General features: G+C 36.9%; 2 protein-coding genes and 1 non-coding gene across 3 annotated transcripts; all 3 read right to left on the bottom strand.

Moving 5' to 3' along the window:
- Positions 1 to 8,439: 8,439 nt before the first annotated feature.
- On the bottom strand, positions 8,440 to 10,687 carry LOC116141437 (pentatricopeptide repeat-containing protein At5g02860-like). Its single transcript, XM_031426943.1, has one exon. The coding sequence runs from the start codon at positions 9,850 to 9,852 to the stop codon at positions 9,226 to 9,228; it is 627 nt and encodes a 208-aa protein (XP_031282803.1). The 5' UTR covers positions 9,853 to 10,687; the 3' UTR covers positions 8,440 to 9,225.
- On the bottom strand, positions 10,101 to 51,095 carry LOC116141430 (pentatricopeptide repeat-containing protein At2g18940, chloroplastic-like). Its single transcript, XM_031426938.1, has 5 exons — positions 50,890 to 51,095; positions 50,504 to 50,703; positions 10,568 to 10,638; positions 10,320 to 10,496; positions 10,101 to 10,262 (listed from the first exon to the last, which is right to left on the bottom strand). The coding sequence occupies exons 1-5, from the start codon at positions 51,093 to 51,095 to the stop codon at positions 10,101 to 10,103; spliced, it is 816 nt and encodes a 271-aa protein (XP_031282798.1).
- A 10,570-nt stretch (positions 51,096 to 61,665) lies between these two features.
- Positions 61,666 to 61,772, bottom strand: LOC116141445. Its single transcript, XR_004129805.1, has one exon. It is a non-coding gene; the product is annotated as a small nucleolar RNA R71 (small nucleolar RNA).
- Positions 61,773 to 117,350: the final 55,578 nt, after the last annotated feature.

The raw sequence follows: 117,350 nt of genomic DNA, 5'->3' as shown, positions 1-117,350 counted from the left end.
TGGGGATGGTGATAGGGATGATTGAGAATGATGGCTTCCCTGATCAAACATACAATACGTGATCTATCTTTGTTGTAAGTGCATATAGTGGAGGTAGCAGCACTGCAGCTGCATCAGCATTTACACATGAAGTAGGTCTTAGGGGTTTGAGGATTATTTCTGCTACAAATTTCAGTAAGCCAAAGTTGCATATGAGAAATTGTGGAATGGTTCTGACTTCAACTACAACAATAATGATAGCTGCTCAAGTTCATTTATTTAAGCTGATGAGTTTACTGGAAGATGGTATGTTGCAATTGATTAACTTTATTCATTGGTATTCTCAAATATCCAGGCCTGATAAATCCTGATTTAGTTATAATGTTTCACATGTTTCTTTTTCTTAATATATATATTTTTTAGTTCAATTTGATAAGACTAGAACTTACTAGTGTGCTCTAATGTAGTTATGCACGAACATGTGCTCTTTCAATGATAGTTGATGAAGACAAAGCAAGAAGAGCATTAGAGAAGGTTTTTAACTATAATGTGTTAAAGAATATGGATGCACGGTAGGGGCTGGTCAATCGGATCTACCTGTTGGAATAGGTGACATGACAACATTGCAGTAAAGAGAAATATGGTTCGGTGTTACATATGCGGTTGCTGTAACGATGATCCATGGAGACTTGGTCGATATCGGATTTCAAATTGCCATTGAAATCTATGAAGCATTATGGTCTGAAAATGGACTCGGGTAAGATCCCCCTAATGTTATCAAACGGTGTTATCTTATAGCTTAGTTGTTAGGCCGTTAACTAAGCTATGAGTCTGTGTTTTTTAGATCTAAATCTGTCTCAAATATGTATAGATTTCATTGCAGCATTTGTTTTGTCTATTCATTTAATTGTTTTCTAGAGGATGTGCCCTTTAACCATTTTCTAGTAGATTCTTGATCTTGTAAAATGTCGAACAAAACTCTGGTATTTATAATGTCTAGTAGATAATATTTTTTCTCCTTAGGTGATAGAGGAGGAGAAGAATAACATTGATAGCTAATATAGGATTCTATATAGGGAGATGGAGAGAAATTAATAGGTTAAGAGGAGAAATCAAAGGGATATCAAGGACTCAAATACTCAATCCTATAATGTGGAAGATAAGGACTAAATACCCATTTATAGCCTTCCTTTACGTCCTGCATCATCAGGTTACTGCCTTTAGGATAATTTTCTGCCAATTACAATTGGAAACTTACATTCTGCATAATTCACATTGATAATTATCTGTCCTAGAACTATTTGTTCTTGATAATTCATTGACTCATTGTTGTTTTTTGTGTAGTTATTCTCTCTAAACTCCTGAAGCTTAGACTACCTGTAACGCCCCACTTGAGGTACGTAGTTTAATTGTGTTGTATTACTTGAATGCTTATGGTTTTGTCCTTGGTTGAATTGATAGTGTGTGTTGGTTGAGTGATTGTCCTGAAATTTGTAAAGACTTGGTGAATTTTTGTGTTACAGTCTTCACCGAGGCGAAGAAGAAGCTTTGCCGCGGCGATGAAGCCTTGCAACCTATGGTGTAGGTTCTGGAAGTTTTCGCCGGGGCGAAGAAAGATTCTTCGCTGCGGCGAAGGCCATGACAAAATGTTTATTAAGTTTCTAGAGAATTCTTCCTTTGGGGCACAATGACCATTCTACCCCTAATTAGCAGGAAAAGTGGGGAGTGAAATGCAAGGAAATTGCATGAAGAATAGTTTAAATGGGGGTGCATTTGCAAAGAATTAAAAGGACAATAGTGGAATTCCTAAGAAAGAGTAAGGGTAAAATGGGAAAGAAGGTGTAAAATATGAGTAAATAATGGTTAAGTCTTAGAAACCCTTTCATTCTTCTTCTTCCACCGCCATACTCACTCACCATTTTCTCTCTACTTTCCATCCAATTCTTCAAGGATTTTTAAAGGGCTTTTGAGTAGTTTTGGGTAGAGAGGTGATTTAAAGCATCACAAGGTAAGTAAACCCAACTCAAGCTAAAGTTTAAGAAATCCTTGAGTAGAGATTTCTTTATGCATGTATAAATGATGCTTATAGAGAAATTGAGTAGAGATATATGTTTGTTTGTTGAGAAATTGAGTTGAGATGAGTATTCTTGTTGTGTTGTTGGATATATTTCCGTTATGGGAAGTGTTGATGTGTAATGAGTTTGAGATGAAGTTGGAGGAAATTGAGTAGCTATATTGGGGATTGTTCTTCTATGATAGGAATTATATCCATGGAAGGGAGTTTCTTCCCATTTTGGATGGTTACAAAGAGAAAGAGAATTGTAGTTAGAGAAGAGTTTTTGTATGCATATGAGTTGTTTGATGAAATGCCTAAGAGAAGTTTAAGAATAAGTTATGAATCTTAATTCTTGCAACATTGCATATTGGCATTTCCTAAGTGCATTAATGAGCATGAACCATCCATATGCATTAATTGTGCATTAAGAAGTAGCTTGAGAAAGAGTAGATAATTTCTACACTATGAGTATTAGCTTGAGAAAGAGTAGAGACTTTTGTGCTTAAACTACTCTAAGAGCTTAAGAAGAGAATATAGAAGGTTACGCGATGGGGAACCCGTGAGTGATGAGTAAAGTCACGAGAGTGGGTGCTTTGTGATCCCCAACCATGCCTCCGGTCAGATGAGGTCGTGCCCGTCACGCAGAGTGGAACATGAGGTTCCAGCCGTGCCTCCGGTAAGAAGGGGTCGTGACATTTGAGAGATAGAGAGAAAGCATGTACACTCACATGGCCAAAGGTTGCAAATCCATGCATAACCGAATCTGTTCGGTATAGAAATGAGTAGAAGTCAGGTAGAGCGGGAGAGTTCTTGGTCGTGCCTCCGGTAAGATGAGGTCGTGACATTCCCATGAGTAGAATTGGAAACAGAGAAATAGAAGGAACAGAAAGAGAAAATGAATAGAGTCACGAAGAGTGGGTTGAGTCCCCAGCCGTGCCTCCGGTAAGATGAGGCCGTGACATACACTAGAGAGTATATAGAAAAGAGTATGAGAAACAGAAACAAAAAGGGAACAGAAATGAGAAGAGAAGAGAGTAAGGAAAGAATTAAGAGAAAGAGTTACGGGGATAGACGAGTAGAGGATTTACTTACTGAGCATTATTTTGCTCACTCCGTTGTTTTTCTATGTTTTTGTAGGTTCTAGATGAGGATGCAGTCGGATGGATGTCGGTGGGTGAGGAGGAGTAGTTACACTATCCACCACACTTTTGAGTACTTTTGTAAAGGATAATGACTTTTGTAAAAGAATATGTATATTCAATAAAAGAAAAATTTGGGCCCAACTATTTTATTAATGTACTCATATCCTATTATACATATTTTTGTATGAGTATAGTAGTATCAAGCAGTTGTTACACTACTGTTGATTGTTTTAGAGTGCTAAGTTACATGCATTTTTTGGCCATGTGGGCAATTCCATGGGCTCTAACAAGGCCAAAACCTTGTAAGGATGAGATGGTACCAAAAGTAAATGAAGAGTCTCTATATAGATATCATGCAAGATTCTACAATGTTGCTCGCCTTCTAAAGGTATCGGATGAGAAAACGCTTAAAGATCTTTTACAGTCACTCTTTTACTACATTTGCAAGAAGATGTTTAATATTCAAAGTCATGAGAGTCTGGTAATCCTTTTTTTAGGTTTTTGTCAAACAACAATTTGACTGGCCCCCTACCCAACCTTACTGGCATGAACATCACCTATTTGTAAGTAGAAAGGCTTACTATCTGCTAATTATATCTTCAATCGAGTAAAGTAAAGCAGGAGAATTTTTTTGATATCGATTTTTGTGACATGATATGTGGGGACATGAGTAATAACAGTTTTGATGCATCCGAAATTTCTTCATGGTTAGCCACCATGTAGGGCTTAACTACATTATATGTCTCCATTCATACTCTTTTTATCTTGTAGAGTACTAGCATACTTTACATGTGGCAGAATAATGGAGGATACTCATCTTCAAGGTGAAATTCCTTTTGAATTGTTCAGCCTTTCTAATCTACAGACTGTGAGTGTCAGCTAAAATTTCAAGTAGTAACACATTCATTTCTATGGAAGATTTTGAATGAAATAGAGTTTAGTGAGAAATCTCCATATCTTTTGACATATTGTGATTGTGTTATGAAGAATAACAGGCTTAATGGCACCTTGGATCTTGGCTCCAACCATAGTAGTTAGCTGCAACTTGATTTGCATAACATTATTGTGCATGTTATTTATTCTTCTATGACATTTTTAACAAGGGAGAGTAGTTTTGTGTAAGATCCCATTACTGCTAATTAGTTATTTTGTATGTCTATAGCATTATCTTTCTTTGTTCATGATCTTCTTCTTTCGCTTTTCTCTCTTCTAGTGTAAGCATCAATTAGCTGCAAGGCTTAACGCGACATTAAGAGCATGCATTGAAGTTAAGGTATCTGATGAGCAACTAGCCTTATTGCTTTCAAAACTCTTTAACTTCTGTGGATGAAATCTCTATTTTCGAATTTAGACACGAGGTAGTGTTTGAAAATCACAATCAAAAGCATTGATTGATTCTACAAAATATATTAGCCTTTTTTTAGGAATTGCCTGTAGGATTTTGTATCTTATAGTTAGGCCCGACATGTTTAAGATTTATGTATGTTATGTGGAAGCTTTATAATGTATATGACTAGTTACACAAAAGGAGATGACTATTTCTTATTTTTGATGGAATGATTATATTTACTTGCTTTTGCAGCACCTATTGCCCCTAGTTCCTACTCATCACCAGTTCATTGTATGTGGGAGAAAGCGAGGACGACAGTGGATCTTGATCTTTAGTTATTTTGACTCGAAAACCTTCCAAGAAGTGTGCACCTACTGCTCCTAGTTCCTACTTATCACCAGTTCATTGTATGTGGGGGAAAGCTAGGACCACAATGGATCTTGATCTTTAGTTATTTTGACTCAAAGACCTTCCAAGCAGTGTTCCTTATGTTTTTCACCAATTCTACTTATAGAAAGCATCATTTCGGTGATCATGTGTTTATATTTATGGCCAAAAATTAAACACTGCATCATCTGACACATTTCTAGAAGGTTTAGTTCTATTATGTCATCATAACTTACTTGACTGTAGCTTTTGCACAATCTAGGCAGTCAAAACTTACCAAATCCAGAGTTGATTGTTGGAAGACATGTATATATTATCTATTGGATTGTATAATATTTTGGATGTTACTCTATATATATCTCTGAATGTTGTTATATGTGTATCAAAATTTATGTATAAAAATAAACTGCTCTAAATTCTAAAATAGGAGTGCCCTCACACAAAGCCCCTGCTCATTTAGCAAATAAATGAATTTTCCTTTGTGACTTCTAAAGTATTATGATGAATTTAACATAAAATTTGATAATATGATTTTAGTCATGCCATATTACACCACATGCCCAACACAATATACAAATTGGGCACAAGATGAGAAACAAAAAACCAGACGCACAAGATGAGAAACAAAATACTGGATGACATAATAGAACTAAACCTTCCAGAAATGTGTCGGATGATGCAGTGTTTAATTTTTGGTCATAAATATATACACATGATCACCAAAATGATGCTTTCTATAAGCAGAATTGGTGAAAAACATAAGGAACACTCCTTGGAAGGTCTTCGAGTCAAAATAACTAAAGATCAAGATCCACTGTGGTCCTAGCTTTCCCCCACATACAATGAACTGGTGATGAGTAGGAACTAGGAGCAGTACGTACACACTCCTTGGAAGGTTTTCGAGTCAAAATAACTAAAGATCAAGATCCACTGTAGGGGTGAGCGATTCCAGGTACCTTACATTTTTCGGGAGAACCAGAACCGCGCAGTGCAGGTTCCCAAAGAAAGGAACCGGAATCGGAACTGCATAGTGTAGGTTCTTAAACTCAAGGAACCGAAACCTAAAATGCAGGTTCGATTCTTTTCCCCAGTACCCTATAAAAAATCAATTATCCCCCTATTAGTTTAAAAAATGACAAAAAATACTTTAAAAGTTTACAAATACACCCCTAACAAATTTCGGTTACTCATTCATTTGTGTCTAATGTGACTCATAAATTCTCTAATCTCTAGGCAACACTTGAATTCAATCGATTAATCACAATTCACATAAAATTCCTCAATCAAAACCAAAACACAAGCAATTAATTAAATTAATTAAACAATCATACTATAAATCTATAACTTAATATTATAATTAATTAAATTTCTAATAATTTAATTAAGTACTATACTAATGTTTATAATAAAATATTATAATTAATTAACTAATCATACTATAAATCTATAATGTAATGTTATAATTAATTAAATTTTTAATCATTTAATTAAATAATGTAGTAAATTACTAATGTTTATAATATAATGTTATAAATTTATAATTAATTAAGTAATCATTTAACTATGTAATATTGTAATAAATTAAGTGATTATCATATAAAGTAATGTTATTATTAATTAAGTAATTATTTAATTATAATTTAATATTTTAATTAATTAAATTTCTAATCATTTAATTAAGTATTGTACTAATGTTTATAATATAATGTTATAATTAATTCAGTAATCATACTATAAATTTATAATGTAATGCTATAATTAATTAAATTTCTAATCATTTAATTAGGTATTGTACTAATATAGTAAATTACTAATGTTTATAATATAATGTCATAATTAATTAAATAATCATTTCATTATGTAATGTTATAATTAATTAAGTAATCATTTATTTATAATATAATGTTATTATTAATTAAGTATTGTACTAATATAGTAAATTACTAATGTTTATAATATAATGTCATAATTAGTTAAATAATTATTTAATGTGTAATGTTATAAGTAATTATGTGATCATAATATAATTTAATATTATAATGAATTAAATAATCATACTATAAATTTTTAAAGTAATATTATAATTAATTAAATTTTTAATCGTTTAATTAAGTATTGCACTAATGTTTATAATACAATGTTATAATTAATTAAGTAATCATTCAATTATAATGTAATGTTATAATTGATTAAGTAATCATTTAACTAGTAATGTATTAATGTTTATCAATTTATTTTATACAATTAATTAATTACTAATTTATTACATATATACTTAGAACTTGATAGTTGAAGTAAATAACTAAATATTATATTATTATTCAATCAAATATACTATTCTATTAAAAAATAATTCTTTTAAAAATATTAAAATACTTTTAATTGGTTTTAATTTCAATTATACACTTAATTAATCAAAACTTTAATATTAATATATTATAATATATTAAAGTTTTTTATATTTATTTAATTAGGTTATTGTAAAAATTTAACATTTTCCATTTTAATTTTTTATATGTAAAATTACAATGGACCCTCCATTCTTTACAAATATTTTATTTCAGCCCAAGTTCCAAAACAGGATACCCGCTGTAGGTTCCAAGCGGGTTCCAAGCCGAGTATCCGCTGCAAGTTCTTTTTTCTAGGTGTCGGTTCTAAAAAAAGGGAACCAGAACCTACCCGCACAGTGTTGGTTTCGGGTAGGTTTCGATTTTGGTTCCAGTTCTACTCGCAAGTTCTGATTCTACCTACTACCAGTACTCACCCCTAAGTGGATCTTGATCTTTAGTTATTTTGGCTCGAAAACCTTCCGAGGAGTGTGCACCTACTGCTCCTAGTTCCTACTCATCACCAGTTCATTTTATGTGGGGTAAAGCTAGGACCACATTGGATCTTGATCTTTAGTTATTTTGACTTGTAGACCTTCCAAGGAGTGTTCCTTATGTTTTTCACCAATTCTGCTTATAGAAAGCATCATTTCGGTGATCGTGTGTATATATTTATGACCAAAAATTAAACACTGCATCATCCGACACATTTCTGGAAGGTTTAGTTCTATTATGTCATCATAACTTACTTGACTATAGCTTTTGCACAATCTAGGTAGTCAGAACTTACCAAATCCAGAGTTGATTGTTGGAAGACATATATATATTATCTATTGGATTGTATAATATTTTGGATGTTACTGTATATATGTCTTTGAATGTTGTTATATGTGTATCAAAATTTATGTATAAAAAAAAATTGCTCTAAATTCTAAAATAAGAGTGCCCTCACACAAATCCCCCGCTCATCTAGCAAATAAATGAATTTTCCTTTTTGACTTCTAAAGTATTATGGTGAATTTAACATAAAATTTGATAATATGATTTTAGTCATGCCATATTACACCACATGTAGAACCTATCAATACTATTATTTTGTGATAATTTTATCACAAAATTTGCATAGAAACACAGGTCAACAAAAGGTATCATATCAAATTAGATTTCATTGGCACATAGGTTGATTGTACATAATATGAAGTTAATTCATATTCCTCCCTCCTCTTCATCTTTTATCTCGTCTATACAAGGTTCTCGATTGGCCATATATATAGACCAACAATATGGCTCCAGGGAAAACAACATAATCGAGTGCAAATAATTACATGTGTCCTGGTTTGGTTTACATCCTTGCTTGATCATTTATCGAACCATATCAATAGCCTTCACAAACGATGAATTAGCTGCATAACTTGAAATGAAGGTATTGTAGGTGATTACATTTGGAACAAGGCCAGAATCTCTCATTTTCAAAAATATCCTTAAAGCCTCTTTCATCCTACCATTTCTAAAATAGGCATAAATGACAGTATTATATGATATTATATCAGGTTTCAATCCTTTCTCCGAAATTTCCCTTAACATCTCTTAGGACTTCTCAAAATTTTCAGAACATATACATCAAGCTATTGTAGGTTGTCAAGCTAGGAGTGGACCCACTCTCATTCATGAAGTTCAAGATCTCATTTGTTTTGGTACCATCTACCTCCTGCCATAAATCGAAATCATGGCATTTAAAGTGGTTATGTCAAGGGAAAATCCTTTTTTCTCCAACTCAAAGAGGGCATGCTCTGTTTCTATAAGGAGGTCATGTTTACTGTTAACAAAAACAAGGGTCTTTAAGAGCACAACATGAGGTTCAATTAGACTAGAGAATATCTCTTCTGCAAGAGTAAGCATCTGTTCAATCTCTTTGCCATTGGCATAAGCATGAAGCAAAAAACAGTATGTCAGCTCATTGGGTTTACACCAACCATCCTTCGTTTTAGCAAGCATTTTCTTAGACTATTCCCACATCCCTCCCCGAGCCAATGCTGCCAAAACAATATTGTAGGTGGAAAGATCCAGTGTAACCCCAGCTTCCAGCATTCTCTTATAAATAGCCATGGCTTGATCAAAAGAACCACAACGACTGCATGCACCAATTAGGGTGTTGAAGGTGTCCCTCTCAGTAATGAACCCTACCCTCTTCATCTCCTCGAACACATATGACATTTTTGAGTTCATCCCCTTCTGCCCAAATACTGCCAGAAGTGTGTTCCATGTAACAATGTTGAGGTTAGAATTGCTTGTCTTGATCTCATCAAAAACCTTCATCATCTCAACAAACTTTCCCCTGTTTCCATGCATCTTAATCAAAGCATTAAAAGTAAAAATATCTGGCTTGCACCCTGCACTTCTCATCTCCTTGAAAACCTTCATTATGGACTCATCCTTCTCGACTTTTTCAAACCCAGATAAGAGGGTGGTGTAAGTAAAAACATTAGGCTTAATCCCTATTTCCACCATGTGGTTTTTAAGCTCCATTGCCTCTTCCATCAAACTAACTTTGGTATAAGCTAATATCAATGAAATGTGAGTCACAATACTGGGTGAACAACCATTAACCTCCATCTCCCTTAATACCTCCATGGCTTCTTTAGGTCACCTAGAACTCCCATAAACATCCAACAAGGCATTATAAGTAACCTTATCTGGACTAAAACCTACTAATTTCATTTCCTCAAAAACCCAAGCTGCTTTTTCATGCAAAGAACCCTGCCGACAACAACTTATAAGCGTATTATAAGTATCAGAATCTGGGGCAACTCCGGCATTCTTCATTCCTTCTACTAGAGTCATAATCTTATTCCAGGGCATACCCATTTCCCCATACACATTCAAATCACTTTGTAAGTTATCAAAGTAGGTTTACACCCCTCCTCCTCTATCTTTTTGAACATCATCACAGCCTCCCTATACATCCCATTGCTAGCATAAGCACTTATCAATGAAGTATAAGCATAAACATCAATATCAATCCCATCTTTATGCAAACTATTCTACAATGAAGCCACAGTCGAAACTTTACCTTTTTTCCCTAACATACTAATAATTACAGCTATAACACGACCATTCAAGACTAACTCACAATCTTTACGACTCCTAAACCACTCAAACACACTCAACGCCAAGTCACATTTCTTGTCAAACCCTAAACCCTTAACAATACCCAACATATCAAAACTCAAAGTATTAATCGTTACATCTGGGTTTTCCCGATAAGACTCAAATAACTGTAACAAAACACTATCAATTTTTTTCACATCAAATGATTCATCAATTAAAGGTTGGAAAGCCCGCTGACCTTTACTAAAGAAGCAGTGGCTTGACCAGGGTTTCCCATAGTTAACGTCACATGACTTCCCAATTCGGGTTCTGTTTTTGGGTATAGAAGATGTAGAGTTAAAGGGTAGTGAAGAAGTGTGCGAGGGGTTTTTTTGGTGAAGTTGTTTATTATTGTGGTGAAAAGGGCGTTGTGGATTGAGGATTGTATTGGTTTTGGTTAAGAAATAGAGGCTTTATGGTGTAATGCCCACATCAAAGTACATAGCTTTATTCATGCCCTAATACCCTTAGTTGAATTTTGTTAAAGCTATGTTAAACAAGTGTGAAAAATATTCTTTAAAATGTTATTAGGGGTAAAATGGTCATTTCACTCATATTTAGATGAAAGAGTGGGGAGAGAAAAGAAATAGAAAACATGGAGAAGATAATAAAAATGAGGGCATTCTTGTAATTGACTAAGGGACATAGATGAAATTTTTAGAAAGTGCAAGGGTAAAATGGGAAACTAATATACATATATTATTATGTAATAAGAATTCAAGAGAAACCTTAGCCACTGTACCCTTCCATTCATGCCATTTCTCTACCCAAATTCTCTCAAATTTCTTCACTAAATTTCCAAGGAAATTCATAAGATTTTGGCTAGATTTTGATATTCATAAGATTTTGGCTAGATTTTGATAGATTTTCAATCCTAAGCATCCAAAGGTAAGATTCTTGCACCAAGAAGTGCGATTAAATTTTAAAGTTTTGATTTGTTATGGTTGCATATGTTTAGGGTTTAAGAGGAAAGGGAATTCTACCAAAGAGAGATTATAGTGTTGGAGTTGCTTAAATTCAAGGTAAATAAATCCAACTTTAGCCTTGATTTAATCACAAGTTGTGTAGAGAAATTTATTTTATGTTGTATGTGTGTTTGGATGATGAGAAATTATGGATTGAAAATTGAGGTTGTTTGATATGTGAATTTCATGACCATGAGAAGTAATTTATTAGTATATGATGGGAAGTGAATTAGTAGTATGTGATGAAAAATTGATACATTAGTATGTGTAGAGAATTGATTTATTAGTATGAGATGAGAATTGATTTATTAATATGTGATGAGAATTGATGTATTTGTATGTGTTGAGCTAATGGAATTTTGGATGAATTTCAGCTAGGTTGATTGTTGGCTTTAGGGAGTTCTTACTCCTATTTTGGTGGCTTGAGAAAGATGTGGAAGTGTAGCCAACTTAGTATTTGCATGTGCATATGAATTGTTTGATGAAAATCCTAAGAGAAAACATGTTACCATGGTTGCCCTGTCAAATTCGTGGCATTCTGAGTGATTTTTAAGCATCTTACATATCGAACTAGGCTGAGACCTAAACATAAAAGTTGTAGTCCTTTCTCTAAGATTTAAAATGAGATCAAGATCATAGCAATCTGATATGTATAACTCGAGATATGCCTCCTTGAATATGACCTGTGCAGAATGACTACCTTAAAAGTGCTTCCAATTTATTAGTTTATTTTTAGTCTAATAATCTATGATTGATTTCAAGTATGGGAATATTGTTGGTAGAGAATACTAGTTCCCTAATGATATCTTTATATGCCATAATGCATTCTCACATTCTCACATTTGCATTTAGAAAGAATATCAAAGAATGAGCATATTTCCATGCATATACACATGTATGAGAACATTAAAGAATAAAGAGAAAGAAAGAAAAGAAATAAATTGTAGAATCATCTTCTAAAGAATATAATTAAAGAAGTTCAAATCTGAAATTTTATTTAAAGAAATATAAAAAGATAAGAGAAGAGAAGGTTGTTGCGATGAGGAACCCATGAGTGAAAGAGAAGAAGAATAGCCCACATGCACGTTGCCTTTAGTGAGTGGCCTCATAATAAGAAAGAAGAATTTGTACAATCCATTAGAAGTGCATGTGGATGAGGACTGTACCCAGCAGAGCATACCTACATGCACGCCGCCTTTAGTGAGCGGCCCTAGAATAAGAGAGAATAATTTGTACAGTTCGTTAGAAGTGCATGTAGATGAGGATTGTACCCACTCACACGGCCAGGGTTCCAAAGCCATGCCTCAATCGAGTGCGATTAGCAAACAAGAATAGAAAAGAAAAGAAAAAATAGAAAATAAAAGAAAGAAAAGAATAGAAAAGAAAAGAATAGAAAAGAAAAGAAAAGAATAGAAAAGAATGAAAGAAAGAATTGACAAGCAAGAGAAATAGAAAAGAAGAAAAGAAACAGAAAAAGAAAGAAAACAGAAAAGAAAATGCAATGCATAGAAAAAGTTTATGCATTTGTGCATATGCATCATGCCATTTCTGCTATCCTAATTTAGTTTCCCTATTTGTGCTTACATATCGGTAAGTGAGAAACTAGAATCTTATAAAGGGCAGAGAAGAATTGAGAAGTTTGGTGTAAGGAAATAAATTTCAGGATCTGAGTAAAAAAGAAAGAATAGAAGTATTGTGGGTTTACTTACTGAGCAATTAGTGCTCACCCCATTGATTTCACTATTTTTGCAGGTAGTAGATGAGATACAGTCAGATCGGATGTCAAGTAGCAGAGGAGAAAGGCAACACTGTCTGACTAGATTTTGCATTTATTTTTGTGACTATGGTACTTGATGTAGAGATTTGTATATAAAAGTAATGCTATTTTTAGGCCCACTATCTTATACTTATGTACATATATGTTTTCTATAACATATTTAGTGATTTCATAATATATTTTCCCAAAGTATACTAGCTAGAGAGAGTTATTACATATGGGTTGTGGGTTTGGGAGGAGAAGAGGCAGAGATAGATTTTGTGCCATTGAAGAGAGTGCGTGTAATGCCGACATCGAGGTACATAGCTTTACTTATGCCCTAATACCCTTAGTTGAATTTTGTTAAAGTTATCTTGAACAAATGTGAAGAAAATGCCTAAAATTTCATTAGGGATAAAATGGTCTTTTCACTCATAATTAGTTGAAAATGTGGAGAGTGAAAAGAGAGAATTTCATGGAGAATGCAATAAAAATGAAAGCATTATGGTAACTGACTAAGGGACATAGATAGAATTTTATAGAAAGTGCAAGGGTAAAATAGGAAATTATAAATAATATTTTGTTATATCAAGAGTTGAAGAATGAAACCCAAGCCATTTCTTCTCCTTTTTCCCGCCATCTTCATCCCTAAATTCTCTCAATTTCTTCAATTCTTTTTCAAGGGAAATTCATAGATTTTGGGTTATTTTTAGCGGAATTTCAATCGCAAGCATCCTTAGGTAAGATCCTTGCACTAAGATATGAGTTTTAATTTTTAAAGTGTTGAATTCTTATGATTTTTTTTCATAGGATTTAAGAGAAAGAGAGTTTGATAAAAAAAGACTAGTAAAGTGTTGGATTGCTGACATCTAAGGTAAGTAAATCCAACCCTAGTTATGATTGGAACCATATTGTATAGAGAATTTCTTTTATGCACATATGTGTTTTTATATGAAGAATTGTTGATGGAATGGATGTTGAATGATGGTTAGAATTTATCCATGAGAAGTAGTGTTTGTGTACATGATGTTTGATGAGAGTTTGGATGAATTACGGAAGAATTGGAGTAGAATTTATGGAGTGTAAATCCTGGACAGGTTTGGCGTTAATCTTGGAGAATTTTGTTCCAAATTTTGGTGGCTTAGAAGATAAGTAGAAGTGCAGCCAATTTGGAGCTTGTGTGTGCTCATAAATTGTTTGATGAAATGTCAAAGAAAAGTGCATGTATGAGTATGATTATTTGTTATCTTGAGATGAGTTTGTCGATGGTAGAGATGTTTACATTCCATATTTCATTGTTGCATCTAAACATGTGAATTTAGAAAGAATTACAAGCATGAGCCCATCTACATGCATACATACTCATAAGAGTATTAAAAAGCATTAAAGAACATTAAAGAGCAAATAGAAACAAATGAGAATATTAAAGAAGTTCAAATCTGAATTTTTATTTAAAGAATTGTAAAAAGATAAAAGAAGAGAAGGTTGTTGTGATGGGGAACCCGTGAGTGACATGGCCCCACATGCATGTCGCCTTTAGTGAGCAGCCTTAGAATTCAGAAAGAGGAATTGTACAGTCCGTTAGAAGTGCATGTGGATGAGGACTGTACCCATAATTAGAGAATACACTCACACGGCTAGGGTTCCAAATCCATGCCTCGACCGAGTCCGATCAGAAAGAAAGAAAGAATAGAAAGAAAGAAAAGAAAAGAAAGAATAGAAAGAAAGAAAGAATAGAAAGAAAAGAAAGAATAGAAAGAATAGAAAGAATAGAAAGAAAGAAAGAATAGAAAAGAAAAGAAAGAATAGAAAAGAAAGAAAGAATAGAAAGAAAGAAAGACTAGAAAAGAAAAGAAACAGAAAATAGAATAAGAAAAATAGAAAAGAAAATGCACTTTCTATGCATTTGTGCATTTGCATCATACTTATGCATGATACCATGCTTATTATCATGAGTAGTGAGAAATTAGAAATTGAGAAAGAACAGAGAAAAAATAGAGAAAGAATAGAGAAAGAATAGAGAAAGAACAAAGAAGAATATAGAAGTGTGATGTAAGGAAAGAAATTCAAAATTTAAGCAACGGAGAGAGAAGGGTAGCATAGCGGGTTTACTTACTGAGCAATTAGTGCTCATCCCATTGTTTTCAATGTTTTTGTAGGTAGTAGGTGAGATGCGGTCACTTGGAATATCAAGGAGCGAAAGGGTTTAACAACACTGTCGAGTTGTTGTTTTGTGACTATATTATATTATGTAAAGATTTGTATATAAAGAAAAATTAGATACGGGCCCATTATTTTATACTCATCTACATATATATTTTCTTATATATATCTAGTGAGTTTTACTATTATTTTATGAGTATACTAGCTACAGAGAGACAGTATTACATTTTTTGGTATCAGGGCAAAGGTTTTGGGATTTGACAGTGTGCCTCTCTCGCCGCATTGATGTTCCGTAGCCAACCGCTATAAGTTATTTCTTTCCTTACTTATAGTAGATGAGTTAATTGAGTTGACTAAAAGTGTGGGTGTTATGTAGATGAGACGTAGAACTCGAGCAAGCAGTAAAAAGGAAATGAATACGGGTGAACCTTCCAACCCTTCAGAATCTACTCCCCCTGTTCGCGATGAAGTGAGGATCCATAATATTATACAACAAGTCTTGGTAGAGAATCGAGGAGGCTCTGTACTGGAGAGAGTTGAGACCCCAGTTATTGTACAGACCCCTAGAAAAGAGAGAGAGAGGTCGGTACCCCCGATAGTGCAGAATCATATTGAGTTGATATATGGGTTGCCTAGTCAACACCAGCCGTAAGAATTTAGAGGTACGGCAGACCCAATAGTGGCAGACGAGTGGTTTAGATTAGTGGAGCATACAATGGCACTTTTCCCTATAACAGACCGGGAGAAGATTCAGTATGCAAGCTTTTTGTTTAGGGGTGATGCTCGTATATGGTGGGAATTGATGGAGGATACCCATGATATAGCCTTGATGACCAGGGGAGATTTTAGAAGATTGTTTGAGGCAGAATATAGAGTCGTTGATCGAGTTCATGAAAAGATTTAGGAGTTTGTCAGTTTGCAACAGGGAACTAGCTCAGTGAAAGAATATTCAGTGAAATTTAATTCCCTGGCAAGGTTTGCGCTAGGTATAGTGAGTACACCAGAATTGAGAAGGGATAAGTTTGTACATGGGCTGAAACCAGAATTAGCCCAAGATGTGATGACCGGTGCCCAGCCCCTTTAAACATATAGTGAAGCTTTGGAACGAGCCTTACGGGCATAAATATTTGTGAATAAGCTAACCCTAGCAACTCCATTAGCAGTAGCCCCTAGTGTTCCACCTCCTGCTCCGTAGAGAGATAGAGCTAATATCCCCACTAATAGAAAGGTGAGAAATAAGAAAAAATTTCAACCCAAGAAGAACAGGTGAGATTGGTAGAATAAAAGGCCGAGAGCTGTTGAAGTTCCCTAGAGCTAGAATTGTGGAAGAAATCATTATGGGGTCTATCTTAAAGATTTGGGTCGAAATGTATGCTATAAATGCTGGCAGCCAAGGCATATGATGAGAGATTGTAAAGCCCCTTCTACACTCACAGCGTAGACACCTAGAGGTATCAATGCTCGAGTGTTTACAGTAGCTCAGAGTGAAGCTGAAGCTAGCCCATCCGCAGTTACCGGTCAGTTATTACTTCACTTAGTTCCCCTTTATGCATTAATTGATTCTAAAGCCACACATTCATTTATTACAAATGGGTTTTTAGAGAGATTAGGTTTGAAACCTATTATAATGGACTGTCCCATTAAGATAGAGTTACCAGATGGTGTTAGTGTAGTAACTCAAGAGATGCTTCTAGGGGAGTCAGTAGTGATCCATAGAAAGGAGTTGCCAGTGGATTTGATAGTGTTTGATATGCCCGATTTTGACGTTATTTTTGGCATGGATTTCCTTGGGAGATTTGGAGCAGAGATTGATTGTCGGAAGAAGAAAGCAAGATTTAATCTTGATGATGGTGATAAGTTTAGTTTTGGCGAGGGTCACTAGTTTAGTATGTTAATTAGCAGTGTAAAGGCCAGAAATATGCTAAGAAAATGGTGCTCGGGGTATATTGCTCATGTAGTGCACAGTAGTGATGTCCCACAACTAGAGATTCAGAATGTGCCAGTAGTCTGGGAGTTTTCAGATGTATTTTCGGAACATTTGTCGGGTTTACCTCCAGAAAGAGAAGTAGAATTCAATATTGAACTGGCACCAGGGACAGCACCAATATTTAAAGCCCCTTACCGGATGGCCCTAACTGAGCTTCAAGAATTGAAAAAGCAGTTTTAGGAACTCTTAGACAAGGGTTTTATTTGACCTAGTCATTCTCCTTAGGGTGCTCCAATTTTATTTGTGAAGAAGAAAGATGGATCTTTACGGATGTGTATAGATTACAGAGAGTTAAATAAAGTGACAGTGAAGAATAAATACCCATTACCTCGCATAGATGATTTGTTTGATCAGCTGAAAGGAGCAGTCGTGTTTTCAAAGATTGATTTGAGGTTGGGTTATCACCAAGTAAGGGTTGCAAAGCAAGATATTGCCAAGATTGCTTTTCGGACCAGATATGGGCATTATGAGTTTGCGGTGATGCCTTTTGGGTTAACCAATGCCCCAGCAGTCTTTATGGACTTAATGAACCGAGTGTTTTAGGATTGTCTTGATCAATTCATAGTCGTGTTTATTGATGATATCCTGGTTTATTCTAAGACAAAAGAGGAGTATGAAGAACACCTAAGATTTGTGCTACAGCGATTGCCAGATAAGAAGCTATTTGCCAAATTTTCTAAGTCTGAGTTTTGGCTAGATCAAGTTATCTTCCTGGGTCATACTGTCTCAAATGAGGGTATATCAGTGGATCCAAGTAAGGTAAAAGAGATTCTGGAGTGGCAACAGCCGAAGACAGTAAAGGAAGTTAGAAGTTTCCTGGGGCTGGCAGGCTACTATAGGCGGTTTGTAGCAGGGTTTGCTCAGTTGGCTAAGCCACTTACAGCTCTCACCAAACAGAGGACTCCTTTCATATGGTTGAATGCCTGTGAAGAAAGTTTTCAGGATTTAAAAAGAAGATTGACCACAGCTCCTATTCTTGTGTTACCATAGGAGGGTGTAGATTATGACATTTATATATATGCTTCATTTTAGGGACTTGGTGCAGTATTGATGTAGTTAGGTAAAGTAATAGCCTATGCTTCTCGTGAGTTAAAAGAGTATGAGACGAGATACCCTACGTATGACCTAGAGTTGGCTGCTGTTGTTTTTGTACTAAAAATATGGAGACATTATTTGTTTAGAGCAAAGAGTAACATTTATACGAATCATAAGACCTTGAAGTACTTCTTCACCCTAAAGAGAGCTAAATATGAGGCAAAGGAGATGGTTAGAGCTGGTAAAGGACTATGATTGTGAAATTAAGTATCAACCTGGAAAAGCCAATGTAGTAGTTGATGCCTTGAGTAGAAAGGCCTACTTGTCTCAACTCACAAGACAGAAAGAATTATTGGGAGAGTTGATAAAGGACTAGATAGAGGTGATACCGGGAAGGCTTGCCAGGTTAGACATTTAGCCTACTTTGCTGGAAGAGATTAAAGAAAAACAAGTTACTGATAATTGGTGTCAGAAAATAAGTCAACAAGTGATTGAGGGCAAGATATCAGAATTCCACCTGTTAGATAGTGTCCTCCATTTCCGAAATCGTATATGCATTACCCAAGATGCTGAGTTGAAGAGAAAGATTCTTGCAGAGGCTCATGATACACCATAGACTGCTCATCCTAGAGGAACCAAGATGTATCAAGATTTAAAGAAAAGTTATTGGTGGCCAGGTATGAAGAGAGATATTGGAGATTATGTGACTAAGTGTTTAGTTTGTCAACAGGTGAAAGCAGAACACCAAAGACCATTAGGTTTGCTTCAGCCACTCAACATTCCTAAATGGAAATGGCAAAGTATATCAATGGATTTTATCACAGGCTTTCCAAGAGTTCAAAAGAGGTATAATGCGATATGGGTGATAGTAGATAGATTAACGAAATTAGCCCATTTTCTTCCAGTAAAGGATAACACACTACCTTAGATCAGTTGGCCCAGATCTATGTTAGGGAGATAGTCAGACTCCATGGTGTGCCTCTAACACCCCACTTGAGATACGTAGCCATTGTTTATGATATGGCCTAAAGGGTTACTGAATTGCTCCTAAATGAGTTTGTATATTGTTCATGTTGTTTGGTTGGCCCTTGGTTGAGTTTATGTTTTGGGTTTGGTTGAGTGTTTACCCTGGAATTGATTAAGACTTGGCGGATTTTGGAGTTGCAGCCTTCGTCGGGGCGAGGAAGAAGCTTCGCCACGGCGACATCGGCTCTGAATTTGCAATGTCGATTATGTAATTCTTCATCGGGGCGACAGAGAATCCATCGCCGCGGTGAAGGGCCGGCTGAGTTTTGTTTTAGTTTTCTAGAGAATTCTTTCCTAAGGGCAAAATGACCATTTTACCCCTAATTAGTAGGAAAAGTGGGGAGTAAAATGCAAGGAAATTTCATGGAGAATAGTGTAAAATGGGGGTGAGTTTGTAAAGAATTAAAGGATAAAGGTGGAAATTTCAAGAAAGAGTAAGGGCAAAATGGGAAAGAGTGTATATTATATGAGCTAATAAGGGTTTAGTTCTCTAAACCCCTTCATTTCACCCATTTCCACCGCCTCTTCATCCCTCATTTTCTCTCAATTCCTCACTCAATCTTCCAAGGGATTTTTGAGAGTTTTGAGTTGGAATTTGACAAAGAATTGATCCTAAGTAAGAAGAGGTAAGAATCCCTACTCTAGATATGAGTTTTATTTATGTAAGGGTTAAGTTCTTACTAAGTTTATGCTTAGGAAATAAGGGAAAGCTAAGGTCCAACAAGAGTAGAGAGCTTTAGTGGAGACTACTCAAGTATGAGGTAAGTAAATCCAACTCAAGCTAAAGTTTAAGAAATGCTTGAGTAGAGATTTCTTTATGCATGTATACTTGTTGAGAAATTGAGTTGAGATATATGTCTATGTGTTGAGAAATTGAATTAAGAAGAGTATTCATGTTATGTTTGTTGGATATTTCCTTTATGGGAAGTGTTGATGTGATGAGTTTGAGATGAAGTTGGAAGAGATTGAGTAGATATTTTGGGAGTGTTCTTCTATGATAGGAACCATGTCCATAGAAGAGAGTTTCCTTCCATTTTGGATGGTTAAAAAGAGAAGTAGAGTTGTAGTTAGAGAAGAGTTTTTGTATGCACATGAGTTGTTTGATGAAATGCCTAAGAGAAGCATGAGTGTGAGTAGAGAACCTTAATTCTTGCAACATTACATGTTGGCATTTCTTGAGTGCATTAATGAGCATGGGCCATCCATATGCATTGGTTATGCATTGAGAAATAGCTTGAGAAAGAGTAGAGAATTTTGAGTATAAGCTACACTATGAGTAATAGCTTGAGAAAGAGTAGAGATCTTTGTGAATAAACTACTCTAAGAGTTAAGCTATACTATGAGTACTAGCTTGAGAAAGAGATGAGTATTAGCTTGGGCAAGAGTAGAGATCTTTTTTAATAAACTACTCTAAGAGCAAAAGAAGAGAATAGAGTAGGTTGTGCGATGGGGAACCCGTGAGTGATGAGTAAAGTCACGAGAGTGGGTGCTTTGTGATCCCCAGTCGTGCCTCCGGTAAGATGGAGTCGTGACCGTCACGAAGAGTGGAACATGAGGTTCCAGCTAAGCCTCCAATAAGATGGGGCCATGACATTCAGAGAGAGAGAATACACTCACGTGGCCAAGCGTTCCGAATCCATGCATGACCGAGTCCGATTGACACAGAATGAGTAGAAGTCACGAAGAGTGGGTTGATGCTTTGTGATATCCACCCAGCCGTGCCTCCGGTAAGATGAGGCCATGACACGCAAGTGAGGAAGAATGAGCAAACATGAGAAAGAATAAAGAGAGACAATGAGTAGGGTTACGAAGAGTGGGTTGGTGCTTTGTGATCTCCACCCAGCCGTGCCTCCGGTAAGATAGGGCTGTGACCTACAACAGAAGTTAACAGAAAAGAGTTATGAGAAAGAGAGACAGAAAGAGAATCAGTAGAAGTCACATAAAGTGGGAGAAGTCTTGGCCGTGCCTCTGGTAAGATGGGGCCGTGACAATCAACGAGCGAGTTAGTAGAAATGAATTATGAGATAATAGAGAGAATTAAAGAATGAGAAAGCTTGAGAAGGCTTGAGAAAGAATGAGATAGAAAGAGAGAGTATGAGAAAGAATGAGATAGAAAGAGAGAGTATGAGAAAGAATGAGAGAGTTTGAGGTAGTAAGACTAGAGAGTATATAATTGCATGTACAGCTCATACAGGCAGGCACCATGATTTTCCTTCATGGTGAGTATGACGAGAATAAGAGAGAGAACCATGATTTTCCTTCGTGGTGAGTATGATAAGAATAAGAGAGAACCATGATTTTCCTTCATGGTGAGTAAGAATAAGAGAAGGAGAAAAGAGAATAAGAACAGAGAGAAAGAAAGAATAAAAAGAGCAGAACAGAGTTAAAGGAGAATAAAAGTATTAGAAAGAAAGAGAAAAACAGTGAGAATTAGAAATAGAAGAACTATAGAGTAAGGAAGAACCAAAAAGTGAGTTGCGAGGACAGGTAGTAGAGGAGTTACTTACTGAGCCTTGTTGTGCTCACCCCATTGTTCTTCCCTGTTTTGCAAGAAATAGGAGCAGCGATCGGATGGACATCGAGGAGCGAAGAGTATTGGCACCACTGTCCACCAGCTATGATGTTTTGTATTAAGTAGAAAGTTCTAATACATAGTATTTTGTATTTGTAAAGAATTATGTTTTTATGAGTAAAGAAAAAATTTGAGCCCATTATCTTTCATACGCTATGCATATCTATAATTTACATAGTATGTATTATAAGAATAGTAGTAAAGAGGAGGTGTTACAGTGCCCAAGACTATAGTGTTAGATAGAGATTCCAAATTTTTTTCGGCTTTTTGGACCGGTCTATAGAGAAACTTGGGTACCATATAAGCATTTAGTACAACTTGGGTACCAGATTAGCATTTAGTACAGCATACCACCCTCAGACAGATAGCTAGACTGAGAGAACAAATCAGATACTTGAGGATATGTTGACGGCATGCTCTATGGATTTTAGTATGATTTGGCAAGAGATGTTACCATGGGTGGAGTTTGCCTATAATAACAGTTATCAGTCTACATTTAAGATGACTCCTTATGAAGCCTTGTATGGTAGGCGATGTAGACCTCCATTGCATTGGGATGAGGTAGGAGAGAAAGATGAGTTACATACAGCTCTTGGGCTAGAGATAACACAGAAAATGATAGAAGATATCCAGTTGATCCGACGTAGAATGAAGCAAGCTCAAGATAGACAAAAGAGCTATGCACATTTAAAGAGAAAAGTTGTGGAATTTGCAGTGGGTGATAAAATGTTTATTAAAGTTTCCCCCTATAAGCAGGTAATACGTTTTGGCAGTAAAGGAAAGTTAGCACCTAGATACATTGGCCCCTTTGAAGTGTTGCAACGAGTTGGAAATGGGGCTTATAAGCTGGCACTACCACCTAATATGGACAAGGTGCACAATGTGTTCCATGTTTCGATGCTCCGCAGATATGTCAGTGATCCCTCCCATATACTAAAAGTAAAAGAAGTGGACTTAGAAGAGAATCTCGTTTATGAGGAGCAACCAGTAAAGATCTTAGACAGAAAGATTAAAGATCTCCGAAACAAAAGTATTCCACTTGTAAAAGTCATATGGAGGAATCATAAGTAGAAGAAGCAACATGCAACATGGGAGGTAGAGCAAGATATGCGGAACCGCCATCCTGAGCTGTTCGTTTGAATTTCGATGAAATTCTTGTAAAGGGGGGGGGGGGGGGGGGGGGAGAATTGTAATGCCCACATCGAGGTACGTAGCTTTACTTATGCCCTAATACCCTTAGTTGAATTTTGTTAAAGTTATCTTGAACAAATGTGAAGAAAATGCCTTAAAATTTCATTCGGGGTAAAATGGTCTTTTCACTCATAATTAGTTGAAAATGTGGGGAGTGAAAAGAATAGAATTTCATGGAGAATGCGATAAAAATGAAGGCATTATGGTAATTGATTAAGGGACATAGATGGCATTGCATAGAAAGTGCAAGGGTAAAATCGAAAACTATAAATAATATTTTGTTATATTAAGAGTTGAAGAATGAAACCCTAGCCATTTCTTCTCCTCTTTCACGCCACCTTCATCCCTAAATTCTCTCAATTTCTTCAATTCTTTTGCAAGGGAAATTCATAGATTTTGGGTTATTTTTAGTGGAATTTCAATCCCAAGCATCCTTAGGTAAGAACCTTGCACTAAGATATGACTTTTAATTTTTAAAGTGTTAAATTCTTATGATTTGTGTTCATAAGATTTAACAAAAAGAGAGTTGGATCAAAAAAGACTACTAAAATGTTGGATTGCTCACATCTAAGGTAAGTAAACCCAACCCTGGTTATGATTGGAACCATATTGTGTAGAGAATTTCTTTTATGCATATATGTGTTTTTATATGAAGAATTGTTAATGATGGTTAGAATTTATCCATGAGAAGTAGTGTTTGTGTACTTGATGTTTGATGAGAGTTTGGATGAATTATGGAAGAATTAGAGTAGAATTTATGAAGTGTAAATCCTAGCCAGGTTTGACATTAGTGTTTGTGTACTTGATGTTTGATGAGAGTTTGGATGAATTATGGAAGAATTAGAGTAGAATTTATGGATTGTAAAACCTGGACAGGTTTGGTGTTAATCTTAGAGAATTTTGTTCCAAATTTTGGTGGCTTGGAAGAGAAGTAGAAGTGTAGCCAATTTGGAGCTTGTGTGTGCACATATATAGTTTGATGAAATGTCAAAGAAAAGTGCATGTATGAGTATGATTATTTTTTATCTTAAGATGAGTTTGTAGATGGTAGAGAATGACATGTTTACATTCCATATTGCATTGTTGCATTTAAACATGTGAATTTAGAAAGAATTATAAGCATGAGCCCATCTACATGCATACATACTCATAAGAGCATTGAAAAGCATTAAAGAAAATTAAAGAGCAAATAGAAAGAAATGAGAATATTAAAGAAGTTCAAATCTGAATTTTTATTTGAAGAAGTGTAAAAAGATAAAAGAAGAAAAGGTTGTTACAATGGGGAACTTGTCAGTGACATAGCCCCGCATGCACGCCGCCTTTAGTGAGCGGCCTCAGAATTCAGAAAGAAGAATTGTACAGTCTGTTAGAAGTGCATGTGGATGAGGACTGTACCCAAAATTAGAGAATACACTCACACGGCCAGGGTTCCAAATCCATACCTCAACTAAGTCTGATCGGCAAGAATGAAAGAAAGAATAGAAAGAATGAAAAGAAAAGAAAGAATAGAAAGAAAGAAATAATAGAAAGAAAGGAAAGAAAAGAAAGAATAGAAAGAAAGAAAGAATAGAAAGAATGAAAAGAAAAGAAAGAAAAGAAAAGAAAGATAGAAAGAGATATAAAGAAAAGAAATAGAAAACATAATAAGAAAAATAGAAAAAAAATGCACATTCTATGCATTCGTGCCTTTGCATCATACCTATGCATGATACCATGCCTATTATCATGAGTAGTGAGAAATTAGAAATTGAGAAAGAACAGAGAAAGAATAGAGAAAGAACAGAGAAAGAACAAAGAAGAATGGAGAAGCGTGATGTAAGGAAAGAAATTCAGAATTTAAGCAACAGAGAGAGAAAGGTAGCATAGCGGGTTTACTTACTGAGCAATTAGTGCTCATCCCGTTGTTTTCAATGTCTTTGCAGGTAGTAGGTGAGATGCGGTCGCTTGGAACTTCAAGGAACGGAAGGGTTTTGCAACACTGTCGAGTTGTTGTTTTGTGACTATATTATATTATGTAAAGATTTGTATATAAAGAAAAATTAGATACGGGCCCATTATTTTATACTCATCTACATGTATATTTTCTTATATATATCTAGTGTTACGAGTATACTAGCTAGAGAGAGAAAGTATTATAGAGTGTGTGGAAGGTTTCAGTGGATTTGAGCTTGTTGGTTTACAGATAGATTGCTATCGTTTGAAGGAAGATTTTTGTTTGGGGAAAGACATGACGATATTTGGGGAGGAAATTTAATTGGCCAGATCTCCCAAGTTTTCTTTTAAAAAAATAACCCTTCAAAAATTTTGTAATTTTTTTTAAGTTAGGAAAACTGACGTGGCACACTTAGGATTCATTAAACATGTAAAACGGGTTAAATTGAAAAGATTTAAACATCTGTGGGTAATATTATAATTAACAGAAGTTAGTTTAAATTTTGAAAATTAAAAACAACCCCCTCCCTTCAAAATCGCTTAATCGAAGCTATATACCCAAAAAACGACCGACGAACACCTTCGATTTCTTTGCGATTTTCGACGATAAAATTTCCATATTTCTGGCAAATATTCGATCCTAAAGCTTTCTTACCCAAAATCATGGTTGATATTCACAAAAAGGAGGAAAACCCAACCCCACTCCAAATCCTATCTCTGGCGGCGGCGACTGTTCAAAGGCTGTCGAAGAAGACGCTCTGGTGGATCATCCGATGACTTAAGGTGGTCTAAAGGCAGAGGAGACAATAGCGACAGAAGAATAAAAAATTGGTTCTAAAGAGGAGGACACCGGCGAGAATTCAAGTGAGGAGGAGGACGCCGATGTACGTTTTTTACTGGTGGTTTTGAATTTGATGAAAAATTTGATAGGTTTGTGTGAATTTGGGGGGCATGTAGTTGGTTTTATTGTTACGGTGGTTGTGGCATTTTGTCAAGCAGTTGGCGGACATCAGGGGAGTGGCTTTGTTTGGGTTCTAAAGGATGGGGGAAGGTAAGGTAGGCCGTAGGGAGGTTGTTTGTGGAAGGAATGGCAGGAGGTGGTGGAATTGGGGGGGAGGGGGGGGGGGGGGTGGGGGAGGGGGGAGAAGGGGTTTGGAGCCCACTATTCTGCCACCTCTTTCCATCCTTAACCATTTCCAATCATGGAACCAACCACAACAGCCTCTATAGGGCCTGCATTGGCTTCCTTGGTCCTCCTAAAACTAAAAACACCCACTCCTTGACGCCCTCGAAGCCCATATCCCCTAAATTGGCAGCCTATTGATTGTTTTGGTTTCTTTTTTTTTTTTTTTTTTTTTTATCGATTATACAGATTTTTCAAAGCATAAATTATAAAGAGTATGGGTTAGAGGTTGTAAGCGATAAGGTATCGTACTTCCCCGAAGGGTGACAGTTAGGTCGAGTTGGCAAGTTTTTATGAGAATAATGGAGATTATAAAGGAACAAAATAAGGGTATAGACCGATTTAAAGCGAGTTGTTTTAGTCATTTTGCAGACACTGGAGAAAATTGGAAAAAGGCATTTTGGGGGCAAGGAATGTATTATATGTTGCTGCACTCTGTTAAAAGCCCAAAAAAAAAAATTAATTGTGGTTCGTAGTGGATTGGAAGCCACTACGTTTTCAGATGATGGAATATGCCTTGATGACAGGCTTAAGATGTGGGGCATTTCTTGATGTGGAAGAGCAAGAGAGAATAATGAAGAGTAGGGCAATCAATAAATTGGCTAAAAAGGTTTAGGGGGGAAGACGTCTATTACGGGAGCGATTTAAAGGAGAGGTTAGGAGAAGGTGGGTATACCTCTTTAGAGAAGTTCAAGATGTGCCTGGTATGGTTCGTGCATTTGATCCTAATGGCTTCTGACTCAACAAAAGTCGTTAATATGGATTGGGTGAAGTTTGCAAGCAACATGGACTTCTTTAATGCTTATCTATAGGGACGGGTATCATTTCCGCTAACCATGGAGTCCTTACATGGAAAAGACATGGCGATAAAGCATTTCCAATCTGTTGAGAAGGATAGACCGAGCATGTACAATCTGTTTGGCTTCCCATGGGCAATGCAGGTAAATATTAATAGCTTTTTGTTATATTTTTTGTATTATATGTGTTAAAATTATGATATGAACTATTTTTTCACAATGTAGGCTTGGATGTATGAGGTCTTCCTTGTCCTGGGTAAGGCGAGGGGGAGGAAGAAGACTTTGGATGAGTGACTATAATTTCCTAGGATGTTGCAGTGGAACATCGAGAAGTGTACTCATTGGGATTACGACAAAATATACATGGAAATTCAAGTGAGTCGGGTAAGATGAAGGGATTAATTTTTTGAATATGCACCTACTTTTAAATGTGGCTTAAATTTCATTGATTTTTTTCTTATTTTAGGGAGTTGTCCATCCCTTCCTCACCCCTACTAGGGGTGAAGAGGGAGAGGAGTATGTTACATCATTCAAAGCACTGGACGATATAGCAAATGAAAGGATAAATCGACTAACGCGGGACCTAAAAGGGGTCACGCATGTGAGTGCAATTGCAGGGCCACTGCTTGAGAGTGTTGTTGAGGCCGAGGATGATGAAGCTCCAATCAGCGGGAGGAAAGAGGAGCAGGAGGATGAAGAGGTTTGTACGCCTCCACCCAATTGGCAAACCGGTATGTAACGCCCACATCAAGGTACGTAGCTTTATTCATGCCCTAATACCCTTAGTTGAATTTTGTTAAAGTTATCTTGAACAAGTGTGAAGAATATTCTTTAAAATGTTATTAGGGGTAAAATGGTCATTTTACTCATATTTAGATGAAAGAGTGCGGAGTGAAAATAAATAGAATAACATGGAGAAGATAATAAAAATGATGGCATTCTTGTAATTGACTAAGGGACATAGATGGAATTTTTAGAAAGTGCGAGGGTAAAATGGGAAACTATATATATTATTATGTAATAAGAGTTCAAGAGGAGAAACCCTAGTCATTGTACCCCTCCATTCATGCCATTTCTCAACCCAAATTCTCTCAAATTTCTTCACTAAATTTCCAAAAAAATTCATAGGATTTTGACTAGATTTTGATAGATTTTCAATCCTAAGCATCCAAAGATAAGATTCTTGCACCAAGAAGTGAGATTAAATTTTAAAGTTTTAAATTCTTATGGTTATATATGCTTAGGGCTTAAGAGGAAAGGGAATTCTACCGAAGAGAGATTATAGTGTTGAAGTTGCTTAAATTCAAGGTAAGTAAATCCAACTTATTTAGCCTGATTTAATCACAAGTTGTGTAGAGAAATTTATTTTATGTTGTATGTGTGTTTGGATGATAAGAAATTATGGATTGAAAATTGAGGTTGTTTGATATGTAAATTTCATGATCATGAGAAGTAATTTATTAGTATATGATGGGAAGTGAATTAGTAGTATGTGATGAAAAATTGATTCATTAGTATGTGTAGAGAATTGATTTATTAGTATGGGATGAGAATTGATTTATTAATATGTGATGAGAATTGATGTATTTATATGCGTTGAGTTGATGGAATTTTGGATGAAAAATGAAAGTATGGATGCGGAAAGGTGGAGGATGAATTTCAGCTAGGATGATTGTTGGCTTTAGGGAGCTCTTACTCCTATTTTGGTGGCTTGAGAAAGATTTGAAAGTGTAGCCAACTTAGTATTTGCATGTGCATATGAATTGTTTGATGAAAATCCTAAGAGAAAATATATTACATGGTTGCCCTATCAAATTCGTGGCCTTCTGAGTGATTTTTGAGCATCTTACATATCGAACTGGGTTGAGACCTAAACATAAACGTTGTAGCCCTTTCTCTAAGCTTTAAAATGAGATCAAGATCATAGCAATCCGATGTGTATAACTCGAGATATGCATTCTTTAATATGACTTGGGTAGTATGACTACCTCAAGAATGCTTCCAATTTATTAGTTTATTTTTAGTCTAATAATCTATGATTGATTTCAAGTATGGGAATATGTTGTTGGTAGAGAATACTAGTTCCCTAATGATATCTTTATGTGCCATAATGCATTCTCACATTCTCACATTTGCATTTAGAAAGAATAGCAAAGAATGAGCGTATTTCCATGCACATACACATGTATGAGAACATTAAAGAATAAAGAGAAAGAAAGAGAAGAAATAAATTGTAGAATCATCCTCTAAAGAATATAATTAAAGAAGTTCAAATCTGAAATTTTATTTAAAGAAATGTAAAAAAATAAGAGAAGAGAAGGTTGTTGCGATGGGGAACCCGTGAGTGACCAAGAAGAAGAATAGCCCACATGCATGTCGCCTTTAGTGAGCGGCCTCAGAATAAGAAAGAATAATTTGTATAGTCCGTTAGAAGTGCATGTGGATGAGGACTGTACCCAACAGAGCATACCTAGATGCATGCCGCCTTTAGTGAGCGGCCTTAGAATAAGAGAGAAGAATTTGTACAGTCCGTTAGAAGTGCACGTAGATGAGGATTATACCCACTCACACAGCTAGGGTTCCAAATCCATGCCTCAACTGAGTCCAATCGACAAACAAGAATAGAAAAGAAACGAAAGAATAGAATAGAAAAGAAAAGAAAAGAATAGAAAAGAAAAGAAAGAAAAGAATAGAGAAAGAAACACAGAAAAAAAAGAAAGAAAACAGAAAAACAGAAAAGAAAATGCAATGCATAGAAAAAGTTTATGCATTTGTGCATATGCACATTTCTACTATCCCAACTTAGTTTCCCTATTTGTGCTTACATATTGGTATGTGAGAAACTAGAATCTCATAAAGGGCAGAGAAGAATTGAGAAGTTTGGTGTAAGGAAAGAAAATCCAGGATCTGAGTAACGGAGAAAGAATAAAAGTATTATGTGTTTACTTACTGAGCAATTAGTGCTCACCCCGTTGATTTCACTGTTTTTGTAGGTAGTAGATGAGATGCGGTCGGATCGGATGTCAAGTAGCGGAGGAGAAAGGTAACACTGTCTGGCTGTATTTTGAGTTTATTTTTGTGACTATGGTACTTGATGTAGAGATTTGTATATAAAAGTAATGCTATTTTTAGGCCCACTATCTTATACTTATGTACATATATGTTTTTTATAACATATTTAGTGATTTCATAATATATTTTCCCAAAGTATACTAGCTAGAGAGAGTTATTACACGGTATAACAAGTACCGCTTTGCTGAGGCATCAGGGTTAGGAGAACAAGGTGGTTGACCTCATAAACGGTCTGTTTGAGAGTTTTACAACAACCGTTTATGAGAGGTTTGAGAAGATGGAAGAGTGGATGAAAAGGGTGGAGGAGAAAGTTGATAGGGTGGCATAGAAATTTGGTAGGGTGGAGGAAGAAGTTGGTGGGGTATTGAAAGTGGTTGAAGTGCAACATAAGCATAAAAAAGAGAGTCGAAAGAGTAAGCATGTCAAATCTCCTTACACGGTACTAACGTATGGAAAGAAGAGGAAAACGAAGAAAAAAATTGAGGAAGTCCATGAAAATGGAGAAGCAAAAATGGAGGTGGGTAAGGAGGAAGGCGGAGGAAGTAGGGAAGTGAAAATGGAGGAGGGTGAGGTGGGACAAGAAGGAAGTGGGGAAGTGCAAATGGAGGAGGGTGAGGAGGAAGGCGGAGGAAGTGGGCAAGTGAAAACAGAGGAGTTAAAGGTCGATTTGTATAGGCCAATAGATTAGGAAAAGAAAAAACTCTTTTATACCTATTACAATGATTCTGGAAGTGATGGGCATGTGAAGTGCAAGACCGGGGATTATCCCCGGGAGTGGTTTGAAAAGATGTTGACAATGGGCAAGTGGCTCGACGACTCTGTGAGTTATTTTCCCTTATTTTTTTTCTTATTTTTGCTTATGTTTTCCATGAAGTATTGTAAACTTATCATGTTGTTTTTATTTGATGCAACACATTGATGAGGTATTGGTATGAGGCTACAAGAGAGTAGTAATGGTGATATTTGTATTTGCACTATGCCATCACCGATGTGACCTTTGGCCAAAGGCTAGTGACTACATATGACACTTTAATGAAACAGGCCAATGGTAGAGGTGCAACAAGGGGAGGCAAGTAGAAAAGATTGGCCACATATGACTTCGATGATGTCCTTGATGAGTTTCAGTTTGATTAGAGGATGGTGCAGTATGTATGGGGGGAAAGGCCCAAATATGACAGCAGTTAGGCAACGGTGAAAAGGTATACTGCATCATGAATATCAAGAAGATGCATTGGATGACAGTCGTTTGGCTACTGGAAGATGACTTGCTTCAGATCCTTGATTGCACCCGAGTATTTGTTGGGACAGGGAGCTGGACATGGCGATGCAACCACTGTGTAAGTTGTTCCTGTGATGGTTGCGAGACAGCGTGATGTTTTGTTAGAGTAGGTGCACTAGAGCCAACGATTTAGCTTTGTAAACTCATTTCAAATAAATGAATAAAAGGCATTGCTTATTTATGAGCATATATACTATAACATCTATTTGCTACGTGTAAAGAGAATAGTATATGTCCTTAGAAAGGTTGGAACCAGTGACAAGGGAATTAAGTGTTATAAATCTTAATTGTGAGAACCCTATGAGCACAAATGGTGGCCCTTCTTAAACCTCCTATAGTCATAGTATAAATTGTATTAGGGACACATATTATACGGAAAGACTATCACCGTGTTGAGCTACCCTATCAAAAGGTAGTGACAAATCTCACATGTCAAGGTTGTTGGCATGTGTAACGCATGGGTGCTTGCTTATGCAAGTACATTGGACTAACCCATAAGAGGATTCCACACGAGATGGTAAACCCAATGTATGTGGAATATATCCTCTTACGGATAGTGGTGCATGTGGTCCTTCGACTTGAGATCACCAGAGCGTCATGTGTAAATATCAATGTGAATTGACACTAGGCTAACTTTGTCTCTTTTAGGGATTACTAGAACTAGGGGTGTTCAAAAGAACCGGTTGGAACCGGAACCGATGGGTACCTTGGGTTTGGTTCTGGTTCTGGTTCCTACCCAGAACCAATCGTCAATGGGTAGGTTCCGGTTCAAAATTTTTGGAACCGTTACTGTATGGTTCTGGTTCCGGTTCCTATATTTAGGAACCGGAACCAGAACCAGGAACCAGGAACCGAGACTAATATAAAATAAAATTAAAGATTAGGAGGGTTAATAAAAAACTTTTGTAGAAAAAGTAATGTAAATACATTTATATTTATATTTCATAACATTTAAAGTAAGTTGGTTTGACTTTTGAGAATCTACCTTTACAAAGTAATGGAGTTTGTATTTTGAATTTATAATTTGTAATTTTATTTTTGTTAACAAGTGCCAGGTGGGGGGGTATTTGTAAGTTTTTAAGGGTTTTTTTACCATTTTAAAAACTTTTGGGGGGTCATGTAACCAGAACCGGAACCGTTGTTATAGGTTCTGGTTCTGGGTACCTAGGAACCGAAACTATCGGTTCCGATTCTGGTTCCAAATTTCAAGGAACCGTTGGTTTCGGTTCCTTCTAAAAGTGCAGGGTACCCGAAACCGAGCACCCCTAACTAGAACGGTGGTGATTGGTTACATCGAGAAGTACACTATGGCTATGGTTACAAGAGATCTTATCTCGGCGAGATATTTGGTTAAAGAACTACGACCTCAAATACATGGTCACGGTGAAATTGAGTTGGTGCTCGAAGCTAATTTTGTAGTCATCAAATTCAAGAACCAAATATAGAACATGTCAAGGTAGCTTTTGATGTAGACATTATTTTTATACCTCAAACCTTGATAAGATATAAGATGATGAAATTGATCGAATTGCACAGTAACTATACCAAAGACAAGGTAAGCCTAGATCATTGATTCTTTACTTACTGGGGAATCAAGATGCCTTGCTAGAGGTCAATCTTGATTGGTGTACAAAAACACTAATTGCTTATTGCTTAATTAGTTATCGGGACACTGTCGAAAAAGCGAAGAGCCTTCGGTTCACGCACATAAAAAGTAGTTAAGTGAAAAATGGAAATGGAAGGAAAATCTTGTCCTTGGGCCAAAAAGGGTATTTTAGTAATTTGGGAGTCTAGGGACATTTTCGTTATTATGGGCGAAAAGGGCACTTTGGTAATTTTGCAAAGGGGTTGACGCCATTTTCCAATTTATTGGAAGAGTTTTTAGCAAAATTGGATTCATATTAATTTTAATTAATATGGAGATATATTAATTTAGTTAAATATATATTTAACCCATATATATATAGGATAATATCTCTTGGAGATATTATCATTTCCTTTTAGAATTAGTGGAATCCTTCCAAAATAAGGATTCAAGGATTGTAATGCTTATTGAATTCCTATTTGGATTTACACTATAAAAGAAGGGTTATTAGTTTAAGCAAGAGAATTTTTTTTGGGAAATATAGTTGAATAAAATCAAGCTTCTCTCTCTGTGTCTCTCTCTCTCTCTCTCAATTCACACCAAAAAACCTAGCCACCCTTGAGATTTTTCTCCCAAATTTTCTGCCACCTTCACTTAAGCCCTTTGATTAGTCTAGCAGTCAATCCTAGGGTGATCCTGATGTTAGGAAATGATCATACATGGCAGCGGAAAACAAAAATTATTTACATCATAGATCGTTCCTTAGAACCAAGATCAGGACACAAATTTACAGTTTATACATTATATTAGAATCTGCAGAAAAATCAGTTTAGAGTTTAAGAAATCATAGGCACGTTTGGAGGCTCCTCCAACTTGTCTCTGAACGGATTTCGCTACCACCCAAGAGTAGGATCGAACCAATGCAATGCACAAGAAGATAACCCCAAGGAACTAAAGAGGGATTTGCTAAATCCTCTTTAGCCTTAAGAACCAAGAAGAAATAAAAAGAGATTTGATTCAAGCAAAAAGGCAATCTGGCGTGGGAGAGAAGAGAAAGGGGCTGAAATTTTTATTTCATTGATTGAATGAATTCATTTTTTTAATTCACAAAGTATTGCACTTATATAGTGCACACTTTGCCCTATTCCATCATGGAATAGGCTCCAACCCAAACACCCCTTGTATCCAAACAGCCCCATTTAGATATTTTAATTTTAATTATCATTATCTCAATTAAATTCAATTAATATATATATAATATATTAACATTTAACAATAATGATAATTTATTTAAATATATGCGAACACATATTTAAACATAATCTCACTTATTTAATTTTAATATCAAATTAAATAAAGGCTATGACCTCAGCAAATTTAATTACATAGTGAGATTACCAAAATACCCTTTTGCCTAAAAAGATGAAAGCGTCGTTCTTATAAACTGGTTCTTAAATTATCTTCTATGTGTGTGACATGTAGGCTCCTTATCATACCGGTAGTGTATAGTATCGCAATTAACACCAATTAATCATCTCACTACACACAGACCAAGATTGGCCCCTACCAAGGCATCATGGCCACCCGATAGATTCGGATTCAGCAAAGCAACTACCTATCAACGATATGGTTACCGTATAATTCAATCATTTCATCAACCGCTATCTCAACAAGACCGAGGCATAGAAATAGTGTCAACCTCAGTTACTCTCGATATGTATGTATTCAATTACTGGACCAATGACCTGAGTAATAATCTGGATAGAGCAACAACTCAATCCCACTGTGGCCAAAGTTTTAGTGTCATTGCAATTTACTGAATTGCGCCGTGAGATAACTTACCCCGTACTCGAGAGCGATGAATCCTCTGTTTGTTAGAGTAGATGCCCTAGAGCCAATCAATTATTGTATAATTGACTCTTTGTAATAATGTTCATTAATCAATAAAAGGCATTTTATTTTATATCGTGTAAATGATTATTATTGCAATATGTATTGATATATGTCCTTAAAATGGTAGAACCGTGACGAGGGTATCAAGTGTTTCAAATCTTGATAGTGAGGAACCTATGAGCACATAAGGTGGCCATTCTAGAAACGTCCGTAGCCCCAGTATTATTTTGAAGTAAGGGCACAAATAATACAGTAAGGCTATCATAGTGTTGAACGACCCTGTCGAAAGGTTATGATTGATCTTACTTGTCAAGGTTGTTTAGTGACAACTTGGTGCAACACATGTGTGCTTGTTTTAGGCGAATACGCTATAACAAGTTCACTGGACTAACCCACCAGAGGATTCCATATGGATGGTAACCCTAGTGTCTATGGAATAAATCCTCTAACGAATGGTGGTGCATGTGATCCTTAGACTTGAGATCATTGGAGCACCTTGTGCACTGATTGGTGTAGTTTGACACTAGCCTAACGCAGTTCTTTTCAAAGCTGTCAATACAGTGGTGATTGGCTGCATCGAGGAGTGTATCAAGACTATGGTGGATTGACAGAGGATTCATCACTCCCGAGTACGGGAGAAGTTATCTCACGACGCAATTCAGTGTATGGCAATGACACTAAAACTGTGGCCACAGTCGGATTGAGTTGTTGCTCTATCAGAATTATAATACAGGTCATTGGTCCAGAAACTGAATACATAATATCGAGAGTAATCGAAGGTTGACACTATTTCTATGCCTTCGTCTCGTCGAGATAACGGATGATGAAATGATCGAATTGTACGGTAACCATATCGTTGATAGGTAGCTACTTTGCTGAATCCGAATCTATCGGGTGGCCATGATGCCTTGCTAGGGGCCAATCTTGGTATGTGTACACTGAGACGATTAATTGGTGTTAATCGCGATACTATACACTACTGGTATGATGAGGAGCCTATGTGTCACACACATAGAAGATAATTTAAGACTCAGGAAGAAGAAGGGCATTTTCATCTTTTTAGGCGAAAGGGTATTTTGGTAATTTCACAGTGCAATTAAATATGCTGAGATCGTAGCCTTTATTTATTCTATTAGAAAAATTAAATAAGTGAAATTACGTTCAAATATGTGTTCGCATATATTTAATTAAATCATCATTATTGTTAAATGATAATACGGTAAGGCTATCATAGTGTTAAACAACCCTGTCGAAAGGTAGTGACTGATCTCACTATGATAGCCTTACCGTATTGTCTGTGCCCTTACTTTAGAACAATAATGGGGCTACAGACATTTCTAGAATGGCCACCTTATGTGCTCATGGGGTTCTCACTATCAAGATTTGAAACACTTGATACCTTCGTCGCGGTTCTACCATTCTAAGGACATATATCAATACATACAATGATGATTTACGTGATATAGAATAAAATGTCATTTATTGATCAATGAACATTATTACAAAGAGTCAATTCTACAATAATTGATTTGCTCTAGGGCACCCACTCTAACACTCGAGCCTACCTTTGTGTTGATACGACATACTCAATCCTACGTTTGATTGATAGTGACTTGTTGGAGAGATCTAGAGGAGGAGCTGCCAACGGAGGTAAATCACATAATCTTGTATGGTTAATCTTTATGTTGATTAATTTAGTCAAAATCGTGATCTTGGGTAATGGAATCATGGCATGGGAAGAATTTTTTATTTGTTTTTATTCTACGCTTGCCACGAGATGGTTCCTACAAATGGTATTAAAGCGTCGATTCGACTATTAATTGCATGCATGTGATTGGATGATAGATTGGCATGTATAGGTTTTAATTTTAATTTTTAAACCTACTGATTTGGATTTAATTGTGTTGATGAGTTTTTTGAAGATTGCTTGACTTAGGGTTTTCCAAAACCCTAGGCATGGTGGCTGAATTTTGTGAGTTGCACATCGCATCGCACAACTGCTGTACATGGCTGCATGTTGGTGCATGCAACCCCTAGTCCTTGGCTATGTGCTATTGCACACAACCACCTTGACCATGGTTGTGCATGGCTACGCACAATCACTCAAACAGGGCTATACGTTGGTATGCACAGGCCCGGGGCAATCAACCCTTCCCGCTGCACGATGTGTGCATGGTAGGGTGCCCTCTTAATATGCATTAGTGCACGCGATAGCTTCCTCTTGCTATGCATTGCCACACGCCACCAGGCTACACCTAGGCGGTCCCAAGGACCCTTGGTCGTGCCTTCATGTACAGTTTGCCCTCTCCTGGGGGGGTGTGCACCTCACAATGCACTACCCCTTGGTGCATGGCACCTACTACGTGCACAAGCGTGTGACACTTTACCCTAACGCCACGCACTTGCGTGCGGCACATGTACGCCCACATGGAGGCACGTAATTTAATTTATGCTCTTATACCTTTAGTTGATTTTTTGCTAAAGTTATTTTGAGAAAATGTGAAGAAAATGCCTTAAACTTGCATTAAGGGTAAAATGGTCTTTTCACTCAAAATTAGTTGAAATTGTGGGGAGTGAAAAGAGATAGAATTTCATGAAGAATGCAATAAAAATGAGGGTATTATCGTAATTGACTAAGGGACATAGATGAAATTTTAAAGAAAGTGCAAGGACAAAATGGGAAACTATATATAATTTTATGTTATATCAAGGATTGCAGAGTGAAACCCTAGCCACTCTTCAACCCATTTTCACGCCACATTCTCCTCCAAATCCTCTCAATTTCTTCACTTCTTCTTCAAAAGAAATTCATAGATTTTTGGGTGTTTTTGAGTGGATTTTCAATCCCAAGCATCTTTAGGTAAGATCCTTGCACTAAGAAGTGATTTTTCATTTTTAAAGTGTTGAATTTTGATGGTTTGTGCTCACAGGATTTAAGAGGAAGAGAGTTTGATCAAAGAAGATTCTTAAAGGGTTGAATTGCTTGTATCAAAGGTAAGTAAATCCTACCCTAAGTATGATTTAAGTTATGTTGTGTAGAGAATTTTCTTTATGCATATATATGTGTTATGTGTAGAATTGTTGATGGATTTGGTGTTGAATGATGATTAGAACTTATCCATGAGAAGTTGTGTTGGTATATTTATTACTTGATGAATGTTTGGATGAAATTTGGAAGAATCGAAGTGGAAATTTTGGAGTGTGTATTTTGCGCAGATTTGGCATTAATTATGGAGGATGTTATTCCAAATTTTTGGTGGCCTAGTAAGAGAGATAGAAGTGTAGCCAAATTAGTGTTGATTTGTGCACATGAATTGTTTGATGAAATGTCAAAGAGAAGTGCATATATGAGTATGATTATGTGTTACTTTGGGATGAGTTTGTAGATGGTAGAGAATGGCATGTTTGCATTCCATAATGCATAATTGCATTTAAACATGTGAATTTAGAAAGAATTATAAGCTTGAAACCATGTACATGCGTACATATTCATAAGAGCATGAAAAAGCACTAAAATATATTAAAGAGAAAATAGAAAGAAATGAGAATATTAAAGATATTCAAATCTGAATTTTTATTTAAAGAAGAGTAAAAAGATGAAAAGAAGAGAAGGTTGTTGCGATGGGGAGCCTATGAGTGACATAGCCCCACATGCACGCCGCCTTTAGTGAGCGGCCTTAGAATTCAGAAAGAAGAATTGTAAAATCCGTTAGAAGTGCGTGTGGATGAGAACTATACCCAGAATTAGAGAATTCACTCACACGGCTAAGGCTCCAAATCCATGCCTCAATCGAGTCCGATCGGCAAGAAAAGAAAGTATTATAGCACAGCCCCAATGCCACACGCACAAGTGCGCAGCAATAGCTTGCGTGGCGATGCCTTGCCTTGGCAAGACAAGCCTAGGCACTAATGTGCCCAGCTGCCCAAAACTTATGGGCCTCGTACTAAGTGCGTAGGCCTAATGGGAGTGGCCTGTTTTGGGCTACTACGGTTTAATGGTTGTTGCCATCGATGAGGATAAACCTTGCGATCATTTGTGGGGAAATTAAAGGCTTGAAAAGGATTTATCTCGTTGCCACAGGACAAGGGTATTTTAGGGATTGGAGAAAAACGTTTTGAATTTTTACACTTAACCATCAATAAAAGAATGAATTGTCGCTATTCTGGACTGTTTAGTCATTTTTCAAACTAGATAGGGACTAAACAAAAACTTTACAAATTTTAGGGACCAATATGAAACTCTGAAAAATTAAAGAGGGTGAAATTTACCTAACAATTTAAATATGGTAAATTTGAATTTATGCATTATATGATTGGTGTCAATTATGCATGGTGTTTGGTACTAGACCATAGACCTTAGGTTTTATTATTTTGGACTTGTTTGTTTTAAATAGGGCATGCGCGTCCTGCCTTACCTCTCATTCTTCAATGTAAATTCTCTTCTCATCTATATCCCCTCGAATATAACTCGAGGTTTCTTTAAATTTGTATGTAAAGTAGAATAGGCTTTGAAGACGAGGCGAAGGCGTGACGAATCTCGAAGATGTTTTATTCTTTGTAATAGAATAATAAACATAGGGTGACCTACCAACTTCCTCTAAGCTTGAGGAAATTGGTGCTAGAATAGCCATGTACCAACATGAGTTTATGGAGTGTCTTATTTGCAGAAGCATGCTAAGGTTGAATGCCAAACGATAACATGCTAAATAAGATAATGAAATTGTGAGAATTTTAAAGCATGAACCCCTCATAAAAGATATTAAGTCAAAAAATAAATTGAGCCTTCCATCCCATGGGATTAATCAAACCATCATTCGTCGTGGTCTCACTTGCCTCCGTAGGGAGCCACTTCTAACTTTGGGAGGTTAATCATCATTGGAGTTTTTCCTTAATTGTTATGGGTTACGACTTAACTACACATACTTTGCTAGATTCGCCTCTGTGAAGGGTTGATAAGTACAACTATAGGCATGGTAGAGTAGTGCATATTTAAAATGCATAAGTGGGCATGTAGTGTCCAAACTCACCACATTCGAAAGTTACACTTGAGGCCATTGGTTGGTGCCATTGGATTGTGTAATTGGTTTTTCTGCAATGCTTACATTTGAGTTTAATAAGTTGGTGCTATTAAATGGTGTAAGCTAGAGCTTGTGGCCTACCTACTCATCCTACTTTGGTCTACTTGCCCCCATAAGATGTCAAATTAGGAATGATAGGATTTCGGCCCACTGGGAAGACCGATGGGCCTTCTCGAGTTTAGTAGTGAGGGCTATTAACTTGAATAAAAATAGTGGGAGCATAGCAATTGATAAAACGCCTTATTAATTATTAAAAGATTATTAAATTTGTTTAATTTGTACTTGTAGATTTCCATAATGAAGATAAAATCATTGCAATTGATTATTAATCTAGGAAACAAAATCAATTGTGAAAACTTTGTGGATTGGTACTATAGCACCAATGATGCACTAAGGTCACGCAAAGAATTATATACCATTGAGGAGGCTCTATTACTAGGGCCTGAGAATAGTTCCATCCAACAAATTGGGTATGTGTATGATAAAGGCATACATGATAATAAGGTTGAAATCACAAGGTACATCTTATTGGCATCCATGACACCAATACTACAAAGCTAGTATGAAAATATGGATCTACCTACCATGATTTATACCTTTCGGAACAAAAAAGGTATAAGGTGTCACAAATACTATTCAGAAGCAAGATGGATGAAGGTACCAAAGTTGGTATTTACATACTCAAGGTTGCCGAGTATTTAAATACACATATAGCTTTAGATTGTGGACTAAGTGAAGATTTAGCAATAGATTTGATTTTGCAGTCCTTGCCAAGTTTATTGATCGATTTGTCAATGATTTTGTTGAGAAAGGTGAGAATAAAACCTTACAAGAAGTTCCAGATTTGTTGGAGACTTATGAGATAGACATGGAAATGTCCAAAGCATTGATGATAGTAGAAGTTAACTCAAGTGCGAATCAAGATGCTCATAAGATGGAACAAATCTCACTGTGGAAATCCTAGACACATGAGGAAATATTACAAGGCCTTCTTGGAAAAAAAAAAAGACTACATCTTCTTCTCAAGGTATTGATGCGTTGTAACTACGACATGCAATGAATAGCAAGTGCACTAGTCGCATAATAAAGTGATGAATGAGTATCGTTCCCATGAGGATAGTGTTACTAAGTACCGATTTCTCTAGTTTAAGTCCTAATTGAAGAAACAATAAATTGGATTGATGGAAGATTAACAAACTAAATACAAATTAACAAAGTAAAAATGATCGATAATGAAATTAAAGCAAAACCCAACAACTTAACTAATTAAACAATGCTAAAAAAATGCTAGGGTGTTGATTTCACCTAGATATGCTAACCCAAATCATAGAATCTATTACCCAAGTTCTAATTCCTTGATTGAAAATCGAATTCCCTAAGTTGTAAAACATACGTTCTCAGGCTACATTTCCCTACTTATCCCTATTAAGCTTCCGCACCCAACAAAATGAAGATTAATAGTTCAAAGTCTTTTAAGCTTTATGGAATTCTATCTAGATTTCATAGATCGCTAAACCTATCTCTAGCGTTTGCTAATCTACAGTATTTATCCCAAGAGGCACAATCACAAATAACTTCTCAGTCTCATTATGAACAACACACATTTGAATGGTGATCAAGCATCCAAAAGTCATTAAGCAAAGAGATAAACATCAACCATGAAATTAAAACTCAAAGTAAATCAATTCATATAAATTTGAATCATTGTATCAAGGTTACATCAAACCATTGCTAAAAAACTCAGTTCATACTAAAAAACGAAATAAAATAACAAAAACAAATTGAATCAAGATTCATCATTGAAAAACAAGCAAAAGATGGAGAAATCTTCTCTAATTTGAAGCCCAAATCTTCAATAATCTTCTCCTTCCATGAGCTGCCTCCCAAATGATGAACCAAGACCCTTTTGTCTTACTTTTCACTCTAATTTATACCTCTCTCACTTAAGGATGAAGCCCTAGCAAGTCAAAACGCGTCATTTTATTTTTACCTCTGATGCAGGTTTTACCGCGGCGAAAACTTTCGGGCAAAATTTGAGCCTGATAGAGTCTGAATCTGGAAACGTGTTAAACATATGAATTGTAGCCCTTTCAATTATCTTTCTGATAGTTCAAGAATAAGCACAATCAAAGTTCTACAGCTCAAGTTATGGCATAAATACTGAAGCACGTCCAAAGACATTTTTTCTTCAGTTCCCAGTGTACTTTTCACGACTTCAAGCCAAGTTTTCACCCTTGTCCAGTCAGAATTAGGAAAAACCCAAAAATAAAAGTTATAGGTCTTCTTCTTAGCTTTCCAAAGCTTCTAAATTCAGGTCATTCCGAGTTTCCAAGCTCAAGTTACACAATTTACGCTCAAAACTGTCATTTATGCTAAAAATCATCGTTTAGGCCTGCCAAGACAAATTAATAGAATTAGGTAGCAATTTTGACCCAAATTGTATGAAAAGTATCCTAAATCCTATCAAAATTCAATGAAAAATCATAGTGTAAAATATGATTATCAGGTATGTACATGATTGAAATCAATGTATCTCCTATTACATCTTGGCTTATTGACACAAGATGTGGTTCTCATATTTGCACTTCTGTGTAAGGACTGCAACATAGTAGACTGCTCATTCGAGGAGAGTTTGACCTACGAGTTAGGAGTGAAGAACATGTTACTACATTAGCTGTAGGGGATTATTATTTATGTTTGCCTTTAGGACTTGAACTAGAACTTTTAAATTGTTTTTATGTGCCTTTGATTTCAAAGAATATTATTTTTGTGTCCACTTTGGACAACGTTGGATATCAATTTATGATAACTAATGGATTGCTGTTAATTAGTTTGAATGGTATTCAATATGGAATTGCAAGATTACATAATGGTTTGTATATTCTAGAATTGTATAATAATGAGATCTTCAATCTAGTGAATAAGAAAGCCAAGGTTGATGGCTTTAATCAAACTTACCTATGGCATTATAGGCTTGGTCATGTGAACCAAATTCGCATAGCAAAAGTCCATAAGGATGAAGTTTTGGACCTATTTGACTTCATGTCTTATGAGGTATGCAAGTCATGCCTAGTAGGCAAAATGACCAAGTCACCTTTTACTTGGCACAGTGAAAGGGCAAAGGAACTGTTAGGCATCATCCGTAGTGATGTATGTGGACTGCTAATAGTACAAGCCAAAGGTGGATATTCTTACTTCATCACGTTTACTAATGACCTCAGTAGATTCAGATATGTCTACTTAATGAGACATAAATCTGAATCCTTTGACAACTTCAAGGAATTCAAGAATCAAGTATAGAATCAACTTAGCAAGAATATCAAGATTCTCTGATCCGACAGGGGAGGAGAATACTTGAGCTCAGAGTTTGATGCATACCTTAAGGAATGTGAGATTATATCTCAACACACACCTCTTTACACACCTCAACATAATAGAGTGTCTGAGAGGAGGAATCAAACCTTGTTAAATATGGTTTGATCAATGATGAGTTTCACAAATTTACCCACATCGTTCTAGGGCTATGCCCTAGAGTTGCAACATATACAATGAATCATGTACCGTCGAAATTAATGAATAAGACACCATATGAAATATGGAACAGGTGAAAACCCATTTTGTCTCATATAAGAGTTTGGGGTTGTGATGCTTATATCAAGAAATTGACTTAAAAAAAGCTTGCTTCAAAGTCAGAGAAATGTATCTTTGTCAGGTATCCTAAACAGATAAGGGGATACTGTTTCTACAATCCAGTTGAGCAGAAAGTTTTCGTTGCTTGAACTGGAGTCTCTTAGAGAATGATTTCCTTCAAAGAGAAAATGGTATAAACTTGATGAAATTCTAGAACCACAAGATGCATCAAACAGACAAACAAGATGATGTGCCATCAGAGATGGTTGAGCATCATGAGGAGATCGCTTCGCAGGGAGTGGAACAAAGCGAACCTCCAACACAATAGCCACGTAGGCCTGGGAGAATACGTCGTGAGCCCAAGAGGTATGGTTTTCTAATGACTCAAAGTGGCAACGTATTGGTCTATTAAGATGATAAGCCCAAAACCTATAATGACGCTTTTTCGAATATAGATTCCACAAAATGGCTTGATGCCATGAAATCTGAAATGGACTCTTTGTACCAGAACCAAGTATGCGATCTGGTGGACCCACCCAAAGGGGTCAAACCCATAGGGTGTAAATGGGTCTTCAAGAAGAAGACTAACATGGATAGAAATGTTCAAACCTATAAAGCACGGCTGGTAGCCAAAGGTTTCAAACAAAAGAATGGGATTGACTATGATGAAACTTTTTCTCCAGTAGCAATGCTAAAGTCCACTAGGATTATGCTAGCTATGGTTGCATACCACAACTATGAAATTTGGTAGATGGATGTCAAAACTACTTTCTTGAATAGAAATCTTGAAGAGGACTTCTATATGACACAACCCAATGGTTTCATTCTTGATGGACAAGAAGGAAAGGTATGCAAGTTGAAGATATCCATTTATGGACTCAAGTGTAAGGAAACAATCAAGCTTATCACAGCGGAAAACAAAAATTATAAAGCATAGATCGTTCCTATTGAACGAAGATCGGGGCACAAATTATACAGTTTATATGTTAAATCAAAATCTACAGTAATATGAACAATCAAAGTAGAGTCGTTCAACACCATGATAGCCTTGCCTACAGCAAACACCCATGTGTTACTCTAGGTTGTCAGCAAACAACCTTGGCAAGTAAGATTAGTCACTGCCTTTCGATAGGGTCGTTCAACACCATGATAGCCTTACCGTATTATCTGTACCCTTGGTCAAAATAATACTAGGGCTATGGACGTTTCTAGAATGGCCACCATATGTGTTCATAGGGTTCTCATTATCAAGATTTGAAACACTTGATACCCTTATCACGGTTCTACCATTCTAAGGACATATATCAATACATATAGATATGATTTACATGATATAGAATAAACATGCCTTTCTTTGATCAATGAACATTATTACAAAGAGTCAATTCTATAATAATTGATCGGCTCTAGGGCACCTACTCTAACAATCTCCCACTTGCACTATAGCCAATCATTCATGTATTTAATACCAAATGACCTCAAGTGCTGTTCATTCTTCTGTTGCGATAGAGGCTTTGCCAGTGGATTTGCGAGATTGTCGTCAGTATGCACTTTACTTATCTGCACATCTTTCCTCTCAACAATTTCTTTGATAAGATGGAATCGTCTGAGTATGTGTCTGGACTTTTGGTGAGACCATGGTTCCTTAGCTTGAGCTGTTGCTCCATTGTTATCACAATAGACATCTATTGGATCAACAATCATGGAAACTACACCAAGTTTAGTGACGAACTTTTTAATCCCGACTGCCTCCTTGGCTGCATCAGATAATGCAATATGCTCAACCTCCATTATAGAATCTACTACAATGCTTTGCTTGGAGCTCTTCCAGCTCACTGCACCCCCATTGAGACAAAATACAAACCCAAATTGCAAACGATAATCATTTTTGTCCATTTGGAAACTAGCATCACTGTATCCTTGTACAGTGAGCTCATCTTCTCCTCCATAAACCAAGAACATATCCTTAGTCCTCTTCAAGTACTTAAGAATGTTCTTGATAGCCATCTGATGACACTTACTTGGATCCGATTGATATTTGCTACAAGTGCTCAAAGCACATGAGATATCAATCCGAGTACACAACATGGCATACATGATGGATCCAATTGCTGATGCATATGGGATCCTCTTTATCCTATCTCTCTCATATTGTGTTCTAGGACACATATCCTTAGAGAGATAAACACCATGTGACATCGGAAGAAATCCCTTCTTGGATTCCTCCATACGGAATCTTTTCAGTACATTGTCAATGTATGTACTCTGACTTAGGCTAAGCAACCCACGCGATCTATCACGATATATCTTTATTCCGAGAGTGTAGGCTATCTCTCCTAAGTCCTTCATGGAGAAGCACTTGGTTAACCAAGTCTTTACCGACTGCTAGTTTGGTATGTCATTCTCGATCCAAAGTATGTCATCAACACACAACACTAGGAATGCCACTGCGCTTCCACTCACTTTCTTGTAAACATAGGGATCATCTTCATTCTTGATGAAACCGAATTCTTTTATGGCTTCATCGAAACAAATGTTCCAACTCCTTGAAGCTTGCTTGAGTCCATAAATGGACATCTGTAAATTGCATACCTTGTAAGCTTACCCATTAAGAACAAAACTGTCAGGTTGTGTCATATACACATCTTCTTCAAGGTTTCTATTCAGGAAAGCTATTTTGACATCCATTTGCCAAATCTCATAGTCATAATATGCAGCAATCACGAGCATAATCCGGATGGATCTAATCGTGGCAATTGGCGAAAAGGTTTCTTCATAGTCAATACCATGAATCTGTTTGAAACCTTTGGCAACCAGTCGAGCCTTATACGTATGCACCTTGCCATCCATGTTAGTTGTAAAACCCCTTCCAAGCCGAATATTTCCTAAGTATCCCTTGGCCATTGAGAACCTAGAAAAGGCACGCCTAGGAAAGAAGTTTATTTTAAAATCCTATTAAAAGAATAAACTTGTAGTTTAAAAATATATCTATTTTTATTTTAAAACATTTTAATTTCTTAACTTTATTAAGTTCATTGTACAAGTAAAAAATATAGTTTCCTTTCTTGGAGTACATTATGAAATCCATAGTAGTACTTACGAGAACATACACACTTTTACAAAATTTACTAGCAATTTGATTTCTTTTATTAGCACAAACATATATACTCCATAATAACATGGACATATTTACTGCATTATGAGATATAAACATAATTACTACACTAAATACTAGCAAAACCATTCAAAAGTCATAATTAAAACATCCCTTCATGCTCATAGCGTCCCTCGGAATCCTCTCCCAGCTTCATGCCTTAATCCTTACCTGCAAAACATTTTAAAACATTTCGTGGGGTGAGCGCTAATCGCTCAGTAAGGAATATGGCCATTTATAAACTATTAAGGTTCATTATACATCATTTTACAAGTATATTACTTAGGACCTTACCTACCTACAAAATATGACCTTCATTCTTTAACATAACAAGTTCATAAAACATATCATACACTTTGGACTTTTCTCATAAACATAAGTCATAACATAATCATACATAATATAACATAGAACATATATGACTTATGAAATATTCATGTACATGGCATGCTTATTTCTTTTGTCTTTATACTTGATGGTTTCATTAGTCTTTGTTATCCGATCGGATTCATTTAAACCATTACCTTGTTCTTGGTCGTCACCTCAAAGGACTCATGGTTTCCATAAGAATTCCATTCCTCTGATCTTGGTTTATACCTCAAGAGACTCATGGAATTCATTCTTTAACATTTCATAAATTTTTCATAAGACAACTAAATAAGCTATATGCATTACCATTATGAATGCAAACATATGGACTAACATATTCCATGCTCAATCATACTATATTCTCCTACTAAACTTCTTAACTTAATTCATTCAATTTCTCATACAATACAAGGAATTTCAGTAGTAAGATTATTCAGGGGTTTATTAGAATTAGAAACAAATGGGAATTTCCATTAAGAAGGTGGATGCCATACAGTTCGTTACTTTCAAGCATTTTTCCATTATCTTCTAATTCGAATTTATTTTTGGCTAAAACATAAAAGTTTTAGGTCTGTTTCTCAAATTTTTAACACTTCAAGAATCAACTCAATCGGACTTCTATAACTTCAGTTATGACTGATTCAGTGAAGCATGTACAGTATAAGTCTTAAAACAGCCAAATCCGAATTCTATTCATTTTAACCATGTCACCTTCATTTGCACATTCATATTATTTGCCATATCATTCTAAGTATAAAAGGCCATAAAAACCTCCCTTTTTACAGAACCAAAAAGTGCCAAAACATCGTCCAACTACAAATCTCTTAATTGGCATAATCATCCTCCACATGCACACATACACCAATCAACACACCCATTTAAACAATCCATAACCAAAACATAGCATCACACTCATATTAACATAAATAAATGTAAGTTTCATAAACCCTAGGTGTTATCAATTGTAGTCATAAGGGAGATTTTTTCCTTACCTTAGTATTCAAAGCACAAAGGTACTCCTCCTTGGCTCCAAAGTTTCACCTTTCTACCTTACACACATAACCACTTATGAATTTCTCTTTTAACCAAAAAATTCAGAAAAACTAGGGTTTTGAAACTCACCTTTAACCCTGAAATTGAAGTTCTTTAAGGGTGGATGGTGATCTCCTTTGAAAATCAACTTGAAATCCTAAGAAAATTTGAGAATAAAAGCTTGGATTAGTGGCTTTTATGGTGGATTTGAGAGATGAAGAAGAAGATGATATATTTGGGGTCTCCAAGGCCGACTACTCTCTTTTTAAACCTTGTAAATATTCATTCCATTGATACTCTAATGTGATTGGTCAATAAAAGTTAGATATAAGGGTCATTTGGCATAAATTTTTCATATAAGGGCATTTTGGTCATTTCCACCACAACATAAAGATAAGCACTCATTTAATGCCATTTGACTTCTTTGAAACACTTATCCATTAAGCAATCCCATTAGGTGAATGACTAATTTACCCTTGGTGCACTTTTATGGACACTTAATCATATGGTTTTGTATGAAAAGACCATTATACCCTTGGTTACTGTTTACGCCATTTAACCATATCAATCAACTTTATGACCATTCTACCCTCATTTCTCTTCAATGACATCACCCCTTACACTTAATAATGGCCACATCTCGAAATACATGTAAATTGACCATTTTACCCTTCCATTCAAAAAAAGAAAATTACTTGAAAAGTAAATTTCATACCTTAAGGCATTGGAATAATAACGCGGGGTTTACATTAGTCTTCTTCTTTAAGATCCATTTACACCCTATGGGTTTTACCCCTTCAGGTGGATCCACCAGAGACCACACTTGGTTGTGGTACATGGAGTCCATCTCAAATTTCATAGCTTTTAGCCATTTAACGGAATTTGGATCTGATATAGCGTCTTGGTAGACCAGTGCGTCACCATGTTGAGTTATGAGATAACCATATCTCTCGGGCTCACAGCGTACTCTCTTAGATCTACGTAGCTCTTGTGCTACCTGAGGTGGTTCACTTTGATCCACAAGTTGTGGAGTAACCTCCTCATGTGGCACATCATCTTGTCTTTCATCTAATATATCTTATGGTTCTAGAACTTCATCGAGTTCTAGTTTTCTCCTACTAGAACTTCTTAGAAAAAATTCCTTTTCTAGGAAGACACCAGTACGAGTGACAAAAAATTTGCGCACTTTTGGGTGGTAGAAATAGTATCCTTTGGTTTTCTTTAGATGCCCCACAAATATACAGTTACAGGATTTTGGGCCCAGTTTGTTCGACGTTAATTTCTTGACATAAGCTTCGCAACCCCAAATCCATAGATAGGACAAGTTGGGCTTTCCCCTATTCCATAATTCAAATAGAGTCTTATCTATAGACTTTGATGGCACACGGTTTAAAATGTGAGTCGCGGTCTCTAGGGCATAACCTTGGAATGATGCAAGTAGATCACTAAAACTCATCATGGACCTATCCATATCAAGTAAGGTCATATTCCTCCTTTCAGACACTCCATTGGGCTGGGGTGTATATGGAGGGGTGAATTGTGATACTATCCCACATTCCTTCAAGTGTTCAGAAAACCCTAAGCTTAAGTATTCACGTTCTCGATCCAACCAAAGAGCTTTACTACTTTTACCCAACATATTTTGTACTTCATTCTTGAATTCTTTGAATTTATCAAATGCTTCAGATTTATGTCTCATAAGGTAGACATAACCATATCTACTGAAATCATCAGTGAATGTAATGAAGTACGAATATCCACCTCTGGCTTCAATTGTCAGTGGACCACATACATCACTATGGATGATGCCTAACAGTTCAGTAGCCTTTTGACTTTTTCCTGTGAAAGGAGACTTCGTCATCTTGCCTAAAAGGCATGATTCGCATACCTCAAATGACTGAAAGTCAAAAGGGTCCAAAACTCCATCCCTTTGAAGTTTTGCAATGCGAGTTTGATTAACATGACCTAATCTACAATGCGAGAGATATGTCTGGTTTTGATCGCTATGTTTAGCTCTCTTGGTTTCAACATTGAGAATATTCTTATTGTTTAAATCAAGAACATATAACCCGTTATACAACCTTGCAATTCCAAATAGAATACCATTCAAACTAAAGGACAACAATCCATTAGAAATCTCAAAATGATATCCTATAGTATCCAAAGCAGATACTGAAATAATATTTCTAGAAATAGAAGGTACGTAATAATAGTTATGAAGTTCCAACAACAAGCCCGAAGGCAAAGATAAACAATAATGTCCTACAGCCAATGCAGCCACATGTTCTCAATTTCCAACTCGTAGGTCCACTTCTCCCTTCGCGAGTAATCTACTCTACCTTAGTCCCTTCACATCAGTGCAAATGTGAGTACCACATCCTATGTCAATGACCCAAGATGTTGGCAGAGAGAAGTTAATCTCAATCATGAACATACCTGAAGTCGAAGCCTCTGACTTTTTCTTGCTGGCGAGGAAAGTCTTGTAGTGCTTTCTCCAATGGTCAAGCTTGCCGTAATAGAAGCAAATTACTTTCCCGCCCTTCCCAACGCCACTCTTAGGCTTAAGAGCACCCTGTCCTTTGAGCTTGGACTTGGGTTTGGCCTTGGCCTTACCCTTGCCCTTACTTTTTCCTTTACTGGCAGCAACCAGTAAAATAGGTTTGGACTTTTTCATGTCTTGCTCTACAATCCTCAACATGTTCAAAAGCTCTGACAGAGGTTTCACCATCGTGTTCATGTTGAAATTGATAATGAACAGTGGTAAAGAATTAGGTAAGGATTGCAAAATTAAATCCATTTGTAATTCTGCATCCAACCCAAACCCCAAAGTCTCAAGCCTCTCTATATGCTCTATCATCTTCAGCACAAGAAGGCTAACTTCGGTTCCCTTAGTCATGCGACTTCCAAATAGTGTTTTTGACACCTTGTACCTCTCATGTCGAGCATTTTCTTCGAAAAGCTCTTGGAGCTGTAGAGTAATGGCAGTAGCATCCATATTCTCATGCTGCTTTTGCAGCTCAGGTGTCATCGATACTAACGTTAGGCATTGAACGCCATCAGCATCATCAAGGAACTTTTGATAAGTATCCTTCATTTCCTAAGTGGCATCAAGACTAGGCTTGGCCATGTATGGCTTAACAAGGATATACAACTCTTTTTGGACTTTAGTATAATCTGAAGAATACAATACTAGTCTAAGAAATTGGATCCATCTAGCCTGTACTCTTTCTCGATTATCGGTCGCAAGTTCATATTGCTCATTTTGGTGAATCTACAACTAAAGAAAAGTAGAAGTCATTATAATGTTCATTAACGTTTAATATGGTCTTTTATTAAACAATGCTTCCACTATTTTACTCAAGTCAATAGCCCTCACTATTAACTCGGGAAAGCCCATTGGCTTTCCTAGTAGACTGAGATCCCAAAATGGGTTAATTAGGTAGGCTAAAAAACTTAATCCACACCAGTTGATAGCTCCTACTACCAACCTCAAATGTGAAACAAGCCAATCACACAATCCAATGACCTAGCCATCATTCTCAAGTGTGATTCCCAGTATTAGTAAATTGGACACTACATGTCGCCATGTACACAACATATCTACTTCTGTACTATGCCTACGACGTGTTTATCAACCTTCGTTGTGGCGAACAAGCAAAACTGTCATTTTAAGTCGACCCATCACCATTAAGAAAAACTCCAATGAAATTTAACCTCACACTAGTAGAAATGTACCCTTTGCTATGGCGAACAAGATTCCGACGAATAGTGGTTTGATTAAACCCATGGTGATGGAAGGCATATGTGTGACTTAATACACTTTATTGGAGGGTTTTTATTTTAATGTCTCGCCAGATTGTTATCTTTGTTAGAATGACGTTGCTTGGCATGTTATTGAACATTCAAACATAGCATGCGTTCTAAACAAAATATAAATGTGCCAGTACATGGCCCAACTAAAACCGATTTCCTCGAGCCTAAAGGAACTGGTGGGTCACCTAGGGGTCCTGTAATAAATATCCTAAGTCTTCAAGTATGATTGCCTTGCCCTTTGCTTTGTCGTCAAGTACATTACAAAAACATCATACTAAATTTACAATAAAATTAATCTCAAACTAATTTTACATCAATAAATTTAGAAACCTCGATTTACATTCGAGGGGAATGAGATGAGAAGAGAATGTACATCGAGAAAGGGAAGAAAGGTAGGACACGCAGGCCCTATTTTAAAATTTACAACTATACATACCTAAAAATATTTTAAAACATTCACAATAGGTCTTAAGGCTCATGTATCGGGCACCATGCAATATTCAAATAAGTACATTGCATACATTTAAAAACAATCAATTTTTGGATTCGGTGGTTGAATTATTAATTACCCTCTGACAATTTGCAAATCTATAATTGCTCCAAAAGTTTTGAAACTTTTCACTTTGGCTCCTACGCACTCGAAAGTACGCTTGCTGTGGTGATGGGTTATATCGTCGCAGTGTACACTGATTTTTGTCGCATACATGCATCACATGTGATTGCCACGATGATGGGTTATATCGCCACAACGATGGGTTATATCGCCATGACGAGCGCTGATTTTCTTCAGTGTGCACCTTAGACTACGATCGCCGCAGCGAGCATTGATATTCAGTTAGTGGTCGTACTAAGGACGATCACCATGGCGATAGGTTACATCGCTGCGGCGAGCACTGATTTCCAACCTACGAGTATGCCAAACAACGATCATTGCAGCAATGGATTATATCATCGAAGCAAGTGTACACTGATCTGTAACATATTAGTTCAACCAGCAGGAAACAAAAAGCCAATCGGATTTTGCAATCAATCTAAACTTCTGATCTCAATAAAAATCCATATCCCAATATACCAATCTCGCAGATCCAGCAAATTAAATTAATCAAGTAAATTGATTTCTTAAAACGTGCTTTCAAGGCAGATTTTATACAGATTCAACAAGACAACATGTTGTCAATCAAATACATGTAATCAACCATACATTAAACTGTAAAATCTGGTACCCTAGGCTCTGATACCACTGTAAGGAAACGATCAAGCTTATTGCAGCTGAAAACAAAAATTGTAAAGCACAGATCATTCCCATTGAACCAAGATTAAGGCACAAATTATACAGTTTATATGTTAAATCAAAATTTGTAGCAATATGAACAATCAGAGTAGAGTTTAGAGTTCATAAGCACGCTTGGAGGCTCCTTCAAACTTGTCTCTGATTGGGTTCTCTACTGATCCAAGAGTAGGATCGAACCAGCGGTAATCTACACGAAGATAACCCGAAGAGCTAAAGAGGGATTTGCTAGATCCTCTTTAGCTTCAAGAACCAAATTGAAGAATCAAGAAATTTTGATTCAATGAAATACAAGGCTGGCGTGAGACTTGGGAGAGGGTTGTATATTCTTTTGTTTCAAGTGAAAAATGATTGAATGATTTCTCTACAATTGAATTCACAAAACATTGCACTTATATAGTGCACATAAAACCTTATTCCATCAAGGAATAGGCTTGGGCTTCAACCGAAATAGCCCCTATATCCAAACACTCCCAATCATGATATTTTAATTATAATTATTATTATTTTTCAATTAAACTCAATTAATGTATTTATAGAAATACATTAACATTTAATTAATAATAATAATCCATTTAAATATATGTGTACATTTAAATGTAATCTCACTTATTTAATTTTAATATCAAATTAAATATAGGCAACAACCTCATCAAATTTAATTGCGTTGTGAGATTAGCAAAATACCCTTCACCTAAAAAGACGAAAATGCCCCTCGCACAAACTGATTCTTAAGTTATCTTCTATGTGTGTTACCCGTATGCTCCTCATCATACCGGTAGTGTGTAGTATCGCGATTAACACCAATTAACCATCTCACTACACACAGACCAAGATTGGCCCCTAGCAAGGCATCATGGCCACCCGATAGATTCGGATTTAGCGAATCAACTACCTATCAACAATATGGTTACCATGCAATCAAATCTTTTCATCATCTATTATCTCATTGAGACTGAGGTACAAAAATAGTTTCAACCTTAGTTGCTCTCGATATGTATATATTCAGTTACTGGACCAGTGACCGGAATGATAACTTAGATTGAGCAACAACTCAATCCCAGTGTGGCCACAGTTTTAGTGTTATTGCCATTTACTAAATTGCGTCGTGAGATAACTTCTCCCATACCCAAGGGTGATGAATCATCTGTCGATTCACCATAGTCTTGATACACTCCTTGATGCAGCCAATTGTTAGAGTAGATGCCCTAGAGCCAATAAATTATTGTAGAATTGACTCTTTGTAATAATGTTCATTGATCAATAAAAGGCATTTTATACTATATCACGTAAATCATCATTGTATGTATTGATATATATGTCCTTAGAATGGTAAAACTGTGACGAGGGTATCAAGTGCTTCAAATCTTGATAGTGAGAACCCTATGAGCACATATGGTGGCCATTCTAGAAACGTTTGTAGACGCAGTTCTATTCAGAGCTGTCAATATGGTAGTGATTGGTTGCATCAAGGAGTGTATCAAGACTATGGTGGATCAAAAGACGATTCATCACTCCCCAGTATGGCGGGAAGTTATCTCACGACGCAATTCAGTAAATGACAATGACACTAAAACTATGGCCGCAGTGGATTGAGGTGTTGCTCTATCCAGTTTATAATTCAGGTCATTGGTCCAGTAACTGAATACATAATATAGAGAGGAACTGAAGTTGACACTATTTATATGCCTCGGTCTCGTCGAGATAACGTATGATGAAAGGATCGGATTGTACGGTAACCATATCGTTGACAGGTAGCTACTTCGCTGAATCTGAATCTATCGGGTAGCCATGATGCCTTGCTAGGGGCCAATCTTGGCCTGTGTGTAGTGAGACGATTAATTGGTGTTAATCGCGATACTACACACTACTGGTATGATAAAGAGTCTACAGGTCACACACATAGAAGATAATTTAAGAACCAGTTTATAAGAAGGGTGTTTTCGTCTTTTTAGGCAAAAGGGTATTTTGGTAATTTCACAGTGCAATTAAATTTGCTGAGGTCATAGCCTTTATTTAATTTGATATTAAAATTAGATAAGTGAGATTATGTTTAAATATGTGTTCACATATATTTAAACAAATTATCATTATTGTTAAATGTTTATATTATATATATTAATTGAATTTAATTGAGATAATGATAATTAAAATAAAATATCTTAAAGGGGTTGTTTGGATACAAGGAGTTGTTTGCGTTGGTGCCCAAGCCCATTCCATGATGGAATAGGGTATAGTGTTGCACTATATAAGTGCAACACTTGTGAATTAATAAAGAGAAATTTTTATTTTTCATTCAAAACAAAGCTCCAGCCCCCCTTTTCATTCTCTCCCACGCAAGATTCCTTTTGTTTGGGAAAAAGTTTTTGATTAATTTCTTCTTGGTTCTTAAGGACTAAAGAGGATCTAGCAAATCGCTCTTTAGTTTCTTGGGGTTGTCTTCATGTGGACTACATTGGTTCGATCCTACACTTGGGTCGATAGTGAAATCCCCTTCGAGACAAACTTGGAGGGGCCTCCAACGTGCGTATGAGTTCTAAACTTTAAACTGATTTTTTTGCAAATTCTATTATAATGTATAAACTGTAATTTTTGTGCCCTGATCTTGGTTCTAAGGAACGATCTATCATGTAGATTATTTTGTTTTCCGCTGCCATAGATGATCGTTTCCTAACAATGGTATCAGAGCCTAGGGTACTAGATTTTACAGTTTTTGTGAATGGTTGATTACATGTATTTGATTGATAACATGTTGCCTTGATGAATCTGCACAAAATCTGCCATGAAAGCATGTTTTAAGAAATCAATTCATTGATTAATTTAATTTGTTGATGATCTGCAATTTGGAATATACTGGGTTATCGATTTTTATTGAAATCACTAGTTTAGATTGATTGCAAAATCCGTTTGGCGTATTTTGGTTGCTGGTTGAACTGTTCTGTTGCAAAATCCGAGCACATTCCGAGTGCGCAGGGGCTAGATTGAAAAGTTTCAAAATGTTTGGACCAAATGTAGATCTGCAGATTGTCGTGTGGTAATTAATAATTCACCCACCCAATTCAAAATTGATTATTTTTGAATGTATGCCATGTACTTGTTTGTATATTGCATGGTGCCCGGTACATGAGCCTTAGACCTATGGTGAATGCTTTAAAAATTTTGGGTATGTATGGTTGTAATTTATTTAATAGGGCCTACGTGTCCTGCCTTTCTCCTATTCTCAATGTACATTCTCTTCTCATCTCATTCCCCTCGATTGTAAATCGAGGTTTCTAAATTTTTTGATGTAAAATTAGTTTGAGATTAATTTTATTGTAAATTTAGTATGCTGTTTTTGTAATATACTTGAAATGGAGCAAAGGACGAGGCAATCATACTTGAAGACTCAAAATATTTATTACAAGACCCCTAGGTGACCCACCGATTCCTTTAGGCTATGTAACGGTACGTTTTAATATTTAGTTTAGAATGCATGCTAAGGTTGAGTGTTCAATAACATGCCAAACAATGTCATTCTAACAAAGATAATAATCTGGTGAGACATTAATAACAAAACCTTAATTAAAGTATATTAAGTCACGTAAGCCTTCTATCACCATGGTTTCAATCAAACCACTGTTCGTCGAAACCTTGTTCCCCAAAGCGAAGGGTACACTTCTACCAGTGGGAGGTTAAAATGCATTGGAGTTTTCCTTAATGGTGATGGGTCGACTTAAAATGACGGTTTTGCTTGTTCGCCAAAGCGAAGGTTGATAAACGCATTATAGGCATAGTAGAGAAGTACACATATTGTGTGTACGTGGTAGCATGTAGTGTCCACTCTACTGATACTGAGAATCACACTTGAGGATGATGGTTGGGGCCATTGGATTGTGTGATTGGCTTATTGGCTTCTTCACATTTGAGGTTGATAGTAGGAGCTATCGACTAGTGTGGATTAAGTTTGTTGGCCTACCTAATCAACCCATTTTGGCTTGTTCACCAAAGCGAAGGTTTGAAATGGGCCGAATGGGATCTCAGTCCACTAGGAAAGCCAATGGGCTTTCCCGAGTTAATAGTGAGGGCTATTGACTTGAGGAAAATAGTGGGAGCGTCGTTTAATAAAAGACCATATTAAATAATAATGAACTTTATAATAACTTTTTCTTTTCTGCAATTGTAGATTCACCAAAATGAGCATTATGAACTTGCGACCGATAATCGAGAAAGAAAACAGGTTGGATGGATCCAATTTCTCAGACTGGTATCGTAATCTTTGGATTATACTCAAATTGGAAAAGAAATTGTATATCCTTGAAAAACCATACATGGCTGAGCCTGAGCCTGAGCCTGAGCATGAGCCTAAGCCTGAGCATGAGCCTAAGCCTGAGCCTGATCCTGATCCTGATGTCACTCAGGAAGTAAAGGATACTTATCAAAAGTTCCTTGATGATGCTGATGGCGTTCAATGCTTGATGTTAGCATCGATGACACCAATGCTGCAAAAGTAGCATAAGAATATGGACACTACTGCCATCATTTTACACCTCAAGGAGCTTTTCGAAGGGAATGCTTGACATGAGAGGTATAAGGTGTCAAAAGCACTGTTTGGAAGTCATCTGACTAAGGGACCCAAGTTGGTCCTCATGTGCTCAAGATGATCGAGCACATAGAGAGGCTTGAGACTTTGGGATTTGAGTTGGATGCAAAATTACAAATGGGTTTGATTCTACAATCCTTGTTAGACTCTTTTACACCATTCATAATGAACTTCAATATGAACACAATGGTGAAAACCCTATCAGAGCTTTTGAATCATGCTGAGGACTGCAGAGTAGGACTCGAAGAAGACCAAGCCTGTTTTATTGGTTGTTGTCAGTAAAGGAAAGGGTAACAGCAAGGGTAAGGCCAAGGCCAAACCCAAGCCCAAGCCCAAAGGACAGGTTGCTCTTGGGCCTAAGAGTGGCATAGGGAAGGGCAAAGTAGTCTACTTCTTTTATGGCAAGCCTAGCAATTAGAGGAAACACTACAAGGCTTTCCTCGTAAGCAAAAAGAAGTCAGATGCTACGACTTCAGGTATGTTTATGATTGAGATTAACTTCTCTACCTCAACATCTTGGGTCATTGACACAGGATGTGGTACTCACATTTGTACTGATATGCAGGGACTAAGGCAGAGTAGAGTGCTCGCCAAGGGAGAGGTGGACCTACGAGTTGGAAATGAAGCACATGTGGCTGCATTGGCTATAGGTACTTACTATTTATGTTTGCCTATGGGCTTGTCGCTAGAACTACATAAATGTTATTACGTACCTTCTATTTCTAGAAATATCATTTCAGTGTCCGTTTTGGATAATATGGGGTATCATTTTGAGATATTTAATGGATAGTTGTCCTTTAGTTTGAATGGTATTGTATTTGGAATTGCAAGGTTATATAATGGGTTATATGTTCTTGATTTAAACAGTAAAGATATTCTCAATGTTGAAACCAAGAAAGCTAAACATAGCGATCAAAACCAGACATATATTTGGCACTGTAGATTGGGTCATGTTAATAAGACCCGCATTACAAAACTTCAAAGGGATGGAGTTTTGAACGCTTTTGACTTTAAGTCATTTGAGGTATGCGAGTCATGCCTGTTAAGTAAGATGACCAAATCTCCTTTCACAAGACAAGGTGAAAGGGCTATTGAATTGTTAGGCATCATCCATAGTGATGTATTTTGTCCACTAACAGTTGAAGCCAGAGGTGGATATTCATACTTCATCACATTTACTGATGATTTCAGTAGATATCGTTATGTCTACCTTATGAGACATAAATCTGAGGCCTTTGATAAATTCATGGAATTCAGGAATGAAGTACAAAATATGTTGGGCAAAAGTATTAAAGCTCTTCGGTCGGATCGAGGAGGTGAATACTTAAGCTCAAGGTTTTCTGAATACCTGAAGGAATGTGGGATAGTATCACAATTCACCCCTCCATATACACCCCAACACAATAGAGTGTCTGAAAGGAGGAATATGACCTTACTTGACATGGTTAGGTCCATGATGAGTTTTAGTGATCTACCTGCATTATTCTGGGGTTATGCCCTAGAGACTACGACCCACGTTTTGAATCGTGTGCCATCAAAGTCTGTAGATAAGACTCCATATGCACTATGGAGTGGGCGAAAGCCCAACTTGTCTTATCTAAGGATATGGGTTTGCGAAGCTTATGTTAAGAAATTGACTTCGAACAAGCTGGGCCCAGAATCCTGTAAATGTATATTTGTGGGGTATCCAAAGGAGACCAAAGGATACTATTTCGACCACCCAAAAGAGCACAAAATTTTTGTTGCTCGTTCTGGTGTCTTCCTAGAAAAGGAATTTTTTCTAAGAAGTACTAGTGGGAGAAAAGTAGAACTCGACGAAGTTCTAGAACCACAAAATATCCCAGATGAAGGACGGGATGATGTGCCACAGAAGTTGGTTGAACATTAAGAGGAGGTTATGATAATCCTAGGATTATACTGTTTTATCTAGGCTTTTTGGCTGAATTTTGAGTACTTCTTATTTCGTTTGTGCCTACATTCCAACTTAATTTCATATATTTTATGTTTCAGGCCAAAACATGCAGTTAGAGCAAATACTAAGCGGAATTGAGTTTCTGGACCCAGAAGCAAGCGAATCTTAGGATTCAGGGGAGTTCTAAAGCGGATTTGAAGCACTATGAAGCTTTTTCCTATTGGAGAGCACTAAAGATTGAAGATTCAAGCAAGGAAGCAAGCGAAGGGTAGTTTCGTAATTTTAGAATTGTTCAGAAAAGTTCGTCGTGGCAAAGTTCTTTCTCCGCCTCGTGATAAACTCTCGGGACAGATTAAGAATTTTAAACCAACTCCTTGCCGCCGCGAAGAATATTCTTCGCCACAGCGAAGTCTGCAAGATTTAGTTTTTCAAAATTGTGCGTTTTATTTTAGGCGAGAGTTTTAGGTTTCTTTTGGACCAACTATGTAAGTGAGACTTAGCCATTTTAGAAAGGAGTTCGACATTTTTGGGAGAAAGAAGAGAAGATTAGAGATTGAACTCTTTGGATTCATCAAATAGGGAAGATTTTGTTCTCTTTTCTTTATTCCAACATGTTGAATGCATTGTTTATTGTTTTTATTTCTATTTGTGTTAATTATAGTATGAAACAACTCGTTTTGGGTTAGGGTTTTGATGTGATTGGGATTTTCATGTTTAATCAATAAATTAGTGTTGCTTTTACATTCTATTGCATAGATCGTGTGATTACTCTTGTTTTTATTGAAATTATTTGTTGAACATGATGAGACTGAGAAGTGAATCATGTATTAGCTTCTTAGAGTAATTGCCATTGTTTTATTGAACGCTAGAGATAGGTTTGAGAATCAATGAAATCAATTTAGGATTCCATTTAGCTTAACGAACTTGGAACTATTAATCTTCAAATTGTTGGGTGCGGAAGCTTGATAGGGAAAAGTAGGGAAACATAGCCTGAGAAGGTATGCTTTACACTTTGTAATCCGTGCATGTGAGTGTAGAAGTAACATAATTCGTAGATTAAGTCATAAAATCCTAGTGAAGTCAAAACCCTAACCGTTTGTTTAATTGATATTTCTCTTGAATTAGTTTTATTGTCATTAATTAGCCTTTAAAGTTAGTAGTAAATTTTGTTTTCACTTTAGCTTAAATTTCTCCCGCAAATCCAATATCTGCCGGTTTCTCCAACTTGATAAACAACTAGGAAAATCAGTGCTTAACAAACAATCCTCATGGGAACGATACTCTACTTATCACTTTATTACTTTTTGTGACTAGTGCACTTGCTACACATTGCATGTTGTAATTTCAACGCATCAAGTCTTTGGCGCTGTTGCCGGGGATTGCTTTTTTTGTTAACATTGAAATTTTCTTGTGTTAGCTAGATTGGAGTTTAATTTTAGTTTTAATTGTTTTCTAGTGTAGTTTTATTGTTCTTTTCTATTAGCTTGTGATCTCATGCTTTCTTTCTTTCTGTGTAGTTTATGCGAAGAGCTAGATGTCATCCAGTGGTTCCTATTGATCCAGAGATTGAAAGAACTGCAAGAAGACTTAACAGAGAAAGAAGAAAACGAGAGGCTATAGTCATTGAGATGGCAGAAAATAGAACATTGAGGGAATTTTCAGTACCCATGGTTGATGATAGTGGTCCAAGTATAACTAGGCCACCAGTGCAAGCCAACAACTTCGAAATAAAGTTGGCAATCATCCAGATGATCCAACAGTTGGTACAATTTAAGGGAGATCTGAAGGAAAATCTAAATTCACACATTGCAAACTTCTTGGAGATTTGCGATACCTTCAAATCAAATGGAGTGTCAGATGACGCCATCAGATTAAGATTGTTTCCTTTTTCATTAAGGGATAAAGCAAAGGGATGGTTAATAGCACTACCACCAGGAACAATCACAATCTCGAATGAATTGGCATAAAAGTTCCTTACTAAATACTTTCCTTTAGCGAAATCTACAAAAATGAGAAATGATATCACATCGTTTCTACTAGAAGAGACTGAGTCACTTTATGAAGCTTGGGAAAGATATAAGGAACTGCTGAGAAAGTGTCCACACCATGGTTTGCCAGTTTGGATGCAAGTCTAAACATTCTATAATGGGTTGATGGTTAATGTGCAAACGATGGTGGATGAAGCATCTGAGGGAGCATTACAAAACAAGACACCTGAAGAAGTTTATAAACCGCTTGAAGTCCTAGGGGCATAACAACTATCAGAGACCTAATGAGAGAATGCAATCGAAGAAGTCTATGGGTATTCATGAAGTTGATGCTTACACGACCACTTCAGCCCAACTTACAGCACTTCAGAAGCAATTAGGCGATATGCAAGTGAATTATATTCAAACACCTCAAATGACATGTGATTTTTGTGCAAGTAACCATGTGAGCCATGACTGTCAAGTGGGGAACAGCTTTGCTTCAGCTTCATCATCATCGAAACAAGTCAACTACTTGGCAGGGAATCAGAGACAACAAAACAACCCTTTCTCTAACACGTACAATCCTGGTTGGAGAAATCATCCAAACTTGTCTTGGGGCAACTAGAATCAACAGAATAACCAATTGAATCAAAGAACAGTGCCAAACAATCAAGTGGGGGTGAATAATAAACCAGGGGATCAAAGATTGTCAAAATTGGAGGATATGTTTGGGAAATTCATGCAAGAGACCACAGGTTTCATGAGTGAGACAAGGGCAACTTTCAGAAACCAAAGGGCATCCATTTGAAACTTGGAGGTACAGGTGGGGTTGTTAAGAAACGATTCGAGTTGTGCAGCAGAAAAAAAAAATTTACAACCATGGATCGTTCCTTAAAACCCAAAACCAAGGTGCAGAAATTATAGTTTATATATATTACAAGAATCTGTAGAAAAATAAACATGAGTTTAGATCCATACCCACGTTGGAGGCTCCTCCAATATTGTCTCTGAACGTGTTTGCTACCGATCCAAGTGTAGGATCAAACCCACGAAGTCCACACGAAGACAATCACAAGGAACCAAGGAGGGATTTGCTAGATCCTCCTTGGCCTTAAGAAATCAAGAAGAAAACAAAAGGTGTTTGATTTTAGCACAAACTAAAAACTGGCGTGGGCGAGTGTTATTCTTTTTGTTGTGTGTTTTCTTTTCTCTCAAAAAGGCAAATTAAAATCTTATTAAAATCACACAAACACTTTTTCTTTTATAGGCAAACTTAGTTGCCCTATTCCCATATGGAATGGGCTTGGGCTCCAACCCAAACACCCCATGTTACCAAACACTCCCAATTAGATATTTTATTTAATTCATCATTATCTCAATTAAAATCAATTAATATTTAATTAACATTTAACAATGATGATGATTTAATTAAATATGTGCGAACACACATTTAAACGTAATTTCACTTATTTAATTTTTCTAACAAATTAAATAAAGGCTACAACCTCAGCAAACTTAATTGCACTGTGAAACTACCAAAATACCCTTTCGCCCAAAAAGACGAAAACGCCTTTCTTTCTTCCTGGCTATTAAATTATCTTCTATGTATGTGACCCATAGGCTCCTCATCATACTGGCAGTGTATAGTATCGCGATTAACACCAATTAATCGTCTCACTAATACACAGACCAAGATTGGCCCCTAGCAAGGCATCATGGCCACCCGATAAATTCGGATTCAGCAAAGTAGCTACCTGTCAACGATATGGTTACCGTACAATTCGATCCTTTCATCATACGTTATCTCGACGAGACGAAGGCATAGAAATAGTGTCAACCTTCGGTTACTCTCGATATTATTTATTCAGTTTCTGGACCAATGACCCGTATTATAAACTGGATAGAGCAACAACTCAATCCCACTGTGGCCACAGTTTTAGTGTCATTGCCATATACTGAATTGCGCCGTGAGATAACTTTCTCCCGTACCCGGGAGTGATAAATCCTCTGTCAATCCACCATAGTCTTGATACACTCCTTGATGCAGCCAATCACCACCGTATTGACAGCTCTGAAAAGAACTGCGTTAGGCTAGTGTCAAACTACACCAATCGGTGCACAAGGCGCTCCGGTGATCTCAAGTCTAAGGATCACATGCACCACCATTCGTTAGAGGATTTGTTCCATAGACACTGGGGTTACCATCCATATGGAATCCTCTGGTGGGTCAGTCCAGTGAACTTGCTGTGGTGTAATCGCCTACAACAAACACCCATGTGTTGCACCAGGTTGTCACCAAACAACCTTGACAAGTGAGATCAGTCACTGCCTTTCGACAGGGTCGTTCAACACTATGATAGCCTTACCGTATTATCTGTGCCCTTACTTCAGAATAATACTGGGGCTACGGACGTTTCTAGAATGGCCACCATATGTGCTCATAGGGTTCTCACTATCAAGATTTGAAACACTTGATACCCTCGTCACGGTTCTACCATTCTAAGGACATATATCAATACATATTGCAATAATAATGATTTGCGCGATATAGAATAAAATGCCTTTTATTGATTAATGAACATTATTACAAAGAGTCAATTCTACAATAATCTCCAACTTGCACTATAGCCAATCATTCATGTATTTAATATCAAATGATCTCAAGAGCCTTTCATGCTTCTGCTGCGACAGAGGCTTTGTCAGTGGATCTGCGAGGTTGTCATCAGTATGTACTTTACTAATCTGCACATCTTTCCTCTCAACTATCTCTCTAATGAGATGGAAACGTTTGAGTTTGTGTCTGGACTTCTGATGAGACCGTGGTTCCCTGGCTTGAGCAATTGCTCCATTGTTGTCACAATAGATGTCTATAGGATCAACAATTGTAGGAACCACGTCAAGTTCAGTAATGAACTTTTTAATCCAGACTGCCTCCTTGGCCGCATCTGATAATGCAATATACTCAGCCTCTATCTTAGAGTCCGCTACAGTGTTTTGCTTAGAGCTCTTCCAACTCACTGCACCGCCATTGAGACAAAATAGAAGCCCTGATTGCGATCGATAATCATCTTTGTCCATTTGGAAACTAGCATCACTGTATCCTCTTATAGTGAGCTCATATTCCCCTCCATAAACCAAGAACATACCCTTAGTCCTCTTCAGGCACTTAAAAATATTCTTAACGGCCATCCAGTGATGCTCACCTGGATCCGATTCATATCTACTACAAATGCTCAAAACACATGAGACATCAATTCGAGTACATAGCATGGCATACATGATGGATCCAATTGCTGATGCATATGGGATCCTCTTCATCCTATCTCTCTCATCTTGTGTTTTAGGACACAATTCCTTAGAGAGATAAACACCATGTGACATCGGAAGAAATCCCTTCTTGGATTCTTCCATATTGAATCATTTTAGTACCTTGCCAATATACGCACTCTGACTTAGGCCAAATAGCCTACGTGATCTATCACGATAGATCTTTATACTAAGGATGTACGCTGCTTCTCCTAAGTCCTTCATGGAGAAGCACTTGGATAAACAAGTCTTTACCGACTGCAAGTTCGGTATATCATTCCCGATCAGAAGTATGTCATCGACATACAACACTAGGAATGATACTGCACTCCCACTCACTTTCTTGTAAACACAGGGCTCATCTTCATTGTTGATAAAACCGAATTCTTTTACGGTTTCATCGAAACGAATGTTCCAGCTCCTTGAAGCTTGCTTGAGTCCATAAATAGATCTCTATAACTTGCATACCTTATTAGCTTGACTATCAACAAAGAAACCACCAGGTTGTGTCATATACACATCCTCCTCAAGGTTTCCGTTCAGGAAAGTAGTTTGACATCCATTTGCCAACTCTCATGGTCATGATATGCAGCTATTGCAAGCATAATCTGGATGGATTTAATCATGGCAACCGGCGAAAAGGTTTCTTCATAGTCACTGCCATGAATTTGTTTGAAACCTTTGGCAACCAGCCGTGCTTTATAAGTATGCACGTTGCCATCCATGCCAATCTTCTTCTTGAAGACCCATTTACACCCTATGGGTTTTACCCCTTCAGGTGGTTCCACCAGAGACCACACTTGGTTCTAGTACATGAAGTCCATCTCAGATTTCATGGCTTCAAGCCATTTAATGGAATCTGGATTCGATATAGCGTCTTCGTAGGTTCTGGGTTCATCATCTTGGTAGACTAATACGTCACCATGTTGAGTCACTAGATAACCGTATCTCTCAGGCTCATGGCGTACTCTCCCAAATCTACGTAGCTCCTGTGCTACCTGAGGTGGTTTCTTTTGTTTCACAAGTTGTGGAGTAACCTCCTCATGATGGTCAACCACTTCCTGTGGCATATCATCCCGTCCTTCGTCTAGTATATCTTGTGGTTCTAGAACTTCATCGAGTTCTACTTTTCTCCCACTAGTACTTCTTAGAAAATATTCCTTTTCTAGGAAGACACCAGATCGAGCAACAAAAATTTGCGCTCTTTTGGGTGGTAGATATAATATCCTTTGGTCTCATTTGGACACCCTACAAATATACATTTATAGGATTTTGGGCCCAACTTGTTCGAAGTCAATTTCTTAACATAAGCTTCGCAACCCCAAATCCTTAGATAAGACAAGTTGGGCTTTCGCCCACTCTATAGCTCATATGGAGTCTTATCTATAGACTTTGATGGCACTCGGTTCAAAACATGAGTCGCAGTCTCTAGGGCATAACCCCAGAATGATGTAGGTAAATCACTAAAACTCATCATGAACCTAACCATGTCAAGTAAGGTCTTGTTCCTCCTTTCAGACACTCCATTGTGTTGGGGTGTATAAGGAGGGGTGAGTTGTGATACTATCCCACATTCCTTTAGGTATTCTAAAAACCCTAAGCTTAAGTATTCACCTCCTCGATCCGACCAAAGAGCTTTAATACTTTTGACCAACATATTATGTACTTCATTCCTGAATTCCTTGAATTTATCAAAGGCTTCAGATTTATGTCTCATAAGGTAGACATAGCCATATCTATTGAAATCATCAGTAAATGTGATGAAGTATGAATATCCACCTCTGGCTTCAACTGTTAGTGGACCACATACATCATTATGGATGATGCCTAACAGCTTAGTAGCCCTTTCACTTTTTCCTGTGAAAGGAGACTTGGTCATCTTGCCTAACAGGCATGACTCGCATACCTCAAATGACTCAAAGTCAAAAGGGTCCAAAACTTCATCCTTTTGAAGTTTTGCAATGCGGGTCTTATTAACATGGCACAATCTACAGTGCCAGAGATATGTCTGGTTTTGATCGCTATGTTTAGCTTTCTTGGTTTCAATGTTAAGAATGTCTTTATTGTTTAAATCAAGAACATATAATCCATTATATAACCTTGCAATTCCAAATAGAATACATTCAAACTAAAGGACAACAATCCCTTAGATATCTCAAAATGATACCCTATATTATCCAAAGTGGATACTGAAATAATTTTTCTAGAAATAGAAGGTATTGATAACAGTTATGTAGTTCCAATAACAAGCTCGTAGGCAAAGATAAATAGTAAGTCCCTATAGCCAATGTAGCCACATGTGCTTTCTTTCCAACTCATAGGTCCACCTCTCCCTTGGCGAGCACTCTACTTTGCCTTAGTCCCTGCACATCAGTATAAATGTGAGTACCACATCCTATGTCAATGACTCGAGATGTTGAGGGAGAAAAATTAATCTCAATCATAAAAATACCCGAAGTCGTAGCCTCTGACTTCTTTTTGCTTGCAAGGGAAGTCTTGCAGTGTTTCCTCCAGTGGCCAGGTTTGCCACAAAAGAAGCAAACTATCTTGCCCTTCCCTATGCCACTCTCAGGCCCGAGAGCAACCTGTCCTTTGGGCTTGGGCTTGGGCTTGGGTTTGGCCTTGGCCTTACCCTTGTCATTACCCTTTGCTTTACTGGCAACAACCAGTAAAATAGGCTTGGACTTTTTCAAGTCCTGCTCTGCAGTCCTCAGCATGTTCAGAAGTTCTGGCAGGGTTTTCTCCATCGTGTTCATATTGAAATTCATTATGAACGAAGCATAAGAGTCAGGCAAGGATGGCAGAATTAAATCCATTTGTAATTCAGCATCCAAGCCACATCCCAATGTCTCAAGCCTCCCTATGTGCTCGATCATCTTGAGCACATGAGGACCAGCTTGGGCACCCTCAGTTAGACAACTCCCAAACAGTGCTTTTGACACCTTGTACCTCTCATGTCAAGCATTTGTTTCAAATAGCTCCTTGAGGTGTAGAATAATGGAAGAAGCATCCATATTCTCATGCTACTTTTGCAGCATAGGTGTCATCGATGCTAACATCAAGCATTGAACGCTATCAGCATCATCAAGGAACTTTTGATAAGTATCCTTAACTTCCTGAGTGGCATCAGGATCAGGCTCAGCCATGTATGGCTTTTCAAGGATATACAATTTCTTTTCTGACTTGAGTATAATCCGAAGATTACGATACCAGTCTGAGAAATTGGATCCATCCAACCTGTTTTCTTTNGCAATAAGTAGAATAAATGAGTTCAACTACACTTGCCATCAACTAATTCTATGCCTTAAAGCTTTAATTTAAGGTTTCATAAAAATCTACAAACCCTAGCATAAACCCTAAAGTCATGGGAGGTTCTTCCTTACCTTTTTAAAGACTTCCTCCAACAAATCCTTTGCCTTTGACTTCTTTTACACCTTAATCCTACATATATAACATTATACCTCAACATCTACTTCAAATCTTCAAATCACATCAAAACTAAAGTTTTTAATCCTTACCTTAAACCCTTCTAATTGAAGATCCAAGGCTCCTATCTTGTTCTCCTTGAAAAATTAAGCAAAACTCCTTTAAAACTTAGAGAAAGAAAGCTTGTTTCATGGAAGATTTGAGAGAAAATGGAAGAAATGTTGAAGAAAGGCTCTCTCCTTTGGCTTGAACGAATTTCATCTCATTTATAGGAAAATAGTTCATTTATTTTCCAAAATTATGCAATTGGCCCAATTATTTTAATTGTATAACTCATAAGTCCTTAATTCTTCATATAAGGGCATTTTTGTCATTTCACACTAGACATAATTATTACTTAATTAATGCCATTAAATGCAATGAAGCCCACTCATCCTTGAATTTTTCAATGCTTATCCATAAGCAAAATAACTATTTTGCTCCTAAGCCTCTCTATGGATAATTGTTTCATATCATTCCAAATGAATTGACTATTTTGCCCTTAGTTAGATTTTATGCTTTTTAACATAAAATTAACATCTAAAGGACTGTTTTGAGTTAGGAACATACCTTTGATATCTTGGGTATTACAATATTGCTATAATAATGATTTACGCGATATAGAATAAAATGCCTTTTATCGATTAATGAACATTATTACAAAGAGTCAATTCTACAATAATTGATTAGCTCTAGGGCATCTACTCTAACAGGGGCAAATAGTAGAAAAACTGAATGAGTGACCACAGGGTTCCCTACCAAGCAACACAGTGACAAATCCATGTGAACAAGTGAATGCAATAACTTTACGGAGTGGAACAGTCTTAGAAGAGGTGGAACAAACAGGAAAAGAAGAGAGCCTACCAAAAGACTAGGAAGATTCTGATGAGAAAGCCGACGAAGAGATCATTGTTGAAGAGAAACCAACAAGTCCTAGGGAAGATGAACCAAAGAAGGAAGAGAGGCAAAGGCAAAAGAAAGAAAAATTGCCATTTCTCGAGATACCACCAGAGTTGGCACATCACACCGCTCCTGTGCCTTGTCCTCAGAGGCTCAGAAAGAAAAATCAGGATAAGCAGTTTACAAAACTCATTGAGATATTTAAAAAAACTGCATATTAACATTCCTTTTGTAGATGCCTTGCAACAGATGCCAAGCTACGCAAAATTCCTCAAGGAAATTATGTCAAACAAAAGAAAGTTGGAAGAGGAGGAAACAGTGATGCTTATGGAAGAGTGCAGTGCCATTCTAAAGAAGAAGCTACAACCAAAACTCAAGGATCCAGGGAGTTTCAGCATCCCTTGTGTTATAGGAGATATTACATTTGATAGAGTTTTATGTGATCTAGTGATGAGAATGCAAAATGTCATATTTACCCCCCTTAATGTCTAGTCTTTTATACTTATTTGCTGCCTAAATATACTCATTATTATTCTATTTTGATTTAGGATGCAAATGGAGGCGTTAATTGCAAAACAGAACTAATTAAGTGAATTCGGATAGTTTCGACATTGTTTTGTAATCTGGGCATAACTCTCTCATCCAAGCTCTGATTGAGATGATTCAAAATGATGTGGAATGCTAAGAAATATATCTACAACTTCATTCTTTGAGTTTGGAGAGATACTTGCTGTATAAAGGGTTTAATTGGGCTTGAAGTTGACACACCTGCACTGCCGACGTTCTGGAACTTTCTGCCTTGTCATGCAAGTCCAATAGGCAGTTTATTATTGGAAGATTTGAAGACCTGTTGAAATCAAGTTACAGCTGGAAACACCACTTTCCTATTTTGTATTAAGACTTTATTTTATTTTCAATTACTCAGATTAGGATAAAGGTTATTTTGGGATTTTCGAATATTTTTAGGAGATTTAGATTTAGTAGAATTAAAATTCAAATTGGATATTGAGAGAGGGAGATCAGATTAGGGATTACACATAGACACACACGCCTCTCTTTTTCTCTTCTGGAAATTTTCTTTTCCTTTGAGTTTTGATTATGGCCATGAGCGGCTAAACTTTTTAAACTTGGTCGAAGGAAACAAGACTCGGAATCAATAAACTGTGAGATCAATCTGTTTTTTTTTTTTTTTCTTTAAGTGTTCAATTTATATTTGAGTNTCTCAAATCTATCTCTAGCATTCAAAATAACAATGGTGATTATCCAAGAAGCTCAACATGACTCATTTCTCAATCTCATCATGTTCAACAAGTAAAATCAATAAAATTTGGAATAATCACACAATCTATGCAATAGAATATAAAGGCAACAATAATCAATCGATTAATCCATAGAAATCCGAATTACATCAAAACCCTAACCCAAATGGGTTAGTTCATAACTAAATTAACACAAACAGTAAGAAAAACAATAAACCCAATAATCAACATATTGGAATATAGAGAAAAGAGTAGAGATCTCCCCTAGTTAAATAATCCACAAGATTAAAGCTCAAATTTTCTCTCCAAATGTAAAAGCTACTCTAAGCTAGACGAAAACCAGACGAACCTCGACCAAAATGGCAAGGTTTTCCTTATATAGTTCCCCCAAAAACCTAAAACCTTTCCTAAAATAAAACTGTGTGTTTTGGAGAAAACAAAATTTCAAAGACTTCGCTGCGGCGAAGAAAGAATTTTTTCGCGGCAACGAACTAAAGTAAGTCTCGTGCCTAGCTTCTTTCACAGCGGCAAACCTTCTTGGAAAATTCTAAATTCACAGAATTGCCCTCCGCTTGCTTCCTTGCTTGAATCTTCAATCTTCGATGCTTTCCCATGGGAACAAACTTCATAGTGCTTCAACTCTGCTTTAGAACTTTCCCAAATTCTGAGATTCGCTTGCTTCTGGGTCTAGAAACTCCAATTCGCTCATTATTTGCTAAAAATGCATGTTTCAGCCTAAAAGATAAATTATATAGAATTAAGTAGCAATTTAGGCATAAACGAACTAAGAAGTATCTAAAATCCGGCCAAAAAGCCTAAATAAAATAGTATAATTCTTGGATTATCAGTGATACTAGTGATTTTGCATTAGAAGTAGTTTTGGGACAAAGGAAGAACAAAGTTTTGCATGTAATTCAGTATGCTAGCAAGACAGTAACTGATGCATAGTTAAATTACACCACTACTGAAAAAGAGCTGTTAGCTATTATGTTTGCATTTGACAAATTTCACTCTTATTTGCTAGGTGCTAAGGTGATAGTCTACACGGATCATTCAACACTCAAGCATTTGTTGGCAAAGCAAGAAGCAAAACCAAGGCTAATAAGATAGATCCTACTACTGTAAGACTTTGAATTGGAGATCTGAGACAAAAAGAGGACAGAAAATATAGTTGCAGATCATCTGTCAAGGATTGAACGACCAAACCAGGGAAGTGAATAGGAAACTCAAATCAAGGAGACCTTCCTGAATGAGAAATTGATGAGAATTGAAGAAGCACCTTGGTATGCAGATATTGCAAATTATTTATCATCGAGAGTGCTCCCAAATGTCATGACCTTCCAGTAGAAGAGGAAGTTTTTCTCTGACTTGAAGTTTTATTTCTGGGAAGAACCATTTCTGTATAAACACTGTGCAGATCAGATGATACGTAGGTGTGTCCCAGAAGAGGAGATGGAGAGTATTTTAAGGCATTTCCATGAGAAGGAAGTGGGTGGTCATTTTGGAGGAACTAGGACAGCAGCCAAGGTTCTTCAATCTGGATTTTATTGGCCAACCGTATTCAAAGATGCTTTTTGATTAGTTCAGGAATGTGATCAATGTCAACGGAGTGGAAATATTTCAAGGAGAGATGAGATAGCATTTAATAATATTCTTGTTGTTGAGCTATTTGATGTGTGGGGAATTGACTTCATTGGTCCTTTCCCAAGTTCTTTTGGAAATATGTACATCTTGGTGGCTGTAGACTATGTGTCAAAATGGGTGGAAGTAGTTGCATTAATCCAATGATGCCAGAGTGGTGGTTAACTTTGTGAGGAAGAACATTTTCTCAAGATTTGGAGTACCAGCGGGCAAGTGGAATTGTCAAATAGAGAACTAAAAAGAATTTTAGAGAAGACAGTTAACGCGTCCAAGAAGGACTGGTCACGGAAGTTAGATGATGCATTATGGGCATACCACACTGATGAGAATGCAAAATGTCATATTTACCCCCCTTAATGTCTAGTATTTTATACTTATTTATTGCCTAAATGTACTCATTATTATTCTATTTTGATTTAGGATGCAAATGGAGGCATTAAATGCAAAACGAAACTAATTAGGTGAATTTGGATAGTTTCGACATTGCTTCGTAATCTGGGCATAACTCTCTCATACCAGATCCAATTGAGATGATTCAAAATGATGTGGAACCCTAAGAAAGAGATATACAACTTTCATGTTTTGATTTTGGAGAGATACTCACTGCATCAAGGTTATAATTGGGCTTGAAGTTGACGTACCGCACTACTGACGTTCTGGAACATTCCGCCTTGTCATGCAAGTCAAATAGGCAGTTTATTATTGGAAGTTTTGAAGACCTGGTGCATGCAAGTTACAGCTAGAAACACCACTTTCCTATTTTATATTAGGACTTTATTTTAGTTTCAATTAATCAGATTAGGATAAATGTTATTTTAGGATATTAGAATTTTTTAGGAGATTAGTTGATTAAAAAGATTTGAATTGGATATTTTAAGGGGGCAGAGAGATCAGACTTGGGAGATTACACACGCCTCTCTTTCCTCTCTTTGGCAATTTTCTCTTTTGAGTTTTGATTATGGCCATGAGCGGTTTTTTTTTTTGGGAGGGGTGGGGGAGGTTCTAATGTTTTGAGTCTATGTTTTTTTTTTTTAAAACTTTTATAACTTGTCGAGGAACCGGAGGCTCGAAATCATAAACTGTGAGATCTAATCTGTTTTTTTTTTGTGTTCAATATATGTTTTGAGTATTGGATGTTCTTCTATGCCTATTTTCATGATTGTTTCATTTAATTACTAGGAGGCCTACTAGTTTATTATTTGTTGCAATTTATTGCTAAGTTAGATATCAAATCCATAATTGTTTGATCCCTCTAACTTGTGAGTAATTAAGGTTTAAGAATTTGCTGCATCAAGAATTATTAAATCTTAAGAAGAACATTCAACTAAATTAAATACAACCGCTTGTGTTTGTGTTGTTCAGCTTCATCGATTTCTCTAGCCCTTAAGGCTGCTACTAACTTGTGAGTAATTAAGGTTTAAGAATTTGCTGCATCAAGAATTATTAAATCTTAAGAAGAACATTCAACTAAATTAAATACAACCGCTTGTGTTTGTGTTGTTCAGCTTCATCGATTTCTCTAGCCCTTAAGGCTGCTACTAACTTGTGAGTAATTAAGGTTTAAGAATTTGCTGCATCAAGAATTATTAAATCTTAAGAAGAACATTCAACTAAATTAAATACAACCGCTTGTGTTTGTGTTGTTCAGCTTCATCGATTTCTCTAGCCCTTAAGGCTGCTACTAACTTGTGAGTAATTAAGGTTTAAGAATTTGCTGCATCAAGAATTATTAAATCTTAAGAAGAACATTCAACTAAATTAAATACAACCGCTTGTGTTTGTAATGTTCAGCTTAATCGATTTCTCTAGCCCTTAAGGCTGCTACTAGATTAAACCTTTAGCACTTGTCTAGGGTTGTTTAGTAGTAAGATTAATTAGATCGCTTGTTTTCTACTTAACTACAACTAAGGAGAGACAAGAAAATAGTTCTAACAGTGAATACTCAAAGTATGAATAGATATATACTTGCATCGATGATCAGTTGTAAAATTCCAATGGTGGATGTTGACTTAGACCAAGGTTTGTTATTTTGATTGATTTTGATAATTTAACTTGAATTGTTTTTTCCTGAAAGTGTTTTCGTTTTACTCAAACCCCCCCCCCCCCCGACCCAGCCTTGTTCACGTAACATAAAACTCAGCTAGACACTCTCTGTGGGAACGATCCTTACTCACACTACTACATGTGTTTTTAGATTTTAATTTTGGTTGCCCGCGACAGCACACCAGATTTTGGCGCCATTGCCGGGGAGTGATTCTAGTTAATTTTTTTGTTTTTTTTTAGTGCTTGAAAAAAAAATCTGAATAGTAGTACTATTCCTAAGAAAATTTTGGTTGAATTCGGAGTACTGTGAGTACCCATTTCAAAGGAAACGAAATTCTGAGCAAGACTAGAATCATATTTCTAGCCCCACCCTCTTGAGGCCAAAAAACAATGTTTTGATAAGGTTTTTGGCATTTTTATGTTTCTGGTGATTAAAAAAAAAAAATTAATTTTTTTTATTTTCTGGTTGGTTTTCATTATTTGTCATTTATTTTTTCTATGAGATTTTTTGTTTTATGACTAGGTCCTCTCATCTTGGTGCTTTAACATTCGACCCAGAAGTAGAGAGCACTTTGTGTAGGTTAAGAAGGGAAGTTCGGAGAAATTCTAAGGAAAACAATTTGGCTCTTGATTCCCGATTTGCTAGCAACTCTGATTTAGAAGAGGAGGAAGTCATGGCTGGAAATCAAACTTTGAAAGAGCTTGCTGCCCCTGATTTGAATCAACCACGTTTATGCATAACGTTCCCTATTTTAGATGCTACTACTACTTTTGAATTAAAATCTGGACTAATACATCTCTTGCGCACTTTTCATGGTCTTGCAGGTAAAGATCCTCACAAGCATTTAAAGGAGCTTCATATGGTTTGCACGAGTATGAAACCTACGGGGGTGATTGAAGAGCAAATTAAATAGCAAATTAAATTAAGAGCCTTCCTATTTTCTTTGAAAGATTCAGCTAAGGATTGGCTTTATTATCTACCATCTGGAAGTATTACCACATGAAACATGATGAAGAGGTTGTTTCTAGAGAAATATTTCCCCGCTTCAAGGGCAACCAACATTCGAAAAGAAATTTGTGATACAAGGCAGCACAACGGAGAATTTCTACATGAATACTAGGAACCTTTTAAGAAATTATGTTCAAGTTGCCCCTATCATCAAATTAGTGGAAACTACTTATCCAGTATTTCTATGAGGGCCTTCTATACACTGATAGGAACATGATTGATGCTACTAGTGGAAGAGCTTTGGTGGATAAAACTCCCAAGGCCGTGAGAAACTTGATTGCAAATATGGCAGCCAATTCTCAACAATTTGGCACTAGGCTTGACCTTCTTTCTAGGCGTGATAATGAGGTAAATATTTCCTCCCTTTAACAAAAAATCTCGAGTCTAACTTCTCTTGTTCGTCAAATGGCTGTAGGTAATATGCAAGTGGTGAAGGCTTGTGGGATTTGTTCGGTAGCACGGCATCCAAATGATATGTGCCCAACTCTTCAAGAGGAGCCCATTGAGCAAGTGAATATAGCAGGTGGTTTTCCTGGACAACCGCAAAGGAAGTATGATCCCTATTCGAGCACATATAACTCAGGATAGAAGGATCACCCTAATCTTAGCTATGGGAATCCACAAGTGAATCAACCCGTAACTTAAAACCACCCAAGTTACCAACAATATAAGCAGCCATACCACCCTAGAGAACAACTGGGCCAAACTTCTAATTCTGGTATGTCTTTAGAAGATATTGTTAAGTCTCTTGTCACTAATACTTTGCAATTTCAACAGGAGATGAGGGCCGATGTTCAAAGTTTAGAGAATCAGATGAGCCAAATGGCAACCGTAATAAGTTGGCTGGAGGCGCAAAGTTCAGGGAAATTACCTTCTCAAACAGTAGTAAATCCAAGAGAAAATGTAAGTGCGATCGTCTTGAGAAGTGGTAAAGAGGTTGAGATTCCAATAAAGGCAGCCCTTGCATCGTCAAAGGAAGAAAAGGAGAAAAACGTCATTGTAGACAGGAACATTCCCAACGACGATGGTGGTTGTAATGCCCCACTTGAGGTACATAGTAAATTATGTTGTATGTTTGAATGTTTATTGCTTTGTTCTCATTTGAGCTTGTACGTTGTTATTTTCAGTTGGTTGGCCCTTAGTTGGTTTGGTTGAGTGTTTGCCCTGATTTTGGTTGAAGTTTGGCGAAGTTTGGAATTTCAGTCTTCGCCGGGGCGAAGAATAGTCTTCGCCGCGGCGACGTTGGTTTTGTAATTGCGGTGTCGGCTCTGTAATTTTTCGTTGGGGCGACGAAACTTTCTCGCCGTGGCGACGGGCCAGCTGAAAAGTTTATTGACGTTTATAGAGAATTCTTCATAGGGGTAAAATGACCTTTCTACCCTTAATTAGCAGGAAAAGTGGGGAATGAATTATAAGGAAATTTTATGGAGAATAGGTTAGAGTGGGGGTGTGATTGTAATGAATCAAAGGTCAAGGATGGAATTTTCAAGGAAGAGCAAGGGCAATATGGGAATGAATGAAGATATTTTCAGCTAAAAAGGGGTTAAGTGTAGTAAACCCTTCATTCATTCTTCTTCCACCGCCATACTCTTTCACCATTTCCTCTCAACTTCTTTTTCCATCTTTCAAAGATCTTTGAGGGCTTTTAGTTGAATCTTGGTAGAACATTAATCTAAGGCATTCTAAGGTAAGGATTCTTGCTTTAGATGTAAAGTTTTGCATATATTTGTACATTGAAGTCTTATGGTGTTATTGTTTAAAGGGTAGAGAAGAGACAAGCAATCTAAAGGAAAAGAAAGTGCTAGTGAGATCTCTCCATTACAAGGTAAGTAAATCCCAATCCAAGTTGATATTTGAGAACTCTTTTGAGTAGAAATTTAGTAGAAATTGTGTATGCATGTTAGATGATATGTTATGGAGAATTGAGATGGAGATGAATAATTGCTTTGTGGTTGTTAAATACACTTCAATCATGAGAAATGTGATTTGTGATGAGAATGTAGTTTGAGATGAAATTGGAGGAGATTGAGAAATCTCTTTGGAAGTGTTATGTTGTGACAGGAATTATAGCTTGGTGAGGGAGTTTTCTCCCATTTTGGATGGTTCAAGAGAGGGATAGAACCATAGATAAAGTAGAGTTTATGTATGCACACTAGTTGCTTGATGAAATGCCTAAGAGAATCATGAGTAGTAAACCTTAATTCTTGCAACATTGCATGTTGGCATTTCATGAGTGCATTAGTGGAGAAGAACCATCCATATGTATTAATTGTGCATTGAGAAGTGGCTTGAGAAAGAGTAGAGAACTTTGTGTATGAACTACTCTAAGAGTAGAGAGAATGAGAAAAATACTAAAAACGGGTTGGTGCTTTGCGATCTCCACCCGGTAGTTACTCAAAACGGGTTGGTGCTTTGTGATCTCCACTTGAAAGTCACGAAGAGTGGGTTGGTGCTGTATGAACTCCACCCGACGGTGCCTCCGGTAAGATGAGGCCATGACATATGGCAGAAGTGAAGTAAGCGAGCTGTGTGAAAGAGAAAATAATAAATGAGATGAGAAAAAGTGTAAGGAAAGAATTAAGAGAAAGAGTTATGGGGACAGTCGAGTAGAGGATTTACTTACTGAGCATTATTTTGTGCTCATCCCATTGTTTTCCTTTGTGGTTGCAGGATCTAGGTGAGAACGCAGTTGGATGGACGTCGGCATGCGAGGAGAAATGGTTACACTATCCACTGTGTTTTTGATAACTTTTGTACATGATACAAATTTTGTGTACAGATTGTATATGTTTAATAAAAGAAATGTTTGGGCCAAACTCTTTATACTATCTCATATGTATTTTCATTACGTATATTTTGTGAGTATTTGAGTAGGAAGCAGTCATTACAGTGTTCCTAAGCGTAAGTTTTTGCCTCTGTCCGATTATAAATCAATACCTTATTTTCCTCAAGCTTTAGCAGAATCTAGAAAAGATGAGCAAAACAGAGATTTATATGAGACTTTTCGTAGATGCGAGGTAAATATTCCACTTTTAGATGCTATTAAACAAGTACCTCGTTATGCTAAATTCTTGTAAGAACTGTGTATAATTAAGAGGAAACATAAACTTAAAGGGTGTGAAAAGGTGAGAGTAGGAGAGAATGTTTCTGCAGTTATTCAGAGGAAAATCCCAGCGAAGTGCAAAGATCCATATATGTTTACTATCCCTTGTACGATAGGTAACACTATGTTTGAGAAGGCCATGATAGATTTAGGAGCTTCTATAAATGTCATGCCATATTCTATATATGCTTCTTTGAAACTTGGACCTTTGAGTAAAACTGGTGTTGCGATTCAATTAGATGATAAATCTAATGCCTATCTATGGGTGTAGTTGAGGATATTATGGTACAAGTTAATGATTTAGTTTTCCCTTCCAATTTCTATGTGCTTGATATGGAGAATGGAGATCATTTTGCTTCTATTTTGTTAGGAAGACCCTTCTTAAAAACATCCTAGACTAAGATAGATGTTCATAGTGGCATACTTACCATGGAATTTGATGGTGAAATTGTTAAGTTTAATATTTATGATGCCATGAAATACCCTAATGATGATGATAATGATAATCTTGTTTATTCTATTAACGTGATTGATTCTTTAGCACAGGAAGTTTTTGAACTTGATAGAAAAGATGGATTGGAAGTTGCCATTAATAAGCATCTTGAGAAAGGGAATGAGGAGTTACCCTTGAGTACTGATTTGTAGGAAACTGTTGCAGCGTTGAATGATTATCCAAAGTTACGGCAGTCAGGTAACGTTCCTTATATTGCATTACCAGTTTCGATGGCTTTTGAGCTACACTCCAAAATATTTCCGACCTTGATCCTAAACCCTATTACAACCCTTGAAAAGTCCTTATGAGTTGTGTTATACATGTGATTCCAGTGGTGGAGAATAAGAATATATGCAATCCTATGGTAGATTGTTTCCATTGGAATAAATTTGAGCGAAACACATACCCTTCAAACACATGAGAGTCGAGTCTTTAATTCCGTGAGGGTCTACGTATTTAGTTTACTCCATCTTCGAGTGAAAATGCTTACTGAGCAATTGGAAGTTGTTTAAGAATGTATGTTCATGATATGTTGTGAGTTTTGAAGAGCTTGATTATTCTTTATTGATGGCGTTGCAACTGGTTGTTTTTTTTTTTTTTTTTGGGAAAGTGAATTTGAGTTTTGTTCGAGGACGAGCAAAAGTTATACACTGCATTCAAGACTCCAATTGGTATGTCTCCGTTCAGGTTGGTGTATGGGAAGGCATGTCACTTGCTGGTGGAACTCGAGCACAAGGCATATTGGGCAGTCAAGCAGCTAAACATGGATTTACAAGTTGCCGGGGAAGAAAGGATGTTGAAATTGAATGAACTTGACGAGTTTCGTCATGAAGCGTATGAGAATGCCCGAATTTACAAAGAAAAGACCAAGATGTGGCATGACAAACATATCACAAAGAAAAACTTTGAAGTGGCTGAGAAAATCTTGTTGTACAATTCTAGACTTAGGCTCTTTCTTGGAAAGCTTAAGTCTAGATGGTCCGGACCCTTCATAGTTACCGAAGTCTACCCATACAGGGCTGTGGAGATTTCACATGAAGAAAAGAGGACATTTAAGGTTAATGGACAGCAGTTGAAGCCATACATTGATAGGGCGATGAGTTACAAGTCACTACCCGTCAAACTCGACATCTCAGAATGAGGACTTGAGAAAGTCGAGCTTCCAACTATAAACAAGCGCTTCTTGGGAGGCAACCCAAGTGTTTTCATTTTTGTTTGATTATTCTGAATTTGTTTTTTTGTTTTATGACCTAGGAAATAGTTTAATTTCGTTTGTTTTTGGTGTTTTAGTTGAATGATCAAAAAGTGGCGAAAATCGGAATTCTCCAGATTTCGCCGCGGCGTTGTTTTCATTGGAATTTCTTGCTGCGGCAAGAAAATCTATGGTATTGTGCGAATGAATTAAGAAATTCGCCGCGGCATTGTATTCACTGGAATTCTTAGCCGCAGCGATAAATTTTCTTCACCGTGGCATCGACTGTATTGTGAGTATGAATTAAGGACTTCGCTGCGGCGAAGTCTGTTTTCTATAAATATTCACGAGACTTTTCATTTTTGCGAAAATTTTCAAAGAACACCCAAGAGCCAAACACTTCCACCTTCAATCCAGAGACCTTCCAGTAAATTTTCTTCCCTCTACTCCATTCCTCTACCCTCATAAACACTAAATCAACTCACTTTTTCATGGATTTTTGCAAAATTTTGAAGAAAGTTTGGAAAACCTAGGGTTTCCAAAATTTGGGGATCTTGCAATCTGGGCATAAATCGGTGACATTTGTGGTGCATTCATCGTGGGAGTGGTAAGATTTCAAGTTCTCTAGCCTTAAATTTGATCAATTTCGATTGTTAGTGCTTTAAATTTGAAAAATTGATTGAATTTGTTGAGTTGTGGATTCTGATGCAATTTGTGGATTGATTTTAACTTAAAAAGTGTTGAGTTTGATTTGTTTGTTGTTGAGGAAGTTGGGTTTTCGATTTTGAAGTGGTTTGATTGAGTTTGGAAGAGTGTTGATTTAGGAGTGTAGGTGCAATTTTTTAAACCTTGGTGTGAATTTAGGAGTGATTGTGGTTTGTAGAAAAGGTACTTTAGCATTGAATTGTTGAGTTGAATTTTTAGTTTGGGGGTAGATTTGAGTGATCACTGTTAAAAACTAAAATACCGCTCAAAACGGTTGCCAAGGGTAAAGGAAAACAAGTCAACAATAGGTTTGTAAATGAGAAGGCTAGGCAACGGTATGAAGGCGTAATTAAACGAAAAGATAAAGGGTTTATTGCCGAGAGAGGTTTAACCACCGCCCATAGAAAGAGTGGAATCGAGGGAGAAATTGGGATATCTCTATGCATGAACAGGAACACTTAGCCATAGAGCCAATAGTGAGAGAATTTGATGCTAACTTCCCTGAATGTGATCCCAGGCATGTTTACATGAGAGGTATCAATTTGCCAATTGATGCAAAGATTATCAATGATTTTTACAAACTTGCTCCAATTGACCATGATGAGTGCCAGGAATTTAAGAAGAAGCAAATTAAGGAGGACGAGATTCTTAAGGTCATAGCAAAGCCAGGTACCTCTTGGGATATTTCGAAGAAGGGGAGAAGAAGCACTAAAGGAATGAATTTGATTCCTATAGCTAGATTGTGGTAGTATTTTGTTTGTGCGTGGATGGTCCCGGAGATACATTATAGTACTGTGGTTTTTGAGCGCGCAGTGTTACTTTATTCCATTACCACTAGAAATAAAATGGATGTGGGGAATATAGTCATGGAGAGTATACGGCATGCACCCGAACCAGGGCGAGGGAGCTTCGCCTTCCCACATCTCATCACTGAGCTTTGCACTGTAGCAGGAGTCAAGACGGTAAATGATGAACCACTTATTCATCTTGCTCTACCCCTCGATCACATTTATTATTGCAAGCTCCTAGATCGTCCTCCCAGTGAAGGACCCAACGTTGGATCGAAACGAAAAAGAACTACAACAGCTGCCACAACATCCAGTTCAACATCCTCGACAAGGGAGCTGCTGCAGCAAATTTTGGACAAGGTGAACCGGATGGAACGACATCAAGATTGGATGGTAGGGCAGACCCGAATGTTGTATGAGATGCAATACAACTGTTGCACCAATCTGGGCGTTGATGTTTCAGCCTTCTAATGGCAAGACTGGCAAGAAGAGGAAGAAGATGAGTCCATGGAAGAAGATGATGACGCCGAGGGAGAGGAGGAAGACAAAGAATGAAGCCTGAAGCATTTGTTTTTGTATTTTTTTTTTCATTTGTTCTTGTTCTTGTTTTGTACATTGGAACTAATTTTCTTTTCTTTTTAGATTGTTAATTGTTGTTTGAATTTTCTAGTTAATTTGTAAGGCCGAGATTAGGTTGTAATATTTTCATATTATTCAGTGGAATTTTCTAACACAGTGGACACCATAGAATTTCATTTGTTTTACCGATGACGATGATGAGGAAGCCAAGGAATGGGTGTGCATGCTGTTGAACGAAAATCAGACTTAACGGATTAATCAGGGATCTATCTCGCATCTTTTTAATTTTATTTTTTTATTCCTGGGATGTGCATGATGTGACATTGGGGACAATGTCCTTTTTAGTTTAGGGGTAGGAAAATTTGAAATTTTGTTGTGTGTTTAGTTGTTTTTATGTTTTGTATTGTTGTGCCAATGATGAATTGCATAAGTCTATGATGAGAATAGGATTGTTGGGATTTTATTTATGGAAAATGTTAAGCATTGCTTCAAGTTTAGGTTGGTTGATGAATTTTTCTTTTCTAGAGGTTTGTTGGGTGGTTCAACCACCATTTTCATTATTCCAGCATGCTTAGAAACATTTTATATGGTTAGGTGAAGTCTTGATAATGTTGGTGGACTCTGGAACCTAGTTGAGAAGTGCTTGAGGTGAAATTCTAGGAACAGACATTATTGAGGAAGTGATTTAGGCAGTTCTTTGGAAAGTTTGAGCCTTTCCAGTTGACCATGAAAATCTTTCCCTAGTCACCCATTTGAGCCTAATGAAATCATCACTGTCATATTTTTCCTGTGCAACTAAAAATGCCCAAACATTTCACCCTAAACATGTGTCACAACCTTTAAGAGAATTCTGAACCTAAGGCAGACACAAAAGAGTTTGGAGAGTCGTGTGAGATTTTGACGAACCAAAATAACAAGTTTGGGGGTCGTAAGAAGGGTGAGAAGAAGGGGTAATTGACATCAATAAATTGATGTTGCCTTGAAAAAAAAAATGAAATAAAGATAAAAAGAAATAGAAATTGAGAGTTTCATCTCAGAATCAAAAATAAGAATTGCACATGTTGAGGTCAACCTTGATCGATGGTTGAGAAAGAAAACAGAGATTGATGTTGTTCTTAGTATTTGCTTAAAGGAAACCAAGTTCTCTTACGTTGTTTATCTTATCCTTTTCTTTGGAGCCCACCAACCGAGCCTAACATTACAAGCTTGTAAAGACCTTTTGATCCTTAGTGATGTCTAGTCCTTATTAGTGGAGAGTTGTTCGATACTTCGGCTTATGGAGTCTACCACCATTTGATAAATTTTACATTTCTACATAAAATAATCTGAGAAGTTGGAAGTGGACTGAAGTGGGAATTACTTACTCAGGAGGCCGATAGAGAAAAAATAGTCAATCAACTTATAACTTCTTGGAGTGTTAAGCATTTTCCAGTAATAATGTTTCAACAATTTTTGAGACTTGTATAAATTCTAGGCAGTTCTTTGTGTTTGATTTTTATTCTAATTTCTCTCATTTCATTTTCAATTTTGTTGTATTTTTTTGTTTGTTAGTTGTTTTCTTTTAGTCGTATTTTGTACTTGATGCTCGGGGACGAGCATGTCTTTAGTTTGGGGGTATTTGATAATCCTAGGATTATACTGTTTTATCTAGGCTTTTTGGCCACATTTTGGATACTTCTTAGTTCGTTTGTGCCTGAATTCCAACTTAATTGCATATATTTTATGTTTCAGGCCAAAACGTGCAGTTAGAGCAAATACTAAGCGGAATTGAGTTTCTGGACCCAGAAGCAAGCGAATCTCAGGATTCGGGGGAATTCTGAATTGGATTTGAAGCACTATGAAGCTTGTTCCTATTGGAAAGCACCCAAGATTGAAGATTCAAGCAAGGAAGCAAGCGGAGGGCAATTCCATAATTAGAATTGTGCAGAAAAGTTTGCCGCGGTGATAAACTCTCAGGACAGATTAAGAATTCTAAACCAACTCGTTCTGCAAGTTCCAGTTTTTCAAAACTATGCTTTTTAAAACCGACTATATAAAGAAGACTTACTCATTTTAAAGAGGAGTTTGACTTTTTTGGGAGAAAGAAGAGAATATTGGAGATTGAACTCTTTTGATTCATCAAATGGGGAAGATTTTTTTATCTTTTCTTTATTCCAACATGTTGAATGCATTGTTTACTGTTTTTATTTCTATTTGTGTTAATTTTAGTATGAACTAACTCGTTTTGGGTTAGGGTTTTGATGTAATTAGGATTTTCATGTTTAATCAATAAATTAGTGTTGCTTTTACATTCTATTGCATAGATTGTGTGATTACTCTTGTTTTTATTGAAATTATTTGTTGAACATGATGAGACTGAGAAGTGAATCATGTATTAGCTTCTTAGAGTAATTGCCATTATTTTATTTAACGCTATAGATAGGTTTGAGAATCAATGAAATTAATTTAAGATTCCATTTAGCTTAACGAATTTGGAACTATTAATCTTCAAATTGTTGGGTGCGGAAGCTTGATAGGGAAAAGTAGGAAAACATAGCTTGAGAAGGTATGTTTTACACTTTAGGGAGCCTGATTTATAATCCGTGCATATGAGTGTAGAAGTAGCATAATTCGTAGATTAATTCATAAGATCCTAGTGAAGTCAAAACCCTAACCGTTTGTTTAATTGATATTTCTCTTGAATTAGTTTTGCTGTCTTTAGTTAGTTTTTTTTTAAAGTGCGCAGTAAATTTTTGTTTTCATTTTAGCTTAAATTTCTCCTGCAAATCCAATATCTTTCGGTTTCTCCAACTTGATAAAAAACTAGGAAAATCAATGCTTAACAAACAGTCCTCGTGGGAACTATACTCTACTTATCACTTTATTACTTTTTGCGACTAGTGCACTTGCTACACATATGAATGTTTATCAAAACATCGCATCAGTTACCATACAATCGAATCCTTTCATCATTCGTTATCTCAACGAGACCGAGGCATAGAAATAGTGTCAACCTCAGTTACTCTTGATATTATGTATTCAGTTACTAGACCAATGACTTGAATTATAAACTGGACCGAGCAATAACTAAATCCCACTGTGGCCATAGTTTTAGTGTCATTGCCATTTACTAAATTGCGCCGTGAGATAACTTCTCCTATACCTGAGAGTGATGAATCCTCTGTCTGTAACGCCCCACTTGAGGTACGTAGTTATTGTTTCTTCTTTTGGCTCTTTTTTTGAGTTGGTTTCTTGGTAGTATTGTTTGTTTGAGTGTTATGTTGAATACTTGCCCTGTAATTGGTTGAAAATAGAAGAAGTTCAGTGTTCCAAGCTTCGCCGGGGCGAAGAAGAATCTTCGCAGCGGCGAAGAGGTGTTGAAGCCACAGGAAGCTACTGGACAGTTTCGCCGCGGCAACGGGCCGACCAAAATATTTGTTAAGTTTTAGATATTTTCTTCCCTAAGGGCAATTTGACCATTTTACCCCTAATTAGCAGGAAAAGTGGGGAGTAAAATGTAAGGAATTTTCATGGAGAATATGTTGCTATGGGGGTGTGTTTGTAATGAATCAAAGGATATAGATAGAATTCCCAAAGAAGAGCAAGGGCAAAATGGGAATGCTTGTGTATAAATTTCATTAAAAGGAAGTAAGTCATTGCAAACCCTTCATTCTTCTTCTCCATCGCCACTCTCCTCTCTTGCTTCCTCTCAAATTCTCTTTCTTTTGATCAAGGAGTTTTAAAGGGCTTTTGGAGTGATTTGGGGTAGAAAATCAACCTAAGGCATCCTAAGGTAAGGATTCTTGCTTTGGTTGTGAAGCTTTGTGAGTTTTAGTATATATTGAATATTGAGGGTTTTTGTTCTTTTGTTTAAGAGTAGAGAAAAAGTCAAGCAAACCAAGTGAAAGGAAGAGTTAGTGAAATCTCTCCATAACAAGGTAAGTAAACCCCAACCCAAGTTGAGATTTGGGAATTTTCTTGATTAGGGTTTTGATAGCACTTATGTATGTGTGTTATATATATGTTATATGCCATGTTATTGAGGCTTAAATAGAGATTTCTAGTGCTTTGTGATTGTTTATACATTGCAAATATAAGAAGTGAGATGTGGGTTGGAAAGGTAGTTTGAGATGGAATTGAAGGGTATTGAGGAATCCTTTTGGAAGTGTCTTTCTTTGGCAGGATATGTGGCTATGTGAGGGGGTTTCTCCCCATTTTGGATGGTTAGAGAAAGACTTAGAATTATTGTTATAGTAGAGTTTTATTATGCACTTGAGTTGTTTGATGAAATGCCTAATAGAGGTTTGAGTATGAGTAGTGAACCTTAATTCTTGCAACATTACATGTTGGCATTTCATAAGTGCATTAGTGGAGATGAACCATCCATAGGCATTAATTGTGCATTGAGAAGTGACCTAAGAAAGAGTAGAGAACTTTGTGGATGCAACTACTCTAAGGGTAGAGAGAATGAGAAGTGCTAGAGCAGAGTGAATGAGAAGAGTAGTAGAAATGGGTTGATGCTTTGTGATCATTACCCGACAGTTATGAGAATTGGGTCGATGCTTTGTGATCATCACCCGACTAGCCATTAGAAATGGGTTGATGCTTTGTGATCATCACCCGATAGGTAGTAGAAATGGGTGGATGCTTTGTGATCATCACCCGGTTAGTTATTAGAAAGGGGTTGATGCTTTGTGATCATCACCCGACATTTATTAGAAGTGGGTTGATGCTTTGTGATCATCACCCGAAAGTCATGAGGAGCGGGTAGGTGCTTTGTGGTCTCCACCCGATAGTTACGAAAACTGGGTAAGTGCTTCGTGATCCCCACTCGGTAGTCACTAAGAACGGGTTGGTGCTGTGTGAACTCCACCCGACAGTCATGAAGAGTGAGATGGTGATGTGTGAACGCCATCCGGCCGTACCTCCGGTAAGATGAGGCCATGACGTTTAGTAGGAAACAACAGAAAGTGTGAGGAAAGAATTAAGAGAAATACATACGGGGATAAACAGATAGAGGGTTTTATTTACTGAGCATTATTTTGTGCTCACCCCGTTATTTTCCTTTGTGGATGCAGGATCGAGGTGATGATGCAGTCGGAGGGGCGTCGGCAAGCGAGGAGCAATAGCTACACTGTTTCCCCTGTTTTTGTCTTTTAAAATGGCTTTTTGTAAATGATGCTCTTTGTGTATAAAAGACGTATGACTTATAATAAAAATAAAGTTTTGGGCCCATTTTCTATTGTTATTATGCATGCATTGTACTAGTTTACCGTAGTTGTTACACTGTCAGTCCACCATAGCCTAATGCAGCTCTGAATAGAACTGCATTAGGCTAGTGTCAAACTACACCAATTGGTACACAGGGTGCTCTGGTGATCTCAAGTTTAAGGATCACATGCACCACCATTCGTTAGAGGATTTTTTCCATAGACACTGGAGTTACCATCCATATGGAATCCTTTTGTGGGTCAGTCCAGTGAACTTGCCTACAACAAGCACCTATGCGTTGCACCAGGTTGTCACCAAACAACCTTGATAAGTGAGATCAGTCACTGCCTTTCGATAGGGTCTTTCGACACTATGATAACCTTACCGTATTATATGTGCCCTTACTTCAGAATAATACTAGGGCTACGGACGCTTCAAGAATGGCCACCATATGTGCGCATAGGGTTCTCACTATCACTATCAACACTTGATACCCTCGTCACGGTTCTACCATTCTAAGGACATATATCAATGCATACAATGATGATTTACGCGATATAGAATAAAATGCCTTTTATTGATCAATGAACATTATTACAAAGAGTCAATTCTACAATAATTGATTGGCTCTAGGGCATTTACTCTGACAATCTCCCATCGAGTTGTGTCATATACACATCCTCTTTAAGGTTTTTGTTCAAGAAAGCTGTTTTAACATCCATTTTCCAAATCTCACGGTCATGATATGCAGCAATTGCAAGCATAATCCGGATGGATTTAATCATGGCAACCGGCGAAAATGTTTCTTCATAGTCAATACCATGAATTTGTTTGAAACCTTTGGCAACCAGTCATGCCTTATAAGTATGCACCTTGCCACCCATGTCAGTCTTCTTCTTGAAGACCTATTTACACCCTATGTGTTTTACCCCTTTGGGTGGTTCCACTAGAGACCATACTTGGTTTTGGTACATGGAGTTTATCTTAGATTTCTTGGCTTCAAGCCATTTGACGGAATCTGGATCCGATATAGCGTCTTCATAGGTTCTAGGCTCATCATCTTGGTAGACTAGTATGACAGCATGTTGAGTCACGAGATAACCGTATCTTTCGGGCTCATGGTGTACTCTTCCAGATCTACGTAACTCCTATGCTACCTGAGGTGGTTCATTTTGATACACAGTTTGTGGAGTAACCTCCTTATGATGTTCAACCACTTCTTGTGGCACATCATCCCGTCTTTCATCTAGTATAATTTGTAGTTCTAGAACTTCATCGAGTTCTGCTTTTCTCCTACTAGTACTTCTTAGAAAAAAAAAAAAATTCCTTTTTTAAGAAGACACCAGAATGAGCATAAAAAATTTTGCGCTCTTAACATAAGGTTCGTAACCCCAACTTCTTAGATAAGACAAGTTGGGCTTTTGCCCACTCCATAGTTCATATGGAGTCTTATCTACATACTTTGACGGCACACGATTCAAAGTGTGAGTCGCAGTCTCTATGGCATAACCCCAGAATGATGCAGGTAGATCACTAAAACTCATCATGGACCTAACCATGTCAAGAAGGGTCCTATTTCTCCTTTTAGATACTCCATTGTGTTGAGGTGTATATGAAGGGGTGAGTTGTGATACTATCCCACATTCCCTCAGGTATTCAGAAAACCCTGAGCTTAAGTATTCACCTCTTCGATCCGACTGAAGAGCTTTAATACTTTTGCCCAACATATTTTGTACTTCATTCCTGAATTCTTTGAATTTATCAAAGGCTTCAGATTTATGTCTCATAAGGTTGAGATAATTGTATCTACTGAAATCATCAGTAAATGTGATGAACTATGAATATCCACCTCTGGTTTCAATTGTTAGTGGACCACATACATCACTATGGATGATGCCTAACGGTTTAATAGCCCTTTCACCTTGTCCTGTGAAAGGAGACTTGGTCATCTTGCCTAACAAGCATGACTCGCATACCTCAAATGACGGAAAGTCAAAAGGGTCCAAAACTCCATCCCCTTGAAGTTTTGCAATATGAGTCTTATTAACATGACACAATCTACAGTACCAGAGATATGTCTAGTTTTGATCGCTATGTTTAGGTTTCTTGGTTTCAATATTGAGAATATCCTTATTGTTTAAATCAAGAACACATAATCCATTATATAACCTTGGAATTCCAAATAGAATACCATTCAAACTAAAGGATAACAATCCATTAGATATCTCAAATGATACATTATATTATCCAAAGCAGATACTGAAATAATATTTCTAGAAATAGAAGGAACGTGATAACAGTTATGTAGCTCCAACAAAAACCCGTAGGCAAAGATAAACAGTAAGTCCCTACAACCAATGCAGCCACCTGTGCTCCATTTCCAACTCGTAGGTCCACCTCTCCCTTGGCGAGCACTCTACTCTGCCTAAGTCCCTATACATTAGTACAAATGTGAGTACCACATCCTGTGTCAATGACCCAAGATGTTGAGGGGGAAAAGTTAATCTCAATCATAAACATACCTAAAGTCATAGCGTCTGACTTCTTCTTGCTTGCGAGGAAAGCCTTGCAGTGTTTCATCCAGTGGTCAAGCTTGCCACAAAAGAAGCAGACTACCTTGCCCTTTGCTATGCCACTTTCAGGCCCAAGAGCACCCTGTCCTTTGGGATTGGGCTTAGGCTTAGGCTTAGGTTTAGCCTTGGCCTTACCTTTGCCGTTACCCTTAACTTTACTGACATCAACTAGTAAAACAGGCTTGGACTTCTTCAAGTCCTGCTCTGCAGTCCTTAGCATGTTCAAAAGCTCTGGCAGGGTTTTCACCATTGTGTTCATATTGAAATTCATTATGAACGGTGCATAAGAGTCAGGAAGGATTGCAGAATTAAATCCATTTGTAATCCTACATCCAACTCAAATCCCAAAGTCTCAAGCCTCTCTATGTGCTCGATCATTTTGAGCATATGAGGACCAACTTGGGCTCCCTCAATTAGACGACTTCCAAACAGTGCTTTTGACACCTTGTACTTCTCATGTCAGGCATTCCCTTCGAAAAGCTCTTTGAGGTGTAGAATAATGGCAGCAGCATCCATATTCTCATGCTGCTTTTTCAGCACTAGTGTCATCGATGCTAACATCAAGCATTGAATGCCATCAGCATCATCAAGGAACTTTTGATAAGTATCCTTTACTTCCTGAGTGGCATCAGGATCAGGCTTAGCCATGTATGGCTTTTCAAGGATATACAATTTATTTTCCGACTTGAATATAATCCCAAAGATTACGATACTAGTCTGAGAAATTGGATCCATCCAACCTATTTTCTTTCTCGATTATCGGTCGTAGGTTCATAATGCTCATTTTGGTGAATCTACAATTGCAGAAAAGATAAAGTCATTATAAAGTTCATTATTATTTAATATGGTCTTTTATTAAATGACGCTCCCACTATTTTCCTCAAGTCAATAGCCCTCACTATTAAGTCGGGAAAGCCTGTTGGCTTTCCTAGTGAACTGAGTCCCATCTTGCCCATTTCAAACCTTCGCTTTGGCGAACAAGCTAAAATGAGTTGATTAGGTACGCCAACAAACTTAATCCACACTAGTTGATAGCTCCTACTATCAACCTCAAATGTAGAAAAAACCAACAAGCTAATCACACAATCCAATGGCCCCAACCATCGTCCTCAAGTGTGATTCTCAGTATCAGTAGAGTGGACACTACATGCCACCACGTACACACAATATGTGTACTTCTCTACTATGCCTATGACGTGTTTATCAACCTTCACTTTGGCGAACAAGCAAAACCATCATTTTAAGTCGACCCATCATCATTATGGAAAACTCCAATGAATCTTAACCTCCCACTGGTAGAAGTGTACCCTTTGCTTTGGCGAACAAGGTTCTGACGAACAGTGGTTTGATTAAAACATGGTGATGGAAGGCATACGTGACTTAATATACTATAATTGAGGGTTTATTATTTAATGTCTCATCAGATTATTATCTTTGTTAGAATGACATTGTTTGGCATGTTGTTGAACATTCAACCTTAGCATGCATTCTAAACAAAATACTAAAACGTGCTGATACATGGCCCAACTAAAACCGATTTCCTCGAGCCTAGAGGAATCAATAATAAAATCTTGAGTCTTCAAGTATGATCGTCTCTTTCTTGATTCGTCTTCAAGTACATTACAAAATTCTAAATTTACAGTGAGAATAATTATACAAAATTTTTTACATCAATAAATTTTGAAACCTTGATTTACATTCGAGAGGATTGAGATGAGAGAAGAATGTACATCGAGAAGGGGTGAAAGGCAGGACACGCAGACCCTATTTTAAAACTTACAACCATACATACCCAAAAACAATTTAGAACACTCACCATAGGTCATAAGGCTCATGTACCGAGCACCATGCAATATACAGACAAGTACATGGCATACATTTCAAAAACAATCAATTTTTAAATTGGGTGGTTTAATTATTAATTACCCTCTTATATGTACAGAATGATTATTGGCTTTATAGGTTATTAAAAACTGCAGTTTGGTCTCTTTACAAAAAACATAGAATTGGCATAGCAACTTCGTCACCATGGCAAAGCAGACTTCGCTAAAAATTCTAGCAAGAACGTCGCTGCAGCGAAGTTTAAAAATCCCAAAAATACAGTTTGCGTTTTTGCAGTTTTTCATGTAATAACATGTATCCAAGTCAAATCGAATGCACAAGCATTCGACCAGGATACCAACCAACCAATATAACATCCATCAACACATTATTAAACCAATTGATCAATTGAATCACTCATTCAAAAGCAAATTTTGCAGATTTTACAAAATAACATGTTATCAATCAAATACATGTTATAAATCAGCAATAAACTGTAAAATTTGGTACCCATGGCTTTGATACCACTGTTAGGAAATGATCAAGTTATGGCAGCGAAAACAAAAAAACATAAACAACATGGATCATTCCATAGAACCAAGATCAGGGCACAAATTTACAGTTTATACAACATATATTAGAATAAGTAGAAAAATCAGTTTAAAGTTAAGAAACCATACCCATGTTTAGAGGCTCCTCCAACTTTATCATTGAATGGGTTTCGCTACCGATCCAAGGGTAGGATCGAACCAGTGGTAGTCCACATGAAGATAATCCTAACGAACTAAAGAGGGATTTGCTAGATCCTCTTTAGCCTTAAGAACCAAGAACAAAATCAAGATGAAACTTTGATTCAAACAAATGTGAAGTGGCATGGAAGAGAGGAAAAAGGGCTAGGGTTTCTCTCAAAATGATTGAAATGAAAATTATTATTTAATTTCACAAAGTGTTGCGCTTATATAGTGCACACTTTGCCCTATTCCATCATGAAATAGGCTTGGGCACTAACCCAAACAACCCCTATGTCCAGACAGCCCCATTTAGATATTTTTTTTATTATTATTTCAATTAAATTCAATTAATATATATTTCATATACTAACATTTAACAATAACAATAACTTATTTAAATATATGCGAACACATATTTAAATGTAATTTCACTTATTTAATTTTATTAACAAATTAAATACAGGCTATGACCTCAGCAAATTTAATTGCACTATGAGATTACCAAAATACCCTTTCGCCTAAAAAGACAAAACACCCTTCTTATAAATTAGTTCTTAAATTATCTTTTATGTGTGTGACCTGTAGGCTCCTTATCATACCGGTAGTGTGTAGTATCGTGATTAACACCAATTAATCGTCTCACTACACACAGACCAAGATTGGCCCCTAGCAAGGCATCATGGCCACCCGATAGATTCAGATTCAGTGAAGCAGCTACCTGTCAATGATATGGTTACCATAAAATCCAATACTTTCATCATTCCTTATCTCGATGAGACTGAGGGATAGAAATAGTGTCAACCTTAGTTACTCTCGATATTATGTATTCAATTATTGGACCAATGACCTGAATTATAAATTGGATAGAGCAACAACTCAATCCCACTGTGGCTACAGTTTTAGTGTCATTGCCATTTACTGAATTGTGTCGTGAGATAACTTCTCTCGTACCCGGGAGTGATGAATCCTCTGTCAATCCACCATAGTCTTCATACACTCCTTAATGTAGCCAATCACTACCGTATTGACAGCTCTGAATAGAACTGCATTAGGCTACTATCAAACTACACCAATCGGTGCACAAGGCGCTCTGGTGATCTCAAGTTTAAGGATCACATGCACCACCATTCATCAGAGGATTTTTTCCATAGACACTAGGGTTACCATCCATATGGAATCCTCTGATGGGTCAGTTCCAGTGAACTTGCCTACAACAAGCACCCATATATTACACCAGGTTGTCACCAAACAACCTTGACAAGTAAGATCCGTCACTGCCTTTCGATAAGGTCGTTCAACACTATGATAGCCTTACCGTATTATCTATGCCCTTACTTCAGAATAATACTAGGGCTACGAATATTTCCAGAATGGCCACTATATGTGCTCATAGGGTTCTCACTATCAAGATTTGAAACACTTGATATCCTCGTCATGGTTCTACCATTCTAAGGCCATATATCAATACATAAAATGATGATTTATGCGATATAGAATAAAATGCCTTTTATTGATCGTTGAACATTATTACAAAGAGTCAATTCTACAATAATCGATTAGCTTTAGGGCACCTATTCTAACAGATACTTTAATATAACTTGTGTGGTTGGTGAAAGTTTTTATTCTGTATTTATTTTCATTGATTCCTATTCAACCCTCCCTAGGAATATTTGCCATAGTTGGGTTTTACAATTGGTATCAGAGCTTGGGCTCTTGTGTTAAAAATCTAATGATTTCAAGAATTAATTGATCTAGCTATGGCAAGCACGTCAACCTTTCTCTTTGGTGAGGGTTATTGCCCAACTAGACCCCTATTGTTTTGTGGTGTGAACTACACATAATGGAATATCAGGATGAGACTCCACATTAGGTCTATAGATTATAACTTGTGGAGAATAGTAGAAAAAGGAAACTTTGCTCCAAAGGATCTTGAAATGAATCTTCCTAAAGAGAAAGATGAATATACGAATGGCGATGAAAAGAAATTAAACTTAAATGATAGCAGCACTTAACATTTTCTTTTGTTTCTCTTGATTCTACAGAGTTTGGAAGAGCTTCGGCATGTGAAACTACTAAGAATGCTTTGGAAATTCTTCAAACAACTCATGAAGGAACAAGTCAAGTGAGAGAATCAAAGATAGAGATGCTATTATGAGATTATGAGCTATTTGAGATGAAAAAAAGAGAAAGCATCACCAACATGTACAAACGAGTCTCCAATCTGATAAATGGCCTCTAGGGTCTTGGAAAGTGTTTTGAAACTCTTGAACTTGTGAAGAAAATCCTTTATTCATTGCCTGAAAGTTGGACAACGAAGGTCATTGCCATTGAAGAATCAAAAGACCTCACTAAGATGAAAATGGATAAGCTTATTGCAAGTTTGCTAACTTTCGAAATGAAGAGAAACCCAAAATAAGAAGAGAGCAAACCAAAAAGGGAGATTGCCCTCAAGATGATAAATAAAGAAGAGGAAGATGATTCCTTCATGGAAGAAGATGAAACCAACTTCTTAGCAAAGAGGTTCACAAAATTTCTTGGTAGAAAAAACAAAGATTCAAAGGAAGGCACTTCCAATGATTTAAACCAATAAATGAAGATGAGAAGGGAAAATTGGATATCATTTGCCATGAATATAAGAAACCAGGCCATATTCAACAAGATTGTCCTTATCTCAAATGGAAAAAGAAGCACAAGATATTCAAGAAAAGTTTCTTGCAGCCACATGGAGTGGAGGTGATGACTCAAGAGACAAAGATGAGTCAAATGAAGAGCAATCCAACATTTGCTTCATGGCCAACGAATGTGATGTTAGAGTAGGTGCCCTAGAGCCAATCAATTATTGTAGAATTGACTTTTTGTAATAATGTTCATTGATCAATAAAAGACATTTTATTCTATATTACGTAAATCATATTGTATATATTGATATATGTCTTTAGAATGGTAGAACTGTGACGAAGGTATCAAGTGTTTCAAATCTTGATAGTGAGAACCCTATGAGCACATATGGTGGCCATTCTAGAAATGTCCGTAGCCCTAGTATTATTCTAAAGTAAGGGCATAGATAATACGGTAAGGCTATCATAGTGTTAAATGACCCTGTCGAAAGGCAGTGACTGATTTCACTTGTCAAAGTTCTTTGGTGACAATCTGGTGCAACACATGGGTGCTTGCTGTAGGCAAGTTCATTGGACTGACCCACTAGAGGATTCCATATGGATGGTAACCCTAGTGTCTATGGAACAAATCCTCTAACGAATGGTGGTGCATGTGATCCTTAGACTTGAGATCACCGGAGTGCCTTATGTTAGAGTAGATGCCCTAGAGCCAATCAATTATTGTAGAATTGACTTTTTGTAATGATATTCATTGATCAATAAATGGCATTTTATACTATATCGCATAAATCATCATTGTATGTATTGATATATGTCTTTAGAATGGTAGAACCATGACGAGGGTATCAAGTGTTTCAAATCTTGATAGTGAGAACCCTATGAGCACATATGGTGGCCATTCTAGAAACGTCCGTAGCCCCAGTATTATTCTGAAGTAAGGGCACAGATAATACGGTAAGGCTATCATAGTGTTGAACGACCCTGTCGAAAGGCAGTGACTGATCTCACTTGTCAAGGTTGTTTGGTGACAACCTGGTGCAACACATGGGTGTTTGTTGTAGGCGATTACACCACAGCAAGTTCACTGGACTGACCCACCAGAGGATTCCATATGGATGGTAACCCCAATGTCTATGGAACAAATCCTCTAACGAATGGTGGTGCATGTGATCCTTAGACTTGAGATCACCAGAGTGCCTTGTGTACCGATTGGTGTAGTCTGACACTAGCCTAACGTAGTTCTTTTCAGAGCTATCAATATGGTGGTGATTATCTGCATCAAGGATTGTATCAAGGCTACGGTGGATAGACAGAGGATTCATCACTCCCGGGTACTAGAGAAGTTATCTCATGGCGCAATTCAGTAAATGGCAATGACACTAAAACTATGGCCACAGTGGGATTGAGTTATTGCTATATCCAGTTTATAATACAGGTCATTAGTCTAGTAACTAAATACACAATATCGAGAGTAACCGAAGATTAACACTATTTTTATGCCTCGGTCTCGTCAAGATAACGGATGATGAAAGGATCGTATTGTACGGTAACCATATCATTAAAAGGTAGCTACTTTGCTAAATTCGAATTTATCGGGTGGCCATGATGCCTTGCTAAGGGCCAATCTTGGTTTGTGTTTAGTGAGACGATTAATTGGTGTTAATCGTGATACTATACACTACCGGTATGATAAGGAGCCTATGGGTCGCACACATAGAAGATAATTTAAGAGCCAGGAAGTTAGAAGGGTGTTTTTGTCTTTTTAGACGAAAGGTTATTTTGGTAATTTCACAGTGCAATTAAATTTTCTGAGGTCGTAGCCTTTTTATTTAATTTGTTAGAAAAATTAAATAAGCGAGATTACGTTTAAATATGTGCTCGCACATATTTAAATAAGTTATCATTATTGTTAAATGTTAATATATATTAATTGATTTTAATTGAGATAATGATGAACTAAAATAAATATCTAAATGGGAGTGTTTGGGTACAATGGGTGTTTGGGTTGGAGCCCAAGCCCATTCCATATGGGAATAGGGCAATTAAACTTGACTATATAAACTTAAGTTTAATTGAGAGATATGAGATTTTTCAATATATCATTTTTCAATTGAAAAGAAAAACCCACAGCCCTAAAACACTCTCTCCCACGCCCGTTTTTGTTTTGATTGAAAATCAAATACTCTTCATTTCCTTCTTTGTTCTTAAGGCTAAAGAGGATCTAGCAAATCTCTCTTTAGTTCCTTGCGATTATCTTTGTGTGAACTACGTCAGTTCGATCCTACAGTTGGGTCGGTAGCAAAATATGTTCAGAGACAAAGTTGGAAGAGCCTAAATGTGGATATGATTTCTTAAACTCTAAACTAATTTTCTATAAACTGTAAATTTGTGCCCTAATCTTGGTTGTATGGAACGATCTATTTTGTTATTATTTTTTGTTTTCCACTGCCTTAATGATCGTTTCCTAACAGTGGTATCAGAGCCAGGTTACCAGATTTTACAATTTTATGTGGATGATTGATTACATGTATTTGATTGATAATATGTTGCCTTAAAGAATCTGCGTAAAATATGCCTTAAAAGCATGTTTTAAGAAATCGATTAATCGATTAATTTTAAATTGTTGATGATCTACAAGTTTGGTATATTGGGTTTTGGATTTTTGATGAAATTAGTGCTTATGATTGATTGCAAAATCCGTTTGGTGTGTTTTTGGTGACTGGATGAACTGGTCCGGAGCTACAGATCAGTGTACGCTCGCCGCGACAATATAACCCGTTGTCCCTGCGTGCATGTTTGGCTTTCACTCTGATTACAAAATCAGCGCTCACCGCGGCAATATAAACCATCGCCGCTGCGATCGTCCTTAGGACGACGCTGTACGAAATCAGTGCTCGCAGCGACAATGTAACCTATCATCGCGACGATCGTACATTGAGTGTGAACATCAAGTTAGTCACCGCATGCTATATAGATGTAACTCATCACCACAGCGAGCACACTTTCGAGTGTATAGGGGCCAGATTGTAAAGTTTTCAAAACTTTTGGACCAAATTACAAGTCTACAAATTGTCAGGGGGTAATAAATTAACCCAGCAATTTCAAAAATTGATTGTTTTTGAAATGTATGCTATATACTTGTTTGTATATTGCATGGTGCCTGGTACATGAGCCTTAGACCTATGGTGAATGTTTTAAAAAATTTTTTTGGGTATGTATGGTTGTAAATTTATTAAATAGCGCATGTGTGTCCTGCCTGTCTCCTCTTCTCAATGTACGTTCTCTTCTCATCTCATTCCCCTCGAATGTAAATCAAGGTTTCTAAATTTATTGATGTAAAGAATTTTGTATAATTATTCTTATTGTAAATTTAGAATGATGTTTTTGTAATGTACTTAAAGACGGAGCAAAGGACGAGGCAACCATACTTGAAGACTCGATATTTATTACAAGACCCCTAGCTGACCCACTGATTCCTCTAGGATCAAGGAAATCGCTTTTAGTTGGGCCATGTACCGAGATGTTTTAATATTTTGTTTCGAATGCATGATAAGGTTGAATGTTCAATAACATGCCAAACAATGTCATTCTAACAAAGATAATAATCTGGTGAGACATTAAATAACAAACCCTCAATTAAAGGATATTAAGTCACGTAAGCCTTCCATCACCATGGTTTTAATCAAACCACTATTCGTCGAAACCTTGTTCGCCAAAGCAAAGGGTACACTTCTACCAGTGGGAGGTTAAGATTCATTGGAGTTTTCCATAATGGTTATGGGTCGACTTAAAATGATGGTTTTGCTTGTTCGCCAAAGCAAAGGTTGATAAACGCATCATAGGCATAGTAGAGAAGTACACATATTATGTGTACATGGTGGCATGTAGTGTCCACTCTACTGATACTGAGAATCACACTTGAGGACAATAGTTGGAGCCATTGGATTGTATTGTTAGTGAACGACCCACTTACGCAGTGGAAAACAAAAATATAAATGACATGGATTGTTCCTTAGAACCAAGATCCGGGTATAATATCACTGTTTATACAATATATAAATTAAATCTGTAGAAAATCAAATTCAAGGTTCAATAATCTTACGCACGTTTGGAGGCTCCACCAACTTTGTCCTTGAACGTTTTTGCTACCGACCCAAGTGTAGGATCGAACCGACATAGTCCACACGAAGACAATCGCAAGGAACTAAGGAAGGATTTCCTAGATCCTCCTTAGCCTTAAGAAACAAGAAGAAAAATCAAAGAAGAACTTAGATTCTTTGCAAAACAAAAGTGGCGTGAGAGTGAGAGTGTTTTGGGGCTGTGTATTTTCCTTTTCAATGAAAGAATGAATGAATAAAAATTCTCTCATTTTTCAATTAACACTTTTCTTTTATAGTGTTATTTTACTTGCCCTATTCCCATATGGAATGGGCTTGGGCTCCAACCCAAACACCCCATGTTTCCAAACACCCCCTAATTAGATATTTATTTTAATTCATCATTATCTTCAATTAAAATCAATTAATATATATTTAATATATATATATTAACATTTAACAATAATGATAATTTATTTAAATATATACGAACACATATTTAAACGTAATTTCACTTATTTAATTTTTCTAATAAATTAAATAAAGGCTACGACCTCAGCAAATTTAATTGCACTATAAATTACCAAAATACCCTTTCGCCTAAAAAGATGAAAACGCCCTTCTTTCTTCTTAGCTCTTAACTTATCTTCTGTGTGTGTGATCCATAGGCTCCTCATCATACCGGCAGTGTATAGTATCGCGATTAACACCAATTAATCGTCTTACTAAACACAGACCAAGATTGGCTCCTAGCAAGGCATCATGGCCACTCGATAGATTCGAATTTAGCAAAGTAGCTACCTGTCAACGATATGGTTACCGTACAATTCGATCCTTTCATCATATTGTATCTTGACGAGACGAAGGCATATAAATAGTGTCAACCTTTGGTTACTCTCGATATTATGTATTCAGTTTCTAGACCAATGACCTGTATTATAATTCGGATAGAGCAACAACTCAATCCCATTGTGACCACAGTTTTAGTGTCATTGCCATATACTGAATCGCGCCGTGAGATAACTTCTCCCGTACTCGGGAGTGATGAATCCTCTGTCTATCCACCATAGTCTTGATACACTCCTCGATGCAGACAATCACCACCATATTGACAGCTCTGAAAAGAACTGCGTTAGGCTAGTGTCAAACTGCACCAATCGGTGCACAAGGCGCTCTGGTGATCTCAAGTCTAAGGATCACATGCAACACCATTCGTTAGAGGATTTATTCCATAGACACTGGGGTTACCATCCATATGGAATCCTCTGGTGGGTCAGTCTAGTGAACTTGCTGCGGTGTATTTGCTTATAGCAAGCACCCATGTGTTGCACCAGGTTGTCACCAAACAACCTTGACAAGTGGGATTAGTCACTGCCTTTCGACAGGGTTGTTCAATACTATGATAGCCTTACCGTATTATCTGTGCCGTTACTTTAGAATAATATTGGGGCTACAGATGTTTCTAGAATGGCCACCATACGTGCTCATAGGGTTCTCACTATCAAGATTTGAAACACTTGATACCCTTGTCACGGTTCAACCATTCTAAGGACATATATCAATACATATTGCAATAATAATGATTTACACGATATAGAATAAAATGCCTTTTATTATTGATTAATGAACATTATTACAAAGAGTCAATTCTATAATAATTGATTGGCTCTAGGGCATCTACTCTAACAATCTCCCCCTTGCAGGATAGCCAATCATTCATGTATTTAATACCAAATGATCTTAAGTACCTGTCACGCTTCTGCTGTGACAAAGCCTTTGTTAGTGGATTTGCAAGATTGTCGTCATTATACACTTTACTAATCTGCATGTGTTTCCTGTCAACTATCTCTCTGATGAGATGCAATCATCTAAGTATGTGTCTGGATTTCTAATGAGATCGTGGTTCCCTGGCTTGAGCTATGGCTCCATTGTTGTCACAATAGATGTCTATAGGATCAACAATCGTGGGAACCACACCAAGTTCAGTAATGAACTTCTTAATCTAGACTGCCTCTTTGGCCGCATCTGACAATGCAATATACTCAGCCTCCATTGTAGAATCTGCTATAGTGCTTTGCTTGGAGCTCTTCCAGCTCACTGCACCGCCATTTAGACAAAATACAAACCCTGATTGCGATCGATAATCATCTTTGTCCGTCTGGAAACTAGTATCACTGTATCCTCTTAAGTGCTCATCTTCCTCTCCATAAACCAAGAACATATCCTTAGTCCTCTTCAGGTACTTAAGAATATTCTTGACAGCCATCTACTGACGCTCACCTGGATCCGATTGATATCTACTACAAGTGCTTAAAGCACATGAGACATCAATCCCAGTACATAACATGGCATGCATGATAGATCTTATTACTGGTGCATATGGGATCCTCTTCATCCTATCTCTCTCATCTTGTGTTTTAGGACACAATTCCTTAGAGAGATAAACACCATGTGACATCGGAAGAAATCCCTTCTTGGATTCTTCCATACTGAATCTTTTCAATACTTTGTCAATATATACACTCTGTCTTAGGACAAGTAGCCTACGCGATCTATCATGATATAGATCTTTGTTCCAAGGATGTAGGCTGCTTCCCCTAAGTCCCTCATGGAGAAGCACTTGGATAACCATGTCTTTACCGACTGCAAGTTTAGTATATCATTTCTGATCAGAAGTATGTCATCGACATACAACACTAGGAATGCTACTGCGCTCCCACTCACTTTCTTGTAAACACAAGGCTCATCTTCATTCTTGATAAAACCAAATTCTTTTACAGCTTCATCAAAACGAATGTTCCAGCTCCTTGAAGCTTGCTTGAGTCCATAAATGGATCTCTGCAACTTGCATACCTTATTAGCTTGACTATCAAGAACAAAACCATCAGGTTGTGTCATATACACATCCTCCTTAAGGTTTCCATTTAGGAAACTTGTTTTGACATCCATTTGCCAAATCTCATAGTCATGATATGTAGCAATTGCAAGCATAATCTGGATGGATTTAATCATGGCAACCGGCGAAAAGGTTTCTTCATAGTCAATGCCATGAATTTTTTTGAAACCTTTGGCAACCAGCCGTGCTTTATAATTATGCATGTTGCCATCCATGTCAGTCTTCTTCTTGAAGACCTATTTACACCCTATAGGTTTTACCCCTTCAGGTGGTTCCACCAGAGACCACACTTGGTTCTAGTACATGGAGTCCATCTCAGATTTCATGGCTTCAAGCCATTTAATAGAATCTGGATCCGATATAGCGTCTTCGCAAGTTCTGGGCTCATCGTCTTGGTAGACTAGTATGTCACCATGTTGAGTCATGAGATAATCGTATCTCTCGGGCTCATGGTGTACTCTCCCAGATCTATGTAGCTCCTATGCTACCTAAGGTGGTTCACTTTGTTCCACAAGTTGTGGAGTAACTTCCTCATGATGGTCAACCACTTCCTGTGGCACATCATCCCGTCCTTCGTCTAGTATATCTTGTGGTTCTAGAACTTCATCGAGTTCTACTTTTCTCCCGCTAGTACTTCTTAGAAAATATTCCTTTTCTAGGAAGACACCAGATCGAGCAACAAAAATTTTGTGCTCTTCTGGGTGGTAGAAATAGTATCCTTTGGTCTCCTTTGGATACCCCACAAATGTACATTTACAGGATTTTGGGCTCAGCTTGTTCGAAGTTAATTTGTTAACATAAGCTTTAGAACCCCAAATCCTTAGATAAGACAGGTTGGGCTTTCGCCCACTCCATAGCTCATATGAAGTCTTATCTATAGACTTTGATGGCACGCAGTGCAAAACGTGAATCACAGTCTCTAGGGCATAACCCCAGAACGATGCAAGTAAATCACTAAAACTCATCATGGACCTAACCATGTCAAGTAAGGTCCTATTCCTCCTTTCTGACACTCTACTGTGTTGGGGTGTATAAGGAGGGGTGAGTTGTAAGATTATCCCACATTCCTTCAGGTACTCTGAAAACCCTGAGCTTAACTATTCTCCTCCTCGATCCAACCAAAGAACTTTAATACTTTTGCCCAACATATTCTGTACTTCATTCCTGAATTCCTTGAATTTATCAAAGGCTTCAGATTTATGTCTTATAAGGTAGACATAACCATATCAACCAAGTTCAATCGGCAAAGAAAGAATAGAAAAGAAAGAAAAGAATAGAAAAGAAAAGAAAGAAAAGAATAGAAACAGCAAGAAAGAATAGAAAAGCAAGAAAAAGGAAGAATTGAAACAAAAAAAGAAAGAAAAATAGAAAAAGAAAATGCATTGCATAGAAAAGTTTATGCATCATGCTATTTTTACTTTCCCGAGTTACTTTCCCTATTTGTGCTTACATAACGGTAAGTGAGAAACTAGAATCGTAGAAAACGGAGAAGAATAGAGAAGCTTGGTGTAAGGAAAGAAAATTCATAATTTGAGTAGCGGAGAAAGGATAGAAGTGTTGTGGGTTTACTTACTGAGGAATTAGTGCTCAACCCATTGATTTCACTGTTTTTGCATGTAGTAGATGAGATGCGGTCGGATGGGACGTCAAGTAGCGGAGGAGAAAAGCAACACCATTGGACTGTATTTTTGATGAAAATGCAAAATGTCTAGTCTTTTATATTTATTTTCTGCCTAAATATACTCATTATTATTCTATTTTGATTTAGGATGCAAATGGAGTCATTAATTGCAAAACTGAACTAATTAAGTGAATTCGGACAGTTTTGACATTGTTTTGTAATCTGGGTATAACTCTCTCATCCAAGCTCAGATTGAGATGATTCAAAATGCTGTGGAACTCTAAGAAAGATATCTATAACTTTCATGTTTTGAGTTTGGAGAGATACTTGCTTCATCAAGGTTGTAATCGAACTTGAATTTAATGCTGCACTGTTGACGTTCTAGAACATTCCGCCTTGTCATGCAATTCAAATAGGCAGATTATTACAAGAAGTTTTGAAGACCTATTGCATGCAAATTACAGCTGGAAACACCACTTTCCTATTTTGTATTAAGAATTTATTTTATTTTCAATTACTCAGATTAGGATAAAGGTTATTTTGGGATTTTAGAATGTTTTTAGGAGACTTAGATTGAGTAGAATTAGAATTCGAATTAGATATTTTTAAAAGGGAGATCAGATTAGGGATTACAGAGAACACATATCACACACGCCTCTCTCTTCTCTCCTTGGGGGAATTCGTTTTGCTGGAATTTTTCTTTTCCTTTGAGTTTTGATTATGGCCATGAGCGGCTAAACTTTTATAACTTGGTCGAAGGAAACAAGACCTCGGAATCAATAAACTGTGAGATCAATCTGGTTTTTTTCTTTAAGTGTTCAATTTATGTTTGAGTATTGGATGTTCTTCTATGCATATTTTAATGATTGTTGCATTTAATTACTAGGAGGCCTACTAGTTTATTATTTGTTGCAATCTACTGCTAAGTTAGATATCAAATCCTTAATTGTTTGATCCCTTTAACTTGTGAAGCAATTAGGGTTTAAGAATTTCCTGCATCAGGAATTATTAAGTCTTAAGAAGAACATTCAACTAAATTAAATGCAACTGCTTGAGTTTGCGTTGTTTAGCTTCATCGATCTCTCTAGGTCTTAAGGCTGCCACTAGATTAAATCTTTAGCACTTGTCTAGGGTTGTTTAGTAGTAAGGTTAATTAGATCGCTTGTTTCTTAATTAATTACAACTAAGGAGAGACAGGAAAATAGTCCCAACGGTGAATATTCAGGGTATGAATTGATTTATTTTTGTATCAATGATCAGTTGTAAGATTCCGATGGTGGATGTTGACTTAGACTAAGGTTTGTTATTTTGATTGATTGATTAATTTGAATTGTTGTTTTCCTAAAATTGTTTCTATTTTTACTTAAACCCCCCAACCTTGTTCACATAACATTAAATTCGGCTAGACACTCTCCGTGGGAATGATCCTGACTCACACTACTACATGTGTTTTTAGGTTTTAATTCTAGGTGCCTTGAGTTTACTTTTGTGACTATGGTACTTGACGTAGAGATTTGTATATAAAAGTAATGTTATTTTTGGGCCCACTACCTTATACATTAATCCATATATGTTTTTCTATGATATATTTAGTGAGTTTTCATTTTATACCTCCCAGGTATACTAGCTAGAAAGAATATTACATTTTTGGTATCAAAGCATGGTTTTGGAATGTGACAGTGTGCCTCTCCCGCCGCATTAACGTATCGTAGCTGACCGTTGTAAGTTATTTCTTTCCTTACTTATAGTAGATGAGTTAACTTCGTTGACTAATAGTGTTAGTGCTTTGTGTTTTAGATGAGACGTATGGCCCGATCAGGTAAAAAAATGCAGTGAGTATGGGTGAACCGTCCAATCCATCAGGACCTACTCCCCTTATCCTCGATGAAGCGAAGATTCGTAGTATTGTACAGCAGGTTATGATAGAGAGTCAGGGGAAACCGATATCAGAGAGAGTTGAAACACTAGTTATTGTATCGACCACCAGAGAGGAGAGAGAGAAGCCGATACCCCCTATAAGACAAGGCCGTCTTGAGCCTATATATAGGTTACCCAGTCAACATCAGCCATCAAAATTCAGCGGTATGACAGACCCAATAGTAGCAGAAGAGTGGATTAGGTTCGTTGAGCGTACGATGGCACTATTTCCCATGACAGATCGGGAGAAGATCCGGTATGCTAGTTTTCTGTTTCGGGGTGATGCCCAGAGTTGGTGGGAGTTGATAGAGGATGTGCATGAGATAGCCAGTATGACCTCGAGAGATTTTAGACGACTGTTTGAGGCAGCAAATCAAACGGTTGATAGGGTTCATGAGAAGACCCAAGAATTTATTAGCTTGCAGTAGGGGTCCAGCTCGGTGAAGGAATATTTAGTGAGATTTAATTCCTTGGTGAGGTTTGCACCCGGTATAGTGAGCACACCAGAATTGAGGAGGGATAAGTTTGTACATGGGTTGAAACCAGAAATAGCTCGAGATGTGATGGTAGGTGCCCAGCCCTCTCAGGCCTATAGTGAAGCTTTGGAACGGGCCTTACGGGCTGAAATATTCGTGAATAAGTTAACTTCAACCACTCCATTAGTAACAACACCTAGTGTCCCACCTCTTGCTCCACAGAGAGATAGAATTGATGTCTCTAGAAATATGATAAGTGCTTGAAAATACACTTATACTTAGTGGTTTATAGGTATCATTTGTGGGAAATTAGGATTAATTTGCATGAATTAACTTAATTGTTTCATAAATGCACTTTTTAGGATCACGGGTATTTTTGTTGTGTTTTTAGGAAATAAGGCTCAAAATTAATATTCAGATGAGAGATGATGTTGACGAGAGAATTTGTGATGACTGGAAACAAACGGATCAAGAATCGGAGTTGAATTGAAGAAGTTATGGAAGTTGAAGTAAAGAGAAGATTCTAGATTACGTTCTAGCTTGAGCATGCCTAGGTATTTTAAGAATATCTTGAGCTGTAGAACTCAAATTAAGACGATTCTTGTACTGTTAGAAAGCGGATTCAAAGGGCTACATTTCATATGTTTACCACTTTTCCAAATTTCATCATTATCGAGTTCAAAAATCATCATCTCTGAAGAATAGTGGAATGATGCGGGAAGAAGACCAATAGCTATTGTGCTGTAGCACACTTTTTCCAGTAGGTACTGTGCCACAGCACAGTGTCGCGGCACATTCACAATAGCTGGGAACTTTTCTTCCATTTTTTACTAGGAAAATAGGGTTTTAAGAGTCCTAAACTAACTAGAATTAAGGAAAACAAAACCCTAACCCTTGTGGGATATAAATAGAAGTCTTTTAGCATTATTTAAGGGGAATTCTTTTAGAGATAAAAAAAAAAGAGAGAACAAAGATATTCAAGAACTGAAGAAAAAGGGAGATTAAAGAAGGCTTGGAGAAGAAGAATTGGAGGAGATCATCATCAACTTCAATAATCCAACCAAGTTTCACTAAGTTTTTCTTCTTCTTTGTTATTATTATTTGTTATGAATAATACAATGATGCTCTCATATTTATTCATGAAGAACTAATTCTTTTGTGATTGAGGGTGATTTCAAAACCCTAGACATGTCTTGTGTTTAATAAAATCTGCATCTTTTTATCTTTTGATCCCTCTTGGTTATGTGATTATTTCTCTGAAAATAGGGTCTAACTAGATTTTTCTAATTGTTTAAGTGGCCAATTAAATTGTTAAGATTAATCTATTAATTCCAATTTAGGTTGTTTAGTACGGAATCGCTTTATCAACCTAAATAACTAGTGGTAAAGTGTATGCCTGCATACATGGGGGGAATCACTTAAGATAACTAAATCGACCATATGAGTTTAGCCTTGATTCAGTAGGTCTCTCATAACTTAATGCTTTTATTACTTTGAATCTAGAGATTGTATCCTAGGTTACTAATAAATAAGGAATTGGGTTATGACTGTGTCTAATCCAACAACTCAGTAAGGAGAGATAGAACTTATCAACGTTTGATATTTTCTGAACTGATGTGATTAAGAGGGTAAAAAGTTAAAGAGTGCTTTTATTATCTATAATTCATGTCTAGTGGTGGCGAATAAACCTTCAATCCAGTTTCTCTTATTTATCTCTTTCGTGATTGTCTGCTTGTTTTATTTTATTTGATTTTAGTTTGATAGTTTTTGTTGAGTTTTTATAATTTGTGACAAACCCTGTTTGAAGTAGATAATTAATTCAGTTCACAAATCCTCTGTGGGAAAGACCTTTACTTGCTCTTTGCTACTACACGACATTGCATTAGAATTTAGTGAGGTAAAATTAGGTGTTGCATTTGCATGCATCAAAATAGAGAAGGGAGAAATAAGAAAAGATTTCAGCCCAAGCAGAATAGAAAGGATTGGTAGAATAAGTGACTGAGGACTACTAATTTTCCCCCATGTCAAAAGTGTGGGAGAAATCATTCGAGGGAGTGCCTAAGAGAGTTGGGCCGGAATGTATGATATAGGTGTGGATAGCCAGGACACATGATGAAAGACTGCAAAGCGCCTCTTACACCCGCATTACAGACATCCAAAGGTACTAATGCTCGGGTGTTTACAGTAGCACAGAGTGAAGTTGAGGCTAGTTCATCTGCAATTACTTCTTTATGCATTAATTGATTCTGGAGCCACACATTCATTTATCACACATGGGATCATAGAGAGATTAGGTTTGAAACCTATTATAGTGGGACAACCTATTAAGAAAGAATTGCCAGATGGTGTTAGTGTGGTAACCCAGGAGATGCTTCCAGGGGAGTCCGTAGTGATCCATGGAAGGGAGTTGCCGATAGATTTGATTGTGTTTGATATGCCTGATTTTCATGTTATTTTAGGCATGGATTTTCTGGGGAGATATGGAGTAGAGATTGATTGCCAAAAGAAGAAAGCAAGATTTAATCTTGATGATGGTGATAAGTTTATTTTTGGTGAGGGCCACTAGCTTAGTATGTTAATTAGCAGTGTAAAGGCCAGAAAGATGTTAAGGAAAGGGTGTTCTGGATACATTGCCCATGTAGTGCAAAGTAGTGATGTCCCACAACTAGAGACTCAGAATGTGCCAATAGTCTGAGAGTTTCTAGATGTATTTTCGAAAGATTTGTCGAGTTTACCTCCTAAAAGAGAAGTGGAATTTAGTATTGAGTTGGCACCAGGGATAACACCAATTTCTAAAGCCCCTTATCGAATGGCCCTAGCTGAACTTCAGGGATTGAAGAAGCAGCTTCAGGAAATTTTAGATAAGGGCTTTATTCGACCCAACCACTCTCTTTGGGGTGCTCCAATCCTATTTGTGAAGAAGAAAGATGGATCCCTACGGATGTGTATAGATTACAAAGAGTTGAATAAAGTGACAGTGAAGAACAAGTACCTGTTACCTCACATAGATGACTTGCTTGATCAACTGAAAGGAGTAGCAGTGTTTTCAAAGATTGATTTGAGGTTGGGTTATCATCAAGTAAGAGTGGCAGAGCAAGATATTGCCAAGACTGCATTTCGGACCAGATATGGGCATTATGAGTTTGTGGTGATGCCCTTTCGGTTAACCAATGCCCTAGCCGTCTTTATGGATTTAATGAACTGGGTGTTCCATGATTATCTTGATCGATTTATAGTGGTTTTTGTTGATGACATCCTGGTTTATTCTAAGACAAGAGTGGAGCATGAAGAACATTTGAGATTTGTGCTACAGCGATTAAAAGATAAGAAGTTGTTTTCCAAATTTTCTAAGTGTGAGTTTTGGCTGGATCAAGTTATTTTCTTGGGCCATACTGTCTTAGAGGAAGGTATATCAGTGGATCCTAGTAAGGTGAAAGCAATTCTCGAGTTCCAAAAGCCAAAGATAGTAAAGGAGGTTGGAAGTTTCTTAGCGCTAACAGGCTATTACAGGCGGTTCGTAGCAAGATTTGCCCAGTAAGCCAAGCCATTTATAGCTCTTACCAAATAGAGAACGCCTTTCATATGGTCTGATTCCTGTGAAGAAAGTTTTCAAGAGTTGAAAAGAAGATTAACTATAGCTCCTATCCTAGTGTTACCATAGGAGGGTGTAGACTATGATATTTATATAAATGCCTCACTTCAGGGACTTGGTGTAGTGCTAATGCAATTGGGTAGGGTAATAGCTTATGCTTCTCAATAATTGAAAGAGTATGAGACGAGATACCCTACGCATGATTTAGAGTTGGCCGCTGTAGTTTTTGAACTAAAAATTATGGAGGCAGTACTTGTATGGAGCAATGAGCAATATTTATACCGATAATAAGAGTTTGAAGTATTTCTTCACCTAAAGGGAGCTGAATATGAGACAAAGGAGATGGTTAGAGCTGGTAAAAGATTATGATTATGAGATTAAGTATCAGCCCGAAAAAGCTGATGTAGTAGCTGATGGCTTGAGTAGAAAAGCCTATTTGTCCTGACTCACAATGCAGAAAGAATTATTGAAAGAATTGTATAGGGAACAGATTGAGGTGATACCAGGAAGGATTGCCAGGTTAGAAATTTAGCCTACTTTACTGGAAGAGATTAAAGAAAAGCAAGTTGTCGACGAGTGGTGTGAGAAAATAAGTTGAAAAGTGTTGGAAGGCGAGATATCACAATTTCACCTTTTAGATGGTGTCCTCCACTTCTAGAATCGCTTATGCATTCCTCCAGATGTTGAGTTAAAGGAGAAGATTTTTTAGGAGGCTCATAACACACCATATACTACTCATCCTGGAGGAACCAAGATGTATCAAGATCTAAAGAAGAATTGTTGATGGTTAGGTATGAAGAAAGATATCAGAGATTATGTAGCTAAATGCCTGATTTGTCAACAGGTTAAGGCAGAGCACTAGAGGCTATCAGGATTGCTTCAGCCACTAAGCATTCCTGAATGGAAATGGGAAAATATATCAATGGATTTCATTATAGGCCTTCCAAGAGTTCAAAGAGAGTATAATGCAATCTGGGTAATAGTAGACAGATTAACCAAATCTGTGCATTTTCTTCCAGTAAAGGATAGTACAACAGCAGATCAGTTGGCCCAGATTTATATCAGAGAGATAGTTAGACTTGATGGGGTGCCAAGACCATAGTATTAGATAGAGATTCCAGATTTGTTTCAGTTTTTTGGACCAGTTTATAGAGAAACTCGGGTACCAGGTTAGCATTTAGTACATCATACCACTCTCAAACGGATGGCCAAACTGAGAGAACAAATCAGGTACTTAAGGACATATTGAGAGCATGTTGTACGTATTATAAAATTACTTGGCATGAGATGTTACCCTTGGTGGAATTTGCTTATAATAACAGTTACCAGTCTACAATTAAGATGGCTCCTTATGAAGCTTTGTATGGTAGAAGATATAGGTCTCAACTGTATTGAGATGAAGTAGGAGAGAAAGATCTCTGGAAACAGCTCTTGGGCCTAAGATCACTCAGAAAATGATAGAAGATATCAAGTTAATCAGAAATAGAATCAAACAAGCCCAAGACAGACAAAAGAGTTATGCGGATTTAAAGAGAAAAGATGTAGAATTTGAAGTGGGTGACAAGCTGTTTATTAAAATTTCCCCTGTTAGAGTAGATGCCCTAGAGCCAATAAATTATTGTAGAATTGACTCTTAGTAATAATGTTCATTAATCAATAAAAGACATTTTATTTATATCGCGTAAATCATTATTATTGCAATATGTATTGATATATGTCCTTAGAATGGTAGAACCGTGATGAGGGTATCAAGTGTTTCAAATCTTGATAGTGAGAACCCTATGAGCACATATGGTGGCCATTCTAGAAACGTCCGTAGCCCCAGTATTATTCTGAAGTAAGGGCACAGATAACATGGTAAGGCTATCATAGTGTTGAACGACCCTGTCGAAAGGCAGTGACTGATCTCACTTGTCAAGGTTGTTTGGTGACAACCTGGTGCAACACAGGGGGCTTGCTGCAGGTATTACACCGCAGCAATTCACGGACTGCCCACTAGAGGACCATATGGATGGTACCCCAGTGTTCTATGGAACAAATCCTCTAACGAATGTGGTGCATGTGATCCTTAGACTTGAGATCACCAGAGCACCTTGTGCACCGATTGGTGTAGTTTGACACTAGCCTAATGCTTTCTTTTCAGAGCTGTCAATACGGTGGTGATTGGCTGCATCAAGGAGTGTATCAGACTATGGTGGATTGACAAGGATTTTTCACTCCCGAGTACGGGAGAAAGTTATCTCATGTGCAATTCAGTATATGGCAATGACACTAAACGTGGCCATAGTGGGATTAACTTGTTGCTCTATCCAATTATAACACCGGTCTTGGTCTAGAAAATGAATACATAATACTGAGAGTAACCGAATGTGTTAGAGTAGATGCCCTAGAGCCAATCAATTATTATGAATTGACTCTTTGTAATAATGTTCATTAATCAATAAAGGCATTTTATTCTATATCGCGTAAATCATTATTATTGCAATATTATTTGATATATGTCCTTAGAATGGTAGAACCGTGATGAGGGTATCAAGTGTTTCAATCTTGATAGTGAGAACCCTATGAGCACATATGGTGGCCATTCTAGAAACATCTGTAGCCCCAGTATTATTCTGAAGTAAGGGCATAGATAATACGGTAAGGCTATCATAGTGTTGAACGACTCTGTCGAAAGGCAGTGACTGATCTCACTTGTCAAGGTTGTTTGGTGACAACCTGGTGCAACACATGGGTACTTGCTGTAGGTGATTACACCGCAGTAAGTTCACTGGACTGACCTACCGAGGATTCCATAGGGATGGTAACCCCATGGTATATGGACAAATCCTCTAACGAATGGTGGTGCATATGATCCTTAGACTTGAGATCACCAGAGCGCCTTGTGCACCGATTGGTTAGTTTGACACTAGCCTAACGTAGTTCTTTTCAGAGCTGTCAATATGGTGGTGATTGCCTGCATCAAGGAGTGTATCAAGACTATGGTGGATTGACAGAGGATTTTTCACTCCCGAGTACGGAGAAGTTATCTCATGGCGCAATTCAGTATATGGCAATGACACTAAAACTGGGCCATAGTGGGATTAGTTGTTGCTTATCCGAATTATAATATAGGTCTTGGTCTAGAAACTGAATACATAATACGAGAGTAACCGAATGTGTTAGAGTAGATGCCCTAGAGCCAATCAATTATTATAGAATTGACTCTTTGTAAAAATGTTCATTAATCAATAAAAGGCATTTTATTCTATATCGCGTAAATCATTATTATTGCAATATTATTGATATATGTCCTTAGAATGAAGAACCGTGACGAGGGTATCAGTGTTTCAAATCTTGATAATGGAACCCTATGAGCACATATGTGCCATTCTAGAAACGTTTGTAGCCCCATATATTCTAAGTAAGGGCACAGATAATACGGTGGGCTATATAGTGTTAACGACCCTTTCGAAAGGCAGTGACTAATCTCACTTGTCAAGGTTGTTTGGTGACAATCTGGTGCAACACATAGTGCTTGCTGTAGGCGATTACACCACGCAGCAAGTTCACTAGACTGGCCCACCAAGGATTCCATATGGATGGTATCCCCATGTCTATGGAAAAAATCCTCTAACAATGGGTGTGCATGTGATCCTTAGACTTGAGATCACCGGAGCGCCTTGTGCACCGATTGGTGTAGTTTTACACTAGCCTAGCGCAGTTCTTTTTAGAGCTGTCAATACGTGGTTATTGGCTGCATCAAGGAGTGTATCAAGACTATGGGGGATTGACATAGGATTCATCACTCCTGGGTATGGGAGAAATTTATCTCACAGCGCAATTCAATATATGGCAATGACACTAAAACTGTGGCCACAGTGGGATTGAGTTGTTGCTCTATCCAGTTTATATACGGTCATTGTCCAGAAACTGAATAAATAATATCGAGAGTAACCGAAGGTTGACACTATTTCTATGTCTTCGTCTCGTCGAGATAACGAATGATAAAGGATTGAATTGCACAGTAACCATATCGTTGACAGGTAGCTACTTGCTGATCCGATCTATCGGTGGCCATGATGCCTTGCTAGGGGCCAATCTTGGTCTGTGTATTAGTGAGATGATTAATTGGTGTTATCGCGATACATACACTGCCGATATTAGAGAGCCTATAGGTCACACACATAGAAGACAATATAAGATACAAGAGAAAGAAGGGCGTTTTGTCTTTTAAGGCGAAAGGGTATTTTGATAATTTCATAGTACAATTAAATTGCTGAGTCGTAGCGTTTATTTAATTAGTTGAAAAATTAAATAATGAAATTACGTTTAAATATGGTTCGCACATATTTAATATATTATCATTATTGTTAAATGTTATATATATATTTAAATATATATTAATTGATTTTAATTGAGATAATGATGGAAAATAAAATAAATCAAATTGGGTGTTTGGCAACATGGGGCGTTTGGTTGAAGCCCCAACCTATTCCGTATGGGATTAGGGCAATTGTTTTTACTATAAAAGAAAAGTGTGTTAATTAAATAATGATGAGTTTTTTCTTAAAAAAAAAACACACAACCCCTTTGAGAAAGAAACACTCCCACGTCGTAACAATTTTAGCCTAAAATCATTCAATTGATTTTGTTTTCTTTCTAATCTTGAAGCCAAAGAGGATCTAGCAAATACCTCTTTGGTTCCTTTTGAGATTGTCTTCTTGTGGACTACAAGGTTGCGATCGTACACTGAGATCGGTAGCAAACACATTCGTCGACAATTTGGAGGAGCCTCCAACATGCATTTGTTTCTCTTAACTCATTTTAATATTTCTGCAGATTATTATTATGATAAAATTGTAAATTATACCCTTGATCTTGGCTCATGTAAACGATCCTTAAGTTATATTATTTTTGTTTCCGCTGCCTTCGGGTGGCCATGATGCCTTGCTAGGGGCCAATCTTGGTCTGTGTATTAGTGAGACGATTAATTGGTGTTAATCGCGATACTATACACTGCCGATATGATGAGACCTATGGTTCACACACATAGAAGACAATTTAATATCCAAGAAGAAAGAAGGGCGTTTTCGTCTTTTAAGGCGAAAGGGTATTTTGGTAATTTCATAGTGCAATTAAATTTGCTGAGTTCGTAGCCTTTATTAATTTTGTTAGAAAAATTAAATAAGTGAAATTACGTTTAAATGTGTGTTCGAACATATTTAATATATATTATCATTATCGTTAAAATGTTAATATATATATATATATATATATATATATTATATATATATATAATATATATATATATATATATATATAATAAATATTATTAATGATTTTAATTGAGATAATGATGAAGCAAAAAAGAATCAAATTGGGAGTGTTTGGCAACATGAGGCGTTTGGGTTGGAGCCCAACCTATTCCATATGGGATTAGGGCAAATTGATGTACTATAAAAAGAAAAATGTGTTAATTAAATGTGACAGAATTTTTCTTTGAAAAACACACAGTCCCTCTCTTTCACTCCCACGGCAGTAACACCTTTTGGCCTAAAATCAATTCAATTGATTTGTTGTCTTCTTAATCTTGAAGCCAAAGAGGATCTAGCAAATCCCTATTTAGTTCTTTTGAGATTGTCTTCGTGTGGACTACGTGGGTTCGATCCTACAATTGGATCGGTAGAAAAACATTCGTCGACAAATTTGGAGAAGCCTCCAACGTGCATTTGTTTTCTTTAAACTCGGATTTATTTTTCTGTAGATTTTATTTAATATGAATTGTAAAATTATACCCTTGATCTTGGCTCATGTAAATGATCTCTATATTATATTTGTTTTGTTTCCGCTGCATATACGGGACCGCTTACTTACAGTGGTATCAGAGCCTAGGGTATTGAATTTTACAATTTTTATTTGGATGGTTGATAACATGTATTTGGTGATATAATGTTGCCTTATAAAATCTGCCTTAAATCATGTTTTTGAGAAATTGATTAATTGATTAATCTGATTTGTTGATGAACTGCAAGTTTGATTTAATGCATGATGGATTTTTTGTTGAGATCAATGTGTTTGATTGACTGCAAAATCAGTTTAGAGTGTTTTTGGTTACTGTATGAACTGATCTAGAGCTACAGATCTGTGTATGCTCGCCGTGGTGATATAAACCATGCCGCAGCGAGCGTTGTTCACGCTGGCGCTGGTGACAAAACCAGTGCTCGCCGCGGCGATATAAAGCATTGCCGCAGCGATCATCCTCTGGACGAGCACTGGTGACAAAACCAGTGCTCGTCATAGCTATATATATCATCGCCGCAGTGATTGTCTTCTGGACGATCTCTGTACGAAAACAGCGCTCGTCGCGGCAATATAACCCATCGCTGTGACGATCGTCCTTAGGACGGGTGCTGTACCAAATCGCTATGGCGAAGGTATGTTAAGCGTGAACTTCAAGTAATCAACGCACGCCATGGCGATCTAACTCATCGCCGTAGTGAGAGCACTTCAGAGTGCACAGGGGCTAGAATGTAAAGTTTCAAAACTTTTGGACCAAACAAGTTCTGCAAATTATCAGGGGGTAAATTGTAATTAGCCCAAAAATTCCAAAAATTGATTGTTTTTGAAATGTATGCTTTGTACTTGTTTGTATATTGCATGGTACCCGGTACATGAGCCTTAACCTAAGGGTGAATGTTTTAAAATATTTTGGGTATGTATGGTTGTATTATTTATTAAATAGGGCCTGCGTATCCTGCCTTTCTCCTCTTCTCAATGTACATTCTCTTCTCATCTAATTCTCCTCGAATGTAAATCGAGGTTTCTAAATTTATTGATGTAAAGAATTTGTATAATTATTTATTGTAAATTTATAATGATATTTTTTTGTAATGTACTTGAAGACGGAGCAAAGAACGAGGCAACCATACTTGAAGATTCAAGATGTTTATTATAGGACCCCTAGGTGACCCACCGATTCCTCTAGGCTCGAGGAAATCGGTTTTAGTTGGGCCATGTACCGGCACGTTTAGTGCAATTAAATTTGCTGAGTTCGTAGCCTTTATTAATTTGTTAGAAAATTAAATAAGTGAAATTACGTTTAAATGTGTGTTCGACACTATTTAAATATAATTATCATTATGTTAAATGTAATATATATATATATATATATATAGATATATATATATATAATATATACATATCGTTGACAGGTAGCTACTTTGCTGGATCCGAATCTATCGGGTGGCCATGATGCCTTGCTAGGGGCCAATCTTGGTCTGTGTATTAGTGAGATGATTAATTGGTGTTAATCGCGATACTATACACTGCCGATATGATAAGGAGCCTATAGGTCACACACATAGAAGACAATATAAGATACAAGAAGAAAGAAGGGCGTTTTTGTCTTTTAAGGCGAAAGGGTATTTTGATAATTTCATAGTACAATTAAATTTGCTGAGGTCGTAGCGTTTATTTAATTAGTTAGAAAAATTAAATAAGTGAAATTACGTTTAAATATGTGTTCGCACATATTTAAATATATTATCATTATTGTTAAATGTTAATATATATATTTAAATATATATTAATTGATTTTAATTGAGATAATGATGGAAAATAAAATAAATCAAATTGGGACTGTTTGGCAACATGGGGCGTTTGGGTTGAAGCCCAAGCCTATTCCGTATGGGATTAGGGCAAATTGTTTTTACTATAAAAAGAAA

The sequence above is a fragment of the Pistacia vera genome, unplaced genomic scaffold, assembly GCF_008641045.1.
Source record: "Pistacia vera cultivar Batoury unplaced genomic scaffold, PisVer_v2 Contig399, whole genome shotgun sequence".
Classification (NCBI taxonomy): Eukaryota; Viridiplantae; Streptophyta; class Magnoliopsida; order Sapindales; family Anacardiaceae; genus Pistacia; species Pistacia vera.
This window is presented reverse-complemented; position numbering and strand designations above follow the sequence as displayed.

What these genes read in the sequence shown, in the direction of transcription:
- LOC116141430 (XM_031426938.1), bottom strand. Translation starts at nt 51,095, where the DNA reads ATGACACCTGAGCTGCAAAAGCAGCATGAGAATATGGATGCTACTGCC. An exon ending in GTCAGAGGCTTCGACTTCAG is followed by an intron (nt 10,639 to 50,503) that starts GTATGTTCATGA and finishes ACCCAAAAACAG; the next exon opens with AACCCGAATTGGGAAGTCAT. An exon ending in TGAATGGTCGTGTTATAGCT is followed by an intron (nt 10,263 to 10,319) that starts GTAATTATTAGT and finishes GCTTCATTGTAG; the next exon opens with AATAGTTTGCATAAAGATGG.
- LOC116141437 (XM_031426943.1), bottom strand. Translation starts at nt 9,852, where the DNA reads ATGGAGGTATTAAGGGAGATGGAGGTTAATGGTTGTTCACCCAGTATT.